Source organism: Rhinopithecus roxellana, chromosome 1 (assembly GCF_007565055.1).
Source record: "Rhinopithecus roxellana isolate Shanxi Qingling chromosome 1, ASM756505v1, whole genome shotgun sequence".
Taxonomy (NCBI): domain Eukaryota; kingdom Metazoa; phylum Chordata; class Mammalia; order Primates; family Cercopithecidae; genus Rhinopithecus; species Rhinopithecus roxellana.
Genome location: NC_044549.1, coordinates 206,132,804 through 206,254,699, shown reverse-complemented (window position 1 = coordinate 206,254,699; position 121,896 = coordinate 206,132,804). Strand labels below are relative to the sequence as shown.

Below are 121,896 nucleotides of genomic sequence, written 5' to 3'. Positions count from 1 at the left end.
TCTAATTGATTGAATTCCCTTTCCGACCTGATCCTCAGAGATTCTAAGGGACTTAGCCTAACCATGACTCTTCCTCTTGCTTCTCACCTCCCAAGATTGCCCTCAGGATGTGAAAGTGCTTTCAAACCAAGATGCCCAACAAAGAAGGCAGGCAAATGTGCAAGAGTTAGTTTGTATTAATCTATTACTGTATTTCACCTTGCACTCTCCTTCGTGCTTCGTGCTTCGTTTCCTTCGTGCTCCCTCAATATCCAACTCTTAATAAATTCATGGCTCCCGGTGAGCATTCATCACTTCCGATTCCATGCCTTTAGCCCTTCCCGTCCCCGCCCAACTCTCGCTCCCTCCCCTGGCCAAATCTCTAACTCGCAAGACCAATTCTGAATTCCAAACCGGAAGCAAGAAGGCGGGGCCACGTGAGGAGCGATGGATTGCGCCAGTCCGTTCCCGATGCACTATGCGCATGCGCTAGTCCCCCGCGGACCGTTCGTTCTGCCCTCATAGAAAGGGTGAAGGGGTTGTTTCCGTGACGGACTGACTACGGGTGCCTGTGAGGCTCTTGCGGAAGTCCATGCGCCATTGGGAGGGCCTCTGCCGCGGCTCTGTGCCCTTGCTGTTGAGGGCCTCTTCCTGGGTCATTCCTGGACCGGGAGCCGGGCTGGGGCTCACACGGGGGCTCCCGCGTGGCCGTCTCGGCGCCTGCGTGACCTCCTCGCCGGCGGGATGTGGCGACTACGTCGGGCCGCTGTGGCCTGGTAAGTACAGGCTCTAATCTGGCCCTGTTAATTCTGGGGCCTCTTCAGAGTGGGGTTGTCTTGTACTCTATCTCCAAAATGTGCAGATAACTCTCAGGCCAGGCCGAGCGCAGTCGGAGAATTCCCAGATGTTCTTAAGGACCCAGAATGACAGGAGCCCTGCCTGGGCTTACGTTCGGAGCCGGCTTCAATTCTGGCCCTTGTCTCTGGCCCTATCCAACCCGAAAATTCTGGACGCCTCTCAATCTTGGCCTGCCTCTATTGTCCTTTTGTCTCTGCCCTTTACACTCTTGTGTCCTCAGTGTTCTCTCTGTCTCTGGCTGCCTTTTTTGCCTTTTTTCTGTGCTCTCCATGCCAGGTTTGGCTCTGTCCGTGAGTCACCTCTCTCCACATTTCTCCTAACTCTCGCTGTCTTCTTTTACTTCCATTTCCACGCCATGCGTACATTGCATCTTCAGGTATCTGGGCTCTTCTGTCGGGTAAAGGGGCGTCCGTCTCTTTCCCTAGCCCGCTGATGGGAGTCAGAACTAGAGCAGTGACGCACACGGTGTCAGAGACGGTGATTCGAGATGCCCTTTCAATAGCAGCTTTTTTCAGTGTTTAGGGAGGGAGACTTGCTTTTTGATGCAAAGTGGTGAACGTGGCACCACCGTTCAATCGTTGTTGCCCTGGGCTGGTTTAATTCTAAGTAGAAAATCAGAGAAAGCTTTTCATTTCTGTGCGTTACTGTAGGCATTGTAATGAGATTAAATTGGATTTTATAGGAAATTGTATTGTAATGTCCTTAGACCTTCAAGCTTAGCTCATTGTTGAAGGCATTTGGTAGGACGTAATATGCGCCAAGCAAAATTGGAAAAACGTGGTTTTCCTGAATTCACTTCTAAACACTTGTCTTGAATTTTTTCCAGACCTTTTTAAGTGTTGTAGATAATTTATCGTGTTTATAAGGAATGGAATGCATTTGTTAGTTTGTTTTTGTTTTGTTTGTTTTGTTTTGAGCCGGAGTCTCGCTCTGTCGTCCAGGCTGGAGTGCAGTGGCGCGATCTCCGCTCACTGCAACCTCCGCCTCCCAGATTCAAGCAGTTCTCCTGTCTCCGCCTCCCGAGTAGCTGGGATTACAGGCGCCCATTACCACACTTGGCTAATTTTTGTATTTTTAGTAGAGATGGAGTTTCACCATTTTGGCCAGGCTGGTCTCGAACTCCTGACCTCATGTGATCCACCTTCCTCGGCCTCCCAAAGTGCTGGGATTACAGCCGTGAGCCACCGCGCCTGGCCCAATTTGTTTTATATACTGGAGTCCAAAATGCAAAACTAGATGAGATACAGTAGTTAACGGTGTTGGTCAATTAGAATTATTGCATAGGTATTTTTAATCTCATGGAATTTTAGTCTTTGAGTAAGTTCACAGCCCTTGGTATTAAAGTATGTTATTTACAGCCTTTGCATTTCTACTTCTCGATATTTAGCGGGGAAACATCTGATTTTCTTTAAATAAAAAGAGAAAAGACTGCAGAAGATAGCATTCTCTGTTGGAGCAATTAAGATGTATAGGAAGAACTACAAAGATGGAGTTTTAAAACAAACTGATTTGTAAGTGGTATTTATTTAATTGGATGTCATTGGGCTAAATTATTTCTAAACTTACCATGGATACCATTGAGTCATGGCTTAAAAATGTCTCCTGGTGATGGCACAGTTTAGCTACTAAAGAAGTAGAGATGTGGGAAGCCAGAAGCCCCAAACTTTGGAATTTGTCTTTTGCTATAGTTCCTTTGCATGTTGTGAAAGAATACAGTTAAATTCCTGCTCCCTAACAGATGAGAGCGTAAGCATTTTTTTTTGACATACATGTGCTCATGGACATGTGAAAAGATCAATACTAACATTTATTTGGGTGCAATAATTAATGTGTGTAAAATTATTTTTAAAAGAATTACATATCAGGGAATGATATATTGATTAAAAGTGATGGTCATTGAACAAGAGAGTAGTTGATTTCTAGGGGAAACCTATTTTGCATCATATTTGATTTTTAGTTTTGACTGAATATTGAAGTCTATATTCAAAATTCTTTTCCTTTAGAACTGTAAAGGCATTGCTACATTTTCTTCTGATGTAGTTGTTTGGTGCTGCTGAGAATTCTCATGACAGGCTGATTTTTTCATCTTCATGATTATCTTGTTTTTCCCTTCACGGAACCTCTTAGGGTCTTTATCCATTATCCTAAATTTCTCAAGGCTTGGACCCGGTGTAGGTTTGGTTTTCTTTTCTTTTGCTACTCATGTGACTTGGCTCACTCAATGGGCCTTTCCCATTATCTTTCTTCATTTCTGAGAAGTTTTTTTCTCTTTTTTTTTTTATTTTCTTCCTTTCATTTTTCCTGTTCTTTTTCTTTCTAGACATCTCTTAGGTGGATAGTGGTCCTCTTAGATTGATCTGTTATGTCTGTGATTTCCAAAATAAGATCTTTACTCATTGTCTGTTAAAAGGAAAAGTATACATATACCCTATGTATGTATGCACACTTTTTAATTTTTAAATTATGTATGTATCTGTACTAATTATTTACATTGTGAGTCTAACCCTAACATAATCTTAAAGGATAAGATACAAAACATACTGCATCTAGAAGCTTCAGTACTTTCTTCCTGAATCCCAGTAGATCCTTTTGTTCATCCCACGGGATGCCTTCCGCCCCCATCCTCCCGCTCCCTTTAGATACCACATTCCCACATCTCTGCATAATTTAACTTTCCTTTTATGTTTTTCACCTTTTTTCTTTGCTTTTTATGTCCTAGGAAATTTCCTTAATTCATTTTATGGTTTTGCTGTTGATTTTTTTTACTACTGGCCATTGCAACTTTATTTATTTATTTATTTATTTAACACAGGGTCTTGCCATCTTGTCCAGGCTGGCCCCGAACTCCTGGGCTCAGGTGATTGTCTCACCTTGGCCTCCCAAAATGCTGAGATTACAGGCATGAGCCACCACATTAGGTGGCAACTTAATTTTTTTATTTTTATTTTTGCTTTTAGAGGGCACCTAGCACTGAGCATTGCAACTTTCATTTCCATGAACTTTTAAAAACATTTATTAAACTCTTAAAGACATGTTTAATTCTGTACACTTTTTTTTTTTTTTTTTGAGACAGAGTCTCGCTCTGTCGCCCAGGCTGGAGTGCAGTGGCCGGATCTCAGCTCACTGCAAGCTCCGCCTCCTGGGTTTACGCCATTCTCCTGCCTCAGCCTCCCCAGTAGCTGGGACTACAGGCGCCACCACCTCGCCCGGCTAGTTTTTGTATTTTTTAGTAGAGACGGGGTGTCACCGTGTTCTCGAACTCCTGACCTCGTGATCCGCCCGTCTCGGCCTCCCAAAGTGCTGGGATTACAGGCTTGAGCCACCGCGCCCGGCCAAATTCTGTACACTTTCTATTGTTCTTTGATTGCTGTTTTTGAATAACAACAAGGAGTACGCCTTGGCATTTTGATATCGTCTTAATAGTCTCAATAATAGTTCCCTTGGCGCACTGTATACTCTCAAGTCTGAAATGTTTTGTATGCAGCTATACATTGACAGTTGAATGGTCTTGCTCCAACTGGATCAGCAAGAACATAAAGAATCATTTAGCTGGTACAAAGCTGCGACTTGTGAATTCCCTGTTAACACCAAAGAGACGTGTGAGACTCATAGTGAAACTAAAGATGACTTGTGAGTTCCACATTGAGACCAAATAAGTCTTTATGATGGTGACAGAGAGTGGTGTCAATGGCTAAAGTTTTGGTCAATCTCTCTAAATTGAGGGGCTGACCAAAATGGGGAACGTAACGATATTAGACATAATTTTGAGAAACATGGGTATGTAGATGGTAATGGAGGAAATGGGTGTAGTTGAGATTGCCTAGCAAGAGTGAGAAGTACGTTAGGTCTAAGCCCTGATGAGTTCCCAACGTTTCCAGGGTAGTTGAGGATACTGAAAATGAGTGGCCAGTGAGATAGAGGTAAAACTAGATACTGCCCAAGGAAGAGGAAGTTTCAACAGTGAGGAGGTGTCAACGTTGTCAGGAATTGCTGAGAGGTTAGATGAAACCAGAATTGAGCAGAATGGCCATTGGAAGCCTGTGGTGCCCTCAGTAAGAGCTGTTTCACTGAAGTGATAGAAATGGAAATCAGGCCGGGCACGGTGGCTCACTCCTGTAAATCCAGCACTTTGGGAAGCCAAGGTGGTCGGATCACTTGAGGTCAGGAGTTCGAGACCAGCCTGGCCAACGTGGTGAAACCCCGTCTCTGCTAAAAATACAAAAATTAGTCGGGTGTGGTGACGGGCGCCTGTAATCCCAGCTACTCAGGAGGCTGAGGCAGGAGAATCGCTTGAGCCCCGGAGGTGCGGGTTGCAGTGAGCAGAGATCGAGCCATTGCACTCCAGCCTGGGCGACAGAGCAATACTCTGTTTCAAAGAAGAAGAAAAAAAGAAATGGAAATCAGGATGGTTTGGCTTTTATTTTAATAAAATAGCTAGAGCAGGGAAATGGGGTATTTTTTTTCCCCCCTTTTAAGATGAGAGATAGCTGGGCGTGGTGGCTCACACCTGTAATCCCAGCACTTTGAAAGGGAGGATCACTTGAGCTCAGGAGTTTGAGACCAGCCTGGGCAACGTAGCAAGACCTTGTCTCTACTAAAATTTAAAAAACAATTAACTGGGCATGCTGGCACACACCTCTAGTCCCAGCTATGTGTGAGGCTGAGGCAGGAGGATCACACTTGAGCCCAGATAGACGGGGCTGCAGTGAGCCCTGATAATGCCATTGCACTCCAGCTTGGGCAACAGAGCAAGACTTTGTCTCATAAATAAATACGCTGTCTCACAAATAAATAATAAAGATGGGAGGAGAGATTTGACTTAAGATTCCTCAAAGGGCAGGAGGAAAGAGAATTCCAAACAGCGATTCACCTTTAATGGGAGGAAGATCACTTAATTTTATGTGAGGGAGAAGAGAATTGGTGGAGATACAGTAGGTGAACAGCTTTTATATGAGGAAGTTGAACGTGTCATTGTAATAGGTTCCATTCTCTGTGAAGTAGAGGACAAGGTCATCTACTGAGAGTTGGGGGAGACCAAGAGAGATAAGGGGAGATTAGAAGAGCTTGGAGAACAAGAAATACTCCTAGCAGACAATGGAAGAATGAATTGCTAAGAGAGATGAAGTAGGATTGTTAAGTAATTTTGAGGGCCCTGTTGAGATGTGCTTGCAGTTGGGTGTGATTTTCTCCAGTAGTGCTTTATTTCCCTGGGTACAGGCATAGAGAAAACAATAAGGCGCATGTAGGGTTTGCATTGTGTTGGACAAGTCAGACACAAAAGTCAGAGGACAAGGGAGTTTAGAATATTTGCAAAAGAGTTATTGAAATGATGAACCATATGATCTAAGGTGCATAAGTGGGTGAATAGATAAGGAGGATGTGAATCGGTAAGGAGAAGAAAGAAATATCAGATTATTGATTGTTGACAGTGACTCTCTAATACAGCTATTATGCCATCTTAACTGATTAAGAAACTAAGGCTTTAGGAAATTCATAATTTGCCCTAACTGCGCAGCTAGTAAGCAGTGAAAATGTGATTGGAACCAGAGTTCTTCTGACTCAGTAGACTAAATGGATGTAAGGATGTAGTTGAAAGAAGGGTGAGCTAAATGTGGAACCATGAGCTCTTTCTCTGGTTGATATGCCTGTCTGTAAATGATAACATGGGTCACACTGAATAAACCCTTGTGATGATTAGTGACTTTCCTTTGTCCTTCCTCCTATGCCTAGTCTGCCATTCCCATATCTGCTTTTCCCTTTCCTTTCTCATTGCTGCCACCTAACTTTAGACTCTTCCCCTTGCATCTGGGTAACTGAAATAAGATCACCTTTTTGTTCCCCTTCTGATCCACTTTGACCTAACATTATCTTTACTATTTTCTTTAAATTACTGCTTCATTAGTCTTATTCTACTCAGGAACTCTCTGTAGTTCCCCATTGCCTACAAAAAAAAGTTGAGCCTCCGCCTTGTATTCAGTGACTGTTCAATTGGATATTCAGTCCAGTTTTACTCCTCCTGTGAGCCTTCTATGCCAGTTCCTTGGGTCTTTTGCCCTTTCATTGTCTCATCTCTGTGCTCTTCTTTCTCTTTATTTTATTTTTTTACTTTTTTGGTTTTCTTTTTTGTTTCTTTTTTTTGTTTGTTTATTAAACTTCCATCACACTTCATCCTATAGAGTTTTGAACTAGAGCACAGTGCATTATCATCCTGGGGTTCTGGAGGAAGTGGCAGGGAATCTAAAATGTCACTTTCGCTTGTTATCTGGGGCCACATGTATTTCTTCATCTGCTGCTTCCCACACTCTTGCCCACAAGTGTCGCTTGTGGAAATAATTTGAGATTTACTGTCTGGCTGACCCTAGTTTCAATCTCTTTTCCACCATTTGCTAGTCATTCTACCTTACGCAAAACATAGTATTAAAAGAAAACTTCGGACAAGTTAAATTTGACGGAGTTTAATTGAGCAAAGAAAAGAAATGATTCCCAAATTGGGCAGTCTCCAGAATCACTGCAGATTCAGAGAGACTACAGGGGTGCCTCATGGTCAGAACAAATTTATAGACAGAATAGGTAAAGTGACCTACAGGAATCGAAATTGAGACATAGAAACAGTGAGATTGGTTACAGCTCAGTGTTTACCATATTTGAACACAGTTTGAACACTCAGCGGTCTATGAGTGGTTGAAGTATGGCTGCTGGGATTGGCCAACACTCAGCTGTTACTGCAGATGTATACTACTCAGTTAGGTTTTCAGTTTTGTCTTCCTATTAAGCTAGGTTGGAGTTTGTCCACAAGGATTCAAATATAAAAGTACAGAGTCCTTCTCAGGCCATGTTTAGTTCGCTTTAACAATTCCCCCCTTTTGGTCAGCCCCTCAATTTAGAGTGATTGACCAAAACTTTAGCCATTGACACCACTCTCTGTCACCATCATAAAGACTTATTTGGTCTCAGTGTGGAACTCACAAGTCATCTTTAGTTTCATTATGGAGTCTCACACGTCTTCTTTGGTGTTAATAGGGAATTCACAAATCGCAGCTTTGTACCAGCTAAATGATTCTTTATGTTCTTGCTGATCCAGTTGGAGCAAGACCATTCAACTGTCAACATATAGCTGCATACAAAACATTTAAGATTTGAGGGTATACAGTGCGCCAAGGGGACTATTGTTATGACTGTCAAGAGGATACCATCAAAATGCTAAGGTGTACTCTTTAACTTCTTAAGAAATGAACTGAACCAAATTAGCCAAGTTAAGGTTCAGATAATATAAGCAGTTCAGCAGCATTAGGGTCTAATTGGTCAGAGTCTTCATTTGGAGTATGATAGTGCTTAAGGATCATAGTTGGCTGTAAAGTAGCTTGACTTAAAGAGGTAATCGTTTTCATTGTCACACTGGTAATACAAGTCATCATAACTTGGAAACCTACTAGAAGAAATATAAAGATTAGAAACCCTTGGAAAACCCAAGTTTGCCATTCACCACTTAGGATGCCTGCAAACCAACTGTTAGTTGCTCCTATAAACATATCATGGGTTCCTTTCTCTTGAGAGATTCCTTTAATGTACTTGGTGGCAGTGTCTAAGGAAACAGCAGTATCAGTCACCTTTTTAATTAGGCTTTCTGTAGTAACAGAATCAGGGGAGAGATAAGTACAAAATTCAGTTTTGTTAAACACCATATAACGTAGGCCTCCAGCTTGAGCAGAAAGAAGATCTAAGACTGTATGCTCTAACATTAAGTGTTTCTGTTGAGTATGTATGTTGTCATGTCCCTTTCTGAGAGTAGAAACCCTGGGAGGTCTGACTGGCTACAAAATCCAAGATTTTTCCCAATACACAAATTAGCTTTGAATTCTGTACAAACGGAACTTCACTGCCACCAAGAGTGAACCCCCAGGAACCCCACTGGAATCTTTCCCCAGTAGAAACTAGCTTATCCTTGTCTATTTCGAGGCTAGTGCTAATTTCATTTTTTGATCATTTTGGCCTCCAATTATAAGAGCTATCATGAGAATTTTCAGGGGAAGCAATTGGAAAGGCAGGAGCAGGCTAGCAAGGAGGCAGAACAGAAGATGCAGATTCTCCACAGACCCAATATAGACCCTCAGGGGTTGAGGAAAAGGGGGCCACCTAGTTGTATTTGAACAGGGATCATTCAGGTTTGTTCAACCGTAAATCTGTGTAACTCCTGAATATCATCCAGTGGGAAATTTACTTTTCTGTGGCCCCTTGATAGTATGTTGTAAGGGTGTATAACCACATCTAGTAAAAAGAGACACTACTGGATTTAATCTGGTTACATTATAAAAGCAATCACTCATACTAACATAAGTAATTCCCACATCTTGAATGTGTGATGCCTGCAAGCCCAATATACATTTTGCAGACATCACTTAGATTGGTTTTTTATATTTGGTGTGATCAACTTATCAATTGAAAAAGAGTGTTATTTTTAGTGAGTGTAGGAAAGCAAGTACTAGTGATGTTTAGCGTTTCAAGAATAGCTTTCCATTCTTCCCTTGGAGTTTCAGGGTGACTCACTGGGAAACATGGAGGGGCACTGGCACCCATGGAATCGTTTCCTGATTTTTTGGAATTAGCCCACAAACGCAATAATTACGCTAGAGCGTAAGCTCGAGCTGAAGCCATCCACTGATTATGGTCCCATGGATTTTTATGTAAGGAAAAGGAAAGGATTAGGGCAAAAAATGAGGAAAACAGAAAAACACATGAGGCTTTCATGGTGGTAGAGAAGTCTTGATCCGTGATTTTGAGAAAGCTATCTGCAACTAGGATGCTGTCTGCTTCTGGGGAGAGATTTCCCTGGTCAGCTTTTCCTTAAAGTCTCCAACACATGTACAGTTCCAGGAGTCCTTTTGACCTGTGAGATGTGGACCCACGGTTCAAAGCCCTGAAGCGTCACTGCACTCTGGGTGGTGAGAAGAACTTGGTGTGGTTCCATCCAACGAGGTGCAAGAGTGGTCTTCCTCTGATGTCATTTCCAGAAGGCCCAGTCTCCAGGTTCCAGACCATGGAGTTGATTGTCCTCAGTTGGTGGATGTCAAAACGCTTCCTTTACCTGGTGGAAGTATACTTTGACATAATACATTAAAGCCTTGCAGTATTTAGTCATATCAGAGTTTAAGAGAGCAGGAGAAGCATGAGATGCTATTATTAGGGACATGGGCCTCCCAGTGACTATTTCATAAGGGGTGAATTTATGTTTTCCAACAGGAGTGAATCTGATTGCCATTAAAGACAAAAGGCAACTCAATTGATTTAGTTAACTTGGCCAGTTTCAGTTTTCAGATGCCATTTCTCTTTCAACCTTTCCAAAAGACTGAGGGTTATAAGGACAATGGTAAAGCCTCTGTGTCAGTAACACCTTATTTAACTGCTTTATAACTTACCCAGTAAAATGAGTTCCTCTATCACTGGAGATTTTTAGAGGGATCCCCCATAAAGGAAAAACATTTTCTTGATAATTTCTTAGCTGTGGTCACAGCATCAGCTTTCCTACATGGGAAGGCCTTTATCCAGCCAGAAAACATGCAAACTATTACAAGAACATACTGATACCCCTTGAGGGTGGTGACTGAATGAAGTCCATCTGTAAATGTTCAAATGGTCTGTCAGGTCGGGGAAGTATACTACCTCAAGTTTTTCCAGGATTATGAGTTTGACAAGTCAAACATTGATTATAAACCATTTTAGCAATTTTGGAACAGTCACCCCACCAGTACTTTTTCATAATTTGGATCATTTTTGTCTGTTCCATGATGAGTTGTGGAGTGCAGAGCTTTCAGTAATGGAAGATTCAGGGAGGACCAGGTGGCCGTCCGGGCCCTCTGTGAGTCTTCCCTTCATGTTAAAGTTACATCCTTTTAGATACCAATTTTGTTTTTCCAAATCAGATGCATTGGACTGTTTATTAAATAGGTCATCATAAGGAATTTGGCTTAGATTAATCTTATGGAGTTCATTCAGATTGCATATCTTGATGGTTTCAGCACTAGCTGATTTAGCATAAAAATCTGCTAAAGCATTTTCCTGATATTTGGGTTCATTTCTACAAGTATGAGCTTCAATCTTAATAACAGCAATCTGCATTCATAACGGGATAGCAGAAAGGAGCTCATCTGTTTGGAGTCCATCGTTGATGGGGATCCCACTAGAGGTGAGAAACCTTCGTAGTTTCCATATCGTGCCAAAATCACGTACTACTACAAAAGCGTATCTACATTCCATAAATATTTACTGATTTGTCCTTAGCTATATGACATGTTCAGGTAAGGGCAGAAAGCTCTACAGGTTGGGCTGAGTTGAATTAAGAGTTCCCTTCTCTATTAACTCATTTTTGATAGTAACAGCATATCCTGCCTGATTTTTTTTTTTTTCTGAGTTTTTGTCATAGGACCCATCAACAAAAAATAATAATTTCAGGATTATCCAGTGGCGTATCTTGTATATCAACATGAGGGACCACTATTTCTGACACTACACTTATACAATTGTGGTGTTCATCATCATCAGGCAGAGATAACAGAGTGTCTGGGTTAAGTAGATGACAGCCTTTTAGATGAAGATTAGAAGGAGATAGGAGAAGTAATTCGCAAGATTTTAGTCTACTTGCTGAAAAATTCTGGGTTTGATTGGAATTTAATAGACTCCACAGCATCTGGGACTTGCAAATTAAGTTCATTTCCTAAAACCAGATCTGATGAAGCTTCTGCCAGCTTAGCGGCTGTGGCTACTGCTTTTAAACAATTAGGATATGCCTTAGAGACTGGGCCTAATTGCAGGCTGTCGTATGCAGTGGTCCTATGTTTAGTACCATGTTCCTGAGTAAGGACTCCTAATGCCTGATAGTAACACTCATGAACAAACAAAGTGAAAGGTTTAGTGTAATTTGGAAGTCCTAAAGCTGGGGGACTGTTGTAAGGCCAACTTCATTTGGCTAAAAGCCTGCTCATGACGATCTTCCCAAAATAAAGGCTCTGGTACAGCATTTTTAGTGAGCTCATACAGTGGTGAAGCTATTTAGGAAAGAATTTGGAACCCAGGATCTGCAATATCCTGCAAGCCTAAGAAATGCTTTTGTCTTTTGGTTGCAGTTTGAGGAAAACTTTAAAAAGTTTTTATCCTCTCAGGTGAGAGGGAAATCCCTTCAGCAGCCAAGTCATGTCCCAAATAGTGGACTTTTTCTTTTGAAAATTGAAGTTTTGACCAGGCATGGCTCACGTCTATTATCCCAGCACTTTGGGAGGCTGAGGCAGGCGGATCACCTGAGGTCGGGAGTTCAAGGGCAGCCTGACCAACATGCAGAAACCCTGTCTCTACTAAAAATACAAAATTAGCCAGATGTGGCGGCACATGCCTGTAATCCCAGCTACTTGGTAGGTGGAGGCAGGAGAATCACTTGAACCCGGGAGGTGGAGTTTGAGGAGAGCCAAGATCACACCATTGCACTCCAGCCTGGGCAACAAGAGTGAAACTCCTCCTCAAAAAAAAAAAAGAAAGAAAGAAAGAAAAGAAAATTGAAGTTTTTCCATTGAAACCTTATGACCTTTATATCCAAGTTGCTGTAAGAGGTAAACTGAGTCAATTGCCGAGCACTCCTTAATAGGAGAGCATAACAATAAGCTATGTACATACTGAATGAGAGTAGAATTTTGAGGAAACTATAGTGTCATTAAGTCCTGATGCAGTGCCTGGGGAGAATATGAAGGGGCTTCAGTGAACCCTTGTGGTATTACACTCCAGGGGTATTGCTGATTTTTTCCAAGTAAAGGCAAACAGATATTGACTTTCTTTGTGGAATGCTCAAGAAGGCTGAGCCAAGATCTATTACTGTGGACAACCTGGAATCAGTGGGTACATTAGGTTATAAAGTATTAGGATTTGGGACTACAGAAAATCTTGGTATTACAAATTTATTAATTGCTTGTAAATCTGGAACAAATCTCCAGCTTCATCCATTTGGTTTTTTAACTGGTAGGATTGGAGTGTTACAGGGGCTGGTGCAGGGAGTTATGAGTCCTTGTTTAATTAAATCTTCTACAATTGGTGAGAGCCCTTGAATTGCTTCAGGTTTTAGTGGATATTGGGGTAATTAGGCAAAGGTTAAGAAGGATCTATTTGTACTTTTATAGGTTTTACACTTTTAATTCTTCCTATATCAGTTGGGGAAGAGGCCCACAAACATTTAGGTGTTTTCAAAAGATCAGGGATATTACAGGCTTGAGTTTCAATCATCAATTTCTGCCTGTAAACGCATAACAATTCTGGTTCAGGAGAATCAGGAAACTCTTAAGATTATTTCTCTTTCTGAGGAAAATTTTATGTGCCCTTTTAGCTTTGAAAGTAAATCTTGCCCTAACAAGTTTACTGGAGCAGTATCACATAGTAAAAAAGTGTGGTTTTCTGAAATAGGGCCCAGAGTTACTTGAATGGGTTCAGATATGGGAGCCTCTTGAACTGGGTTTGAAACCCCTACCACAGAAATGACCTTTTTGCTCGTTTGGGATTTGTTGGCTTATTAAAGTGGGATTTATGGTAGAGTAGCCCTGGTATCCATGAGGACTGTACACGACTCCCTATTTCTTTTAACCTCTGTTTCCTCATGTTCCTTTACAGGTATTACGGGGAGCAATCCACCAGAGTCCCTTGGAGCCTCCTTAAAGTTGATTATTGTCAGGAGGACTAAGGGCTCCTGGGCTCCCTCTAGTGGTAAAACAGTTTGGCCTAGAGGGAGGTTTATCGGCGGACAATCCCTTTTCCAGTGCCCCGGTTGTTTGCCATACAGGCAGACGTCTTGGGGTAAATAACTTCTTCTTCCAGGAACCTCTTGATTGTGATTTAAAATGAGAACAAGATGGTCCCTTTGGTCCCGGTCCCTGTAACTGTTCTAATTGAAGGGGCATAAGCTTGTTAGCCTTTTGAGTTTTTTCTTGCCCTAGAGTCCCCTCAAAATGTTCGGCTAGGTTGGGCACGATGTAATCGCAGCACTTTGGGAGGCCGAGGTGGGCAGATCACGAGGTCGGGAGATCAGGACCATCCTGGCTAACACGGTGAAACCTGGACTCTACTACAAATACAAAATATTAGCCGGGCGAGGTGGCGGCGCCTGTGGTCCCAGCTACTCGGGAGGCTGAGGCAGGAGAATGGCGTAAACCCGGGAGGCGGAGCTTGCAGTGAGCCGAGATCGCGCCACTGCCCTCCAGCCTGGGCCATAGAGCGAGACTCCGTCTCAAAAAAAAAAAAAAAAAAAGATTCAGCTGAGGCCACCAATTCAGTCACATCTCTAAGTTCCCATTGCAATTTATGTTTTTTAATTAAACTGCTACTGGAGTCCATTTATAAATAAAGCAGTTAATGCTGTTTCAGCCCCTTCAGGGAATACTCCTTGCTGTACTTTGAGTTCACAATGCTTCACAAACAATAAGTGAGTTCTGTAATCTGAAACTGGTTCATCCTTTTTTGTTTTGTTTTTTTGCTTACGAGATTGTATGATGGACCAATTTTTTGTGGAAAAATTTTAGGAACTGAATGAAAAGGTTTTCAGCAGTTTTTCTAGGTACTTTTTGTCCTTCTCATGAGGAGCTTTTGGAGGGGCCTCTAATATCATCCTCAGGTTTGTCCCGTTCTGCTGCTGCCATCGATTTCCGAGCTTCACTAGCCCCCAATATCATGTGAATAAATTGGTAAATTCAGGAAGTCCTGGATCATAAGCTGCTATTAGGATTCTAAATTCCTCAGTAAATTTTTGAGGCTTTTCCCTTGGACCAGGGAAGTCCTTCACAATGGGGCTAAGCTCAGTTTTAGACTATGGAGTGAAAGTAGTTACAGCAGGCGAGGCCTGACTGATCAGAAGGTCTCATTTTGTAAGGCATCTCTCTAACTTCCTTTTTTTTTTAATCATCTTCAGGGTAAAAGTGTAATTTAACAAAAAGATTAGTGGACTCAGAATATGTGGGTAGAGACGGACAAAGAGAAGGAACAATCGAGGTTAGATAGTCAGAGTACAGTCCTCTTTCTTCATCTCCTTGGTCTGTTGTTTAAGCTTTTCATTTGCTTTTTGCAAAGAATCTTTTAAGGAGGCAATTTTTGATTGCCTTAGTCTTTTAGAGGTCTTTGCATATCTATGAAAGAATACATCCCACTATATTTGTGGGGGCTTTGATCCCCCTTTTTCTGATATGCCTTGCAAACAAACAATTTTATCCAGATTAAAACTTCTCCATTGTGGCTATCTTAATTCTAAGTTTTCTTTAGTGAGGTTAACCCATTTTTTCTAAAAATGCACACATTCTGGGCCCATAATTTTTATACATAAAATTAGCTGGAGTCCCTGAAGATGGAGTCCCAGACTTCTTGGATTGAGACGATCCCATTATTAAATAAGGTACCTATCAGTGGTCTGAGGCCTCTAACTTAATCCAATCCAGTTAATTATCCAATCCAATTTGATCTTGGATCCAGTCCAGGCTAAGTATTGCTCAAGTAAAGTCGGAGAGCTCAAAACACAAGTTACTGGCGCTCGGAATCCAAGAGAAAACTCACCCATGACCTCCAGTTACAGTCAAGAGACCAGTGAGTGCAATGGGCTCAGCAGGTACCTCACCTGGTCACCTGGTGTTCCTGGGGGTTGCCAGAGTTTTTCTTCAAATCCCACTTCTGACACCAGATCTGTTAAAAGAAAACTTCAGACAAGTTAAATTTGATGGAGTTTAATTGAGCAAAGCAAAGAAACATTTTGCAAATCAGGCAGCCTCCAGAATTGAATGCCGTTTGAACACAGCAGTCTATTAGTGCTTGAAGTATGGCCACTGGGATTGACCAACACTCAGCTATTATTGCAGATGTATACTACTCAGTTAGGTTATCAGTTTTGTCTGCCTATTATGCTAGATTATGGTTCGTCCACTAGGACTCGAATATAGAAGTATGGAGTCCCTCTCAGGCCATATTTAATTTACTTTGACAATACTTAAAGAAAAAATTGTAAAATAAGAGTACTTACCTTACTGGGTGCTTCTGAGACTTAATATTTACATAGTTACACTATAGTGAAAACAGCTAGCGTAATGTCTGGTATGTATAGGAACACAAGAGATACTGCTTTCCCCATACCATTTTTCTTAACAACATTACTTCTGTTTTCCTTGATTCCTTTTTTTTTTTTTTTTTTTTTTTTGAAGATGGAGTCTCACTCTGTTGCCTAAGCTGGAGTGCAGTGGTGCGATCTCAGCTCACTGCAACCTTCACCTCCTGGATTCAAGCAATTCTCCTGCCTCAGCCTCCTGAGTAGTTGAGATTACAGGCACACGCCACCACACCCAGCTAATTTTTGTATTTTTAGTAGAGACGGAGTTTCACCATGTCCAGGTTGGTCTCAAACTCCTGACCTCAGGTGATCCGCCCGCCTCGGCCTCCCAAAGTGCTGGGATTACAGGTGTGAGCCACCATGCCCAGCTTCCTTTTTCTTGAGAAGTTTCCAGTCCCATGTATTTAAAGGAATTAATATTTTTTAACTGCTTAGAATCAAGACTGGCCCTGATTATTAGTAAGCAACTAATAGTAAGCAAACAACTATGTATGCAACTATGAGCATATGTGAAGATGTGGTTGTTGGTAACCTTTCCTTCTCTTCAGGAAGAAGAGGGTGGAGCTCTACAGTGAATGTGTACATTTAAATTCTGTTCTCTTTGGAGCTTTTTTGCTACTTTCATTTTTCTGGGGATCCAGGTGCTTGAGTTGGGATTGATTAACTTCCTTAATTTCCACCCGTGTGCTGTCAGAATCAGGAGACATAGATGAAGGTGTTCTAAAGTGCTAGAAATTTTGTTTTCGAAAGCAAAAGTTTGCATTCATTTTTTTTTTAAATTTTTTTTTTTTTTTTTTTTTTTTTTGAGACGGAGTCTTGCTCTGTCTCCCGGGCTGGAGTGCAGTGGCCGGATCTCAGCTCACTGCAAGCTCCGCCTCCCGGGTTCACGCCGTTCTCCTGCCTCAGCCTCCGGAGTAGCTGGGACTACAGGCGCCCGCCACCTCGCCCGGCTAGTTTTTTGTATTTTTAGTAGAGACAGGGTTTCACCGTGTTAGCCAAGATGGTCTCGATCTCCTGACCTTGTGATCCGCCCGTCTCGGCCTCCCAAAGTGCTGGGATTACAGGCTTGAGCCACCGCGCCCGGCCTGCATTCATTTTTTTTTCAACTTTTACTTACAGTGAATAGTAGTTAATAAAATAAGTCCCTGCCTTTTCTCTCTTCAGTTTCAATTCCTGAGACCAGGATCATAGCCCACATATTAGAGTGGAGTCCCACTGCTTTGGTTTGAATCCTGCCTTTATTTCTTATGTCAGTGTGACTCTGGGCAAGTTATTTAAGTCTTTGCACCACATTTTCCTCATAAAATGCAGATAATACTAGTACTTTCTACATAGGATTATTAGCAGGATTAAATGAGATAGCGCGTGCTGTAACCATGTCTGGCACATAGTCAATGATTAGTGAATGTGAACTATTGTGTGACATTGTGGTTAGTCACGTATGGGAGTGTGTGTGTTTCCTTTAGTATATTGCTCTTTTCATGTGGTTTCCTTTGTACTGTTACCCTATCTGATCTTTCTTCCATATTCATTTTTCTTTCAGTGAGGTCTGCCAGTCTTTAGTGAAGCACAGCTCTGGAATAAGAGGAAGTTTACCACTACAAAAACTGCATCTGGTTTCACGAAGTATTTATCATTCACATCATCCTACATTAAAGCTTCAACGACCTCAATTAAGGACATCATTTCAGCAGTTCTCTTCTCTGACAAACCTTCCTTTACGTAAACTGAAATTCTCTCCAATTAAATATGGCTACCAGCCTCGCAGGAATTTTTGGCCAGCAAGATTAGCTACGAGACTCTTAAAACTTCGCTATCTCATACTAGGATCTGCTGTTGGGGGTGGCTACACAGCCAAAAAGGTGAATTTAACATTCCTACTGGTTTTCCAATTATTATATCATGATTAAGTTTCTGTAGCATAAATCATTTTTCTTTTGTGTAGTGGAATACAGTTGGATGTTTAAACATTTATTTTGTGTCTCTACCATGGACTAGATTGTTTTAATGATGCTAATAGGAAGATGCCTTTAGAATCTTACCTATAATTATAGGAAATTAAAATGGCCTAGTGGAAGGAGCACAGGGCTGGGAGTAGGAACACCTAGGTTTGATTGTGAGCTTTGACGTTTAGTAGCACAGATGCGAAAGTCAGGTGACATTCTCGCATAAGCCCTTCTTGGCAGCTCTGGGACCAGAAGCAAGGCGTCCTGTCTCCCAGTCTGTCTTCCTTCTACCCCACAGTACTGTTTAGAGCAAAATTATGAAACCTGTTTGTAATAGAAGTATATTCTGAATTTTTACATTTTCCATATTTAACAGAGGAGTGTTTACATGTTTTATGTGCTTGTTTGCTGAGGCCACTTAAATTTGTTTCTTAAAAGTTTTGAACATAGTACATTGTTCTTAGTAGATTAATGTGTTTTAATTAAATAATTTTTCTTTATGTGTTTATTTGGCATGCAGAGCATCTGATTGACACACTTTTCTTATCTTTTAGACTTTTGATCAGTGGAAAGATATGATACCGGACCTTAGTGAATATAAATGGATTGTGCCTGACATTGTGTGGGAAATTGATGAGTATATCGATTTTGGTTTGTATCATGAACATTAAAATACTTTTTTTGGTCATCTCTTGAGGAAAAGAGAAGTAGTTGTATTGAGATAGTTTCTTAACTTATGAACCTAATATATCACAGTTTTATTTTAATGATATATATAATATCAATGAAAAAATCTGGACAAAAGAAATACCCAGTAGTCCATCACTTTACCGCAGCTGCCACTAACCATTTGGAGCATTTTCTTTATATTATACTTATTATATGTGGTTAGTATATTTTTAACTTATAGATTGATTGAGACAGGGTCTCACTCTGTCACTCAGGCTAAAGTGCGGTCTTGCATCCATAACTCACTGCAGCCCTGAACTGGGCTCAAGCCGTCCTTCCGACTCAGCCTCCCAAGTAGCTGGGACTACATGCGTGTGTCACCATGCCCAACTCATTTTTTAATTTCTTCTAGAGATGGGGTCTCGCTGTGTTGCCCAGGCTAGTCTCAAATTCCTTAGCTCAAGGCTCTCACCTAGCCTCCCAAAGCGCTGAGATTACAAGCCTGAGTCACTGTGCCTGGCTTGAATTTTTTTCTTTTAATTTTTTTCTTTTCATGAACACTACCACAGAATAAAATTTTAGTTCCCTTTTTAAAAATTATGTAATCATGGTGAATACACACTTTGGTATTTTGTCCTTTGCTACTTAACATATTTTGTCAGCATTTCCATGCTGCCAAGTAGCCTTTCTATTAATAATATCATTTTCTGCATTATGTAATGTTGCCCAGAGCATATTTATTGTGACCCACCTAACTAGCTCCTTTTGAGTGGATACCTTGGTTATCTCTACTTTGTGTAGCCGAGTTAGTTAAAAGTCTGTTAGTATCCAGAGTAATTTCTTTTCTTAGTTGGCCACTGCTATCCCTTTTTCAATAGGTAGATGAGAAAAGAGTATATTGGATAGCTACGATTGCCAGTAATTCATGGTGATCCTTAAGAGATACCTTGTCATCAATTTTTTTTTTTAATTTTGTCAGATTTCTTAGTTTAGGTGTATGTGGAGGTAGAATTAATCTTTACTTGCACTTATTCACAGAATTTATAAAGATAAAACTGTTCTATGTTGACGAATGTATTTGCAAAAAAAACACACTTTCAAATTGTTCTTCTGGTATTAATGAGGAGAGCTTTCAACTTGATGTATTTGCCAGTACCACAGCGTAGTGACTGAGAGCCTATATTCTGGAGCTAGACTGCCTGGGCTGGAACCCAGGCTCCTCTACTTTCTTGCTGTGTACCTTAGTTTCTCATCTGTAAATGGGGTTGATAATAGTAGCTGTTTTGTAGGGTTGTCATGAGGATTAAACAAGTTAATACCTTAGCCCTTTATAAGAATAGTATCTGACATATTTTCTTAGTTTCACACTCTATATGTTTTGATCTTTTCCAGAGAAAATTAGAAAAGCCCTTCCTAATTCAGAAGACCTTGTAAAGTTAGCACCAGACTTTGACAAGATTGTTGAAAGCCTCAACTTATTGAAGGACTTTTTTACCTCAGGTAAGGAAGGAGCTGTTTGATCCAATTTAAAATTTTAAGAACCATGGAGGAAAAATACATGGATTATTTGTTTATTCCCATTTTTTTTAAAACTAAAATATTTAGTACCAATGAAAAACAGGACTTTTTTAAAAAAGATAAACACAAAATTTTGTTACGCGATGGTTTTAATTTTTGTTTAGCCCAGTAAAATGGCAATTCCTAAGCACTTAAACATACTTGGCTTTTAGTGAGGGGGAAAAAGTATCACTTGTTCTTGACAAGTAGATGAGACTTCCTATGCATTTGCTTTTCATAAGTGGTTGGACCAATTTGGTGGTTTTTGAGTAAATTTAAGTATGATAGACCGTAATGAGTAGCATTTATTAAGTTTAATCCTGGCATATTTGCCCAATTATTGCCCTATTGTAATATGAAATCTGAGATCTCAGACATCTTTGTTTGCTCATTTCTGTTAAGTTTTACATTTCTATTTCCCCCTTTGCTGGTTTTTCACAGGTCACAAATTGGTTAGTGAAGTCATAGGAGCTTCTGACCTACTTCTCTTGTTAGGTGTGTAAACAGACATTTTTGCTGACCTTAACATGCCTTTTAAATGCTTCTAATAAACTAGTTGCAAATAAAATTGCAGACCAAATTTATAATACTGCTTATGCTGAATTTTAAAACCCCAGAACTATATTAGGCAAACTCTTTATCCTTTAGGTGGAAATAATAAAATAATTATTTTGTGATAAAACTAAAATTCTTAAATATGTATGTGTATGATAAGATTAAAGCTGTTAAAAGAAAATTACTAAGCAAAAATATTTTCTTGAAATAGATCTAATTGTTTTTGATAATTGAAATGAAAAGTAATTTTAGTTTGTCTCATCTGCCCTGTCATGGTTGACATTTAATTTTGTTTTCCGGCCGGGCGCGATGGCTCATGCCTGTAATCCCAGCATTTTGGGAGGCCAAGGCAGGCAGATCATGACGTCAGGAGATTGACACATCCTGGCTAACATGGTGGAACCTCGTCTCTACTAAAAATACAAAAAATTAGCCAGGCGTGGTGGCACGCACCTGTAGTCCTAGCTACTCCGGAGGCTGAGGCAGGAGAATCGCTTGAACCTGGGGGAGGTGGAGGTTGCAGTGAGCAGAGATTGCACCACTGCACTCCAGCATGGGGGACAGAGGGAGACTCTGCCTCAAAAAAAAAAAAAAAAAGAAAAGAAAAAAATTGTTTTCCTACTATACATGGTCTGTAATGCCAGTGGTATGTGGCTGAACTGTAAGTACTCTCATGTAAAATAATCCTTACCAAAGATCGTCTTATTTTTTATTGTAATTTTCAGTTAGATATTTTGAATTGTTAGGTTAAACATATGCTGTGATTGCTATAGTTAGTATTTTTTTATTTTCTGCACAGGTTGTCAGTCATGTTCCTTAAAATAAGAATAAAGGCAATTTGATTCTTTGAACCTCAGTTGCTCTAAAAATCCATTCACCTTTTCATTGACTCAATGTCGTGTGAAATTCAGCTTAGGCTGTTGACATCACTGGAGAATGTAAAGGGTTGCATATTTATCTTTAAGGTTCACCAGGAGAAACGGCGTTTAGAGCAACAGATCATGGATCTGAAGGTGACAAGCATTTTAGAAAGGTAAGTGTAAAAGAGAATTGTTCATGTAGGTAGGTTTGAAAGATTATTTTAAAGTTTTTACTTCTTTGGAAGATTTTAAAATGATAACATCTGAGGAGCAAATTCAAAAGCATCCAAGTAGAGGTATTGTTACTAATCTTAGTGCAAAGTACAAGGTATCACGTGGCAGTTCTGGAAATATACTTGAGAAGCCCATTTCTTTCACATATGTTCTGTGAAACACTAGTTTCAAGGGTTGTCCCCAAGAAAGAGTTTTGTTGTTAAGTGTGTAGGGGGAGAAAGGCTCATGTAGACAAAGCAAACAGACTTCTTTTCTTTCCCTAGGACTTCTCAGACTGTAATACACTCGTGCACATTGTGAATTTCCAAGGAGTCAAAGCGTACAGTGTTTTCCCGAATTATTTACCAACAGAACCCTTTTGCTCATGGAACATCTTATAGGGACTAGATTTCACTTTGGGGAAACTATAAAGGGAATAGGAAGTGGGTTATTAGGAAATAAATCAATTCCCTGATATTGATAGTTAACAAAGTTATGTATGGGGTTATTTACGGTGTGTTATTTTCAATACATATTCATTAACAAAATCCATATGAAAGTTATAGGAGAATTGCTGAGGCAGAATAACATACTTTGCTCTGTATTTATAATGCTCATGTATTTACCTGATGTTTTCTGAGTCTTCACTTTTTTCATTCTTTTGAAATTGGTAAAATAACTGATTCCTTGAAAGTTTTTTTCTACATAATACCTAGATAAATAGATTTATAGAAAAAATATTGTATGAATGTTTTAACATTAAATATGGAATGTGTAATTTTTATATTGGAGGTTATTATAGTTTTAATACATCGAGGAAATAATTTTATGTTTATTTTGGAAGCAGGAAGAAGAAATAATTTCTATAAATAGGTTTTCATCTCTTTCCTTGTTCTTCAACTTTGAACTTTTTACATTATATTCCAAATTTTAATTATATTTCAAAAGATGTTTTTCTTTTGCCTTTTAATTTTATCTTTTGGAGAAAAATGTCTGTCAAAATGTATGTGCGTGTATTTGTCTTTTGATTTGATCTTTTTTGACACTCTTTTGCATTGACATTATTTTAACCAAAGGACACTCTTGATTGTTCTTGCTACTGGGGTAAAAAAAAAATAAGTAGAAATTAGCTTAATATTTGTGGCTTATTTTGAGTGAAGGCCTTAGCCCTTAAGGCAGTTAAATTTAATGTGGAGAGAAGATCTAATCTAATGGGGAGAAGGAGCCTTTGTTACAGGTATGGTAGTGTGGTTCTTTGAGTGACTACAAATTGGTGATGGCGAGGTCTGTATGTCAGTTTTCTCTCTGATATGGCCTAGGATCACTTTGGTGAATGAAAAACCTGTTTAAGGGCCTGACTCAGATAATTCTCTTAAAACCCTGCTAAGGTCATAAATGAATAATCAGTAATTGAACAGAAGCTCTGCAATAGAAAAGCCAGATAATTATTTTCGGAAATTTAATTATATTTACAGATTTTGTTTTATACAATAGATATGGAATTAAATTTATTACATTATGTTCTAATTTACTCTTTGCTTGTTTTAATTTGCTTATTTGACAATAAATGTCCTTGTAAACTATTTCCTTTTGACTTTTTCTCAATTTGTGGTGCTTAGTTTGCCCATTAAAGACTTATCAATTATTTTTTTTTCAACTATTTGTTATACTACTGAATCTAGAGTTGTAATTAAGCTACTTTCATTACTGGTTAAGTCAAATTATAGAAAATGCTACTATAAAAATTTACTATCCAAAAATGTATCTCAAGCCCCAACTGATGGTTTCAAATTCTGTTGTTAATAATATGCAGCTTTGTGTTCACAAAGTTTGGCTGTTACTTGTGATGCTTGAGAATGATGAGTCACTCAGCTAAGATGCAGATAAACTAACTGATTTTGAGACTTGTGTGCAAATTAATGGTTGAATGGAAGCATGCAAAGAGAGACTTTAGCTTAGCAGTACCCTTTTTGAAGTCACTCTGACATCAAGTTTGAAAATGTGGGCAATCATAAAAAAGGATGAGTTTGCGTCCTTTGTAGGGACATGGATGCAGCTGGAAACCATCATTCTTAGCAAACTATCACAAGAAGAGAAAACCAAACACCGCATGTTCTCACTCATAGGTGGGAACTGAACAATGAGATCACTTGGACGCGGGAAGGGGAACATCACACACTGGGGCCTATCATGGGGAGGGGGGAGGAGGAAGGGATTGCATTGGGGAGTTATACATGATATAAATGATGAATTGATGGGTGCTGACGAGTTGATGGGTGCAGCACACCAACATGGCATAAGTTTACATATGTAACAAACCTGCACGTTATGCACATGTACCCTAGAACTTAAAGTATAATAAAAAAATAAAAATAAAAATAAAAAAGAAAAGAAAAGAAAATGTGGGCAATAATCAGAGGTGGTAGGGTGGCCAAGCTTTAGCTGAATACTTTTTTAACTGGTTCAGTCTGAGGTCTGAAAGCCCCAGATTTAAAATACTATTTAGAGTTTGAAGCAGTCAAGTATTAGTTTAATGGTTGTCAGGTTTGTAATAAAGTTTCTGGCTAGACTTCTACTAGAAATGTAAAAGTATATGTGAATCAGCTTTTTAAAAAAGTAATAATAATTGAAAAACATTTCTACAACTAGAACTAAAGAAAAGAGTTGTCCTTTCCAGTAGGAAAACACATCTGGAGAAGTGCTGGCAAAGAGCAGAACAGTTAGGACCATTCAAAGTCAACTGAAGTGAAAGTGACGGGGAGCTGAGGGGAGCACAGGTAGTTTGACTTTACTTGTTTACAGACCAAGTCAACAACATGATGGACCGATAACCTGTGATTCCCAGCCTGGGGTTACTACTGGAATTTCAGGTGTCCTGGAAAGTTATAATACTGGTCTTCAAAAAGTCTACAGAAAGCATAGATTTCCACATATGCTGCTGCACAGGCTAACGAATTATCAAGTTTCTTTGGATTGGCCTGGATTTATATCCATTCAGTTTGTGGACACTAATGAATTATTTATGTCATGTTAATCAGAAGTTCTGATTGTGATTTGATTAATGAAACATTTAAACAAATAGTAAAACCAACCATTTTTAACGTCACCCTACTATCTTGAGGTATGATTGACATACATTAAAACCACCTCTTAGTAAATGCTTCTTGTTAATCAAAAATTTGAAAACGTATGTCCGCTGGAGGAAAAGAGACGTAGCCCTTGATGTGAACTGAATATTATTGAGACTTGGAGACCTTCAGAACTACCTGAAGACACATTGAAGTGTTGCCTACTTTAGAGAATTGGTGGACTAATTTAATTTGGGAGTCAGCAGATTTCTGTATATCAGTCATCATATATACAGGTGACAAGACCACTTAGTTCATTCCCGTTTTTAGATTCTGTAAGATTATTGTGTTCCAGTGAAATTGATTTGCAAATTGTGACATTTTATTTTCTGTGCTTTTGTTCTATGTTTCTGATTGGTTATAAGCATCTCACAGAAGTAAGGAATACAGCCATTCTGAAGGCAACAAGCACATTTAAAATATTTGAAGGACTTTTTCATGGCCCAAATCATGAAAAGTAGTAGTATCGTTTTAAGTATAATTATTAAATGATAATACATTAACGTTCTTGCTTGCAACATATTACTCTTCTTTTTTTTTTTTTTTTTTTTTTTTGAGACAGAGTCTCGCTCTGTCGCCCAGGTTGGAATACAGTGGTGCGATCTTGGCTCACTGCAACCTCCGCCTCCCAGGTTCAAGCGATTCTCCTGCCTCAGCCTATCGAGTAGCTGGGACTACAGGCTCCCGCCACCACGCCTGGCTAATTTTTATATTTTTAGTAGAAACAGGGTTTCACCAGGTTGGCCAGGATGGTCTTGATCTCTTGACCTCATGATCCGCCCACCTCGGCCTCCCAAAGTTTTGGGATTACAGCGTGAGCCACCCAGCCCTCCGATTCTTAATTTTATGGTTTATGTTGTACCTCCCCAGATGAAGTGTCTCTTTTCTTTTTTCCTGCATGTTTAGTTTTCACTTATCCTTGTAGCACAGCTCAATTGTCACTTCATGAAGCCTTCCATAACCTTCGTAGCTCCATTAATTATACTCTTCTCAGTGTTTAAAACACTTGCCATATGAAACACTATTTACTTTTGCTTACATTCTTACCATTTAGTCGGCCATTTCTGTTACTAAATCTTTTTCTCAGAGCACCTGGGATAGTGTTGCGTCTTAGTAAAAGAGGCTGATAAAAGTAAATAAATCTGGCTGATGCCGACAAAATTTTGGTCCCCTCAATTTTTTGCTCTGATTACCTGCAGATTCTCCCTGGCCTTCATGTTTGGCAACCATTGAGGAGAGCAAGGCTGTAAAAGTAGTTCATGTACTTGATATTCTGAATTGTAATTAAGCAGTGTGGCTTAAATAGGATTTGCTTTTCTGGGATTTCTTATGCAACAAATAATGTAGTAACTGGAAATCCAAGTTCAAGGCACTGGCAGATTTGATGTCTTCTGACGACCCTCGGCTTCATAGATGATGCCTTCTCCCTCTATCCTCACATAGCAAAAGGGGCTAGGCAGCTCTGGCCTTTTTTTGTAAGGCCAGTAACTCCAGAAACCTCATGACCTCATCACCTCCCAAATGCCCCACCTCTCAATACTATCACATTTGTGAGGTTAAGTTTCAACATATGAAATTGTGGGGGACAAAAATTCAGACTATAGTATAGTATTTCAAGATTACTTAAAATCTTCTCTACCAAACTCATTAACTTTTAGGTTAGCACAGTATTTTCATTTGATATTTTGGTTTCTAGTGTTATTACTAATTTTCTTGATCTGATGTTATAACTAAAAAAAAAAACCAGAACATTGTACGTGAAATGAGACTGAGATAAGGAAGCTGACTCAGAGATGGAGATTAAAAAAAGAGAGATGAGAGATTGAGATCTGCAGTGTCAAACTGACAACAGCCGGGAGTCAGGAGACATTAAGAGACTACATCATCTTTGATTGTTAATGATTATTTATTGTTATTGATAAATACTACTGTATTTTATATATTATATATATTATTTTAAAAAATATTTTTGTGCCATTTCTTGAAAGAAAAATTGCTAAGCTTGGGAAAACATTTATTGAAAAATGTGGTTTCTACATCTGAGGAGTGTATCTTGCACAGTAGGTGCATAGATTTCTTCCTCTTCCTGTTCCACGTGGCCTTAGCTTAAAGGCTGTGTGGCCATCACTTGGTATTTAGGGTAAGACTTGTGCACAAAATCAAAGACGGGTAACCTTGGTATAATTGTAGTATCATGTAAATAGCTTTTCTATGTCTAATTCTTGCTTTCTTCCTACTTTTTCAGAAGGTCAATTTCAGTTAATTTCAAGTGTCTTTACATAATAGTGCTTTCAGTAACAGGCGTGGAAGGAAAGTGACATGTCCCTAGAGCATTTTCTTGAAATCTAATAGATGATTGGAGTATTTACCATGCAGTTGTATATATACATAAGCAGTGAATTCGAGAGGAATTTTTAAGCTATAAATAAAAAAGCACTGTGTGCCTCATAGACGTGAGTAGGCATGTGGCTGATCCAAAGGGAATGCGTTATCTCAATTGATTAATCACAGTCAGTTACAGATTGAACTCTTTGTTCTACTCTTTGCCCCCTTCTCACTATTGCACTTGACTAGTGTTTAAAAAGAAAGAAATGTGGAATATTTTCTCACTGCTTTGGGATTTTATAAATGAAAATACTAGTGGTATGTAAGTACAGCAGGTACACTACTATATAAACCAACATAAAGGGAATTGTTTGAGAAATTTGAACACTTGGATGATTTGAATAAAGGATTATGATAAATGACCAAATGAATGAAAATAAATCAGGTTACTCTTCTTTCTGCTTGATAAAGCAATTTTTTTTAAGGTAAAAATTATGAGAATGATGAGGGTGGTAGTTAGCATTGTCTTTCTTTGATAGATTTGTTAATGATCATAAAACTGATTTATTTAAAGACATGTCTTTGTATAACTATATTTTATACTTTTGTATCTGGAAACAGATACTGAATTTCAATTGTCATGTGGAAGAAATCAACTAGTTTTATCCTTTGATTTATAGTAAATCAACCAGTTTCATTTATTGTCTGATATTGGCAATGATCACAGCCTAATGTATCAAAACTAACAAACAGAATAAAAATTCTCCAAATTATATCCAGATTTTAAGACACTTTCTAATTATATAAAACTAAATATTTTGGGCAGTCATTTTTTTTTTTAACTCTGAAACTAGAAGTCCTACTTTAGAATATCTTAATAAATACCCATTTTCCTCTTTTTATTTTTGTAACTTGGGTAAAAATTGAGTCGACTAGTTTTCCCAGAACGCTGTTCTTAAACAAATGGTTACCTCATTCATTAGAACTTTACTTTTTTTAGGATTTCTAATTAAGAAAACATTAGGCTTGTAACATTGTCAAATCTTGGTTGTCTTTCCTCCACATTTTTTGAGGTCAATAATCTAATAGACCAACAATTAAGCTATGCAAGAAATGACGTGTATTTTAGTATGCCACATGGGAATATGCTGTATTAAAAATTGTGTCAATATACTATTTTATAATTATGAAATGGAATGAATTTTAGAAATAGAAAAGGTGATTTTTTGTGCTTAGGTCCAAACTGTGTTTTGTTTTCATTTCAAATTTTCATAATAACTATATTGTCTCCATATCTTAATTGTGTTCTTTTATAGCACTTTTGTTTAGTAATTTGTATATGCTTGGCTGTATTCTCAGAGGCTGTTTCTATTTAATGTCATCAGAACAGCTCATAAAAAAGTGAAAATTCGGTCAAACTAGTTATTTGATATTATATATGAAATCAAAACAGAACCTGAAACATTATCTTTTAATTTAAATAAAGAACCCTAAATTTTAATCAAAGGTATGCAGAGGCACATGGAATATATGACTGAATGGAAAACCTCGATTAACTTCATGCTGGAAACCTGTTTCTAGGAACCTTTACTTGAATCAGTGAAATATCAAGAAAAAATATTTACAGAAGAATAATAATTTAATCATTAAGTAAGCTAGTATGATCTTCAATCAATCCTGAGAGAATCATGGTTGAGAATTAGAAAATTTTGACCAGTAAGATCAACACTGTTAAAAAAAAAAAAAAAAAATCTGTATTTTTGTCCATATTTGGTGTATATCGGGCTCGTTTCATTTAGCACTTAGTATTGCACTTTCCTTTTCACTTTTTAAACTGGGCTGTTTTATTTTTCTGAGACATCTGATTTACTGAGGAGGAAAATGGAAATGCACTACAGAGCCCAAGGGTATGACAGCTCTAAATGAGTTTCCATTTCTGTTTTAAGTTAACCATCCCTCCCTTTCTTACATCTGTTCCTTTGTTGCGCCCTTTGGTTTAACATTGTTCTCCTCCCCGATTTCCTCTTCTCCTCATTGTGAACTCATGGCAGGGTCTGCTTGGTGAGCTCATTCTCTTACAACAACAAATTCAAGAGCATGAAGAGGAAGCGCGCAGAGCCGCTGGCCAATATAGCACGAGCTATGCCCAACAGAAGCGCAAGGTGATGGATGGTTTAAGGGGGCTACCAATACATTCACACTAATCAGCCATTTCTGCCAAGATCATGTCGCCTTAATCCATTCATGGACTCCAAATACAAGAAATTAATTTGACAAAGTAAAAATACAAAAGATATATCATATAAATATGGAACTTCTCTCGAGTGGGTAGTATAGGAAAAGCCAAAAGTAACAAATTCAAGCAGAGGAGTTTTGGTTTCTGAAAATTAGGTTATCTGTAGGGTTCCTGTATTTATATTTAGAACAAAATTAGGAATTGCTGTTTATGTGGTCCAGTTATTGAGTCACCCTAAGTTTGTAGGCATCTTACCTACCTACTTGCTCCCCAAGTTTTTATTTCTGAAGTGCAAAGGATTGCTGTAGATGACCAATTTACACTAAAGAATAACATTTATTTATTTGTTTTAGCTAAAGTGTATGGATAGGGAACATTCATGTTCTTGTAGAAGAAAGTTATTTTGACTTAACTTTTAGGCAAAAGCACGTAGTTCTTATACAGTTTGACAAACTCATTGCGTACATTTTTCACGTTAATCAAAGTCAGCACAAATAAATTTTCACCTTGGACCACTGAAGGTTTGAACACTGGAAATTTGATATCATCCTGGTTGCTAAAGAACAAGTTCTAATAAAAGCGTAAGTCTATACCAGTATGTGGCTTTTGGTGCAATCAGCAGGTCCATAAAAACATGATTTTGATGGTTAGGTAATCCCACCATGTAGATCCCAAAGTTCATGTTTGGAAGAGACTTTTAGGTCAAAGTGAAATAAGTGTAATGAGTTTAAAATTATACTCTGAGATCTTGAAATCAGCTAATTATGTTACATCTTATTAGATCAGAAAAGTTTTGAAGTTATATACAAACCCTAGTCAGGAACAAAGATTCAGTCATATAATTCTTGTACATTCTACTATTTATATCAACCAATATTATAGATAATGATTTAGTGCAGTAATTTTGCTGGCTAACCTTATCTCATTTGGTGGTGGTTAATACTTCAGAGTACTCACCATAGTTTCATTTATTTTGTCAGCATCACTTTCTGGCTTTTCTCAGTTCCATGGCTGTGGAATCAATTCCTATGTATATTTAGCTTTGGTGAGCAAAAACATAGGTAGAAAAAGAAAAGAAGTGGGTTTCCTACCTGGTTAAATTAAAGTAGCTGTGTTAAGCCAAGGAGGACTTATTTTGAACGGTACTTTACCAATCCCTGTTCTATATACTGTGAATATATTATTGATTGATTGATTGATTGATTGATTGATTGATTTTGAGACGGAGTCTCGCTCTGTCGCCCAGGCTGGAGTGCAGTGGCCGGATCTCAGCTCACTGCAAGCTCCGCCTCCCAGGTTCACGCCATTCTCCTGCCTCAGCCTCCCGAGTAGCTGGGACTACAGGCGCCCGCCAACTCACCCGGCTAGTTTTTTGTATTTTTTTAGTAGAGACGGGGTTTCACCATGTTAGCCAGGATGGTCTCGATCTCCTAACCTCGTGATCCGCCCGTCTTGGCCTCCCAAAGTGCTGGGATTACCGGCTTGAGCCACCGCGCCCGGCCAAATATATTATTTAAATAGCCTGACAAATTGGATGCTTAGGCTGAGCCAAATAGCCTGACAAATTGGATGCTTAGGCTGAGCCACCTGTACTTTAGTTTCGTTACAGAAAGAAGGGAGAGGAGCAAGTATGTTCTTATATGTTACTTAGAAATAAGAATGTAGCTGTTGTTACATGTTGTTCTTAAGTTTTTTTCGTAAGACAACTTGAAATGTGTCCCATAGGCCTGCTATTTAACATTCTAAGATATGACTTAAGATTAATGATGAGCTTTTGAATCTGACAAATCAAGAGATACCCATAATGAATACTGATTCATTTTCTACATTGCTGAAAGCTAATGTTCATTTTAAGCCTCCTTTACTAGCCTTTATTTGGGCTGAGAGATGTTATTCCTCGTTCTGATATTTATTGGGTTATCTGTTTAACCCTTTTATACCTCCCTTTCCCCATTTGTAAATTAGAGACTGGCAAGATGTTTTACCCTGAGTAGAGCAGCACACAGGGTTTGTTCCTGCCCACATTGTAGTTACCTTGAGGGGAAGAAAATGGGACTTTAAAAACAATTGATGCTCTTTTATAGTGAAATTATCCCTCTTACTCTCCCGAAAGACTGTTACCTTACAGTGTCCTCCACTCCTTTCCCCCTGTGGTTATTACAGAGATGACTTTTCAGTTCTTCACTGCCATCATGATCAAAATCCTGATTCACGAGATTTTTATCATTCCAGGCATGTGAGGTTTACTTGATGCACAAAATCACAGTACTTTTTGTTGTTTTTTAGTTGTTTTTTCTCCCTTATCTTCTTGAAAGTCTAAGTAGATCATCATTTTGGGTATCTTATTAGTAGCAACTAAGAAATTTTCCCTGTATCTTCTGAGCAAAAGAACTCGAGCAGAGACAGAAGATTAAAGCCGCCTTTGGTAGTTCTGCCTCCCATGGATATGTTCACACACATGGAAACTTTTACAATGACCTTTTTATGTACGTGTTTCAGAATTTCAGAGTGGCCTCAATGGCTTCATAGAGGAAATACTTGACATTTTTGAATTAGGCTTGGTTTTGTGAGGAGCTAGTAAAGGTTTTTCTCTTTCAGCTTTAGCTTGTTTCTGCGGAGGATTCCGCTCTTTCTCCATCAGTTTCATAGCCCTGGAATTGTAGAAAAGCTCTGGTTTCAAGACCATTGATACCCATTTCTGTCAGGGTGAGTTTTAAATTTATTTCATGATGCAAACAATATATTAAGCAACAGGGCATGAACTTGCTCTTGTTGTAAGTCGATGAATTTTATCAGTAAATCACATCAAAATAAAATATACCCCATTTGCTAGTTAAGACCTAGAGTGACAGATTGAAAATAGCTTGTGTTATTCTCTTAAGAAAATATATAAAAATTATCATCTCATCAATCTTAAATGTTTTATAAATCTAAACGTTTTTCTCTTGTTTCCTAGGAAATATTAGGTCTGATTTTTTACTTTACCACCAGTTGTCTTTTATTTTACTTTATTTTTTTGAGACGGAGTTTTGCTCTTGTTGCTCAGGCTGGAGTGCAGTGGCACAATCTCAGCTCACTCTGACCTCTGCCTCCCGGGTTCAAGCGATTCTCCTGCCTCAGCCTCCCAAGTAGCTGGGATTATAGGCATGTGCCACCACATTGGGCTAATTTTGTATTTTTAGTAGAGACGGGGGTTTCTTCATGTTGGTCAGACTGGTCTCGAACTCCCGACCTCAGGTGATCGGCCTGCCTCGGCCTCCCAAAGTACTGGGATTACAGGTGTGAGCCACCGTGCCCGGCCAGCTGTCTTTTAATATAACATTGTGATTAACTGTAATGTTCTATGAAACTAAGCGGAGAGGAAACATGCTGGTAAACCATGTGTGAGTTATTCATTGTACCAGAAAGGCAAATGATACATTTAAATACTCCTAAAATTTAAATTTATAAACATCTTAACAGTTGTGATCATTAAATACTACTAATCTAGCATAGAAATTATATTTTTAATATTCTACTAACCTTATGTCATTTTAATTTTTTATATAACCTTTTTATTTTACCAAATTAAATTAACCTTTTATAGCCCTTGGCTTATACTAAACATCCTAACTTTTTTGTTTAATTGTATTAGTTTTTAAGTTATTGCCCCAGATATCAAGTAATGTTGGATTTTCTATAATAATTTAGGATATATTGCCTGAAGTCAGTATTTACATTTAAAGCTAAAACAATTTATACTAATACAGTTTATACATTTCATACTAATTTAGCTACAGTTGGATAAATATTTAATGGAACAGAGTAAATCAAAGTACCTTTTAAAATGAATTGGAAATTAGGCCGGGCGCGGTGGCTCAAGCCTGTAATCCCAGCACTTTGGGAGGCAGAGGCGGGTGGATCACAAGGTCAGGAGGTCGAGACCATCCTGGCTAACACAGTGAAACCCCGTCTCCACTTAAAAAATACAAAAAACTAGCCGGGCGAGATGGCGGCGCCTGTAGTCCCAGCTACTCGGGAGGCTGAGGCAGGAGAATGGCGTGGACCCGGGAGGCGGAGCTTGCAGTGAGCTGAGATCCGGCCACTGCACTCCAGGCCGGGCGACAGAGCGAGACTCCGTCTCAAATAAATAAATAAATAAATAAATAAATAAATAAATAAAATGAATTGGAAATTAAATCCACATAACAATTTTTTATGACCACGCTATTACGGTGTGATGGCATGCCAAATGATCATAATGTGGAATTATTTATTTCTTCATTGGCTGTCAAGATTCCGTTCTTTAGTTTGTGGGCTCCTCTCCAGCTTGCTTGTCTCCTCACAGTTTAGGAGACTGTTAATAATTCTTGTCCATCCTACGTAAACACACACAGTCAAAATGAAAAAAAGCTTCTATCAGCAGATCTGTGCTTGCCGTACAGGAATGGGAAAGCAATTGAAGTTTGCATTATCTTTTTTCTAATTACCAAATCATTTTTCGAACTATTTAGGCATAGACTTTTAAGGAAAAAAAAAAAAATGTGCCTTTTGTTTCTAGCAAGGTTGTCATCTATATTGTTGAAATAAAAAATTGAGGAAAATTATGAGAAAGTGTTTAGAAATAGAAATTAAAATCTTAACTTTTCATATTGTGGACAAGACTTATTAATGTCTACCTGAATTAGCAAATCATTTAAAACTTTTTCGTGTATATTTGCTGCCATGTTGTGTTGTGATTGCTTAAATAACCAATGAATGAAGATCAACAAGGATTTAAATGAAGAAGAATATGAATTTAACTATTTTCTCCTGTGAAATAAGTTCATATTTACAAGTTTTGATTTTCAGAAGTTAGACAATTATTTTTAAAGGCTGGGGATGACAACTTCTGCCTCTTACCAAGAAGTCAAAGCACAGTTATGTGAATTCGTCATAAATTACATCTTTTTATTCTATTTGATTATTATATTTTGTATGTATAATTGTATTGTGACTACTTTAAAACCTGTTATATAATAAAATTGTTTGTTTTTTAATATTTTATTTTAGAATTATTAGCATTAATAACAATTTGAAGTAGTTTACACAATACCTGTGGGTTTTATTTTTGTTTTATATTCAAATTAATTTTAGTTGCTTTACTTGGCTTCATTGCTATGGATGCATTCTCTGTATTATGAGTTAGCAGAGCTTTCCTTGGAACTGAATTTAAAAGCAAGCATTTGGGTCCACTTAAATCTCTGAAAATACGCAACTTGTTCTTTGCATTTATTATATAATTTGCTACTTATGATACAGAAGTGGATACAATACAAAAATATTTCCTTATAAGATACCCTGTGACCAATGAACTTTTTAAATAGCTGTCAACAGTGACATGTATTTGACTTTTCAAAACACATTTCTGGAGGGATATCAGTGCTTTATTTCCCCAAATATCTGATTCCCTATGCTTTAGTACAAAACAGCTTCTGAAGAATTTAGTAACCATATGTGTTGATCTCTTGTTTTTCTAACTAGTCTTTCATAAGAAATGACTAGAATAGCAACAGGAAAATGATTGCCTTTTAAGGTTTTTGTTTCTCAATATAAAATTTTGGTGAACTATTTTTATTGATAAATACAGATATTTTTACTTTCTTAAATCACTTGATTTAAAATTACTTTGATTAAATATGCATATGAAGTCAGTTGTTTTTAACTCTCAATATGTATCAAAAAAATTTAACTTGTTGTACATTCTGTATAAACCTAATTCTATTCAACTAAAATTATTTTAAACATTTAGGTGTCAGACAAAGAGAAAATTGACCAACTTCAAGAAGAACTTCTGCACACTCAGGTAATCGTGATGACCAAGAAAATCTAGGGACTTTTAAAAATTATATTTGAATATAACTTTGGTGATTGGACATTTATTTTTTTAACAGAGCAAAATTTGGAATGTTAATGATAGAACCTTATTATCAATAGATGCAAAAGCTAATTGAGAAATAAGGAATAAAGACAGAACTAGATAAGTATGGAGTTAACTCATTTATATGTAAAAACCTATTTTGAGTGAATCTTATGCCCAAAAGGAAGAAAGTGGCTTGTCCTTACATAAACCGTGCTTGCATTTTTACATTGATAAGCTAATACAGTTAAAGAAATTTGAGTTGAATCTACCTCATCGTTCTAATGGGCTCTCAGGAAGCTTTTACTTCGCTTCACAAGTCTGAAACCAGTCAGACAATGCTTATCTAAAGTTCTTTCTGGCACTACTTAGAAAAGCTGTTTTCTTATAGTTGGTGATAAAATTATTATTTTAAGGACCTATTTTGTGCAGTGTAATGAGTGGGTAGCATTCTAGTACAAAATTACCCTATCACAGCCTGGCGCAGTGGCTCACGCCTATAATCCCAGCACTTTGGGAGGCCGAGGCAGGTGGATCACGAGGTCAGGAGATTGAGACCATCCTGGCTAACATGGTAAAATGCCATCTCTACTAAAAATACAAAAAATTAGCCAGGCATGGTGGTGGGCACCTGTAGTCCCAGCCACTCGGGAGGCTAAGACAGGAGAATGGTGTGAACCCAGAAGGCGGAGCTTGCAGTGAGCCCAGATGGCACCACTGCATTCCAGCCTGGGCGACAGAGCGAGACTCCATCTTAAAAAAAAAAAAAAAAAAAAAATTTGCCCTATCACTCAATCATCAGTTTTTCTATGTAAGTAACACTGACATGCATTAATTAACTTATTTTTTAAAGTTCAAAGAGTTACTGTCAGCTGGGCATGGTGGCTCATGCCTGTAATCCCAGCACTTTGGGAGACTGAGGCAGGAGGATTGCTTGAGCCCAGGAGTTTGAGACCAGCTTGGGCAACCCAGAGAAACCCCGTATCTACAAAAAATTTTTTAAAAATTAGCCAGGTGTGTGGTTTGTGCCTGTAGTCCTAGCAACTGGGAGGCTAAGGCGGGAGGATCGCTTGAGCCCCAGGAGGTCAAGGCTACTGTGAGCCATGATTGCTCCCTGGCCAACAGAGCAAGACCCTGTCTGGAAGAAAAAGAAAAAAAAGAAAAAGAGTTAATCTTGGATCTCTTTTTTGTGAAAAAGTGGAACAACTACAAGTTGAGTATCTCTTATCTGAAATGCCTGGGGCCAGCCGATTTTGGATTTCAGATTTTTGAATTAGGGATAATCAATCTGTAGTATATTTTGAGTCACAGGTTTCTTTGGTATCTATTTATTGAGTCTCAAACCTCACTATACACTAGACTCAACTGTGCTCTGAGTGGCACTATATCTATGTTTTTAAGGCTTCCTAGCCAGGCGATCCCAGTCTGCAACCAGGGGTAAGAATCACTGGTCACAAAGCACAGCCTCTGGAGCACATTAGACATGCACATTCTTGACCCCGTCCTATACCTACTGAAGAATCAGAAACTCTGGGAGTGAAACCCAGCAATCCGTTTTTAAAAGCCCTCAAGGTAATTCTGATGCATTCTAAAGTTTGAGAATTATTGTTCTAGAGCTTTGAGAGACAGCCAAATAGCACATCTCTTCAGGATGGCTACAGATTGGCTTCTGTACCAAAGAATGTTTCCATCCCCAGAAAATGTAGACCCCAAAATTGATTTTGTGTTTACAAAGAAATGAGTCAGTGGAAATTCTACCCTCTTATATATCCCTTGATATAAACCCTTCAATTTGTGCAGCTGTAATTGTCAGCCACTAGGCACTGATAGACTGTATTATGGAGAATTCACTGGGTTTTCTGTATCAATGATATCCAATAGAAATAGGCAAGCCACCTGTGTAATTTTTAATTTTTACATTAAAAAATGGTAAAAAAGAAACGTGGAATTAGTTTTAATAATATATTTAGCCTAGTCTATCCGAGATAGTATCATTTCAACATGTGATCAGTATAAAAAATATTAATGAGGTGTTTTACACTTACAGCACAATCTCACTCCAGACCAGCCACATTTCAGGTGCTTGATAACTACATGTGGCTAGTAGTTGCCATATTAAACAACACAGATCTAATCCTTAGGTACTACCACAATTTTGTTATATATACTATTACTAAATATAAATGAATAAGTTTATGTAAAAATATGTTTATAGTGGAGTCTAGCCAGTAGTTCTGTCTCATACTATGTATGTGTTCAATTATGTATGCGTTCTTTTAATTTGGCTTGAGTTGGACTTTCTGTAAGGATAGAACCATGATTTCCTGTTACTTACTTTGTTCTTGAAAGATTCCAATAAACTAAAAAAAGTGTAAGGAATATTTTCTATTATAAAAGGTATGATATTATATGTTGGACATAAACATTCTGCTGTTTGTAGGAAGGGGTTATTTTTAATAGCTTTCTCTGTATTGTTAATGTTTTGAGAAGAAATAAAACCTGGGAAGACAAATTAGAAAGGATCAAATTTATTTGAGAAGGAAAATGTGTAGCCAAGCAACTACTTGACCAAAAAAAAAACCTGTTTAGACATATTAGTCTTCTTTAAAATTCTGTTTTTATATCATTATTTTTTGTGTGTGTGTCAAATAGTTGCTTGACTACACATTTTCCTTCTCAAGTAAATTTGATCCTTTCTAATTTGTCTTCCCAGCTTTTTTTGTCTTTGCCAGGCTGGAATGCAGTGGTGCAATCTTGACTCACTGCAACCTCTGCCTCCCGGGTTAGCAATTCTCCTGCCTTAGCTTCCTGAGTAGCTGGGACTACAGGCGCCCGCCACAACGCCCAGCTAATTTTTGTGTTTTTAGTAGAGACAGGGTTTCACCATGTTGTCCAGGATGGTCTCGATCTCTTGGCCTTGTTATCTGCCCACCTTGGCCTCCCAAAGTGCTGGGATTACAGGCGTGACCCTCTGCGCTCAGCCTATATCATTCTTTTAAATATTAATATATTATCTCTGGACACGGAAACACAACAAAACAAAGAAGAGTTTGAGCCTCTGACAGACCTCTATTCACAACCCTGCTTCTCTACTAGGTGACCTTGGGCAGGCTGTCAGATATTCCTTGCTCTTTATGCCTAGTCTGTGTAATTCCTGCTTTATGGGGTTTTTGTGAAGGCTAAGGGAGTTAATGCGTTTGCAACACTTACTAAGGAGTCTGTCACATAATGCATGCTTGGGTACTGCTAGCTATTATTATTTTATAGCATCTTAGTTAAAACATAAAATAATGCGAAGAAAGGGAAGAATTTGAATTTTTGTCAAATAGCCCTGTAATGTGAAGACTTAAAATTTTGGTATCATAGGAAATATTCCCTTCTAGAATGTACTTAAGAACTGCTTGTTTAAATTCTTACATTTTTAGTATTTCAAAATAATTTCTTCATTGTGAGTAGCAAGGAATTTTCCAAATGAAATTCTTAATTATGATAGAAAATTACTATTATTTCTACTTTTTGTAAGAGATAATAATCATTGTTTATTTTCTTCCCAATGTTTTCATAGATGCTTTTAAAATGTAATACATTTTAAATAGGAGATATGACTTCCATATTTTGGAAGATTTTAATTTAGACTTCATACTATTTGATAACCCATCTTTTTCTTATATAGTTACACTTACTATTTTGTTGCAGTTAAAGTATCAGAGAATCTTGGAACGATTAGAAAAGGAGAACAAAGAATTGAGAAAATTAGTATTGCAGAAAGATGACAAAGGCATTCATCATAGAAAGCTTAAGGTATTCTAAGTTTATCTTGTTTATTCTCAAAACTTTACTGCTTAGCATTGTGTGTTCATCAGTACCAGGTTTTAAGGAGCTGTAAAGTATGCTGTCATCTTTTTCTTTCTAACCTAATGTCCTTGGAGGATGGAAGATCTCTTCCTATATTAACACATTTTAAAAGTTGTAGTCTCCAAATGCTTGTTTTATACTATGCCCATAAAATCTTTACACTTTTAAGAGTTATTTCATGTGAATTGGTTTATTTTTCTGAAATATCTAGTTTATCTCTAGGTTTAACTTTTACATAAAATTTTATATAAAATCAGAATTGTTAATTGATGGACATGTAATTGATGGACATGTAATTGATGGACATGTAAGTGACTTATTGCTTTACTTGTATGCCAGTGAATGATTAGACCACTTTCTTCAGTTTTTAAAAAATTAACACTTTTCTTCTGAGGAGAGCTTTCTTAGGCATTTTAAAGAATTTTTGAAAAAGTATGTGCTGGTATTGTTACCGTCAGCACATTGGTGAACTTACTTATCAATAAATTGAGTCTTACTGTTCCCCACCAAACTAAGCCATATGTGCTAAATTGAATTGAAACAATTATTTAACTTAAATCTCATATAAGTAAGCAGGGTTTCTATGTAGCAAAACTGCAGTAAATCATGGCATATACATTCTGTAGTCATGGTACAAAGATAATATTATAGTTCTAGCTTAACAAACATGCATTAGCAGCTTTGACTCTAAATCATGACTGCACAAAACAGATCAATAACATGACTGTTTACAAGTGGCACTTAGAACTGAGAAAAGTCATTTCCAAATGCTAACATATGTGGAGTTTACCTCAAAAACAGTATTTTCTCTCAAAATGCAGTGGCAATGAACATTTTTTGTTTATTTTTGGGTGGGTGGGTTGGCAATTGCTTGCCATTTAATTTTTTTAGGGATTAAGAAGTGAAAGGAGCCTTAAGCCGTCATTTTGCTCCTGCCTTAGCATTGAAACTTACCCATAATGCTTCAATGCTTGATGGCCCCATTTTTTAGGCCTGTTTTTTTGTTGTTGTTCATTCATTCATCAAATAATTACGTGAAGCTTGATACATGCAGTACAAGTCACCACAGTCTATTCTGCTTCTACAGCAAGAAACGATACAGGATATCTGCCCTTGCTACACTCGCACTTCAGCCTGCCCAGTTGTCAGTGCATACTTAACCACTCTTACCGGTTTAACAGTCTTCCTGGTTTATCCTTTATTCAGATGTTTGCTTGCACGTGCTCTCTATCCTCTCCCCTCTTTCTGTCTCACGCATGCCTCAAACGTAGCAAAGAATAATGTCATTGTCAGTTGGTTACCTGACCACCTTATTTTGCTTTTTGGTGCCAATGGTCTTTCCTTGCATTCAGTATTAGCTCATCAGTATTAAGTAATAATTTCCATCTTATTTAATGAGAATGTTAGGAAATCCTGAATTAATTAACTTTATTAAATCATTGTATCTAAATAAAATAAACTGAATGATAAATGGACTTTTAATCTGTACTATTTTAGTTTTTACTATGAAGATGTATTTATGTAATTTGAGAAATCAATACAATGATTATGGAAATTTCTATTTGAATTTATCATTTTTTTCTCTTGACACATCTGTTGTGTTTTTTCTGTACTTTCACTGTTTTATATTATAATTTTTTAAAATTTTTACAGAAATCTTTGATTGACATGTATTCTGAAGTTCTTGATGTTCTCTCTGATTATGATGCCAGTTATAATACACAAGATCATCTACCACGGGTATGTGAAAAATTGATAGTGAACTTGCCAATTAAGCAAAAAAAGAAGCAGCTTAGCTTCTTAAAAATTATGTGTATATATGTACACATACACATATATACATACTAGGTGTAGGCATTTATATTTTTGATATAATCTTACATGTTCCAAGTAATGTTTTAAGCAATATTATTTGACTATTTTAGTTCATTATAAATATTAATAAATAGAAGTACTTTATGAGTTATTATATGTGTTATGAAGGAAGATATTTGTGTTATATAGTCATAATATTTGTAATAAATACTGAACAGTGGATTAAATTAGCCATATGCGTGAAATTTAACCTTATAGGATTGAAAATGTGTTTGTAAAGAGTAAACTAGCTATGGAAAAGACTTATGGAAAGTTAACAACCTGGGTTTAGAAACAGTGGTTTAAATTAGCACAAGTTTTTAAAATAAAAATTAGGCTGTAAATAGTGGATCCAATTACTGTTTTGCTGTTCCTATTTTCCATGTGCATACATGTATCAATCTTTTTTTTTACGGATTTTAAAACATGTTTTTCACCTGTACAAATTTTAAAAGACTAAAAAAACCTCAGAGCAGCATTACAAATAGGTTTAAATTTTAATTTGGTATCAGAAAAATATGAGTAAGTGTTCTTTGTTTTGTGGGAAGGTTGTTGTGGTTGGAGATCAGAGTGCTGGAAAGACTAGTGTGTTGGAAATGATTGCCCAAGCTCGAATATTCCCGAGAGGATCTGGGGAGATGATGACACGTTCTCCAGTTAAGGTAAGAAAATAGGCCGTCTCTCAGTGAGGTTCCTTAGGAGAGTAGCCGCTTCAATGAGATCTGTTCATTGTGTTGAAATGAAGACTTTTAACCAAAGAAAGAATTGATACATAGCATTTGGAATGATCCCTAGTGTGGAAATCAGTAGGAGGCACAGCCAGAAGGCCAGTGTGGCAGGAGCTGAGTGAGGGGAGAGTGGTAGGAGAGGATGTCAGAGACCCAGTTGGTAGGCCTTTGGATTTTATTCTGAATAAGATAAGAGAGAAGTTAAGAAAATGAGAATATTGGAAGTGGAGTCAATGAATATAGATAATTTTCTAGTTTTATTGTGACAAAAGAGCAGAGAAATGAGGCAGTAGCAATTGAATATTGTTGGATTAAGGGAAAGTTTTTAACCTTTTTCCTGTTTAGAAAAAAAAGTGCAGCTCACTACCAGTGCTTATTTAATTTTACATAAACACGCTCTTTGAAGCTGAAGCAAATCTGACTAATTTTCAGTGTGAAAATAAAATATAAAAACTGTTCTTAGAGTTATTTCTAAACAGTACTAACATCAGAATCATCTCAATCATCAGAATGTCTGTTTTTTAAAAGTCAGATTTATCAGATGAATCTTTGGCCAACAACTTTTTGAGAATGATGTAAACATCACATATAGGAATTCTACGTTTTCTAGGATTTGACATTTTCAGCTATTGAAAATTACTATATTTTGTAAATGGAAATACTCCTACTAAAAACAGAATGCTTTCAATAGAGTGATGTCTGTTGTTTCCAAAGTCAGTATACTAGAGCTATGCAAAAATCATAATAAAAGGGAGAAGATATTTTACGGCAGAGTTGTCTTGGGGCAAACGATGCAGCTGCAAGTGCTACTGGCAAGTATTGTCGGAGCAAATGGGAAAAGGATTAAAGATTTTTATATGCTGATTATAATGATTTAATAAAGGGCGGAAATGATGCAGGAAAAAGGGAAAATTGCGAGAGCAAAGTGACTGAGGTGAAGGAGATTGCAGCTTGGTGTACTAGTCCATATCTGGGCGCACTGACAGTTTTCCATGGTCATAGGAAGAAGGCATGGGGCTGCAGAGTCTTTCATTGAACAGGTATTTACGGAGTGCTTAATGTGTACCAGCAGCGTTCTAGGCAATATGTTCGTAAACAGCAACAACAAAGAAGATCCTTACTATAATGGAGGGTATGTTCTAGCAGAGGGAGACAGACAATAGATAATGAATATAATACATGACTGTATAGTATGTTAGAAGACAATAGTGTTGTACAAAAAGAAAAAGTAGAACCAGGCAAGGAGAATGGGCGTGCCAGGGTATTCATAGATTGCATTGATAAGGTGGCGTTTGAACCAAGATTTGCAGAAAGTGAGGGAGTAGTCATTTAGATATCCTGTGTTCAGCAAGGAGAATAGCTGATGCAAAGCCTCTGAGGTGGTTGTGTGGCTGTCATGTTCAAGGAATAACACAGAGGCCTGTGTGGCCAGGTCGGAGTGAAGAGCTAGCCATGGTCGGGGTGAATGATGACATTAGAGGAATAATGGAGAGCAGGGAGGAGCAGATCAATAAGGCCTTATAGGCCATTGTACAGGCTTCCGTTTTATTTTAAGTAAAATGAGGAGCCAGTGCAGGATTTCGAGCAAAGTAACAACAGTGCCTTTTAAAAGGCTGCTCTTTTGAAAATAGTTACAGGCAAGATGTAGAACCAGGGAGTTCAGGCTACTGGAGTATCCAGGTGATACTTGAGCTAGGGAAGTAGCAGTGAAAGTGATAAGAAATGGATAGATTATAAATGTATTTTGAAAGTAGAATTAACAGGATTTCTTGACAGGTTTGATATGGAGAAGGGAGAGAGGAAAAGCGATGGGGAGAGAGAGAGAATGTGTCAGTCATCAGTGATGGCTCCAGGGTTTGTAGCCTGAATAGATTTAAAGGATGTAGTTTGCATGGAAGTCTGTCAGTGGATCAAGTTTGGGGGAAGAAGATCAGGGGTTCAGTTTTGGACTTGCTGAGTGGTGATAACAAGCAGTTGGGTATAACAGTTTAGACAGAGGTCTGGGCCAGAGACATACATTTAGGAGTCATGAGCAACTATCTAAAAGTAGTATTTAAAGTCATGATCTTACTGGAGTGAGTAGTGATAGATCAAGGGAGTGAGTAGAGATAGAGAAGACACAGAAGCAAGCAGTGTATTCTGGGCACTCTGAACATTAAGATGTTGAGGGAAGAGAACATAACAAAGGAATGTATGAAAGCACAACCGGTGTAATAAGAGGGAAAGCAGAGCAGTGCATTGCACGCAAAGTGGGGTAAAGAAATATGGAGGAGGAGGGAGTGATAAGTGAGGTCACATGCTGCTGATCCATCAAGGAAGGTGAAGATAGAAACCAGTCATTGAGTTCACCAGTGGAGGCAAGAAAGGGAACGTGTGGAAGTTTCCTTCTGATTTCTTCTGCTTACTCAGTGAACTACTAAGCCGAATGATCAGCTCTTAATTAGAAAGGAGAAGAGATTGACGACTGAGGCAGGAAGAAAAAGTGAAGTCTTTTAAGAGATTCTGGTGACTCTAGGAGTGAATCAGTGGAGGAAGTCAAGTTATTTAGGATTGCTGAGTTGACTGAAGTCCCTTTAAGTTCTGTGGACATACATTTTAAATGAATCTGTATGATTGTGTTTTTTTTTTTTTCATGTTCAGCTGGTGGAGGTAGGTGTAGAGTAATTGGAAAATTGAAATTACCAAGAATTATGGCAAGAATAGTGGGAGAAAGACAGTGAGGTTGATGCTGAAATCTTCAAGAAATGAAATCTGTTTACAAGTGCAACAGGACATGGGCAGCCTAGTGTGATTCATCCAAATTGCACTTTTGTGGATCTAGCTATGAATTGAACTGTGTTATATGTTACTAGTAGTTCTGTGTGTGGTACTGCGTGAACGTACCAGACTTTACATACCCATTTTACTATCGATGGGAATTTAGGGTACATCTAACCTAGAGAAAAAAACAAAATGGACCTTAGACTACATCTCATATCATGTTCAATAATCAGTTGTAAAAACATGGGAAAGAAACCCACCTTTGGCTGGGCACGGTGGCTCAAGCCTGTAATCCCAGCACTTTGGGAGGCCGAGACGGGTGGATCACGAGGTCAGGAGATCGAGACCATCCTGGCTAACATGGTGAAACCCCATCTCTACTAAAAAATACAAAAAACCAGCCGGGCGAGGTGGCGGGCGCCTGTGGTCCCAGCTACTCAGAGGCTGAGGCAGGAGAATGGCGGGAACCCGGGAGGCGGAGCTTGCAGTGAGCTGAGATCCGGCCACTGCGCTCCAGCCTGGGCGACACAGCGAGACTCCGTCTCAAAAAAAAAAAAAAGAAAAAAAAAAGAAACCCACCTTTTACATTGTTACTAGCACCCTAATTATAGAGGCTGTGAATGATATTTCAAGAAGGAATTAATTTTGTTTTGGCAGGCAGAGTGTGAACAGGTTTCCTTGAAACAGATGAGGCTGGTCTCTTTCCGGTTTGTCATTGGTCCCTTAGTGGTTACTAGAGCTCCTCCTTGACCAACCCTGAATTCCAGTTTTTTGCTTCCCCAGAGCAGTGAAAGTGCCAGAATCCCAACTTAGCATTTTAACCTCCTTAGCAGCTTCTTTCTGCTTGGTTTCTTAATATGTGAATGCCTGGAAAGGAAATTGTGCACAGGATGTAGGGTTTCATTGTGGAGGTTTATTTCTGCAGGCCGTTTTTCTTTGGGATTGTGATACCTTAAGACTTGACTGCTTGATAACTCTGAACTCCAGTCTTGTCTACTCAACCCAGTGACACTGCTACACATTTTAAGTTTTTCTCTTGGGTCTTTGCCCTGTGCTACAAATCAGCAAATCCTCTGATGGAAAATAGCTACAGGAAAAGCCTTCCAAAATCCTTTGGGATTCTGGACGCTTAGGCTGGCCACTATGGTTGCTTTCAAACAGCTGTTTATTGTTTTTTAATCTAGCCTGTTTAGCTAATCTCAGTAGAAGGAGTTGTATAGAAAAGTGGCAATTAGACGTTTAGAAGTTCTTGTGAAACCACTGACTGTTAATATACATTGCTATAACATTTCTTGGCCAGGCGCGTTGGCTCATGCCTGTAATCCCAGCACTTTAGGAGGCCGAGGAGGGCGGATCACCTGAGGTCAGGAGTTCAAGACCAGCCTGGCCAACGTGACGAAACCCTGTCTCTACTAAAAGTACAAAAATTAGCCAGGCATGGTGGTGGGCGTCTGTAATCCCAGCTACTTGGGAGGCTGAGAGAGGAGAATCACTTGAAACCAGGAGGCTGAGATTGCAGTGAGCCAAGATCACGTGACTATACCCCAGCTTGGGTGACAGAATGAAACTCCGTCTCAAAACAAACAAAAACAAAACAAACAAAATTTCTTTCCCAAATATCACTCCTTGAGTGAAGCCTGTCATAGCTCCCTTATAGTCAGTTCCATTCTCTTCTGTGGCACTCTAGGTTTTGCCACTGTCTTCTGTTATGTCTGTGTATATTTCTCCCAGCGTGTAGTGAGGTCTAAAACCAGGACAGTCAGCTCTGTGTTACCCCACCTACAACACCTGACACATAGTTCGGTCTCTATAGGTGTTGAATGGATGAGTTGTCCTTTACCTAAATTCATCTTTGAAGTTAAATGCAAGGTTTCCTTTTAGTGTTTTAGAGAGATGATTTTGGGCTTAGTGCTGTGTATAACCTTGACTGGGGAAAGAAAGAGGCAGCAGCGTTTTAGGTCATAAGAGATAAAAGGAACCAGCATTCTTGTTGGGAAATCGCAACATGTGTGACATATGTACAAACAGTACAAATACAAAATTATTGTCTTCTCAGAACTACCATGTTGACAACTTCAGGGGGTGCGCCGGCAGTAGTGTCAAGAGACTCTTGGATTTGTGCAATGCGGTAGCTTTGTCTAGACCACGTAAGGGCTGTGGGAATTAATAGTAATTGTAAGTGCATCGTTACATCTTAGTTTTCTGTTACTATCAGGTGACTCTGAGTGAAGGTCCTCACCATGTGGCCTTATTTAAAGACAGTTCTCGGGAGTTTGATCTTACCAAAGAAGAAGATGTAAGTAAAATTCATCTAAGGTTGGTATGTGTAATTTTATAACCTGGATGAGCTTATAAAAGACAATTACAGAATATTTGTGAATTAAGATTTTCTTAGAATTTTGTGTTTTCCATTAGCTTGCAGCATTAAGACATGAAATAGAACTTCGAATGAGAAAAAATGTGAAAGAAGGCTATACCGTTAGCCCTGAGGTAAGGGTTGCAATTCATTTCAGTGACATTTTATGGAAATTAAATGTTTATGATTTCAGATAAATCATAACTTGGTATCGATGTTTAGATTGCTGCTGTTTTAAAAAAAACAGCATATGTAGAGCTTTTTAAAAAAAAATCCAAATAATATATCATTTTGTGGGTAATTTTCCAGAATAATTACTTTTAGGATCAGAGAAAGAATACCATTTTTGTGAACATCTTATCTGAATAGATGAGATACAGAATTTTCAGAATATATTTCACCAAAAAAATTCTTAACAAATTCCCCCCAAAATTTAGCAGTATTTTATTTTTATTTTTCCTGAATAGACCATATCCTTAAATGTAAAAGGCCCTGGACTACAGAGGATGGTGCTTGTTGACTTACCAGGTGTGATTAATGTAAGTATATACAAAACATGTATTTTATTTTATTCCTGTTGTGTGAAGCATTTATAATGACATTTAAAACCTTTTTCTTTAAGACTGTGACATCAGGCATGGCTCCTGACACAAAGGAAACTATTTTCAGTATCAGCAAAGCTTACATGCAGAATCCTAATGCCATCATACTATGTATTCAAGGTAAATCACATCAAAAGATTTTAATGTACTGATATATTTTCTTCTTTAGCAATCCAAGCTTTGCATTAAATAGTTTGCATTATGTAAACATACAAGATAAATGCATTTTTTGCCTTCTCTTCATATCCATCTTATTAGCAAATAAAATCAAAGTTGAAATTATTTTGATAAGTTTTACATAAGCATCATTGAAATTTTTATTGGCTAGGATTTCTTTTTAGTAAATAACGTAAATATATTAAAATCTTTCTTGCTATAATGTAGGCACAGGGGTATCATTTGTGCCAAGTTTTAAAAATCTACTTTACATCTTAAAATTCCACAGTGTCATTTTTTAATTTTTTTCAGACGGATCTGTGGATGCTGAGCGCAGTATTGTTACAGACTTGGTCAGTCAAATGGACCCTCATGGAAGGAGAACCATATTTGTTTTGACCAAAGTAGACCTGGCAGAGAAAAATGTAGCCAGTCCAAGCAGGGTGAGATCAAATTCTTTGTTACGAGCATAGATTCTTTGTAAAAGCTCCAGCTGTGATAGGGATTGGTTATTTAAAAAAAAACAAAAAAACAAAAAAACAACAACAACAAAACACCTTACAACTAAGATTTATTACAATGAAAGGATAAAGCAAAGTCACGAAAGGAAATGGTGCATGGTATGACGTCTGAAGGAAGCCAGGCTCACATTCCCACTAGTTCACTCCAGTAGACTCACATAGGGCACATTGAATTCCTCCAACAATAAGCTGCTTCTTAGAGACTCAGCTCCTAAGGTTTTCATTGGAGGTTAGTCATTTCGGCACCCTCATGTACCAAAATTATTTCATGCTCCCAAAAGGAAAGTATGTTATAATTAAACCACATTACTTGAGTAGTGAGCCACTGTTATATAGGGAAAGGTTTATATCAGTGTAGGGAACTGTTTGCCATTTAAGTTTTCAGATACCAGCCAAAGGCAGGCAGGCAGGCCTTTTTAAGGATAGTAGTCTCAGGTCTGCTATGTTAAGCCTTTTCAAGGTAGCCCCCATAACCTCTGCTCTGCCTTATTTTTAAGGGTAAGGCCTGCCATGGCATTAATGGTTCTGATATGGAGAAAGGGAGAAGTGAGGTAGAAACAAATTTCTGTGGCCTCCTCCCCATCTTTCTTCATTCCTTTCATTTCTTTCAACTGTGGGATAGTGAGTTTGTATTTCTTCTGAGATGCAACTGAAGCTTATTTCAGTCCTTTTTGTATAAAAGATTCAGCATTAGCTTAGGTGTAACTGATTCTCATCCCATTATTAATCTGAATGGGCTTCAGGGAGTAGAAACTCCAACATATGTGAAAGATCTCTGTGCAAATATGCATTTTTCTGGGTACATAGTCTATGTTTTTTTGTTTGTTTGTTTGTTTAAACCACATTTAGAAATGGATTTTTGATCCTAAAAAGAGTTGAGAGCCAGTAGATCCAAATATTAAAGAAGAAGGTGGGAGGGGAGGAAGGAATAAAAGAAGACAATCCAGCTTGGTCAGAATTTAGATATTTGAAGAAAGTATGGAAAAATAATAATAGCTACCATTTATTGAGTGCTTCCTGCCTGGCACTGTGCTAAGTATCATATTGTCCCATAATCTCACCAACCTTTTGGAAAAAATGAAGTTGTTTACCTAAGGTCGCGTAACTACTAGGCAGAAGAGCAGAAATTCAAACTAAGGTCTGTCTGACTTTAAAGAACTACACATCATTATGTGTGTTTTGATAATACATTTTCAATATAGTAAAATTAAATGTAGTTTATTCAAATAGCAATGGAAAAACATTTTAAATGCTTTTGTGCAGATTTATCTATTTAACTATATACATGTATAGCATTATTTTGCTTTCTAAATTGTATATTATGCTTTTAAAACTTATGCAAATTATATCTCACATTAATTTTTCCCACTTTTAAAAATAGATTCAGCAGATAATTGAAGGAAAGCTCTTCCCAATGAAAGCTTTAGGTTATTTTGCTGTTGTAACAGGAAAAGGTATGCAAAGATGGGTTATAATAACTTATTTTTAGTTTCTGTCATTTTCAAATAATATAGAGTAATTTTCTTGGTGAAAATTTGACCATCATTCTTCCCCAGGGAACAGCTCTGAAAGCATTGAAGCTATAAGAGAATATGAAGAAGAGTTTTTTCAGAATTCAAAGCTCCTAAAGTAGGTATCTTGTTAAAACATTTAAACATTTTACAGTAAGAGAGTAGCTTAAATTAAACTGTTTTCACTTAAAAGATCAGGTTTTATAACTATTAGTTTTACATTGGATTTCTAGAATTTTTCCCAAATAGTGAACTGTATCTAATAAGTCCTTAGCTACTTTTTGACAGAATTGAGAGCAGTTTATCACATGGTACAATACATAGTGGCATGCTTCCTTGGATGTGGACACCGAAAGACAACAAAGATCTCTGCCTCTTACTTTATTTTACTTATAAAGTGGTTTTAGAAAATCAATGCTTTCACTTTTAAATATGTGTAGTACATATTTCTCTTACAATATTAGGAAGGGTTGGAGTGGGGTTGTCAAAGAAGTATCCCTAGATAGATATTGACAGGAGATAAGATAAGCAAAAAGAGCTAAAGACCAGTTGTATTACTGTATACTAAGACTTTAAATGTTGAGTTTCTGGAAATAGAAAAGTATGTTTGTTCCTAGGTTAGTATGGTAAGTCAAGATAGTTCTTGCAAACCATAATCTTACGTGCTTTGGGGAGTACACTGACAACATATAGAACTGTGCTGTCTAATATGGTATCACTAGTTTTGTGTAGTTACTAAAATTTAAATTAGTTGGAATTAATTTCTGGAAGATGGCTTTCTTCATGTTCTTTTTAAAGGCATGGTGGCTCATGCCTGTAATCCCAGTACTTTGGGAGGCGAAGGGAGGCGGATCACTTGAAGTCAGGAGTTTGAGACCAGCCTGTCCAACATGGTGAAACCCCATCTCTACTAAAAATACAAAAAAAATTAGCTGGGGGTGGTGGTGCGCACCTGTAACCCCAGCTACTCAGGAGGCTGAGGCGGGAGAATCTCTTGAACCCCGAGGGGGTGGGGGGTGGAGGTTTTAGTGACCCAGGATCACGCCACTGCACTCCAGCCTGGGTGACAGTGCGAGACTCCAGCTCAAAAACATAATAATAATAAAAGATAACATTAAATTTAAATTAGTAAAAATTCAATAAAATTAAAAATGCAGTTCCTCAGTTACACTAGCCACACATTTCAAGGGCACAATAACCCAGTGTGTCAGTAGCCACCATATTGGAACGTTTCCCTCATCACATAAATTTTCATTGAGCAGCACTGGTATAAAAGGTAAGGGCGGCTGTTAGCAAGCACATTCGCAGACTTGGTGGTAATGTTGCTGTCCTTTTTGTCATTGTAATATACTTTAGCTCTGATTTTTTTTAATAGGACAAGCATGCTAAAGGCACACCAAGTGACTACAAGAAATTTAAGCCTTGCAGTATCAGACTGCTTTTGGAAAATGGTACGAGAGTCCGTTGAACAACAGGCAGATAGTTTCAAAGGTAAGTTGGATTTTTTAAAGAAGCAAACAGCTTAAAACATTTTATTAGCTGGCAATCTTTGGCATCCATACCATTCTGTACTTCTTTCCTTTAACAGCTGCTTGGTAGTTCATTTACAATTAGACAATATCTGGAAAATAGAAGAATACAAACCTTCACTTGTTATACAAGAACAAAATTTTTCCTTTCAGAGGAAACATCTCTAGGAACACATCTGCAGAGTTCAAACAGATGAGAACATTTGCTAGTGCTTGGAAGTACACAATAAATTAGAGAGAATTCGGATTCACCCTGTTGAGGGCAAAGAGAGCAGATGTGTTGGGAAGCAGAGCGCTCTGGACTTCATTTACATGGTACCGTTTCCTGAATCAGTGTCATGGTACCATTTCCTGAATCACTTTCCTGCTCAATGTCTTTTATCTGAAGGGAATATATTTGCTTTCCCTTTTCCCATATGTAAATCCTACTTGATCCTACCTATTTATCCCAGTTGTCCCTCTGCAACCTTGTATTACTTTTATTTCCATTTTACAGAAGAGAAAACAGAAGACAGAGTAACTTACCCAAATAACTTACCCAGTGTCACACAGCATAGGTAGAAGACCCGGGATTTGCCTGTTGGTGGAACAACTACTGCAAAGTCCATTCTCTCAGCAGCTCTATGGTACTAAGCTACTTCAGCTGTGTGCTAACGGATTTAACATGGAGAAACTAGAATCAGGGAGAACAGCTTTGAAAGCTGTTGCAAAAATGAAATTCTGAGACGTTGAGATCCCAGAGTACTAAGGGGTGATAGGCGCACTCTCAGAAATTCACTTAATACAGAGGACATGTATTTTAACCGCTTTAACAACTGCATCTGGAAAGAAGGCGAATCATCAAACTTGAACTTTTCCTTCTTCCTCAGCAACACGTTTTAACCTTGAAACTGAGTGGAAGAATAACTATCCTCGCCTGCGGGAACTTGACCGGGTAATGTTTGGATACTCATGTATTTTGTATATATCTTAATTTAATGTTGTGTGCTGACTAAATTTATGTTGAGAGAAAAATCTGATAAGCTAAATTACTTTGGTTTTGACTATAACTACTAATTTGTAAGAATAATCTCTAGGAGCAGTTCTCTCTTACAATAATTTATTTATTATGTAATATTAAAAACAGGGATTATAAGATGTCAAAACAAGTGTTGAAAATGTTTTCTGAGAAGGTAATGAATATGCTTTAAAGGTTTTGTAGAATTCGTGTATTCATGTAATTTAGTGGGAATTAAACATTGTTTTTCCTTGATTTTAAAATGCCCATTAGTTAATAAAACACAGCATTAATGTATAGTTACTGATGTACTAAATTAATATGTATTGATGCTTTCATATAACGTGAACAAAGTTATGTGAGAAACTGCATTCAACATTGAAAAGGTAGATATTTATGTCAGTTTCTTTGTCCTTATCTGGATAATGGCATTCCTAAAAAAAAGACACTAGAAATGCATTTTTGCTAGTCATGTGTATTTAAACCCAAATTCAGCCTTGTAGCCTGTCAAAAACCTCCTTTTGGTTATCTCTGAAAATCATGACAGGGTAAATTTACTGTCTTATGGAAATCTTACTTACTTGTATTTATATTGCCTAGAATGAACTATTTGAAAAAGCTAAAAATGAAATCCTTGATGAAGTTATCAGTCTGAGCCAGGTTACACCAAAACATTGGTAAGTATTTGATATTAATCTCTTTTCTGAAAAACTTTGCTATATGGGTTATAATGAAATACTAAAACTTAGATTGATAAAGCAGTGATTTATTGTTGCCTTGGCTCATAGGCAAAAACATAATAGTATTTTTTTTGGCAATATCTAACTACTATTGTAGTCTAACCAGTTGAATTTCTGAAAGATGGTTTTCTTCATGTTCTTTTTAAATCTTGATTCTCTTTGCCTTTTCTTTATCTTATACTTAATAAATACATAATCGTAATTTCTGTAAAATCATTTAGGCAAAAGTTTCGTCAAATTGTACTTCAGGTAAATATCAACCTGTCAAAATTGGTTTATAAAGGGAGATCAGTATATATTTTCAGCTTCTCCATTCTGAATAAGAACAGTTAGTGCTTTCTGTACCATGTGGTTAATATGTTATATACAAATCACATTTTGAACTTAATGCTATTAATACTTGAAATTTTTAAAAATAGCAAGTAAATGCACCCTTTCGAAAAATTTTTTATGTTAATCTTTTCTAAGACAAACTGTTACCTTCAGTTTATGTTTTATGTAAGTTTGGCTATTCCTAAATTCAGTGGAATGAGACATAGTAAAACAAGGTATGTATAAATAGCCTTGACATTTTTGTAGTCACATGTTAATTAACAAATTCCTCAGGCAGAAATTATCATTCTGATGAAGACTGGTATTTTAAAGAATTTACTCTTGAAGCACAACTATCCTCACTGCCATTCATTATAAATACTTTCTGTACCTAGTCTATTCACTCAGTTAAAGGTTATCAAAAGTGAACCTTGATAGTGGTATCTAGTCTGTACATTTGAATTCAGCATCACTAGTTTCCTCATCTCAGTGCCCTTTCTTCCTCAGTGGTGAAACCTCTTCTGTCTTCAAGTAGTCCACATTTGCTGGTTTTTAATCTCCATTCCTTATCCAAAAAAAGAGATCTGATTTTATATGTTCTTGTTGATTAATCAAATATTATGACACAACTTACGTTTATTTGTATCTTAGCCCAGTTCCATGGCTTTGTGTCAGTCAGCTTTGAAGTTACAAAGAGATACATAGGTTTACAGATTGAATATAATACTAGTTGCCTTGCTAGATTGTATGAGGGTGTTTAATGTATATAAAAGTGATAGGTAAACTGTAACAACTAATAATGCTGTTTATGGGGAGAAAATGTGGTCCTTCTATAAATTAATTTTTGGTATCATCAAATGGAAAGGTAGTTTTGTTTGGACAGAGCAACCCTGAACTCAAAGTATTTCTTCACTAAAATGAGCCTTGAAAATAAAGGTAATTTATTTAATACAAAGATAACTGAAGAGAATTGCCAAGGGACAATGAACGCATACCACCAGATTGCCCATTGAAAAGGCAAGGGTCAGAACTAGGACATCTGGCTGCTAGAGATTTATTTTCGTAAGCTGATGAATCATATATGATTCTCTGTTTTTTCAGCCTGTAGAGGCTGAAAAAATGTTATGCTAACACAAATATAAATCAGAATAGCAGGTCCGAGCCTTAGCTGTTCATACCACATTGAATTCAAGTGCATTACACCCCAAATATTTTCCAAATATTTTATTACTGTGACATAGTTGATGTTGTCTTGAAGTTTCTGTTGGTATGTTTTTGCTGAATAATGCGTATGTGATATTTTAGGACAATGCCTAAAATGCCTACAATTATTTAAGTCATAAGACTGATCTATATTTGGTTATCTGGAAACAGTGTTAAAAGCATCTTATGTCCTACATGACAGTTTGTTATTTATTTGTAGACATTCCACTGTCCTTTGGTTAAGTTTTAGGAAGGTTATTAGGGGTATAGATTTGACATATAATACGTTGTAGTTGGAAATAGGCCTCTCAGCATTTTTACGCTGTGCCTGGTTTTCAAGAATGAATCACTGACATTCAGCAGGAGATACTGATACAGTCATTAACATCATGTGACCATCAATGTAGCTATATCTTTTCTAGAAGGATAGCTGGCTAGCTTCACAGAAATACATTTTTTCAAAAAATGCTAGTATGGTACCTTTTTAGAAATTCTCGGACTTCAGAAATCAAAGATTTGCAATAACATCATAATTTGAGATTTAAAACATGAATAAGTGTTAAGGCACAGGCAGGAATATGGTAAGGGCCAGGAGATGAGAACAAGAAAGGTGACACAAGTAGCTGTGTACTGTGGCTTTAACATAAATGGGGGTAAGAGGCAGGAGATAAAACAGTTGATGTAAGCAAAATATTAAGTTTATTAGCCATATTCAGAAGCTTAGTATGTATTCCGTAAGCAGTTGGGGAAGGGTGGTCACTGAAGAGGATTAGGTCAGGTTTGCATTTTAGAAAGGTCTTTGTAGTAGGCAAAATGGAATACGGGTGGAGAAGACTACAAGCAAGGAGGCAGTTGGCTGTTGCAATAATTTAGCAAGAGGTGATCGTGGCTTAAACTTGGATAGTGAGTGGTAATACAGGTAGAGAAGAGACACTGTGAGATACTTGAGAGGTTACGTAAAAGACAGAATTTACAGAATTTAGTGATTGTGTAGATAATGAAGAGTCTATTAAATAAAGAGCATGTTTATGTTCAGTAATTACATTGCTGGAAATATATGCAAATAATGATATATTTGACAAAGATGAACACATAAAACCTTTCACCTTGGTTTCTTTAATAAATGTGAAGAAATGGAAAACAATTTATGTTTCCCATTTGGAATTATATAGTATTTGGTTTATATAGAGCAGATTGCTGCTCTATGGATAGAAGTGGCCTTTGAAAAGTATAGGATGTTGACATGGAAAACTAAATACAATATACTTTTATATTTAAAAAAAGGATTTATAGAACACTGTGTATAATTACGAACCATTTGTGTGAATACACCCACACAAACAGTTACATAGACATAATTTTTTAAATAATAAAGCCATAAATAGTGGTGATCTTCTAAAGAGGAACTATGGGATGCTTCTTACATTTTCTGTTTTGGTTGAAGTTATTATATGGAATATAATAGTCCTCTACTTTAAAATAAAAAAAAATCCATTTAATAAAGTATTTCTTTAATTAAAGTGGAATGTAGGTAAAGTTTCTGTAGATAAAGAAGGCAATAAAACTCTTACCTTTTTTGTTAAATATGTTATTATATTATATTATTATAATATTATGTATCATATTTTGTTAATTATATTTTGTATATTAGTAGAAGTTATCCCTGGTTGATGGCAAAACCTGGAATACAGAAGTCACCTATAATAACACATAATATAGTCCAGGCATGGTGGCTCATGCCTGTAGTCCCAGCACTTTGGGAGGCCCCCACGGGCAGATCACTTGAGCTCAGGAGTTCAAGACCAACCTGCACAACATGGTGAAAACCCTGTCTCTAATAAAAATACAAAAATTAGATGGGTGGTGCACGCTTGTAATCCCATCTACTTGGGTGGCTGAAACAGGAGAATCGCTTGAACCCAGGAAGTGGAAGTTGCAGTGAGCCGAGATTCGCCACTGCACTGCAGCCTGGATGACAGAGTGAGACCCTGTCTGAAAACAAAACAAAACAAAAAACATAGAATATAGGCTGGGAAAATTGTTAGATGATAGCAGCAAGCAATAAGGTAGCAGATGACATAACTAGTTGGAGTAGCTTCACAGTATAAGGGTTTTTATATGAACATTGAGAACTGATGGTTCAGAAGAGAAACTGGGGTGAGAGGACTTAGCTTCTACTTTCTAACTCTGAAAGCCATTCAACTACTGAATAGCTTCCTCTCAGCAGAATTTGAGGACAGAGGACAGTCACTTTCCTTAAGGAAAAGTTTGGAGGTAAAAAGAATAGGAAAAGAGAATGAGAGTGTAAAATGGTTTGTCATGGAACCGGGTATTGGGAGCACAACAGAAATTGTTGTGATGGAGGGGAGCAGTGGGAGTCTGGGACAGAGGAAAGCCGCTTGGCGATGAAAGGCAGGAGAGGCTGGGCAAGGAGAATTGATAACAGCTGCCTCTGTGGATGTCAAAGCAGCGACCTCCCTTGAGAAAGTTGCCTTTAGCTTCTTGGGATTTGGTAGTCAGGATTTTAAAAAGGGTGTCAGGGATATGGATTCCTGGCCCAGAGACTCCAGGGAAAAATAACAGACTGTGTCTCTTCTGAAGCAGGATGAGACAAAAGCCCTGGAGGTCAGAGGCTAGATCCTGGTCTTCAGTTCAACTTTCAGTTATCTTCTTGAGATTGTGTTTAAAGTGGTATCTGAAGGGGAGGCCCTGAGAGGCTGCTTTTCTTCGTCTTGCTCCTTACACTCTCCCACTCTCTGTCATTCATTCAGTGACTAAATTGTCTTTGTTCTTTTGGGCCCCAGTTGTATATCCTCCTCAGACTCTGTTTTCTTTACTGGTTGTAACTGAAAAGTGACCTGAAAGTTAGCAATAGGAAACCAGGATCTGCATTCATTGATTCAGTAGACTTAATTTTACACAAAATGTTTAGTAAATAGTCTTGGAGGGTAGAAGATGTTGACTCGCCTCTCAGCTGGGCTTTTGGACAGCAGGATATTTCTGCTACCCTGAGATTTGTGTCTATATCCTAAAGGGTTGAGGTTACTCTTAAGAAGGATCCTCTGATAAGTAGAGTTTTGTTGGTTTTTTTTGTATATATTGTAGTATTCTATTATGGTATAAGTTTATTACCCAAATAAATATTTTCTTGAGAGTTCAAATTAAAATAGTTGTCTTTTTTTATTAGTCACCCGTGTTCTTTTAAGATGTCTTTCATGGCAGCATTTTCAACATGATTATGCATCTTTTACATTGTTACCTTAATCATGAATTACTGAAAGATTTTGTCTAACAGCATTCTATAACATCTCTCTGCTGTGATCTGATAAGTTGTCATATTTATACCAAGAAGTTTTCAGTCTCGGACTCTCCCATAAACACATGAAGTATGTGTTAATACTAGGCAGGTAAGTGTGCATGAAAAGATGCTCAAAATTATTAGTCATTAGAGAAATACAACGTAAAACCACAAGGACCACTATAAACTTACGAAAATAGCTAAAATTGTAAATGACAGACTATACCAAGTGATGGCAAGGGTGGAGAGGACCTAGAACTCTCATTCTCTGCTAATGGAAATGTAAAATGTGGCAAACATTTTGGAAAAAAACATTAAACATGTAATTACCATATGATCCAAACATTCCACTCTTAGGTATTGACCTAAGAGGAATGAAAGCATGTGTGCGTAAGAAGGACTTGTACTAGAATTCTCCTAGCAGCTTTGTTTGTAGTAGCCAAAAGCTGGAAACAGCCTAAGTGTCTATCTGCACAAGAATGGATAAACACATTCATGCAACATAATACTACCCAGAAATAAAAAGAAGTGAAATTTGCTAGATGCAGTGACTCATACTTATAATCTCAACACTTTGGGAGGCCAAGGCAAGAGGATTGCTTGAGCCCAGGAGTTCAAGACCAGCATCAGCAACATAGTGAGACCCCCATCTCTACAAAATTTTTAAAAATTAGCCTGGCATAATGGCGTCCTCCTGTAGTACCAGCTACTTGGGAGGATAAGGTGGGAGGATGGCTTGAGCCCAGAAGGTTGAGGCTGCAGTGAGCCCTGATTGTGCCACTGCACTCTAGCCTGGGCAACTAAGCAAGACCCTGTCTCAAAAAAAAAATGTGAAATATTAATACATACAACAGCATGATGAACCTCAAAATAATTATGCTGAGTGGAAGAAGAAAGGCAAAAAAAGAGTATATGCCACATGATTGCATTTATATAAATTTCTGGAAAATACAAACTAATCACAGTGACAGAAAGCAGTTACAGTGGTTACAGCTTTTGAGGATGGTGGATGCATTCATTATCTTGACTGCTGCGATTTACACATGTGAAAACTTCTCAAAACTTTAAATATGTACAGTTTATTGTAAGTTAATGGTACTTCAGTCAAGCTGTTTTTAAAAACAATATTATGTTTAGATTTGGTGTTTTTGATACTTTTTTATTTCAGGGAGGAAATCCTTCAGCAGTCTTTGTGGGAAAGAGTATCAACTCATGTGATTGAAAACATCTACCTTCCAGCTGCACAGACCATGAATTCAGGAACTTTTAATACCACAGTGGATATCAAGCTTAAACAGTGGACTGATAAGCAACTTCCTAATAAAGCAGTAGAGGTTAGGATATAATTTAATTAAATGGGTAAGAAGCATTATCTGAAGGGAGTAGGAGCTGTGAATTTTAGACTTTATTCCCATCACAGCCTCTTTCTTTCGTTTGGGTCCTTATATCTCATTTATTCTTTACTCCTCATCTCTGTGTTGGGACTAACCTTGATGTTGCTACCAGTTACTACAGTTATAAAAATTTACTTATTGTTATGGTGTTGGCCTGAGGGTATTGGTACTTCTTCCAAAGACTGTATTTAACAAGCAAATTTTGCTTGAGTGTGAAATATTTGCTTGAATATTTGCTTGAATGTGAAATATTTTGAACATTTCATCTGAGCTCAGTTCTACTTAAATTATCATTTTCTTAGTTAGGATCCTGACGGAAGATTAAACTAGGAATTATTTAAAAAAAAAAAAAAAAGAAAAACCTACCTTAAAGAATCTGTTTCTGCTACCATGTCTCTTGGCTTTGTCACTTAATAGCTGTATGGTCCTTTGCCTAGTTGCTTAACTTTCCTATGTGTTTTTTCATCAATAAAATGGTGACAGTAATATTGCCTACCTCACAGGGTTGTTATAAGGATTAAATAAGTAATTGTATGTAAAATACTTAGACAATGCCCAACCCATGATAACTGCTCAGGAAATGGACCTGCTGTTGTTATGATCATCATCATCTGAATTGATCCGTCATGTACATCACCGCGTACACAGTGATTGTTGAAGCTAAGAGTCTGTGTCCTGTGCTTCTGTGTGAGGTTGCTCACAAAATTGAAGTCAATGTTAAAAGTAATTTTGTTTTTCATACCTGTCTTAAAGGCAGTGTCAGTTTCTCATTATTCAGATGTGATTTCACCCCTTTCCTATCTTGCTCCAGTCTTGACTCCCTTACCTCTGTTCTCAATTTCTTCAAGCCCGTTTCTAAGAACTCTAGCAGCCTCCCTGCCTAAGTTGCACATTGCTGAGCCCTGGCAGTTCTTGACACATTTACCCCTGAAGAAATTAGAGAGTGGCTGCTCCCCCTTCACTAGTTCTCATTACTGGCACTAACATTTTTTCTGGGCCATGTCCTGTGATAGGATATTTTCCCATCCTAAGGTTCAAGCAGTGGAAGTGGTTATAAAAGCATCAATTTTTCTTTCCACTGCTGCTTTCTGTCCCTCAGCATTAGGTGTCATGGAAAGAATGTAGATCTGGTGAGAAGGTCAGGAAACATGGATCTTAATACTCGCCCCACCACTCACTCCGTATTTTGGACTTTTCTTTATGTTTAAAATGAGAGAGGGCTAAAAGTCAGCATTAAAAAGCCCACTTAGTTGTAAGTAGATTTTGTTCTTCATTGATTTTGTTCTTCATTATTTTTGACACTGTGCTCTTCCTTCACTTTTCAGATCATTAGGAGTTAGCTATAATACAAAGCTGAATACTCTTCAGCTGTGTTTGAAAGTGTTGGCGCATTGCTTCATATCTTTGCTTAAAGACAAAGATATGAAGATGACTGAATCATTAAGACATTTTAAACTTTTTGCAATGTGAAAGAAGCAGGCAAACTCATGTCTTAGAGGTTGAAATAAATAAGTGAACTAACTTAGGTGGCAGGCTTAGAATACATACCTTATCTTGAAGAGACAGCCCTGTTCAGCTACAGCAGGTGGTGTCATGTAGGAATATGGGTATACCCTTCTCAGTCAGTTCAAGAGAAGCTGTCAGCGCAGACTTTTAAATGAAATCTCTCAATTTTTAAATATTGGCAAGCAATTTTAAAAATGTGAACCACTGTGCATGTCTAGCAAAGCATATCAGGAAGCCGTATCTGTCGCCAGCAACCCGTGTGAGACCCTCTACATCACTGGCCTTTTAATGTAGTTTCACATATATTTTCTGAGAAGCTGATTTATTTATCACATCTGGCTTGAGCTCATGTGTAATTTTTCATGTTAAACATTAAAGTATGTAGTAATAATACACCTTTTTTCTTTCAAATAATTCTAGGTTGCTTGGGAGACCCTACAAGAAGAATTTTCCCGCTTCATGACAGAACCCAAAGGGAAAGAGCATGATGACATATTTGATAAACTTAAAGAGGCCGTTAAGGAAGAAAGTATTAAACGACACAAGTGGAATGACTTTGCGGAGGACAGCTTGGTATGTTGTTTGTTTACTGGGGTATCAGCCTCATACTTTTATATAACTTCTCAAATTGGTTCTTTTTCATAGGAGACTTTTTATATGACTAAATTACATTCTGAATGAAAAATAATGAAGTAAAGAAACAGATTTATGATCTGTAGTCTGCCCTTTAATATTTCCCTGCCCTTCTAAAATCACCTGTTGCTATTTCTTTCTTGGCTATCATTTCAGAAAAAAGTAAAACTTTGCAGTAAACGACTCTGATAAACTTCTACAAATGTCATCTATTCGCCATTTTATGGGCCTGTCTGTAGATAACTGATTCTAATTTTACCCTCTGTGGTAATGAAAGGAACTAAATGCATTGGTTTTCAGTGAACTTATAAAATGTTAGACTTATAAAATGTTAGACGCCTAAAATCATACCACCAGCTACCATGTATTAAAGCTCATTATGTGCCAGGAGCTCTGTAAGCATTATTTGATTTAATTCTTAACTAGTCCTATTATTGTCATTGACAGAGCTGGGATTCAAGCCCCTCTCTAATGGCAAAGCCTGGTTCCTGACACCACATGATAAATCTTTTGTTATGTGGAATGCTCTCACTACCAAAATCAAATCTGTTAAGTGCCTGCACTGCTCAGAGAGTTACTAGAGGTGTTGTTGAATTACAGGATTGAGCGATTTTCTGGGAAAATGCAGAGCTGGTTGTGATTAGCTGGTTGTAATTATAATTTTGTTTTAAAGAAATGTTTGTCTTTATGGCTGGGCGTGGTGGGTCACGCCTGTAATCCCAGCACTTTGGGAGGCCGAGGCGGGTGGATCACCTGAGGTGGGGAGTTCAAGACCAGCCTGACCGACATGGTGAAACCCTGTCTCTACTAAAAATATAAAATTAGCCGGGCATAGTGGTACATGCCTGTAGTCCCAGCTACTTGGGAGGCTGAGGTAGGAGAATTGCTTGAACCCTGGAAGGGGAGGTTGCAGTGAGCCAAGATCATGCCATTGCACTCCAACCTGGGCAACAAGAGTGAAACTCGCATCTCAAAAAAACAAAGAAAACCATATTTATTCTTGTTAAATGCCTTATTAAGACTGGCTTACTGAGAAAACAGTTTCATTTTTATTCATCCAAAAGTTATAAAATTTGGAAGCCAATTTTCAACTGTAATAAATAACTTTTATGGTTTTATAGACCTTTTAAGTATCTACCTTATTACTTTTTTCATTGCTGTTAACACTGGGAATAATGGTTATTAATTTTTTTCTCCTCATTTTTGAAAAGGCTAACATATAGGTCATATGGCAAAAAGGAGAGTTGAACATGATCTGAATTATTAAGCCCTGAATTTTAGGTTTCTAGATGTTGCATTTCATGTAGTTACATTTGTAATATTTTGTACAATGTAAATGTGTAATATTACCCGTGCACCTCATATGGTTAGCTTATTTAATTTGGGCCAGGAGAGAATCTCCAGTCTATATTTTTTAGGTAGCAAGCTAACAAATAAGCAGGCAAGTAAAAGGAGTTTATGCATTTTTGTGGGAAGGATATATTCTTATGCTGGTTTAATATACATGGTTATTTTTCCATATTTACTAAGCTGTCAATTTGAATAAAACTACTAAAGTGATGAGATGTAAAAGAAGTTAGCATTTTCTTTTCTTGTTATTTTCAGAGGGTTATTCAACACAATGCTTTGGAAGACCGATCCATATCTGATAAACAGCAGTGGGATGCAGCTATTTATTTTATGGAAGAGGCTCTGCAGGCTCGTCTCAAGGATAGTAAGTAGAGGCGCAGCTTATTGAGTTCTGAGTTCACAGTGGTGAAGGAGTTATCCAACTTTAGTGAACATTTGTAAAAATATATTTAACATTTAAAAGTCTTTGTCGTTAGTACTATAGTTGAATATTATTTGTGGAAATTTTTTTAGTCAAGTGCTTTGTAGCTACTAAAACAAATGGACACATGATGCTTAGATGTACTTATATTCTATAAAGCTATAATGCAGAATATTTTAGTGTGTTTGCTATTGTACTTATAGGAATTTTATAAGCAATTATACTTTTATGTATCATAAACTCATGTATAATTAAACTCTTACACATGTGCCATATCAGTCATGTGGGCTTTTTCCTTTATTTCAACTGCCTTCATATTGATATAGCACTTTGAAATAGTTAAGAAAGCAAGACTATTATTAGTTATAATTTGTGTACAGGTAAGTGATAAAATTGTTGATAAGTTAATTTTTTTTTTTTTCTAGCTGAAAATGCAATTGAAAACATGGTGGGTCCAGACTGGAAAAAGAGGTGGTTATACTGGAAAAATCGGACCCAAGAACAGGTGAAATAAGCGCATCTCTAGTCTTATGATGATATAATTGTGTTCATTTTCATTCAGGCATTAAAATATAACCTTTGTGTGGCTCTAGACCAGTCTCAGGAATTTTAAATGTTTTATATCATCCTTTCTAAAATATAATGAATCTTTAGAATAAAGAATAAACTACATAAGAAAGTTTTTTTTAAGTGAAGTAGCCGTGTTGTTAAAAGACAAGAGATGAAACATGCCCCTTTTGTGGTTGATTACTTTGTTCATTTCAATTCCCTGTTTGAGGTAAAAAGGAAGATCAAAGTTATGAACAGGCCAGGCACAGTGGCTCATTCCTGTAATCACAACCCTTTGGGAGGCCAAGTTAGAGGAATCGCTTGAGTTCAGGAGTTCGAGACCAGCCTGGGCAACATAGCAAGACCTCTTCTTTATTAAAAGTCAAAAAAAATTAGCCAGATGTGATGACACATAACTGTTATCCCAGCTACTAGTGAGGCTGAGGTGGGAAGGATTGCTTAAGCCTGGGAGGTCGAAGCTGCAGGGAAAAAAACTTGTGAATAGAAAAAAATGATAAGGTTTTCAGAGGACGTACAGTGAATATGCTTGGGGGGGGGAAGATACAATTTTTCTTGCCTTATTTTATTATCTTATCTATATCTATCATTAAAGTCCCTACCTCTCACCTCCACCCCTTTTCATTCCTTTCTGATTCTTATAGCTTCCTTTCCTATCTGGTATTCAGTCTTATATCACTGTCTCATTCCTTGTTCATTCCTTAAATGAAAGAATCTAAATAGAACATAGAATCTAACTACATAAATTAATGAAATAATGAAGATGAAAAAGATTTAGCATCCAATCCATTTTCTTTTCTTGTTTACTTTGTTCCTTGAATTCATTTAGAGAAAGGAGATCAAGGAATGGAAAAATAGAGGAGAAAGAGAGAATAAAAATTGACCAAATGAGGTGTCCCTATTTCTTTATTTTATATTTTCATTTTCATTTTAAACACAGTTAATTGTATAATCTATATCCTATTTTTTCCTAGTTTCCCACATTTCTTGTTTCATAAGTTCTGTATCAGACGTGAGTCTCAACTTCCTCAAAATAATGAAGAGACAGTCTTCTTTTTCTTTGTGTTTTATTATTATTATTTTGGTAATGACTTTTGTGAAAAATGAGCCATTAAGAAACTGAAGTGAAGCTGAAGAAGTGGACAGTTAGTGATTGGGTCATGCATGTGTTCAGGGTGCATTGGTTATCTCTGCTCTACAGATGGGCTGAGAGAAGGAGATCTGTCAGAAAAGAATTTCTAGGGATCCATCCAAGGTTTCTGACTTTGATAGAGGAAGATGCATTGATTAGAAAGAGCTGCTGTAAGGGAGATAAACTGCAAAAGAAAAATGGTGTCTGGCCTTCAAGACTTAGTGATATTAGGCCTAAAGTCTCTAGAATAATTGATGGCACTCCTCAGCAACTGACTGGTGGTTAATGTGCTTTGGCCAGACACTCTCTGAAAGAAATGATTCCTGCTAGTAAGTTATTTTTTGTCAGGAACTTAAACCCACAGGGGAATCCCTTCAAGAGAAACAAAGGAATTCACTTTAAAGTCAGTGCAAAGGGACTGTAAACCTAGAAGAGGAATCTGGAAAGAAACCCTTTAGAGAAGAGCCTTCTCCCCCACAGGATTTCAGGGCAGCATGTGTGAGACCCAGGCTGACTGTAGAACAGAGGCCATAATTTGGAATATAGAAGGGAGGGGCATCTCAATCACCTAGGGAGGTTGTTTATATATATTATTTTGTTTTCTCCTTCAAAAGCTAGCCTCATGTCAGACTCACTGAGTCCAGCTCTCCTTCTCTGTCCTTTCTCCCTCCCACTCCCAGTTGAAAACAAGTGTTTTCAGCCTCACACCTGGAGGTCACAGGGAGAGACAGAGATTCTAGAAGAGGTTGAGAATATCCCTAGGTCTCACACTGTGAGTTTACGTAGCTGAATGACAGGATTTGGCAGGAAAAGAAACTTAAAGATGAGAAATCCATTCTCTGAAAAGTGTTTTGTGTTTTTGTGTTTCTTTTTTGTTCGTTTTCTAGGAAAATTCATCCCTTTGAAACATTCTCACCTTGTTTGAGCCAAACTAATGGACATTTTGGTCAGGATAGATCCAAGAGTAGTTCTCTCTTCTGAGGGCCAAGTGTAGTGACAGTCAAGTGGTGATGGATGGAAAGGAGGAAGTAAAACACGAGGCAGGATGAGCTTGAGAACACCATTACCAGCGATTTCCTTTCCATCTCAGACTGAATAGTACATGTTTAAGCAAACAGTGAACTTTCTCTTTATCAAATGCTCTTTTTTCTAACGTGTTAGTTTTCAGAGCGTATTAGTAGTTCCGTTTACAAGCTAATTGTTTGCATGTATATGTTAATCTTGTCTAACTACTCAGATTTCATAGCTGTGATAGAGTTTGGGGCAAAAATAAAACCACTCGGTTTCATAGCTGTGGTAGATTTTCTATTCTAGTAATTTATTTAGGGTAATGATTGAATTTAAAGCTAGTTTCTTCTATCATACAATTTTGAGTGGAGGTTTGAAAAATGACAAGATTAATTTAACACAGCATAAGAATCTTGTTATCAAACATAACTAGTGTATGTACGTTTTCCTCCTTTGGTAAAGAGATTATGAAATTAACAGAAAAGAGACTGGAAGTGAATTTAAGAAGGATAGATACCTCACAGAAGCAGTCTGAAGTACCATTTTTTATGAAAAGGCTTTTTAAAAATCAAACTATGCATTTTATATTTATTGGAAAAGAGACATGTCAACAGGTTAAATCCTTACAGTGATCTCGTTCTTAAGTGTAGTTCTTAGATATGAGGCATTTTAGAACATCAACTCTTCCCATGCATTCAGGGTGCTTTTTCCTAGATTCAAATTATACCCTACGGTCAAGAAAGAAAGAAAATACATAGTAAGATTCCTGGTGCTATAACTTCCACAGCAAAAACATTTCAGCAAAAGTAAACACATAACAAGTATGGCTAATCCCTGGGTTTTTTCGCCCGCTCATAAGGCAAATTGTTCTGCATTCATAGGCCATTTACCATATTCATAAGCCAGGGTGCTGTGTTCTTTCTTGTGTTTCTTTCTTGTTTGTTGTGATTAAGCTTGTGATATCTTTTATGCAATAGTAATACATTTATTAAAATTGAGACTGTTTTTCAAGTGCCAAATTATGAACCATCTAAACACAGTCCTTTTTTAAACATTTTAAAGTGTGTTCACAATGAAACCAAGAATGAATTGGAGAAGATGTTGAAATGTAATGAGGAGCACCCAGCTTATCTTGCAAGTGATGAAATAACCACAGTCCGGAAGAACCTTGAATCCCGAGGAGTAGAAGTAGATCCAAGCTTGGTAATAAATACTGCTGAAAAGCAGGAATCTGCTTCCTTAATATTTGTTTCTTGCAGTAAATGTTACTATAAGTGTTAGATATTTAAGTGCTTAATTTGACTTTTGTCATGTGTACATTCGCTGACAATAAAAGCTTAGTCATTTTGTTTGCGTGAAGAGAAGGAATTTTGTTCTCAGTATTGCTTTTTTAAGGGTAATGCTTTAATTTGTAAATGGGGAAATTTACTTTGGCAAGTTCAGTGGTCAACAGTCAGTTCTTGCAGAATGGGATGAAGCCGACCCAGACCTTTGCCCCACATCACATTGTTTCAGATTGCAAAATAGAATTTCTGTTTAAAAATGGCATATGTTTAAAAATATATATGTGTTTTTGTGTGTGGTTTACAGTCAAATGTAACTCAATTAGATGTGAGTGGATTCAGAAAAAATAAAAATGTTGTTTTTTTTAAAATTAGATATGACCATTGAGTTCTAGCTCCATTTTCCTCTTTTGTTAGTGTGAGAATAAAAATACACTTTAGGCTACTTTTTGCTTACCTTCATGATACTTTTTGAAGACGAATTTTAAAAAATACTTTTGGGCCTACATTTTTTAAAACTACATTCTGTACTGCTTAGAGAATTAAGCAGTCTACTGTTAATTACATCTACTGTAATGTATTAATGTAATTAATTACATCTACTGTTAAGATGTAAGGAATTCAAAAGCTCATTATTATATTAGCTTAAGTGAACACAATTAGAAAAATAAGTCTAGTAGGGAAATCAATCATTAACAAATTGCAAAGCCACACAAACTCTTTTAAAGATTATATGCTATTTGTGTTTCTGTACTTGAGGGATGAGTATACTTACTTTAAATTCCATTGGAGGTCAGAACAAGTAAAAAAACTAAAAATAAAATTGGTAAAACTCAAAGCAGTTATACATCTAGCATTATTTATAAATTGAAAATGAGATTGAAACTGATTATTACATGAGATATTTTTGTTGAATATAGATTTAATTTTTATTCTTGTTGGTCCCAGTTCTCGTTAACAATAAGTTTTATTCAGTTTGACACTTTTAAACGTTATGTGGCACGTTGGTGAATACAGTAAGAGGGATTTTCTCTTCAGAGTGATATAGAAGAGATGTTACGTGATTTTTTTTTTTTAAGTTTTTGCTCATGTCTTAGGCATGAATTGATTGTATGTCTTAATTAGTTTCTAAGACCAAGAAAACCTCAGGTTTTTTAAGTGACAGTTTGTTCAGTGCACTTTGCAAAGCTATAAAATAAGTAGCAAAGTACCACAAGAAGAATACTGCATGGACTAGATGTCAGGACATGTGAATGCTAGTGTATTTCCATTATATTAGCTAATAATATGTCCTTTAATAATTGATACCACTTTTCTGACCTCACTTTTCTTATCTGTCTAATGCAGTTGATGTTTGTTCTTGTTAACATTATTGCTGTTTTGCTCAAAGAAGAACAGAAGGTATTAAAGAATATTGAACACTCGGATTATCTAGCAGTAAAGTGGTAGGGATCATATTGGTATGGTAGCAGTGAAATTTGATAAACAGAAAGGAAATGTTGAGTTGATAGACATGATCTGAGACCGTGTTCTTAGTCCTAACTCTTCTTAGATAAGGCTTTCAACCTCTTTTTGCATTGGTTTCCTCACCTTTAACTAGGGGAAGATAATACCTACCCTATCTGCTCCACAAGATGATTATTTGATTATGATAATAGCATTTGTTTAAATCGTTGCTAATTTTTAAGTGCATAAACTGGTAATGGGTCAGAGTAGTGGTAGATCTAATCTTTGTCTTAAAAAAAGTAAGTGAATAAAAAAATTTGAATAACTATGTAAAGAATAACCTTGCTTTTACTTTTAATTAACTTTTTTGGTAAATAAATTTTTTGTACAGCTTCTCAGAGTGTGATTGATCAACATGAATAGTATACAGTAACTCTTCGTTTTCTTTTCTCGTTTTAGATTAAGGATACTTGGCATCAAGTTTATAGAAGACATTTTTTAAAAACAGCTCTAAACCATTGTAACCTTTGTCGAAGAGGTTTTTATTACTACCAGAGGCATTTTGTAGATTCTGAGGTAGGGTTTCCAAAAGCAAAGAGAAATATTTTTAAGCAATAGTTGTTAAAGTATGCTTAAAAGTAAACTTTAGCTTAAGCATTAATTTTATATCCTTTGATCATCTGGGGAAAAAAAGTATGTATAATTTATAAAGAATAATCTAACTCTTATCTTTTCAAAGATACTTGCCACTTCGTTAGTAACTACATCTTACGTGCGTATTATCCCCAATGCTTATAAGAATGTGTGAATGTAAATAGTAAAAAAAAGTGTGAATATAAATAGTAAAAAAATAAGAAATAGTCTCTTATAATTCCCTGACCTATAAGGATTTGAGTTAACATTTTTATGTATTTCTTTTCAACTTTTTCTGTACACAGGGAGAGAGAGAGAGAAAGAGAGGGAAAGAGAAAGTGTGTGTGTATCTGTGTGTGTGTAACATAACCACCCATTTGCATAATGGAAATCATACTGCAAAACAATTTTTATCATGCTTTTTTCAGGTGTCATAATTTTTTCTCCATATCACTAAATCTTGTTTAATCATGAAGTTCTTGTATTAGAATGATTCATAATATAAAGTAACCCCTAGGTGGCAGCAGGCTGATATATTTTGAGCATTTTCTTACAAGCAAAAATGCTTTCAAATATCCTTTTGAAAAAGCTCAGTTCATCAACAATCTTATTTAATTGAGACCTCTGAGATGCTGTTCTTTTCGTTTCCAGTAGATGAAAATAAATTCGTATTTAAATGCACCTAATTAAAAGTGGCAAGTTTTTTTGCATAATTTTAATTGTGGAGGAAACTGCTTTCTATAGAAACTTCTGTAGAAAGAAGAAACTTCTATAGAAACTGCCTTCTATAGAAAAAGCTTCTTTTTAAATACATCAGTCTATTTTCATACACAGCTGAATTTTAAAATGGCTTGAGTGCAGACTCAAAGAGGAGGGGTTAACCTAAGGACATATTTAAGATAAATATGGTTAACTGAAACGAAATATAAATGGAGGGTATATGCTATGAATTTCAACTTACATACAATGTAATGGAATTGTCTACTACTCAAGCTTATTTGCTTTGTCATTAGAATTAAAACAAAGCTATCTAGGTGTCAGACATATAGAAGCCAAATTATGTAAAATTTCATGGCTTTGTACAGAAAGGATTCTGTAGCTTAGATCTACAGTATATGCATTAGGTAAATCTGGGTACTTTTTAAGCTTAGGACATATGTACTGGTTCTAGTAGTTGTATGTGTTTGCGATTATAGTTTTCATTTTAACTTTGCATCTGGTAATCTTAGTTACTTAATATTTCAGTTGGAATGCAATGATGTGGTCTTGTTTTGGCGTATACAGCGCATGCTTGCTATCACCGCAAATACTTTAAGGCAACAACTTACAAACACTGAAGGTAAGCCACATAGGGTCTACAGTCTTATTTTGACATTAAAAAAATAATAGTGATGATAGCCATATATAATACAAGGATGCCAAAATACTTCCCTAAAATAGTTTTATTAGAAAAACTGGCCAGGTGTGGTAGCTCTACATTGAGAGGCCGAGGTAGGAGAACCGCTTGAGGCCTGGAGTTTAGGACCAGCCTGGGCAGCATTGCAAGACTCTGTTGCTACCAAACAATAAAATAAATTAGCCAGGCATGGTGGCACACATCTGTAGTCCTAGCTATTTGGGAGGATCACTTGAGCCCTAGGATTTTGAGGCTCCAGTGAGCTATGATCATGCCACTGCACTGTAGCCTAGGTGACAGAGTAAGACCTTGTCTCTTTAAAAAAAAAAAAAACAAAAAGAAATTATTATTTGCTTTTAAAATAAATCATAATTGGAAAAGATGAGCTATAAAACATACCAGGAGCTTATTTTCATTGCATGAAACTCTTTTGGGAATTGACTCCTAGGTATCACTTAGTTTTTTGGGAAATCTGTGCTTCCATTAGAGTATATAGCTTGAGAATATGACATTCTCTGAGACTCTATGACTGTGAAAAGTATTAACTTAGCAATAGTTCTGACATGATAAAAATTTACTCTCCATATATAGGTTAATTTTATCATCTTTATTCATTTATAAAAACGATGCTCCTCAGGTTTTTTAACTTTCTTTAAACAGTTAGGCGATTAGAGAAAAATGTTAAAGAGGTATTGGAAGATTTTGCTGAAGACAGTGAGAAGAAGATTAAATTGCTTACTGGTAAACGTGTTCAACTGGCGGAAGACCTCAGTAAGTAGTTCTTCCTGCCCTCTACCTTACTACCTTTCCACCTTTCCCATTTCCATTTGTTTGTTGATCCATTTAATCTCAAGCTTACAGAAAAGGTACAAAGAATTGGGCTGGGCGCGGTGGCTCACGCCTGTAATCCCAGCACTTTGGGAGGCCGAGACGGGCGGAAAACAAGGTCAGGAGATCGAGATCATCCTGGCTAACACGGTGAAACCCCATCTCTACTAAAAATACAAAAAAATTAGCCAGGTGTGGTGGTGGATGCCTGTAGTCCCAGCTACTCAGGAGGCTGAGGCAGGAGAATGGCATCAACCTGGGAGGCGGAGCTTGCAGTGAGTGGAGATCCTGCCTGGAAGTGCACTCCAGCCTGGAAGAAAGGGTGAGACTCTGTCTCAAAAAAAAAAAAAAAGTTTGTTACAATGAATTTTTTTCTTCTCCAAACTATTTGAGAGTAAGTTGCTGACCTTAAGTCCTATCACTTCCAAGTAGGTTCGTGTATAGCTCTTAGAAACCGATTTTCTCACAGCAACCAAACACTGATAAATTACAATATCTAATTCTCAGACCCCTTTCAAGTTTCACCCATTCTCCAGTATTATCCTTCCATATAACAAGATGTCCCAGGCTCAATACTGACCCAGCTTCCTTTTTATGAAGAACTGTGTTTAGAAATGGAGACCTAGACATTATATATGCTCACTGTTATTAGAATATCACTGTTCCCTGGTTTCTCAGTGGAAAGAGCTAGGAAATAAGTGTTGTGTATGTTTGTGTGTGTGCAGGTGAATATACACACACTGACATCTGTACTCCTAAATCATGTGTATATTTATATATTAAAACCTGAGTTGATACTGATGCTTCCCATTTTAACCCAGCTTACAGGATTTGTTCTAGTGTTCTCCCTTTCCTGATGGAAAATGGGCTTCTAGTATCCTTAATATATTTTCACATTTTGGTCCAGTCCTCCTATACATAACCAAACTTGAATGAAGATATGTCCTTTTCGATTGCAGAAATGTTCTTTTTCCCCAGCTTGGACTCTTAACACTACACACCAGGCCACTACATGGTCCACACCCAGCATTGACACTTCTTTTACCTTGTCTGGGCTCTGACATCTGTGCCAGGTTACTTTTCTTCATGGAGTCCTTTTTACTGAGCTCTGCTCTGACGCTTCGTGCCGGGTGCCTCCCCGTCTCATCCTTCCCACCTGCTAGCCCCTACCCGACCCCACAGATTCCCTCCTCACCTGAAGCCAGACCATGCCTTTGTGGAGATACCCTCTTTACCCTGCCTGTGCTTTGCCAGCCTGCACCAGGCCACCCTCCTGCACAGATACTCTCCTCATTACTGGACCAGGCTACCAACAGCCCTGTATGAATCCATCGTAACCCAGGTCAGGCATTAACACCTACAGTAGGCTACCGCGGCTTCCCCTTCCCACCCTCCTAGCTTGTCCCTACTAATAATCACTTTGTCACTGTTCAGGGGGATATTTGGTTCTTTCTTGTAGGTTCCTAGCTTTAAGATAGGATTGCCGCCGGGCACGGCGGCTCACGCCTGTAATCCCAGCACTTTGGGAGGCCGAGGCGGGCAGATCACGAGGTCAGGAGATTGAGACCATCCTGGCTAACACGGTGAAACCCCACCTCTACTAAAAATAAAAAAATTAGCCTGGCATGATGGCAGGCGCCTGTAGTCCCAGCTACTCGGGAGGCTGAGGCAGGAGAATGGCGCGAACCTGGGAAGCGGAGCGTGCAGTGAGCCGAAATTCCGCCACTGCGCTCCAGCCCGGGCTATGAAGGAGACTGTCTCAAACAAAAAAAAAGATAGGATTGCCTACTAAAATTTACTTAGATCTTTGAGAACTCAAGGGAATCAGTGAAACATTATTGTTATTAAATAAAAATAAAATACCTGTAGTTGGTTCCTCTGTTTGAGCCTGTCTTATTACAAGTTTCCCTTATTTCAGCTTCGTGTAACCAAGTATTTTTTTCTTTCAATTTTTTTCTTTCAATTTGCTGTCTTACTAGTTTTCTGATATCTAAAAGGAAAAAAAAGTAGATACTATTAAGAAATTAGAAGTTCTGCAAATTTAAAAGCAGTTTCTGCACTGAACTGTAGGATTACAATACAATCAATAGGAATATCCTGAAGAAACCAGGCCAGGGCTCTTCTGTTTTATACCCTGTGCCTGCGCAGTGTGCTCTCCCCTTGTCATCAGCCCTTGTGGCCTCATTCTCTCCCTCTAGTAATAATCTAAGGTCTGCAGTGCTTTCTCCTTTCCTTTTCTTTCTTCCTTTAAATATTCTTCTTTTGAAACATTTTAACTTTTATTTTCATTTTCTGTCACTTTTGGTTTTTTTCATGCCACCTTGGCAGTATAGTTAAGTTTGTGCTAACGTAGAAGATTAGTGCTCAAATCTGAATTGCCATTTACTGCTAGCTGTGTCATTCTCGGCAGGGAATCTCCCAGAGCTTTAGCTTCTTTATTTGTAAAATGACTTATAGTGGTTATTTCTCAGGATTGTTAGAATTACTTCAGCAAACATTTGCAAGTCCCTGGTTCATAATTGCATGCTAAATTAGCATTGTTACAGGAAGAGGTATGTCATTGTCACAGTGTATACAAATATATTTCTTATATGTCCCTCATGATATAATTATCAAGACAGTGAAACAATTCAATGAATTTTACCAGCGTAACACATTTTTAAGTGATTGAAAAATCGTAAGCATCTTTTCTTATGTTGTTAATAGAGGCTTTGCAACACCGTCACTCTCCGCTCCCAATTTGATTATTTAAAAAAAGTGGATTACTAACTCAGATAGGTACACGGTCAAGCCAAGTTTTATGTTCTACTGGTGGTTCTCCTGAGAAAGCAGTTATATAACTCCCTTGGAATGGTTTACTACTTTTGTACATATAAAATTGTGATGGTGTTAATGTACCAAATAATGTCCTTGGAAGCAAGAGTTTTGCCAGTGACTCAGCTCCATCAGTCACCCTCAAGGAGATGAGCCATGACTTTGTCCATTAGTTGGAAAAGAGTCTGCACAGTGCCTTTTCCTTATTGTTTATCTTTGGTCTGACACTTGGGAATATGGTTATGGATACTTCAGCCAGCCAGAAAGCTTTCAAAATTTAAGTTATTAACGTATTATAAGGATCAAAATTTCTAGTATAACCTGTTCAATTAAAACATAGTATGTTGATTAATTGGATTTGGAGAAAGGGAGGCAATCAAGTTTTTATTACAGTTTCAACGTGTTGAAAAATATTGTATAGATTGTTGAAATGTTGATGCATTCATATTTTTTTTGCCAGTTTTAAGCTGGTACGATTTTAAATCGTTTTCTCACTTTGGAGACTCACTGACCGCCCTTTTTTTATTTTTTATTTTTTTGAGATGGAGTGTCGCTGTGTCCCCCAGGCTAGAGTGCAGTGGCACAATCTCGGCTCACTGCAAGCTCTGCCTCCCGGGTTCAGGCCATTCTCCTGCCGTAGCCTCCCGAATAGCTGGGACTACAGGCGCCCGCCACCACGCCCAGCTAATTTTTTGTGTGTTTTAAGTAGAGACAGGGTTTCACCATGTTAGCCAGGATGGTCTCAATCTCCTGACCTTGTGATCTGCCTGCCTCGGCATCCCAAAGTTCTGGGATTACAGGCATGAGCCATTGTACCCGCCCCTGACTGCCCTTTAAGATGAGTACATAAGTAGGAGTAATACATTTGTCTTTCACATCCTGAAGGAGATATACTATGTTCACTATTGAAATGAAACCATAAAGCTAGAGTTAGGAAGACTGAAGAAATGAAAAAGGAGCTCACATGATTTTTGTCTCAGGAGAGGCTCTTCTAGGAAGGAGGCTCTTCGAGGATTCTTTGGAGATACGGTGGATTCCGTAGCTGGAACAGGGAAAGGACAAGATGAGCCTGTGGGTGTAGAAAGGAAGGGAGTGCTTGAAGGATGATGAGGCGATGTCAGCAGGTCACAGAAACCCTCTGAAGCAGGCTCCAGTTGGCCAGGCCGGGGATAGTTTGGGCCCCAAAATAATGACAGTAACAAATTTTAACTCACTGAATGAAATAGGAATCCATACATTAGTAATTATGTAAATAAGGGAATAAAACCAGTGATGCAAAAAGGGATGTATATGTCATCGCACAAAATACGTTCACAGAACATATGTACTAATTAAAAGAGGGAAAAGAGTGACTTTACAGTGGAGAGGCCTGGCAATCATCACTTGAAGCAAGTGGTCAGAGTTAATACTATCAGTAATGGTCAAATCAAAACCATACGCCATCCTCTAAAATGCAAGGAGACTCCTGCAGTACTTCTAGTATATTCTTACCAAAGATGTAGAACTTAAATTTGGTCATAGCAATACATGAGACAAACCGAAGTTAAAGCACAGTCTGCAAAATAACTGGCCTGCAGTCTTCAAATGCATAAAGATCATGAAAGACAAGGAAAGAGTGAAGAACTGCTCGAGTTGGAAGAGACTTAAAACTAAATGCAATGTGTGATCCTAGATTGGATCTTTTTGCTCTAAGGACGTTAATGGGCCAGTTAGTAAATTTGAAGGGGATCTGAGGGTTCCATTGTAGTAATATATCAGTGTTAATTTTTAAATTTTGATTGTTAAGTTGGGATTATTTAGGAAAATACCCTTATTCATAGCGAATACACAGTAGAATATTTGGGGATGATAACACATGATTACAACAAATGTTTCAGGAAAAATGTGTTCTTTGTAGTGGTCTTGCAACTTTTCTGTAAGTCTGAGATTGTTTTCGCATAAAAGGTTAAAGATTTAATTTTGTTTCTTTAACTGATAATGGATTAGGGTCATGTGAAAGTACTTTAGAGAAAACAAGACTTTGGAAAACATCATCTGTGAAGACGTTGAAAGACTGAGTTACCTCATGGATAGTTTAATAGGATATGCAGCTGATTTTTCCACCTTAATTTCTTGTTTGCCGTATCTACCCATACTTATAATTGTCTGGTCTTAAAATATGCCCATTAGGACTTTCATGAAATTCTTTTGATTTTTGTAGAAAGTTCAGTTTCAGAGGATTTTTTAAATAGATATTTAAGTTTGGTGTCAACTTAGATAAAATCTATTTGGATTCCCAGTATAAATTTTAGTAATGTGTCTATGTTCTATGTTTATTGAAATACACTACAACTTTAGAATACTTTCTTTAGAGACATGAAGATTGGTATGTTATGGCTCAATTCAAAGTTGTTCTTTCTATTATGATCTATTTTATGATTCATAAAATCTATCTTATGTTTGTCATAAGTGGAATTTGTTTTCTGCCCCATTCTACCTCAGAAACTAAGTATCTGGGCACCCGTAACAATTGGTAGTAGTGTTTGCTTTGCTACTAAGCCAAGTTTCACTAGTCCATTTTATTGTTCTATGAACATTGTATCCGCTGTTTACTAGGTTATTGTGAGGTTTTGGACCTTCATAGAAATTGCTTGGAACTGTTGTTCACTAAAGCCTGTTATACTTTTTATTCTCTGTGGATATAATCAGAGACTCATTGATATTGACACATTCAAGGGGCATTACTGATAGTTTAGATTGCTCTAAGACCTAAGGGGTCTTGGCCGGGCATGGTGGTACATGCCTGTAATCCCAGCACTGTGAGAGGCTGAGGCGAGTGGATCACCTGAGGTCAGGAGTTTGAAACCAGCCTGGCCAATATGGAGAAACCCCGTCTCTACTAAAAATACAAAAATTAGCTGGGCGTGGTGGCGGACGCCTGTAATTCCAGCTACTCTGAGGCTGAGACAGGGGAATCGCCTGAACCCGGGAGACGGAGGTTGCAATGAGCCGAGATCACACCATTGCACTCCAGCCTGGGTAACAGAGACTCCATCTCAAAAAAAAAAAAAAAAATCTAAAGAGTCTTTTGTCCTTATTTTACAATAAATTCCTTTTGATTTTGTATAAAAACTTGAAACTGTTTCTGAATGTAAAGTAACATTTGAATACTTTTCTTGTGCCAGATATTAGGTTAAATGCTTTATGTGAATTTTCATTTGATTCTCACAGCTTTTGAGTTAGGTAGTTATTTTTCTCATTTTACAGATGAAATGGAGGGTTAGAAACCCATAGGTAGTAGATGCTAAAGCTGAGATTTGGACTTGGGTCTTTTAACTTTTAACTACTGGGTCTATTAAAATAATTTGGGAGGGAGGAAAAAACTCAGGCCTTTGGAAAATATGATTACATAAAATTGTCCTTTATATTGAGAAGCTTCCATAGTTACCAGTGTCCTTCACAGGGTTGATCAGAAAGACGTACTTATTAGTGCTGATGATAATGGTGAATATAATCATTATTACCACAGGTACTTCTTATAATGTAAGCATCTTTGGCTTTTAAACTTTCAAATTGTATGAAAACTTTAATAGAACATCTGAGTAAATGAACAGTACAGTGTGCATGAAACCACTAAGCAAACTAAGGGAAGTTAATTTTCTTTATATGATTTGTTAACATATCTCTAGATATACTTTATCAGATTCCACCATGGGTAAGTAGTGCCTAAGTTGCCCCATATTTAGAGTTTTTCAATGAGGTTGTGTTCCTATGTAGAATCCTAAAGTTCAGCTATAATAGATATATTCATAAAGTCTATAGAATCTTTAATTGAGCATAATGGTGGCTGTTATTTTAAGTTGAGGCTTTTTGTTGAGCTGGATTGAAAGTGCAACTTATTAGAAGTTACAGTGTATTTCTTCCTGTTTCTTGTTCTTTCTGTGAGCAGAAGATGTACTTTAGTAGACCGAACACTTCAGAGCTGTATCTCATTTACCAATAAAATGTGGAAACAGTGGTAAATTCCTTCACTTGGGCTACCATTGTACAGGCCTATTTTAATGGTATAGTTTGCTATCCTTTATGTTAAAAGCAGTATAGCTTAAAGAGGCTGGTAAATTGGAATTTTCCAATATCCTCAGCTTTTTTTCCTCCTGCAGTTAATTTGCTCTGCCGACTCCCTACGCGAGGTGGCAACAGCTGGCCCTTTGACTGGAGCTTGGGGGGATTAGAGAGTAGGGATCGCAGCAGCGTGCTCGGCCTCTTGCCTCTGTTGACTGTTCTTTATTGTGTGATGCCTGAGCATCTCCCAGACAGCAAGCAATTGTTTCTCGAAACTTAAAGTTTGTTTCTCTTGGGAGTAGACAGTGCTGTTGGGGCTTATCTTTGTGTTTCTTCACTTTCCCAGTCTCCTCTTATCCTCCATCCTATGCTTCCTCTTGATAATTAGAGAGGAGCAAAGATACCACCTTTTTATTTAGGTCTGCATGAGATTCTAAAACTTGAAATATAGGCTATAGATGGAAGTTTCTTTTTTCAGTAAACCACCTCGGTAACAAATCATGTTTTAAATGAAAACTTTGTTCTTCATAATATCATTTAGTGAGAGAAAACAAATGCATTAGTGCATTTTTGAAATTATGGTACTAAAAGGGAGCAGCAGCAAGGTGACCTGATACTGCCATTTTAAAAGCTAAGATTAGAAATGTATCATAACTGCTTAAACCTAAAAAGGTCCTTTCACTGACTCCAAAATATAATTCTAATTTATAGGATAGTTATAAGAAATATCTATGCCATGTGGAAACTTGAATAAAAAGTAGTCAGAACATAGCTAAATAGAACCCTGAGGTAGGCAGAATGATTTTATTCTTCACATTTAGAAAAGAAAACGTCAGTTAACCCTGGAACTTAATTTCTACTAGTGATTTCACATTCCGACACTTCTCCCATACCTGCCGTACCCTTGAGTGTTGTTACGGATGAGAATATTGTCTGTGAAGTAGTATGAGATGGAAATTTTCCTAGGAAGATTATTGTACTCGGAATTTGGAACTGAAAATTGTAGAAAGGGGAAGTGATGTGTTTAAAACTGTTTGCGGAGGTGGGGCTCTGCCATGTGTATGTTGACAAAGCTGCACAGGTGATTCTTGCCATCTCCCATTACTGTCTACCCACCTGCCCCTGAGCTGGCACTCCAGAGAGTTCTTTCAGTGCATAGCAAGATAATTTCTCATGCTATTAATTGGGATAAAATTGACAATATATTTATTTGTAGAGTCTGAGAGACAATGTCACTTTGGAAATTTGGTGAGCAATTTGAACTGCATCTGCACTAGTGTGTTCTTTTTGTTTCTGTAGACTTAAAACCAAAGAAAGTAAACTTTAAAGGGACTTTAAAGGCATCTGCACTAGTGTGTTCTTTTTGTTTCTGTAGACTTAACCAAAGAAAATGAATTTTAAAGGAAGAGAGGGTGATACCAAGTTGTAGAATTCTAGATACATAGGTTCAGAGGAGATTTTCTTTTTTTTTAAGGAAAAAAAAAAAAAAAAAAACACCCAATCAAAAAGAATAGAGCAGGGTATCCCGGAGAGAACACATGAACTAATCATCCCGGCAGTATCGTTCATATCTCAGTACTGTTGCTCTGTTTCCTTGGCTCACAATACCATTTCATTTCTCCTGGCTTTTAACACATCTCGAGGCAACCTTTTCCCTTTCTTTTTATGCACTTCTCTCACTATGCCTCTTCTATGTCATCATCACTTCAATGTAACCCAGTATTTTTCTCCTACCTACTTATTTACCTTCCTTCAGTGACTAAAAACCTTGCTCAGATACTGCCAGTGTTGTTTAATTGAGCAGAATAGAGACTTCTCACTATAGGCAACTGTAAATCAATGAAAATAACCATTTAAAGAAGAAAAACATTTTCATGTCTATCATGGTTGATCCCTTCTGCCAAAGTGATTTGGTTCATTCATAAATTCCCCATACCTTATGTGTTGCATATTGTACTGTACATGTTTACTGAATGTTCGATTGTGATCTTATAATACAGACTGTTCATTAGCCCCCTTCTCTTGACTTAAAAAGTTGGGGAGAGCTAACTCTTTTCATCCTAAGGAAACTTTCTTCTACTCTGTCTTGCCAGGAAGTTACTGCTCTTTTCTCTTATAGAGCAGCTTGCATCTGTGACATTCACTCCTGTTGCTCCCACTCCTTCCATCTTGCAGTCTGACTTTCATCTATATCAAAACCACTTATTGATGGACCACCAATGATTTCCTAAAGCCAGTCTACCCAGTTCACCAGGAAACTTCAATAACTCTTTATGTTTATTAGGAATTTTTAAGTTTATTGGAATACATTCAAGTACTTTTTGGAATGATTATATGATATAGAAATGTGTATGTTTGAAAGACAGAAACATTGATTGTTTTTTTTTCCTCTTCACTACAGAATAAACAACATACTTGTTTTATGGTAGCAATACTTGAATTCTTTAAGGCATCTTTTCATAAATGTGGCAATTTTAAAAATCTGGCCTTCGTAAAATCATTTTTTTATAGTAAGACGATTAACACATTAAAGCAACCAGGGAAGATAGTGAAGAATTATTTTTACCTTGAGTCTGTATAAATGAAGTAGGCTCTGCTTTGTGTTGGAACAGAACAAACAAACAAACCTGAGTTGATACAAAGATAAAGTAATCCTCAGGGAAAGTCCTCTGTGTTCAGGAAGTAGTTATTTACACACGAAATTCCCCGTGACAACGCCTGAGTAGTGTGATTTCCAGGTTATTGATGAGAAAATCGAGACTCAAAATGGGTCTTTTAGAATGGAGTACATTTTTCATGGCCTAAGTCTGTCTTAAAGAGTCACCATTGAAGAATACTGATAAATTAGTACGAGAGTAAAAGAACATTTTCTTTTCTATAATATTGTACATGTTGCTGGTAATCAACATTTTACTAGCAAGTATGTTCTTTTGCCTTAAACTCAGGTTTTAACTGATTAAGAATAAAGACAAGAATGTTCTCTACAATAATGTATGGATTGAATTTGCCATTTATCATTTTAAAGTAGGTTTCATTTATATACTATTGTGAAAATACTCTTATGTATCCAAAAGGCCAATGCACAGATTTTTTTTCTTTTTCTTCTTTCTTGAGAAAGAGTGTCACTCGCTGCCCAGGCTAGAGTGCAGTGGTGTGATCATGGCTCACTGCAGCCTTGAACTCCTGGGCTCGAGTGATCTAATACCTTTAAAGTTGGGAATACACTTTATCTTAAGCGTTTTTATTTTAAAATTGTTATGTTTTTGCATATTCAATAGAAAAAGTAGAATGTAGTAATTGAAAACCTAATCACAAAACAATTCATTGGACTATGCAACATTATATAAAAAATAAAATTAAACAAGATATGAAATCTTAAGAGATTGGTGGATCGATGCATATGAAACTAGTAACCTCTGTCAAGCACAGTTCTCCAGGTAGTTGGAGAAATTAGTTAAATGTGAAGAGAATTTTAATTTTTCACTATTTTGTACATTTCTAAACTGTGTCTCCCACAGCCCTTCTCCCCCGGAGAGCACGATTCAGAATTACCTTTGAAATGTTGTAGTCTTAATTATCCTGTTCATGGAATGACGAAGCTATTACATGATGTGCTCTATCTTAAAAGTAACAGATATTTTCCCAAGTAACCTAGTGCTGGTGGTGATGCCAAGAGACATTTCATGGGACCACATGGTCGTTGCTTATCATGATACCATCCGCAGTGGTTGGGGGATTCACAGTGAATTCTCGTATCCTATAACTATGCATCATGGATCTGTCATCTGAAAATAAATCAAAATCTTTATTAAACTCAGTTTTCACACTTGTACCACCCATTTAAGATTCTTTCATTGTTACCTCCTGTGTACAGAATGTTTCATTTTAATTTCTCTTAGAACAGCTCACTCATCTATTCTCTAGTTTCAATATTCTGAGCAGTGGAAGTTTGCTGTTTTTTGGTAACTTCAGTTAGATCTCTTTTCTGGGCCAAGAATTAAAGCCTTTTTATCTTCAGTCTCTCCTTTTGTTGGCACTGCTTCATCGTCTGTGTCATATGTACAGATCTGTCTTTAGACTGGTCTTTACCAAAGTACACTACTGGAATTTGAGGTTTTTTTTTTTTTTTTTTAACATCCTTTTTATTATGACAGAGCTAGTGTTTATGCATTGTGGGAAATTAGAAACTATAAATGGCAAAATTTTAAAAAATAATTGCCACCACCCAGAGTTTAGCACTGTAGTTTAAGACAATTTTGAATGTGGTCCTAGGGACATAATTTCTGGACACATTTTTCATGAAGAGGTCTCAGGTTGGCTTCTTACACCCACACATCTTCAGCTCATTGTCATTGCCCCTATTTTTAATTTCTCATCGCTCAGTGGGCTAAATTTTTCTTCACTGTCTTCATATAAACTTATTTCAGAAATATTCATTAAGAGGAATGAGCAGCATTAGTAAAAATGAAACCTATGGTACTGGTTACTTTTATAGTTCAAGTATTCGGGAAGCCATATTGTAGCATAGCATGTACTGAAAATCACTGTCCTTTGAACAGTAATCCCATACGTGTATTTAGTACCTGGCCTTCCCGTATGTGCTTGTGTATTCATTATATCTCCTTTCTTTCTTCAAAGATGCTCAAGTCATTCTCATCTTAAAACTAGTGGGTTAAACCTTCCATGCACTCTAGTAGCTACTGTGAGCTCTAATCTCTGTTACAAAAGTTAGCTCTTTGAGTCTCACTTCTACTGAAACTGTTTTTTCCCAAGATTACTGAAAATTTAAGAGAAAATAATGACCCAGGCATGCATTCAGGACTAGAAAATACTTCCATGTACAGAAAACCAAACACCACATGTTCTCACTCATACGTGGGAATTGAACATTGAGAACACATGGACACAGAGAGGGGCACAACATACACCAGGGTGTGTTGGGGCGTGGGGGGTGAGGGGAGGGAACTTAGAGGACTTAGGTGCAGCAAACCATCATGGCACATGTATGCCTGTGTAACAAACCTGCACATTCTGCACATAGATCCTGCTTTTGTTTTGTTTTTGTTTTTTAAGAAGAAATAAAGGGAAAAAAAAAATTTCAAAACTTAAGAAAAAAAAAAAGAAAGAAAGAAAATACTTCCTTGTAACTGCATCAGTTTGGTACTTTGGAGTCCATATCCTACTTGAAACTCTAGGATCTGGCCCTCACGTTTATATAGTGCTTTACAGTTTACAAAACTTCTGCTTGTCCATGTGTGTCTTGTAAAGTCTTATGAGGCTTGTAAGGCATTATATGCCCATTGTTCAGATAGAGAAATTAACATTCATTGATGTAAATGGTTAAGCCAATTACATAAATATTTATGGCAAAACTGGGGCTAATCATATGTGTTACAGATAGGACTTTTAGAATTGTTTAGGTATTCTGTTCATCATTAGTCTTTGGGTTTGTGTTTGTGGTAACCATAGACAACCAAGTTCATATAATTTGGCTTCTTTTTTTATGTGATTTTTAATATGTGTTAAGGATCTATAACAATGAATTTGCCTCCTAAAGAGGTACATAATGTTTTCATTCCTCAAAAAAGATAATTCTAAGTTTATAAATCTATGTATACTCAGTGCCAGTTGAATTTTGTGATTGTTCTTTTCAATAGAAAAGAAATTGTGACTTAAAGGTGATTTTCTAATTTAATTTAATATGTGAAATTAGTTTAGAAGTTGTTTTTATTTTTCTGAGCCTGATTCTCACTCAGTTGTGATAAACAGCACCTCTGTAAAATAAACTCAGTGATAAACCAAGAACTTCGGAAATCAGCCTAACATGAATACCTGTTCTTCTTGTGCTAAGTTTCATAATACTTTATCCTAATACACCATTTTTTTAAGAGGTGGAACTTGTATTTTATTTTTGCTTTCACCTCACCTAATTCATAATTTTATTAAAACCTACAATTTTTAATTTCATTTTTTAATAAATTTTTAGTTTGGTTTGTAAATCAATTACATTCTCTGATCTTATACTTTTTTTTACTTTTAAAATTACAGTGATGAACTGACTGTTTAAGAATCATTCTCATGATTCATTCGTCTGTTTTGCCTCCTTTTTAAAGCTTCAGCACTGAAGGTCTTTTGACAAACCAATATTTATAACAGTTTGACAGCAGGATGAGGAACAGCGTTTGTCTTTGTAACAGCTTGAAGAAAGACCCTTTCCAGGACCCAGTCATGCAGTTACAATCTTGACCTCTTTCTTATGCTGGGAACATGCATACAGCAGCACCTCCCATGTGTTTTCTTGTCCCATTGACTGTCCATTCACTTCCCATCTGTTTTGCAGTCTTAAAGGAACAGAAGGGGCCCTCTTATAAATCTGTCTTTGCAGGTGATAAATGATGTCTATCTCTTTAAGGGCTGCCTGGGTGGTTTTCCTTTTCTGAGAACATTTCTGCTTTCCTCCTAAGTAAATTTAGGGAAAAATGTAATTTTAGAAATAAGAGAAAAAGAAAAACAAGATGAATTTTTTAAAGCATTTTTAATTGACTAAGAATATTTTACTGATCTTTTTTAGTCTTCCCAATTAATAATGCCTAAATCATATTTTTTTAAATGTATTATCAACATTTAAATTTTTATCAGGGAGCAAAATGAATGTATTCATTTTGAAATAATGGAACTTTTTTTGAGAGAAGAATAATGTAATAATGAGTTAACATATGAAATAACTTTTTAAGTTTTTTGTCATAATTTATGTGGAGCATCTTATGTATTGGATACAAAAATAAAATATTTCAGAGTAAATCATTGTAATCTTATGGTAAAATCTATTCATTTTTTACATTTAAAAAGATAATCATAAATCCCATAAACATTTATGCTTTTACTTCTGTTGCTGAAAATAAGTATTATAGGAATAGATATTGATATCATTGGGTTTGCTAAGAATTCAGCAGAAATAAAAATAATTTACTTTTTCTCCCATGCAGAAATTATTTATGCAAGGTTTTATGTAACAGATATTGTCCCTCCATGGCCCTGCAGAATGTTCTTAAATTACTGATTTAAAAACTATTACCAGTATAAAATGACCACTTTTAGAATATTGTGTTGTATTATTTGAATCAGCTGGCTAATAATATATCTTCTACAGACTAGCTTGTTCATTTATTAATTATCCAAAAGGAAGTTGAGGCAACTTACATATATCCTATGCAAAAGATAAAACTACTTAAGTGAAAACTTTGAGTTGAAGAAAAGGAAAATCCAGGCAAGTGAAATAAAGTAAAATATAAGATAGAATTGGTGCCCCCTCAAAATGCATGCTCAAGGCTTCTGCATACAGGCAGACCTCATTTTGTTGCATGTCACTTTATTGCACTTCACAGTTACTGCATTTTTAACAATAGAAGTTTTGTGGCAACCCTGTATTGAACCAGCCTGTTGGCACTATTTTCCCAACAGCATGTGCTTACCTCATGTCGCTATCACATTTTGATAATTCTTGCAATATTTCGAGTTTTTCATTATTATTCTGTCTGTCATGGTGATCTATCATCAGTGATCTTTGATGTTTGTATTGTAGCTGTTTTGGGTACCACTAACTAACTGTGCCCATATTAGTCAGTGAACTTAATCAGTACATACGTGTATTCTTGCTGTTCCACCAACTAGACATTCCCTGTCTCTCTCCTCCTCTTCAGGGCCTCCCTATTCCCTAGGACACAACAATGTTGAAATTTGGCCGGCTAATAACCCTGCAATGGCCTCTACATGTTCAACTGAAAGAAAGAGTGCCATATCTCACTTTAAATCAAAAGCTAGAAATGATTAAGCTTAGTAAAGGAGGCTTGTTGAAAGCCAAAATGGGCCATTAGCCAAACTGTGAATGCAAAAGAAAAGTTATTGAGGGAAATTAAAAGTGTTATTCCAGTGAACACACAAATGATAAAGCAGAACAGCCTTTTTGCAGAAAGTTTTACTGGTCTGGATAGAAGATCAAACCAGCCATAACATTCCCTTAAGCTAAAACCTAATCCAGAACAAGTCTCTAACTCTATTCAATTCTCTGAAAGCTGAGAGAGGTGGGAAGCTGCAGAATAAAATTTGAAGCTAGCAAAGGTTGATTCGTAAGGTTTAAGAGGAAAAAAGCCATTTCTGCAACATAAAAGTACAAGGTGCTGATGCAGCAGCTGCAGCAACTTATCAAGAAGATCTAACTAAAATAATTGATGAAAGTGGTTATGCTAAACAACAGATTCTTGATGCAGATGAAATAGCCATCTATTGGAAGAAGATGCCATCTAGTAGTTTAATAGCTAGAGAGAAGTCAAAGCCAGGCTTCAAGGCTTCAAAGGAGAGACTGTGCCTCCTATTGGGTGATAATGCAACAGGTGACTTTAAGTTGAAGCCAACCCAAAGAATTTACCATTCTGAAAATCCTAGGGCCCTTAAGAATTATGCTAAGTCTACCCTGCTTGTTCTCTAAAGGTGGAACAAAAAGCCTGGATGACAGCACATCTGTTTACAGCATGGTTTACTGAATATTGTAACTCTTGAGACCTGCTCAGAAAAGTTTTCTTTCAAAATATTACTGCTCATTGACAATGCATCTGGTCAAGAAAGGGTTCTGAGGGAGATGTACAAGGAGATTAATGTTGTTTTTGTGCCTGCTAGCACAACATCCATTCTGCAGCCCATGGATCAAGGAACACTTTCAACCTTGAAGTCTTATTATTTTAAAAATACATTTCTTAAGGCCCTAGCTGCCATAGATAGTGATACCTCTGATGGATTTAGGAAAAAAAAATAGGAAAAGCTTCTGGAAAGGACTCACTATTTTAGATGCTGTTAAGACCATTCAGGATTCATGGGTGGAGGTCAAAATGTCACCATTAACAGTTTGGAAGAAGTTGATTCCAACCCTCGTGGATGACTTTGAAGAGTTTGAGACTTAAGAGGAGGAAGTAACTGCAGATATGGTAGAGACAGCAATAGAACTAGAATTAGTTCTCTTGTAATATGATAAAACTTGAACAGATGAAAAGTTGCTTTTTATGGACAAGCAAAGAAAGTGTTTTCTTCTTCCTTTTTTTTTTTTTTTTTTTTTTGGCAGTCTCAGTTTGAAGAAAGTGTTTTTTGAGATGGAATCTGTTCCTGGTGAAGATGCTGTGAACATTGTTGAAATGGCAGTAAAGAATTTAGAATATTACATAAACTTACTAGATAAAGCAGCTGCAGGGTTTGAGAAGATTGTCTCCCAATTTTTAAAGAAGAAAAATTTGGGTAAAATTTACCCAAAATGACCTATTGTGGGTAAAATGCTATCAGACAGCATCACATGCTACTGTGAAATCTTTCATGAAAGGAAGAATCAATCAGTGCAGCAAGCTACAATTGTTATCTAAGAAATTGGCATAGCCAACCTAACCTGCAACAACCACCACCCTGATCAGTCATCAGGGCCAGACCCTCCACCAGCAAAAAGATTATGACTCACTGAAGGCTCAGATGATCCTTAGCATTTGTTAGCGATAAAGTTTTTTTTGTTTTTTTTTTTGTTTGTTTGTTTTTGAGGCAGAGTCTCACTCTGTCGCCGGGGCTGGAGTGCAGTGGCCGGATCTCAGCTCACTGCAAGGTCCGCCTCCCGGGTTTACGCCATTCTTCTGCCTCAGCCTCCCGAGTAGCTGGGACTACAGGCGCCCGCCACTTCGCCCGGCTAGTTTTTTTGTATTTTTAGTAGAGACGGGGTTTCACCGTGTTAGCCAGGATGGTCTCGATCTCCTGATCTCGTGATCCGCCCGTCTCGGCCTCCCAAAGTGCTGGGATTACAGGCTTGAGCCACCGCGCCCGGCCACGATAAAGTATTTTTAAATAAGGTACGTACATTGTCTTTTTAGACATAATGCTATTACACACTTAATATATTACAGTATGCTGTAAACGTAACTTAAATGCACTGGAAAACCAAAACACCTTATGCGACTCCCTTTATTGTGATACACGCTTTATTGTGGTAGTCTGGAACCAAACTTGCGTATCTCCGAAGTATGCCGGTACTCTGCTAGAGGGAAGATGCAAATGTAGCCCTCAGTTTCCTGGTGGCTGGCAGATACAAAATGGAAAGCAAAGGTCATTAACATCATTCATGGTGGCCATCAGACAGCAACACAGCAGTTGCTTAGGAGAAGCATAGGGCTTCTTGGTACACACAACTGAGAGAAATTTCCCTTAAAGTGGACCCTGAGTTGGATGATATAATGAATCTAATGGCTACGCATAATCAGCAATATCCTGGGGCCCTTTATTGTAATGTTTCTCACGCAGGCTAACATACGCAGTTCTAGGGAAAAAATGATGCTGTCCAAACATACAGCTATTTGGTTTGGCTTATCTAAGGATAAAATACCTAGTATCCAGAGAAGTAGATGAACTTACATCCTCCATACGGTCTCCCATAAATATTATTTGTTTTTGCAGCTGATCCTTTAATAAGTATCAGGTAGCCAGAAGTTCAAGATTTTACACTCATTGACATTGACAGGCACTTGGAATGGTACTACTTTTTTTGGGGGGGGGGACATCTCACTCTGTCACCCAGGCTGGAGTGCAGTGGTGTGATCTTGGCTCACTGTAACCTCCACCTCCTGGATTCAGGTGATTTTCCTGCCTCAGCCTCCCAAGTAGCTGGGATTACAGGCGCCCACCACCACACCCGGCTAATTTTTGTATTTTTAGTAGAGATGGGGTTTCGCCATGTTGGCCAGGCTGCTCTCGAACTCCTGAGCTCATGTGATCTGCCTGCCTCGGCCTTCCAAAGTGCTGGGATTACAGGCGTGAGCCACTGTGCCCAGCCAAGTACTACTTTTTTTATTAGTTAAGTTGGAGCCATAATCATTATAACTGAGCTGAAATTAGGATTGCCATCCACTTAAGAAAATTGAGTGGTCTAACAAGGATAAAAGCCTAAGTATAAGGCTAATTCATGTTCATACTGAAACCTTTTGGGGAATAGGCCTAAAATACATAGAAAGTATTTGAAGAGGTTTTAATTGTACTAGCCAAAGGGAACCTGGTAGAAATGCTTGTGTTATAAGAGTTTATTTTTTAAAAAGCTGAATTTATGTGACCAGGCACGGTGGCTCACGCCTGTAATCCCAGCACTTTGGGAGACCGAGGCGGGTGGATCACGAGGTCAAGAGTTCAAGACCAGCGTGGCCAATATGGTGAAACCCCATCACTACTAAAAATACAAAAAAATTAGCCAGGTGTGGTGACACATGCTTGTGGTCCCAGCTACTCGGGAGGCTGAGGCAAAAGAATTGTTTGTACCCGGGAGGCAGAGGTTGCAGTGAGCCGAGATCATGCCACTGCACTCCAGCCTGGGCAACAGAGCGAGACTCCATCCCAAAAAAAAAAGAGCTGAATTTATCAACAAATTGCTATGGAGGTTTTTATATATTCAGCATGCTGTAATTTACCTCACAGACTTTCTTAAGGCTACTTTCTTTCTAAATTATACTATATGGGGGTCACAAAATAGCAAATCTTTAATAATCACCTTTAACGATTTAAGTATTGTTTAAGTCAGACCACTCAACTATGAATGCATAAATATTCATGGACATCTATTACATAGCAAGCAGTGCTGTGCTGGGCCGAGTGATTTTAAATAACAGACTTTTTGGTAAGTAGAGAATTTGTACAAGCAGTCCTTGCTGTTTTCCACATTAATGCTTAGAAAAAATACGTTATAAAAATGATCTTTTCAAAATGAATTATGAAGCCCCGTGAGAATGATATGGCAATTTGTGGTTACATATTTTACTAGAGGGTTAATATCAAATAAATAAAAAAATACTAAGGAATAAACAAAAAAATTTTTAAGATGCAGTTATATAATGAATTAGAACAATATATTTTAATCATAAGTTTTAAATTAGTGTGGACTTTGACTTCTCCTGGACAAATTCCTTCATTTTATAGATAAAGCTGGGACTGTGGCTTACCCAGTTATAAAGTTAATGGCAAATACCACATTGTCATATATTTTAAATGATACACATTACATGTTCTCTGCTTTATAAAAATCATAGAAAATAACTGCCTCATAGATTATTAAAAGTGTTAGACTAAGGATTCTTAAAAATTTTTTCCGTCGAATGTTTCTTCCATTATTAATTCCATGAAGTCCATGTTACAGAAGATTTTGTCTACAACAGTGCAGTTACATTCTTCGCATTAGAAATACAACCACCAGCTAGAGTTCCTAATCAGTATAAGGAAGTAGTTGTTAGGAGAGGGGATGTGCTTCTAGTCCAAATGAAGATTTCCATTTTGAGTTTTTGAAGTAATGGAACTAACCCAGCCTTTACAGGCCCCAGGAATCTGGGAACCTCAGCTTTCAAAGTACTGTACCAGTCCTTAACAGTTTTCCTGGACATGTGATTGGATGCCTCCTTCTGTAACATGCAGGAGTATTCTGTTTGTCTTCATTGAGTGTTTAAAAATAATCATGCCTATTTTAAGGAAAAAATCTACAGAACTAAGATTCAGAAGATAAGTGGTAGATTTAGTCATATACCTTTGTCTATCTGTTTGGTTCAACCTTTCATCAACTGTAAAAGACGCACATTTTTTCTTGTGCTAAATCTAAGAATTTAACTGTAGTTTTGAGAATCTTGAGTGTAGTCTCTTGTTCACCTTTTTTTCCTTTTCTTATTTCCCCCACACCCTAGATTCACTTAAATACTGAACTTCTAAAGGGCAAGTTAATAGTGTAGTTGTTTAATAAAAAGCAAACCTTTTCATGAACAATATATATTACATAATAAAAGGTGTTCCTTTACTTTTCAGTACTATAGTGAATAGCTTTTTACAGTAGAATCTCACTTAGAGGGTGTCTTAAAGCTTAACACAAAGTGCTTATGCAGCATGTTATAAAACAGTTCTATTAAGGTACATTTGGATCTTTGGGTGTGTGGTTTGCTTAAAGTACACTGCATTAGTAAGTTGGCAGCTTGCTTTCTTTAAAAACATCAAAAGTTTTAAAAGGTTTATTTCAGGGCATGTGTTAGTGTTTTGTGTGTGGTTCTTTGTTCCTGTTCTAAACTGTTATTAACCACTGAAGTGAACCTTTTCCCGGGTTTGGCCTTTTGGTATTCACAGTGTATTCAAAACCTAATTACAGATTAGTCTATATTTGAGACTTTAGAGCAAGTATCAGAAGACCCAAAAAGAAAATGAGAGTAGCAGTATCATTTCATGTTGAGATAAAGAGACCCAAAACATGAATGGGCGTCAAGTCATCTGAAGAGAAGAAAAAAGAGAAGGAACTTCATTCACTGAGACGGTTTATGAGTTGGGGATTATGGGAATATTCATGACTCAATCAAGAAGCACAGTGAATTGATGTTTGAAATAGCTCATCTTTTAAGTAAACATTGGATAAATGCAAAGTAGACTCAGTATTCACTACACGTAGAAATAGCTATTTCGGTATAACAGAAATAGCAGTTTGTTAATCCCTTCCTGAGTTGGTTTAATTTACCAAGTAAATCACAAATTTTATTCTTTATTTGTGAATATTTAATTCAAATATTTAATGGAAATATGAGTTTGCTTTATAATTACTCATGCTGATCCATACACATATTTCTGAGAGAAAGCAATTTCTAATGGTGAAATAGTTACAATAATATTTTTGAAATTTGAACGCACTGTGATATTGAAGCATTAATTTGAAGGATCGGAAAGTAGGAAGTTTTTGTTGCCAATATTCAACTTCATTGTTTATGGATAACTTGGCTTTCTGTGCAGTCAGATGGCACAGTTAGTATACAGACATTCTTGGAAACTTGTATCAAAATTTAAAATGAATGAATTTATGAGAAATAATTCTGCTTATTATTTGTAATATAGCTTTCTTGAAAAGCGAGAAATCAGAATGTAGTTTCTAAAGCTTCAAGTGAGTATGTATACATAGTCAGCATCTTTCAGCCTTGATAATAAGATGCAACCATTCAGGTGAAGGGATTTTTTTTCCCACTTGTGTTGTTGGACCTGGGTATCCTGTTCTATGTTGCTTGTCTGGTTCAGGTGGAAGCCACCAGCTTTCCTTGACCTTCATTATCCGTGTGTGTCTTGCCTCCCATTCCCAGGCTTGCTGTAGCTCTTCTGATCCTGTCTTCCTCCCGCTCAATCACTAGTGTAGTATTCATGAAGCCAACTAAGTTCGTTTTTCCCTTTGGAAACCACAGCTCTTATTTTCTGTGACATATTTTGGGCAACTTCATTTATCATTGATTGAGCATATACAGTGATAGGGCCTTGTTCTGGACACGGAAGGCGCTGAGCAGTTGTGGTCCCATCTTGTATTGTTCTCCAAGGGCTTCTCCAAATGTGTGTAGATTTAGTCTCCTCAGGAGGGCACAAATTTCATCAGAATATGATAGCATATTGTGTACTGTTTGGTCATCCTTAGGCATAGACTACTTAGGAGGTGTCAGTAACTATTTTGTTCCCTGATTTTTACTGAAATGCGTCCTTTTTTTTTTTTTTTTGAGACGGAGTCTCGCCATGTCACCAGGCTGGAGTGCAGTGGTGTGATCTCGGCTCATTGCAACCTCCGCCTCCAGGGTTCAAGTGATTCTCCCTGAAATGTATCTTATTTTAAGTCAAAGGTAATACTTAAAACAAGACCAAATAGACTTAAAATAACAGCATTTGCTTTGTCACTATGAGCTTTCCTTTGTTATTATGAGTTAACATATGGTAGCAGACTGGGTGTAGTAGCTCACGCCCTGTAATTCCAGCAGTTTGTGAAGCCAAGTGGGGAGGATTGCTTGAGGCCCAGACTTCGAGACCAGCCTGGGCAACATAGTGAGACCCCCATCTTGACAAAAAAAAAATTAACAAATTAGCCAGGTGTGGTGCTGCATGCCTGTGGTCCCACCTACTTGGGAGACTGAGACGGGAGAATCACTTGAGCCTAGGAGGTCAAGGCTGTAGTGAGCTGTGTTTGCATCACTCCTGGGTGACAGTGCAAGACTCTGTGTCAAACAAACATGGTAGCAGATATAGTGTGTGTTTCTTAATCAGAGAAGTGTAGACAAGGCTAACTCTCCAGGCTTTAATGTCCTCATATTTAGTAATGATACCTGCAAGGTTGTATGAGAACCAAATGAAATGCCAAATTTGGAAATACATAGTAGATACATCATAGCCTTAGAGTGAGAGAGTAAGCTGGGGATGCTTCTCAAAGGCAGGATATCACGTGTGTCCTCATATCCAAGTGCATTGTGAAAGTGAAAGAACAAAGAAAAAAATGTTTTCCAGTTAATGTTTAAAGGATACATTGATCATAATTGCGCTTTAACACTCACCTCCGGTCTCCCCCCACCCCATTCGCACCTCCTGCCCCCGTTACTGCCTGGTAACTTAGGTAAGTGTCCTTTGTCATTCCTGAGGTTTCAAGGCATGGTAGTACTGTGTCCTGATATTCTAATTGTAAATATTTAAGGGAAATTTGGCATTTTTTCATTTTGTGGTTTTCATATTAAAGTACATTAAATAGTCTTTGTGCTTTCATTTAGGAAAAAAAACTGCTTACCTGTTAATTTTAGAAAAATCTGATTTTCATTTAGACCTTACAGAGTGAGACACCCGCATCAGAGTGGCTCTTGGTGTCTTTCAATCCAATTGGATCTTGCTCAGAATAGTCTCTTGTAGGGAGTAAGGCTGCTGTACCGCCTCCCTGCAGTAGTCCATCCCGCTTAGGATGGGGTCACCAGTGGGGCAAAAGGATGGGTAGACCTGGCCATGCACTGCCCTGTTGTTCTCAAATCATGTATCAAAAGGAGTTGGACTTCTTCTCTTCATACAGTATAGCATTCCCAAGTAGAAATATTTCTCAGTGAAATGTGGAGAGAAGCACCTGTTTGAGATTCCCATGTTGTGTTGTGTAAGTTAGATGATTTTCTTTTTTTAAAGACCACATTCATTTCCAGAATTCTAGGTAACAATTTAGAAAATGTCTTTCTCCTAACCCCCCCAGTTTTTAAAAATCCTTCAACTGATGAACTGATGTGAAACTTTCTTACATTCACTGAAAAAAACAAAAATAGGTTAAGCTGTTTCTAAGCAACTAAATGAATTAATTTTAAAACTAAGAATGTGGCCTTATTTTGGGAAAGCAAGAAAGTTTACTGGTTTGTCTGCTGTTTAACAAATGGAAGTGAGCCCACCAGAAAATTGAGACTCAACTTTTAAGAGATGGGTTAGGATTTTTTTTTTAAGTTTTTCTAGTTTAATTTTATATACAAGGAGTTAATGCTGCCTTCATAATAACTATTATCCTATTTTCTCAATAAATAGTTTCAGTAAAACAATTGGACTTTCCCTTCCCCTCCCCCCACAGATTTCGTATCAGTCTGAATCTAATACCTCGAATGAGAAGTGCTTCACCAAGCATCGTGGCACTCACCTGTAGTCTCAGCTACTCAGGAGGCTGAGGCAGCAGGATCCATTGAGCTCAGGAGTCTGAGTCTAGCCTGGGCAACATAGCAAGACCTACAAGTTTTAAATTACTGGAAAAATAATATGGAAAGAATAAATTACTGATAAAAGAATATGAAAATGTTATGTTCTTTATATCCAACCATGGTAGGCTTTTTTGAGTTCCTGCAATGCTAATAAGAATTCATAAAAAGGACAATTCTTCATTTTCTTGGGTACTCATCACTAATGCTGCCTTGCTGGTAAAAAGGAATACTTACATCTTCAATTGCAGATTGTTTACTTTTAAATATAAAAGATATAAATGTCAAATATTAAATGTATTTTATATGGTTTTCCTACATAAAGTAGAATGCTTGCCAGTTTTGCCTCTAGGTCACTCACTTTGATCCAGCCAACCCACCTTAATTGATAATTTCCACTAATATGTTAAATTACATTAAAAGGACAAAAATATTTATCATGCTTACTATAACCTATGTTTTAAAATAGAAATCAGGCACAGTGGCTCACACCTGTAATCCCAGGACTTTGGGAGGCCGAGGCAGGAGGATCACTTGAGCCCAGTTCAGGACCAGCCTGAGCAACAAAGTGAGACCCTGTCTGTACAAAAAAATTAAAAATAAAAACCTAGCCAGGCGTGGTGGCACCTGCCTGTGGTCTTAGCTACAGGCGAGGCCAAGGCAGGAGAATCACTTGAGCCCAGGAGGTTGAGGCTGCAGTAAGCCCTGTTAGTGCCACTGCACTCCAACCTGGGCGACAGAGTAGGACCCCCGTCTCAAAATACAAAATAAAATAGGAGGTGCATGACTAAGTTAGCAATGAAGTAGTATAGATGATGACTTTTCCACTTTTAATAGGGGATTGGCATGTACTGTGGACAGTTGACATTTGTGGAGGAAATCTACATTTCAGAGAGAGATAAACTTTTCTTATTTATAGCTGGCAAAGTACTTTTTCGTGTGTGTTTTTACAGAATCATTGCACTTCTCATATTTGTTGCAAGCATCTCCCACAGCTTCCCTTGTCTTTTAATTTAGGACATATAAATAAAAGTATACATTTCAATATGGCCATATTGATGGATCTTTTCCTTTATAACTCTTATTACTTAAGAAGTCATTTCCCAGTCTAAGGCCACCTCTGCTTTCTTTTAGTTTTTTAAAATGGTGTCGTTGTATATTTTCTTGTGACCCAGACATTTCTAACTGTGGGTTCTTGATTGGGCTTCAGAGAATCTGAGAATTCCTTAAAATTCTCTACATAATTGTACATGTACTTAATACATGCTGTTTTCCATGTTAAGAGTTCACAGTTTTTATTAGATCCTCAAAGGGATCAGTCTCTCCTCCCATTTCCAAAATATGTCTGAGACCTACTGCTCTAATCCATCTGGACTTGATTTGGATAAAAGGTGGTATGGTGAGACTCATTTTTTCTTTTTTCCCCAAATAGTTAAGTATACCAACCATTTAGTAAATAACTACCTCCTGATTCGTGATACCTTTGAAAAATCAATGTTTTTCTTTATTTTTATCCCCACAGAGAAAGTTAGAGAAATTCAAGAAAAACTTGATGCTTTCATTGAAGCTCTTCATCAGGAGAAATAAATTATATTAAGTGAGTAAAAATTCTATAACTGTATTGGTGCTGACTAAATACAAAATTATACTTTTCTTAATAGTTTATCATTCTGCTTCACTTACATCCTGGTTGTTACTTATGCTGTAATTTCAGTGGCATCAATCTCGGAAACTAGCTTCCGAAATTCATTTGTGTAATGTTCCTTTGAATAACTTGATTGCCTTCTGGCTGAACTAAAAATATCCTCTAGAACTCATTTTGAATAGAACAAAGGTGAACAGAGAGCTAAGATATTGTATAATATGCAGGTGACTCATTTTCTAGGTGTAAAGAATTGCGCTGTAGTTGACATTACTTTATTCCTCATTGCTTGTAGTCTGTCAATAATCATGTGTATGTTAAATATTTAACTTACAAAGTTTTCTGTTTGACTTAATTAAAATTTTAATAATTGTTCTTACTCTTTATCTCTTTTGTTTAAAAACATTTAGATAAGTGTTTTTCCTACTTAATTTAGATAGCCTTAGAATTTAGTACTCCTCTCAGTGAATTTACTTTCTTGTCTGATTCTGTTTTCTGGCGTTAGAGGCATGTTCCTAATAAAATACATATTTAAGAACTTTTCCTTAGTAGCATAATCCATTAATTGTTGCTGAAAAATTGTAAACAGTGTAAGTCACTTGCGTGAGATGAGCCCTCACTCTGCCACCCAGGCTGGAGTACAGTGGTGCAATCGCAGTTCACTACAGCCTCAACCTCCTGGGCTCAAGCAATCCTCCCACATCAGCCTCTCAAGAAACTGGAGCCACAGGCTCATGCCACCATGCCCAGCTAATTTCTGTAATTTTTTGTAGAGATGGGGTTTCACCCTGCTGTCCAGGCTGGCATTTGCTTTTATAAAAGGAGTTGAAAAAAGAAAAATACTATAGTTAAGTCATTATCACTTCATATATTTTGTCACTTTTGTCTGTGAGCCTTACCCTGTAGACAGCATGCAGCAGGCTCAGAACTGAAAGGAGTAGTTCAGGTCAGGTCAGAAAAGGCTTTTAAACCAAATAACCTACTTTACTGTCAGGAAAATGTATTTGAGAAAGCAGAGTGGAAAGGGAAGCGCAACTCATATGGTACATCATTGGGAACAGTAGGCCAGCAATGAAGGAGAGAAACAAGGCTTAGAAAACTTGAAAATAAAGCTTTGTTACATTATTTCATTTGTTTCTTTAGTAAGTTAAGACAGGCCAGTGCGGTGGCTCACTCCTGTAATCCCAGCACTTAGGGAGACCAAGGTGGGTGGATCACTTGAGGTCAGGAGTTGGAGACCAGCCTGACCAACATGGTGAAACCCCGTCTCTACTAAAAATACAAAAATTGCCCAGGCGTGCTGGCACATGCCTGTAATTCCAGTTACTCGGGAGCCTGAGCTAGGAGAACCACTTGAACCTGAAAGCAGTGGTTGCAGTAAGCAGAAATCGTGCCACTGCACTCCAGCCTGGGCGACAGAGTGAGACTGTCTCAAAAAAAAAGTTAAGACAGATATGTGGAAATATACAGAAATACATAATCATCTTTAACACAAGGTAAACATAATTTTTGTGTTTTATAAGTGTCCATGTTCATAAATCCTTTCTACATCTTCTGTGTATGAATATTTTATTTTAAAACCGTTAAGTGTTACAGTATCACCCTAGTCATGATAGTTACCATGAATACTTACTATTAGAAGTAAACATCTTTAGTACCTTGATCTCTAGCACCAGAGCTTACATGATAGTTTTGTTTACCGATCTGTACGTGCTTTGCAGGGAAAAATTGATGAAAGCCCCGGAAGCCCCATTAAAAATATAAGCTGTATTTCTGTTTTTTTAACAAAATGAGGAAGCTGAAAGCCAGCCAGTGTTTTACATAATGGTGTCTCTCCCCTCAGCTGATCAGTGTGACATCCAGAATTGCTGTTGCTGCTACCTGTCTAGTCTCTAAGACCCTTTTCAACCCTTGTGACTTAAGACTCTGAACTTTGTTACAAAGTATCTTGTGAACTGGACAGATGATCTGTTTTGTACCCTGCAGATGCATTTAAAAGAGTAAATCTGGGCCGGGCGTGGTGGCTCAAGCCTGTAATCCCAGCACTTTGGGAGGCCGAGACGGGTGGATCACGAGGTCAGGAGATCGAGACCATCCTGGCTAACGCGGTGAAACCCCGTCTCTACTAAAAAAATACAAAAAACTAGCTGGGCGGGATGGCGGGCGCCTGTAGTCCCAGCTACTCGGGAGGCTGAGGCAGGAGAATGGCGTGAACCCGGGAGGCGGAGCTTGCAGTGAGCTGAGATCCGGCCACTGCACTCCAGCCTGGGCAACAGAGCGAGACTCTGTCTCAAAAAAAGAAAAAAAGTAAATCTGGCAGAATGGTAACCTTGCTTCATTCTGACCATTTTATAAAAGTTACCAAGGACCCTAAGGAATACTTTCTCAAGTGTAATTTTGACACATAGGATTCCTAGTTAATTGTTACTCTAATATTTGCTGAAGATGTTTATATGCTATACAGCCTTACACAGATTCTTCTCCAATCAATTTTAGTATATGCTTTTAACTTTTTCTACAAGAAATGAATTCCAGTATATTTTTATTTATGTTTGATAAAAAAATTATGCCAATACTGTTATGGTAGGTGATAGACTATATAACTTTAGAAAAACTAGCAAACATAAGCAGGTAGGCTTCAACGTTGTTATGATCATGCAGTAATAAACTTTGTTTAGAAATTTTGCATTTGTCTCCCCTGACCTCAGTTTGTTAAATGGGTTTATTTTTACAGATTCATACTTATAATCAGCTCTGCATATATCTGAAGAACAAAAACATCAACGTCTTTTGTCCAGCCTCCTTTTCTTCTACTGTTCCACCTTTCTAAACATACAATAAAGTCATGGGATAAAAATAATTGATGTGTGTTACGGGCGCTTTAACCATCAGCTGCCTTTCGAATGGAAGAACAGTGGTAATGGATTAACATCCTACTTTGCTGTACTAAAGTGACAAATGGGAATAATAGAATTGATACGGCCATTAGGTTCAGTCCTTGAAGATAAGAAACTTGCTCTCTGTTGGTTGTCTTATTTGTGGTGGTGGCACTAGTTTACCGCGTTCACTGAGGGTACTCAGTGTCAATTTCTTCTTCAGAAATACAATGCTAGGTGTTTTGAAATAAGACTTATATAGCACTTTTTTTAAAGTTATCAATTGTATATAAAATCACAATAGCGTGCTAAATCATTGTGTGTGTCTGTAGTATTCTATTCCCAGAAACTATTTGACCATGATAATTCAGTTTATATTCACCACATGAAAGAAAAGTGGGTAACAGAAGAACCCCTATAACAGGTTAATTTGGATTGTAACAATTCAGTGTACATTCAGTGAAAGAAGTTTCAACCCTTCATAGCCAGCGAAGAAATTTGCCTTGGAAGCTAAGTCAGTACCAGCTTTTACCTATTTGATTCAGTTGCTGTTTTCTCACTCTATATCCATTTGAAATTGATTTATTTTAGATGTTGTATACTTATGTTAGGCTTTCTGTTAATAGTGGGTTTTTTCCTGTTGACAGAGCCACTGGATTATGACACAGGATGAGGAATATTAAAGATAATCAATTGACTAATTTCATTTAGAATATTATCAAACATTTCAACTAGACATCAGAAAAAGGCTTTCTTTGATAAGACTATTTTAAATAGAAATTATTTCAATAATTAAAGTAATGTTGACCATCCCCCTCTTAGCTGAATAAAGAAAAATTTAGTTTAATTTATTGCAATTTAATTACAGTACTACCTTTATAACATTTTCATGTGTTTTAAATAAATATTTTTTAATTGGCTACAGGACATTCAAGCAAAGAAATGCTTTTTTTACTTAAAATGTCTATCTCATTTGCTGCCTTTTCACTAAGGCTTTACTTTGTTAATAAAAATGTCCATTGTGTGATGTTTTTTATTTTACAGTTCACTAAATCTTATTTTCTTGGAATTGCTTTTTGGTAACAGCTCCATTGCTACTCCCCATTTTATTGTTTTCCATCATGCATGCTTCGTTGTGATCCCTCAAGATGTAACACTTGGTACACACGGTTGAGGATATGGAAAAACACTTCCGAAAGCGGGAATTCAGTGTATGTTTGTTTTATACTGTTTGATAAGGAAAGTAGGTCCAGTTTTAAGCAGCACAGATGTGCTGGTAGATGCATAGTCAGGAACTTTTTTTCTTTCTTTTAGGTCTAGGGACAGGAGTGAATAGAAGGGAGGAGAACTCTATTATGTTGAATACACAGATTAGGAGATCACCTTACTGGGTACACCCCTCTAACCAGTGCTTACAGGTTAATTCATGTTAATGAATATTTTTGCAGTTGTAAAGCATAACAATTACAACTACAGATCTATTTCTAAAGAATAAAACAGGACCATATTTATTTACTTCTGTCAACTATAGAGAGAAAGAAATACCCTCAGCTGTATTTCCACAGATTTCTCCCAAGGAAAAAGCTAATATTAGTCACTACTGTTATCACATCCCTTTGTGTAAGTTTTAAAAAGAGGTGGAGGGAGAGCTTCGTTTCTTTGAGGAGATAAGTATTGTAACGTATGTGAATAGATGGTAACAATATTACTGAAAGTCCCACATGAGAGTCCTGACGTCCTCTCCATGCCGCACAGTAATTTGGCTGCTTTTATGGGTTTTTTTCTTCTTTTTAGCTGATCTCATCCTAAGTATGCTTTATTTTTCCTTGAAAGCTAGGTATTTATCAAGTGTAGATGGTACTGAAAGAAAGTAAAATTCAGTCTCCAGAGTAAACCTTGTGTCCAGAGTAAAGTCTTGTGTCGGTAGTTCGAAAGTTAGAAATGATTCAAATTTCAGCAAAAAGATATTAAATAGACAGAAGGTAAATTCGAACTAGCCACAGAATCATTTGTTTTTATGTCAGAATTTGCAAAGAGTGGAGTGGACAAAGCTCTCTATGGAAGATTGAACAACTGTAAATAGATGATATCCAAAATTAATTCGGCTAGGACTTCAGTTTTAAAAATCAGTGTACCTAGGCAGTGCACAGTAGGAAATAAGTGGCCCTTGCAGCTTCCCCGTTTAACCCACTGTGCTGTAGTTGCATGTGGAACAATCAGCCTTTCTAGTAGTTTATTATATTGCCCTCTCATTGTATTCCCATTTTCCACAGTTTTTTTTCCAGCAGACTTCTTTCTGCAAATTATTCGGCCTCCAAATGCAAATGAATGGTATAAAAATAAGTAGGGAACATGGCAGAGAGTGGTGCTTCCCAGCCTCACAATGTTGGAATTTGACATAGGATAAGAGAGTGTAGATTTAAAAGATAAAATCTTTAGTTAATAATTTTGTGTTTATTTATTCTAGATGTATGTATCTGAGGAAAGAAATATGGTATTTTTGCTTTCCAATAAAGGGGATCAAAGTAATGGTTTTTACCTCAGTTCTCTAAGCTGGTATATGTTGTAGCTCTAGCAGTGTGGAAATGTGCTTTAAAATATGCTTACCTTTTGAATGATCATGGCTATATGTTGTTTAAATACTTAAAACTTACCTTGTTTTCACTTGTGCACTGTGAATGAACTTTGTATTATTTTTTTAAAACCTTCACATTACATGTAGATATTATTGCAACTTATATTTTGCCTGTGCTTGATCAAAGGTCATTTGTGTAGATGAGTAATTAAAAAATATTTAAATCACATTATAATTCTATTATTGGAGAGCATCTTTTAAATTTTTTTCTGTTTTAATGAGGGAAAGGGAAACCTGTGTACCTAGGGTCATTATTTGACCCCACAGTATAACCAGATTCATGGTCTAACAAGCTCTTATTGTGGCTTTTCTCTGAATGCTTGAATTTCACATGCCTTGCGTTTCACAATTGTACTCCATGGTCAACCGGTGCTTTTTTCACATCGTGGTACTTGTCAAAACATTTTGTTATTTTCCTTGGTAAGATATATAAAAAAGGTTTTATAATTTCACTTTGCTGCCAAGGCTGTCATTTTCAGTAATGCTGCTAACATGTTCATATGAGGCTTACTAAAAAGTTATAACTAAGCCTTAGAACTGGAAGAGACTTTAATTTCATCTACCATCTTATTATAAACTCCTGTTACTCACTTTGTTATTCCTCCAGAACTTTGCTCATAAATGATACCTACTGACTGTTTGTTGATCATTGGATATGTCAAGTTAGGCAGAGTATAGGTGTGCCGCTTTAATTCCTTCAGAAGATGCATAGGCAAGAACATTTTCAATCATATCAGCATTGGTTTTCTGTATCAGTGCTAACAGACTCGTCCTAGAGGGAGGCCCCATACTTTTATTTTAAACTAAGTTTTCACCCTTTATGTAATTCAAGTTCAGAATCTTCATGTATCAAAAAGTTTGAAGAATTCAGTTACTAAAGATTTAATAGAGCAATGTATGTTTCTTTAGCATGTCTGATTGAAGAATTAATATATTTATCAAATTGAGATGGCTACCATGTGCCTATAGATAACACAGATGTATTTAATTACAAAGGACGTCTTAAAATAACCACATCCCCGATTTGTGATAACTAAAACAATCATATCCTGCACATATTGGACCCAGTTAATAAGTGTAGAAAACTTAAGGGTTCAAACAAGTACTACAAAAATTGTTGAAGGTTCAAAACCAGGGGACAGTATCAGGAAGGCTTAAATGTGGGTGATCTGTAGCTGGAAGAAGACAACTTCTAAAACTAAGGGTAGGAAAAACCTGTATCATAAGGCATTCGTTTAAATTTATATCCTAAAATGACAGAATTTGGCTTGAAAATTGAGAGTATGTATATGATTCCTCTCCAAGATTTCTCGTGAGTTACATACACATTCTATAGAAGCAGTATTAAGGTGTGTTTGTGGTCAAGTCACTGACAAAGAGGTAAATACTACTTTAAAATGCTTTTAAATGAAAATCGTTGTTTTGGTTTGTTTGTTTGAGACAGAGTCTCGCTCTGTCGCCCAGGCTGGAGGGCAGTGGTGTGATCTCGGCTCACTGCAAGCTCTGCCTCCTGGGTTCAGGCCATTCTCCTGCCTCAGCCTTGCGAGTAACTGGGACTACAGGCACCCGCCACCATGCCTAGCTAATTTTTTGTATTTTTAGTAGAGGCAGCGTTTCCCCGTGTTAGCCAGGGTGGTCTCGATCTCCTGACCTCGTGATCCACCCGCCTCGGCCTCCCAAAGTGCTGGGATTACAGGTGTGATTGTTACTCTGTGATAACAAATTCTTGTTCCTGCTGTTAGTACTTTTAATTCATTAACCCAGGTGTAAACTGTTCCTATCCAAATATTTGGGAAAGCGAAGATCTGTTTTTGAAAAAACTAGGCCAGAGGCACTCCTGAAGATCTAGTCACAGTGCAGTGATACTGCCAGCAGCCGCCCACAGAGATATGTCTTATGGCTGTATTAAGAATATAAGCTACACTCTTTAATGTTCAGAACAGAATATTCATTCTGCTGCTTACTCTTGTAGTTACTAAATCACAGAGCAACAATATGGAAATTAGAATTTTATCCAGTTGTCAGAAAATATGCTCATGGTTTATGTGACCTAATACTTTCCAAAAGCTCTTGAGACCTCTCATATTTGTAAGAGAATATGTAGGGAATAGGTTAACCCCATTTTTTTGCTTTGGTAAACTTCAGCTGAGATTAGGCCAAATCACCTGAAAGCAATACTGCCTGGGCTGCTACTTGCCTTCCTCTTTGATACTACGTCCTTGGCTTTCACAGGCTTTAAAACCGTATGACACGTCTGTTTGAAGAAAATACACAGCCTCTTTTGCAGAAGTCTCACCTAATTACATGTCTTGATTATCACTGAAATTCATTAAGGATTACTAGATAGTACCAGCGGTTTCCCCGCCAGACGCATGGAGGTACTGCTGTCCTTGTGGCAGTGAGAACTCAAGACCTTAACATTTTCTTTGCTTCAACTGCCAGGAAATGCTGAAATTAATTTCCCTCTCAACTGGAGGAATGAACCTCACCATTTTTCTGCTCCCTTAGTTTGTGTTCCATTTTTGTTACTAATCTCTCTTTCCATACATCTTAACAGAGAAACAGCCCTGCATCACTAACAAAATACAATGCTTATTTATTTCTCCTTTAAGAAATATATTTGTCTAGAGGGTTTAAGTCAAGAATTCCCACATTTGCCATAATGCTCCAGGTGGTACACAGCCACTCCCCTTGCATGCCTAATGTATGTAATCTTTTTCTACAATCAATTAATGTATATATAGTAAAAAAAATCAGAAATCACCTCAAGGACATAGTACACACCCAGTGACAATAACGTGCCTGCCTCGCCGCCGTGAGCAACACTTCACGGTAGCAGGAGGTGCCTGATGTGTGTTGAGAGGAAGGATGCAGAGAGATGCGTAAGTTTGTAGCCATTCCAGAAATGTTAACACATCCTAACTAAGGGCCTATTATAAAGGTCTGAGCAGGACTCAGAACATTACAAAGTAGACTAAAACTGGCCAGCAGCATTTTGGGATCCATGAAGAAACTCCACTGAATTCTTTTTGAATGGTCAGTATCCTATCTTGCCAAGGATTGGTCCCATGAAACATTTTTGGTTTTCCTTTAAAATTTTGTAACTCAGAAGAGAACTTGAATCCAGAGCAGAGAAACCAGTATACCTTGTGTTTTGCACCCATTATCCCAGACAGTATTATTTCCATTTTATAGGTGAGAAAGTCAGCTCAGGTTTTGCACATGGTTATTCTAGCTGAAATTTGAAAACGAGTATGATTACAAGCCTATGCACTTTCCAAAATATGCTCCCTTTCAGAAATACTTTTAGGAAAGTAAACATTAATGATACTAGGAGCACTAGTAGGGCACATGATATACCTAGAAAGTGCAAAATGACCTAACTCATAACAAAAATCGCCTACGATAGTCTTTTCCAATTACATGAGGCTATTGTTGCATTGCAACAATGGAACCATCTATCAGCAGAGATACGTGGCTGCCTATGAGACCTCAATGGACAAGAAGAGAATGAGATTCAGTAGGTTCTAATTTCATGTTAACTCCAGGCCTTAAGTTTTAGGTGTAAAAAACAAGTGCTTTGCAATTGTCAACATGTTAATAATGTTAATTTTCTCATTTTAGCCTGTGCAGATTCAATCTTTTTTGGCTAGTCCAGGTATTAAAATATGGAATTACTCTTTCCTCAGTTTTTAAAAACTTGATTGAATATTTTATTTTTCCAAATTACTCTTTTTTTTTTTTTTTTTTTTTTGAGACAGGGTTTCCCACTCTGTCCTCCATGCTGGAGTACAGCGACACAATCACAGCTCACTGCAACCTCCACCTCCTGGGCTCAAGAGATCCTCCCACCTCAACCCCTCGAGTAGGTAGGACTACAGGCACACACCACCATACCTAGCGAATCTTTTTTTTAATTTTTAGTAGAGATGAGATCTTAATATGTTGCCAAACTGATCTCGAAATTCTGAACTCAGGCAATCCTTCTACCTCGGCCTTCCAGAGTGCTGGGATTACAAGCGTGAGCCACCCCGCCTGGCCCAAATTACTACTTTTGACTGTTTTTTTTCCTCCCCCCAATAAAATTATTTTGAAAGAAAAGCTATTAACAGAAGCCTTGAAAATTTCTGCTAAATTTATATTTCAGGAATCTCGTGTACATTATTTAATTTTCTTGCATTGAGATATGTCTGGTTTCCCAAGACTGTTAGGACCGAAAGATATTTTCATGCCAAAATCTGTATGAGTTATCTTTACACATATCAGGACATCTCTAATACGAATGCTTAATTGAACATGCCTGCCATTTGCTGCCTCTGCCATTTCATAGGCTCTTGGTACCATCGTAAAGCCACTCCCACTTTCATACATTCAGATTTCTCTAAACATCTGAGACATTCACGTTCTTACTAATTGTACTCATTGCTCTGGTCATAGCTGAATCAAGATTCTGAGAATGTAATTTTGTTCATGTCAAAAGCATTGTTTTCTTATCCTGTTGGTGGAGTGAAGCATTTGGACCTGGATGCTGTCCCCATTGGACGCCCCCCGTTGGTACGTTTCGCCAGCTGTGTACTCTATGATTGGCTGGCCTTTTGATGTGCAGATACTACAAGTTGGTCACAAACTTGTGTACAATGGGCCTGTTCTGGTTCATGTGAAAATCAACATCCTTTTTTGTGTTACCGGGTGACAGGATGCTACAATACTATTAGCATTTGCAAAGAGTGTGCTCTGTCCAAGGGTGTAACCACAGATCGTGTGCTGCTCAGTTTGTGTTTCTCTATTATGTGAGAGACACAAAGAAGCTGAAGGCTGGCAAAGGCCTGTCAAATCTTGTAATGTAGCGCTCGACCCCCAAACTCCACTTGGCCTCCAAGCATCTCTTGTTCCCTGTCCCACCCCTTTCTCTGAATGGGCTCTGAGGTAGGTAAATGAATTCAGGGGCCTGGTAGGCGGGGGATTCCTTTCTGACCTCATTCCTGTACCATTTGTTTGCAGGCTTGTAGGGGGAGAGGAGGACATTTTGGAATCCTTTGTGTCAAATCATTTTCTTGCAGGTTGGGGAGTTAATGGTAACTTTGTCTGAAGCCAGCCGAGCAGAAAGCCTCCACAGATGAGGCGTGCTGTGCTCAACCTCCTCAAAACCACAAGATGAGAATGTGGAAATGGAGAACTTTCTAGAGCAGATGAGTATGTGGTAGGGCTGTGTGTTTAGGCACACAGTAGTTCATTTTAAGAGTGTTTTCCTCTTTCTGAATCATCATGGCGTTTTTATTGATGCCTGTAGTTTGGATAATCTTTTGTGCAGCCAATATTAATATATTCTGCACCGTTTTGAAAGCCTTCTACTACCTGACTACCTGTATATATTGTGTGATTTCAAGAAGTTTTATGTTTTTATCCTCAGATTTACTTTGTTTACCTAAAAAATGAACTATTGTTTTAGAATAGTAATAACTCTTTGAAAAAAAAAAAAGACCCAGAGAGAAGCAGTTTGCTCAGTTAATGTTAGAGCTAGAAACTATTTCCTGATTTCTAGGCAAGTACTAGGTGTTTCGTGAAGATTTAGATCCAGGGCCACAGGTTCAGTACTTCCAAAGCCAGGCATTTTGTGAAAGAAGTTGGGGATCTAAATGTTTATGTGAAACCTCCCTATTTTTAAACGTTAGCAGCTGATTTTGAAAATCTTAAATACTTGTGTGAGTCCAAGAGAAACATCTGCAAATAGCACTCTGCCCACCCATGAGTCACTATTTGAAACCTCTGATTTCAACTGTAGCTTTCTGCTAATTTCTGGCCTCGGTGCATTTGGGTGATAATAGTACCTTCTGAAAATAACATGATTTCTGGTCATTTTTAGAGATGCAGAGTTTTTTGTTGTTTCAGCTTTATTATGAGGCTGGACTGAAGGGAAATTCTCATTTATTAAATGCCTGCTGTATCCCAGGTATTTTAAACACATTATCGTGCTTATTCTTACAACTTCCTAAGGTAGACATTCTCGTTTACCAGCAGGCTAACTCTGGCCCAGAGAGGTTGCCTGAAGGTCCCCCGCCGGTTAGTTGACAAAGTCTTTATGGGATCCCATGTAGGTTTGACTGCAGAGCTTAGAAAAAGAGCAGGCACAGAATGGGCTGGAAGAGTACTAACAGCTTTCTTCCCTTACCTGTTCAGCCGTCCTAAGGAGGCAGTTCCTTTTTACGTCATGACCTGGTTGGCAAAAAAGCGTTACTGCACTCTGGGTACTCTGGATGTAGTTACCTAGAAATAAGGCAAGTGAAGGTTTAAAATGTCCAGGAACCCCAGCATCTAGGAATAAGTTGGCCTCTTCTGTGAACCCTGTACAGATGCTCCTTGACTTAGGATGGAGTTACATCCCAATAAAGTCGTCATAAGTTGAAAATACTGTAAGTCTACAATGCATTTTAATACACCTCACCTACTGAACATCACACCTTAGCCTAGCCTACTGTAAACATGCTCAGAACACGTACATTAGCCTGCATTTGGGCAAAGTCATCTAACACAGGGCCTATTTTATAATAAAGTGTTGAATGTCTTGTAACGTGCTGAATACTGGACTGAAAGTGGAAAACAGCAGTTTTCTGGGTGCTTGAAGTACAGTTTCTCCCGAATGCATATGGCTTTTGTGCCGTCATAAAGTTGAAAAGTTATCAGTCAAACCATTGTCAGTCGGGGACTGTCTTTCTGTGCAGACTGCCCTATCTTTCATTCGCAGCCATCTGCCTTGAAAGAGAAGTCCTCCCCATTCCTTCTTCAGCCCCCTCAAAGCCAGTGTGTTCTTTTACCATCTAGATCCTTGCACCATGTCCTCACCACAGCCACTGCCACTTTGCCATCTGCCCCTCACCTAGGCCACCAGTGATCTCCATTTGGCCAGTTGCCCTCAATACGTATATTATTTGGCCTGGCCCCTTAAGGTTGTTTAATACTCTGTGATACCCTTTCATTCTCTCTCTCTCTCTCTCTCTCTCTCTCTCTCTCTCTCTCTCTCTCCTCTTATTTCTTTGGCTTCTGTGCCATTACTTTCTCCTGGTTTTCCCTTCTAATGACAAAATGCCTGTTGGTTTTCAGTGCTGCTCACAGGCCTGCCTGAGTGTTGTCGTTCCCTGGGCACTTTGCGTTTCTCGACCCTAATTCTCCCTGACTGATCAGCTCTCCCTGCTGTATCTGCTCCTGGCTCCCAACTCGAGCTCCATTCTGCTCCTCTCTGTATGCTTCACAAACCCATATCTCCAACTATACCTGCATGTCCCACAGACACTTCACACTTACCCTATCCAAAATGCAACCAATTCTTTCTCCAGTAAACCTGTCTCTTCTCCAGATTCCACTATTTCTGTGACAGGCACTGTGATATACCTAGCTGCACAAGACACAAACCTGGGACGCTCTCCCCAATGCAACCAACAAATCCAATCACCACTTTCTCTTTTTTTTTTTTTTTTTTTTTGAGACAGAGTCCCACTCGGTTGCCCAGGCTGGAGTGCAGTGGCACGATCTTAGCTCACTGCAGCCTCCGCCTCCCAGGTTCAAGTGATTCTCCTGCCTTAGTCTCCAGAGTAACTGAGACTACAGGTGTGCACCACTATGCCCAGCTAATTTATTTATTTATTTATTTATTTATTTATTTATTTATTTATTGTACTTTTAGTAGAGACGGGGTTTCACCATGTTGTCCAGGCTGGTCTCGAACTCCTGATCTCAGGCGATCCGCCCGCCTCGGCCTCCCAAAGCGCTGGGATTACAAGCATAAGCCACTGCGCCCAGCCCACCAGTTTAATATATTTGTACCCCTCCACTCTTTCCCATCCTGTCTGCACAGATCAAGTGGCTCCCATGTCTCACCTTCGTTGTTGCCATGGGCCTTCATTTTCATCTCCTGTTCATCCCCCACACTCCTGCCAGAATGAAATATCTAAAATAGAAACATGATCATTTGATTAAAATCTGTCTCCAGGTAGCTTTATTTCTCCATTGATAAAATAAGACGGTTTGGTTGGATGTTCATTCAAAATTCTTCTAATGCTGACATTTGTGAAAGCTTTAATTCTGTTTTATATAAAACTGCCTTATGTAAATAAAACTGCCCTTACTTGGCATAGAGCTTTATTGTCTCATTTAATCTTTCAAGTATGTCCACAAGGTAAATAAGATATTCATTGTGATGGAATAAATCGAATTGGTTATCATATTATTTTAAACATTTAATTAAATAGTTTGGTTCTGGCACTAAACTTTGAAGTACTTATTACAGAGCTTTACTGAAGATATGAAACACTTTCGGGAAAGTCTTTGCCTTTTTTGGCATCTGGAGAGTTTCTCCATGAGCAGATTGCCTTCTTAAATGCCAGTGCTTACTGTGTACCAGCAGTTGGTAGAGGGTGGTCTTTGGGTCCCTGGGGGTCCTCAGGATCATTTCCGTGGTCCACAAGGTCACCATGATTTTGATAATAATACTAGTATTTGCCCTTTTCACTGTGTTGACATTCACTGGTTGTAGAAAAGCCACAGCACACCGCACTGGAGCCTTGGTGTGAATCAAAGCAGTGGCACCACCGGTCCTAACAGGCACTATGGCGTCTTCACTGCCATGCACTCTCCTTTTTCCAAAAGAAACACAAAAGTCTGGTACACAGAAAACATGTGCATATAATGGATAATGGTGATCTTGAGAAAAAGTACTTGTATAATTGTTGAATGTGTGACATAAATTACCACTTTTTTTTCAAGGAACACCATTTTGCTTAAAAGAATGCCTGACAAACTACGTGAGTCAGACTTGGTCATCCAGCAGCCATTTTCTCAAACCAAGCAGGGTGAGCCAGCCACTTTGAGGAAAACCACTTTTGTGTATTTATTGCCAAAGGTACAAATTACACATTTAAGCAAGAATGAACATTTTGAAAAACTTGTATCTGTCATTGAGCTTGACAGCTTTTCATTATAAGTATTTCTCATGAGATAATGATATTAATGGATGTGATTTTGGGGTATTGTAAAGTGCAAAGTGTCAGCAGTTGGAGGAGTTGCATAACCATGGGAACTAGTATTTCTCGAACGGTTAATGCGTTGTGCTAACAAATCAGACTTGGGTGAAGATGCCTACAAAATGGGAGCTGGGCCAAAGGAGTTTAGCTCACAGAATATGAGAAGTTCATTGATGTGGTTTCAGATGCCACATTACAACTAACCTTTGTTAAGTGTTGGTGCAGTATCAAAGAAGACTCACAAGAACCTGAAATGGCTCTTACATTCTTCCCTTTTTCAATTCCATAACTGTGTGAGGCCAGGTTTTCCACATCCACGTCAACCAAAACAGCGTATCACAATAGATTGAATGCAGAAGCAGGTAAGATAATCCAGTTATCTGCTATCAAGCCAGACATTAAAAAGAATTGCAAAAATGAAAGATGGTACTACTCTTGTTGCTATATTTGTTTTTCATCAGAAATGCTATTTATGTTAACATGTAATTGTTTTGTTTTTAGAATAAATTGAGTAGTATTTCTCAGTTTTAATTTCTTTTTCTTTCTCTTTTTTTTTTTTTTTTCTTTTAATTGAGACACAGTTTCACTCTTGTCACCAAGGCTGGAGTGCAGTGGTGCAATCTTGGCTCACTGCAATCTCCACCTCCCAGGTTCAAGTGATTCTCCTGCCTCAGCCTCCCCAGTAGCTGGAACTACAGGTGTGCACCACCACACTGAGCTAATTTTTGTATTTTTAGTAGAGATGGGCATTCACCATGTTGGCCAGGCTGTTCCTGAACTCCTGATCTCAAGTGATCCACCCACCTCGGCCTCCCAAAGTGCTGGGGTTACAGGCATGAGCCACTGTACCCAGCCAGTTCTAATTTCTAGTATAATAAATATCAACAGACATAACCTACACAAACAAAAACTCTTGGGGTTTTCAATAATTCTCAAGAAATTAAACATTTGACAATCACTGCTTTGTACTACGAGGCTTAGCTATAGGATCAGACCCTTGATTAAAATATCTGAAGCTCTGCACTGTCCATGAAAATTACCTGTTGACTTCTTTACCTGAAATTGGGATACATTTTATATCAATGGCAAGTGCCAGAAGCGAGGCCAGCAAATGGCAGTGATCCCTGGTGTATTGGTTGCATGTTCAAATCAGCTGTACCACTGCACCAGACCTGTTATCCCTAAGGACATGGTGGTGTCCACATCATTACATTCATCGGCTAGTTTTCAGGCCGAATCTCACTTCGCCCATTACTGTATTCTGTAACGTTGACCACTTCATCTTTGAAATACTTGCTTCTCTTGGCTTCCATTACAGCACACACTTCTGATTTTTCTCCTACCTTCCTGGCTGTTCTTCCTCCTCAGGGCTCTGTTCTGGCCCTCTCCCAACCTATATTCTCTTCCTAGATTTTATCCACTCCCATAGCCTCAACTCTCATTTAATTGCCAGTGCTTCCTGATGCCTATTCAACATTATCACTTGCACTTTTCAAAGATACCTCATAGCTAAACTCATGGTAATTCTTGCCCACCTGCACTCACTTCACTCTGCTCTGTTTCACTAAATGGGAATATCATTTACATCATTTACCTTTTTGCTCAAGTCAAAAACTAGGGGTCATCCTTGACTCTTCCCCCAACCCCATGTCCACATCAAATCTCCACCATGGCCTATTAACTAGACATGCAAGCATCTCAAATCCATCCATGCCTTTCCATCTGCACTGTCAGCATCTTGGCCCCAGTCATGATCTGCAGGGCCTCCGAACTCATTTGCTCTCTTGCTTCCCTCTGGCCTAGCCTCTGTACTATAGCCAGATCCTAGATGACTGTTATTCTTCTGCTTAAAGCCATAGTATGGATTGGCACTGTCCTGGTAATGTTCAGAGTCATCAAGGCTTTTGAGGGCCCAGTGAGATCTGCCCCTGCCTTCTCCAGCCTCCTTTTTACCTGTGCTTCAGGCACTTCAGCTTTCGGGTCTATAAATACACTTTATGCTACCTTGGGCTTTTGTGCCTCCTCTTCTCAACCCCGAACTCCCATTTGCCTGGCCTACTGCTACTTATCCTTAGGGCTCTGCTTAAATATCACCTCTGGGGGCCCTTCCCTGACCTAGCTCCCAACGCAGACTAATTTACGTTTTTTATATTCTCCTGTGGCACCCTAAACTTGGCCCTCTTCGTGCATGTGACATTCCCAGTTACTTGCACAGTGTCCGTCTTCCCATTTAGATTGTAGATTCTAAGAAATCAGAGACCGACTGCACCTGATTTCCCATAACACAGTGCCTGGCACAATACGTTGTGATCTAATGAATAAATAAGCTTATTTGAATGTTGGGGCTATACAGGATTTTGAAGACCCAATCCCTGTTCAAAAACATGGCAAAAATGAATCCCTGAAGAAGAACATAGCAAAGCTAGTGTGTTAACAGTTTACAAAGCTAGTTTGTTTGGATCTCTGAACCAAAGACTTCCAGGCCTCCTGATTTCTAGTACGATTTTCTTCTCAGGATGGTGTGCTCATGAAGACCCTGGGCCCTGCAGGTCTCAGTACTGGGTTAAAATCCTGGCTCTGCTGTTTTAAGCTGTGTGGTATCAAATTCTTTAAGCCGTCATTTCCTCATTTCACACAATGTGTGTGTGTGTGTGTGTGTGTGTGTTCTATCTCAGGGGCTTTGAGGTTAAAATTAGATAATATATTTAAAGCACTTTCAAACCGTGTAGCACATGGTGAGTGTCCAAAACTATTAGCTATTATTATGACACGATGTTGGTTTACATTCAGATCCATCAATAATTGTTTCCAAACCAAAAACAAGAATGGCATCAGAAATATTGATGTAATTGGCCGGACACAGTGGCTTATGCCTGTAATCCCAGCACTTTGGGAAGCCAAGGTCCAACATGGTGAAACCCCATTTCTACTAAAAATACAAAAATTAGCCAGGCGTGGTGGCAGGCGCCTGTAATTCCAGCTACTCAGGAGGCTGAGGTAGGATAATCGCTTGAACCAGGGAGATGGAGGTTGCAGTGAGCTGAGATTGTACCACTGCACTCCAGCCTGGGCAACAAAGAAGTGTCACCTATGCTGACACAAGTACAATTTATTCTCCAGAGGTTTTTCCTCCACTCTTTCTGCTAAGCAAAGGGTTAGCAGACATTTCAGTGCCCTGCTTCCAGTCAGGGCCCAGCTCTGCTCTGTGGAGCCACTGCAGCTCCAACTGCTTTGCTGGTGCTGGTGCTGTGGGCTTGGGCCTGGAAGAGTGAAACAGTCCAGTTCACAGCCCAAGCCCTGTGCATTCATGTCTGTTCAGGAGAGGCCCCTAAGGGTGTTACCTGTGTGGCACCAACTCAATAAGCTGCACTTACGGATTCTGAAGAAAACGTGGGCTATCATACAGGTCGGTATTTTTCTTAAGAAGATACAGAGAATCCAGTTTCAACCCATTTTAGCAATGCTTAATGAAACTCTGACCTTTAGCGCAGGGATATTAATGATGACATTTTTAATGCGGCACACCAGTGTGTTTGTTTGAGGACCCACAGTTGACAGAGATAGAGAACCCAGCATCAGGGAGAACTGCGCTACCCCTGAGCAAATGCTTTGTTCTTACCTTCTATTGGCCATTTTCCTCCCTTTCTTTTGACCGCTAGGAAACCCAAAACTAAATGATCAGGCTATCGTTGCTGTCACATGGAGCCTTCCATTGTATGTCTTATAACCCCCTAGAAAGATGAACTCTGTCATTAGAAAAGCAGATTCAGTCCTTCATTTCATGGTATTAAATTTTTCCTTGACTTGATTTCATTTTGCTCCCTTTTTTTCCCTCACGTAACTTTGATTTCTTCATCTGCATTATTGTGGGGATTTCCAAGAGTGACCTCAGATCCTTTTGTCTGGTGAGGTACAGTGTGAACTTAAACACTCAACTACCAGTGAGTTGGTAAGCGTGTTGCCTCACGTTTACCGAAGCCAACTCCTTTCTAAGCGGCAGGTTGCATGTCTGTAGCTTTTTTCTTGTTATGTCTTCTAACTCTTCTACAACCTAGGGACACGGGTTAGTGAGGGAAAGCAGCGTAGCAGTGCCTTACGAAAATCCGGTTCTTCTTCCAGTCTATGCCAGTAGCCGAAAAGTCAGCAGGGACCCAGAGGCTGCGGAGCCGGACCGCGGAGCAGAGGCCAGGCCGGTGGGCAGGAGGAGGTGGGAACACCGAAGGACTGAATCCGTTCCTCTAATGAAAGGGCCCTTCTTTCCAGGGGATTATAAGAATATTCATGACCCTTGAGATCAGCAGGTGAGGCTCAGCCCTCCCTACTCATCCTTTGGGCAAATAGTTCAGAAAGCCAAGGTTGCCAGGATGAGAAAGAAACAGTGGGAGTTGGGAGCTTTTCCCGCTTCCCTTGGCCCCCAACCCCCTTTCATTTTCAGAGGAGGGCAGGGGGGGGGCACTTGTCCTGAGGTGAATAAGGACTGTGTCTTTCACTTCCAAAGAGCGGGGAGCGAGGCTGAGGCAGAAGTCCCGTGACATGACTTGAGACACAAAATGGTATCTTAGCATCGAAGACTCCCTTTGACAAGAAGAAGAAAAGCCCTTTTCTTCCCAGCCCGGATTAGGCGAGGAAGGAATTCTCCGGAACATGTGTGCATTGTTTCGTGGAGGGCAGCCAGGCTGGCCTGGGGCTTGCCTCCCAAAGTCAGCCCAAGGAAGCTTGTCCCCATGTAATTAAAAGGGAAGGGAAACAGCAGGGAGTCTTGTTCCTCTGCTGCCCACCAAAGTGGGGTCCCCAGGGGATGGTGTGGCCCAGGAAATTGGCTAAATTAATGGTTATGGGAGGCCTCCCTGAATGTGTGAGCCCTGGAGGCAGAGAGAGGGCAGGGCAGGGAGTCTCATCAGAGCCCTTCTGAGAAAATGGGAGAAACACTCTCTGAGCAGGGGTGTCTAAGCTCTTGCCCCCCTGACTGGGCACTCAGGCTGCCCTAGGGACACAGCACCTGCAGTGAGGGGTCAGCCCCTCACGGAAAGCGGAGCCTCTGGGCAGTGTGTCCAGGCCCTCCCTGTCCAGCTGACACAGGCTGGCCCCTCGCATTCTCCAGCTGACAGCGAGGCCGAGAGCAAGGAGGTCACAGGTCATGGCCGGGCACTGGGGCCCTGGAGCTCACAAAGCGGGAGCCGCTTCCCTGGGCAACGTGAGTTTCTGGAAAGCAGTCTCTTGTGTTTGTCCATGGTACAGTGTCTCACTCAGAAGGTACTGGGAGAAGTGAAACCCTGAGCTGGAAGCCAACGTCGTAGGCATTTATAGGGTTTCACCCATTGACGAAGAAGAAATTTCCCTTCCTTATGAAAAAGAAAGCTTTTCTTCGTGAAGAAACGCTTTGTAATCGCCATTTCCTGAAAACTTCCATTCAGAAAGATAAACTCCATGCTTCATTTTTGCCAACTCCCTTCTTTCCAAATCTTGTAGATTGGATTACAGAGGACATCGGGCAATCCTAATCAGCAGTCTGGAGATTCGTGACCCCTCTCCACAGCCTGACTCCAGGGTACACGGGTAAGATAATAGTGACAACAGCCATGAAATGAAGGAGGCTGGTTTTCCATGACCCCACACATTCTGCCTAAGGCCACACACCTCCCAAAGGCCACAGTGAATGAGCAGGCGGGCCTGGGCACTCAGGTTTTTCTGGTAAGTGATAAATCTAAGTCAATATTGCAAAGTAGACGTGGCTCCTCTGGCTCTGCAAATATTGGACCAAAGACTTGAGTGCAGCGATGCTATTGACGATTACGAGATGGTAGCATTGTTGTCTTTGTTACCATGAAGTGCAGCTCGGTGGAGCCTGGCCTAACACCCTGTGTACACAGCGGGGACAGTGTGTTCGGAGGCCCGTGTGTTTGCTCTGCCAATATGCGCCAGTGGCCAGCCCTCAAACACTCCCCACTCCCATGGTTACAGCTGGGAGTGTTTGAAACATACCGCCCTCCCCTGTACGCCCCAGGGGGCTGCCGAACAGTGTCGAAGCCACTGTGCTTCTCTCCTTATTTTAGTTCTTTTTAAAAAATATTTTTATTGAGGTACAGTGTACACATATCATCCACATAGCTTGATGAATTTTCACAAACTGCCACAGCCTTGTATTGAGCACCCAGGACAAGAAATTGAATATTTCCAACATCCTCCAAGCTCACCTGTGCTCCCTCCCAGGAATCACTCCAGCAAAGTGCCCATGATCCAGACTTCTAATACAGATTAGGCTTGCTTGCTTTTCCTTCCTTCCTTCCTTCCTTTCTTTCTTCCTTTCTTCTTTCTTTCTTTCCTTCCTTCTTCTTTTTCTTCTTTCTTTCTTCTTCTTCTTCTTTTCTTTTTTTTAAGAGACAGAGTCTCACTCTGTCACCCAGACTGGAGCACAGTGGCATGATCACGGCTCACTATAAACTTGAACTCTGAGACCCAAGCTATCCTCCAGCCTCAGCCTCCCAAGCAGCTGGGAGTACAGGTGCATACCACCACAGCTGGCCAATTTGTAACTTTTTTTTCCTGTAGAGATGAGGGTCTCACTGTGTTGCCCAGGCTGTCTCAAACTCCTGGGCTCGAGGGATCTTCTTGCCCCAGCCTCCCAAAGTGCTGCGAATACTGACATGAGACCCTATGCCTGGCCTGTCTTGCCTGTTTAAGCCCCAGAATTTTGAAACTTTACCTTGGCATTTGAAGCCAATTGTAACCTGTTTGTCCAGCAGACCATGATTATGAACCCACCAGGCACAGCCTTTTGGCTCTGCCTCTAACTTGATCAGTTCTCTTCCAAGCTCTGGCATCGAAGGCTGACTCTGTGAAAGGATGGAGTTGGTCCTTATGTCTCTTGGGGTCCTTCCAGGGCCAGCATATGGTCCCTGGCTCCATTATCCAGTCCTGAGCGTGGGAGGGGTGATGGGTCTGACCACGGAGGATGGTGTCTATTGGCCTACCTCAATCCACTGGCTCAGGCCAGTTCTCAGAAGGTGACTACTGCCCTGCCACTAGGCCTCCCCTCCTTCCTCCCTCCATGCCACCATCCAGAAATATTCCAAGACAGGTGATATAGTTTGGTTATTTGTCCCCACCCAAGTCTCATGTTGAGTTATTGTAAAACTCAGTGCTGGAGGTGGGGCCCAATAGGAGGTGTTTTTGTCATGGGGGAAGATCCCTCACGGTTTGATGCTGTCTTTGAGATAGTGAGTGAGTTCTTGCAAGATCTGACCATTTAAAAGTATGTGGCACCTCTTCCCAACATTCTCTCTCTCTTGATCCTGTTCTGACCATGTGATGTGCCCGCTCCCAGTTCATTTCCACCGTAAGTAAAAGCTCCATGAGGCCTCCCCAGAAGCTAAACAGATGCTGGTGTCATGCTTGTACAGCCAGCGGAACCCTAAGCCAATTAAACCATTTTTCTTTATAAAACTATCCAGACTCAGGTACTTCTTCACAGCAATGAAAGAATGGCCTAACATAGAAAACTGGTACTGAGAGTAGGGCATTGCTACAAGATACCTGAAACTGTGGAAGCAACTTTGGGACTTGGTAACAGGTAGAGGCTGGAAGAGTTTGGAGGGCTCAGAAAATGACAGGAAGATGGAAAGTTTGGAACTTTTTAGAGACTGGTTAAATGGTTGTGACCAAGATGTTGATGGTGACATGGACAGTGAAGGCCAGGCTGAAGAGGTCTCAGGTGGAAATGAGGAACTTACTGAGAACTGGAGCTAGGGTCATCCTTGTTATGCATTGACAAAGATCTTGGCTGCCGCATGTTCATGCCCTAGGGATCTATGGATGTTTGAATGAACTTCACAGTGATGATTTAGAGTGTTTGGCAGAAGAAATTTCTAAGCAGCAAAGTGTTTCAGAAGTGACATGGCTGCTTCTAACAACCTAACTCACGTGGGAGCAAATAAATGGCTTAAAGTTTGAACTTATGTTTAAATAGAAAGCAGAGTGTAAAGTGGAAAATGTGTAGCCTGGCTATGTGACAAAGAAAGAAAAAGCTTTGTTAGGAGAGGAATCCAAGCAGGCTGTGGAACAACGACTTGCTAAAGATATTTGCATAACTAAAAGGAAGCCAAGTACTGATATCCAAGACAATGAGGAAAAGGCCTTGAAAACATTTCAGGAACCTTTGTGGCAGCCCCTCCCATCACAGGCCTAGAGGCTTAGGAGGAAAGAATGGTTTCCTGGGCCAGGCAGAGGAACCTGCTGCCCTGTACAGCCTTGGGACACTACTCCCACATCCTGGCCACTCCAGCTTCAGCTGTGGCTCAGACACGCCCAAGTACAGCTCAGTCTGCCTCTTTGGAGAATGTAAGCCTTAAACCTTGGTGGCTTCCATGTGGTGTTAAGCCTGCAGGTGCACAGAATGCAAGACTGGTGGATTCTGGGCAGCCTCCGCCTAGTTTCAGGGGATGTATGAAAAAGCCTAGGGATCCAGGTAGACAGCTGCTGCAGGGGCAGAGCCCTCACAGAGAACCTCTACTAAGGCAGTGCAGAGGGGAAATGTGGGGTTGGAGGCCCTACACAGAGTTGCCACTGGAGCACTGCCTAGTAGAGCAGAGGGAAGAGGGACATTGTCCTTCAGATCTGAGAATGATGGATCCACCAGCAGCTTGCATCTTGTGCCTGGGAAAGCTTCAGAAACTCAACTCCGGCCTCTGAGAGCAACTTCAGGGGCTGTACCCTGTGAAGCTACAGGGGCAGAGCTGCCCAAGGCCTTGGGAGCCCATCCTTTGCACCAGTGTGCCCTGAATGTGGGACATAGAGTCAAAGGAGATTATTTTGAAGCTTTAAGATTTAATTATTCCCCTGCTGGGTTTTAAGCTTATGTGGGACCTGCAGTTCCTTTTTTTTTTTTTTTGGGTCAATTGTTTCCTTTTGGAATAGGAATGTTTACCCAATGCCTATACCCTCATTGCATCTTGGAAGTAAATAACTTGTTTTTTTTATTTTACAGGCCCATAGGTGGAAGTGACTTGCCTTATCTTAGATGAGACTTTGGACTTTGAACTTTTGAGTTAATGCTGGAATGAGTTAAGACTCTGGGCAACTATTGGGAAGGCATAATTGTATTTTGTAATGTGAGAAGAACATGATATTTGGGAGAGGCCAGAGTGGAATGTTAGAGTTTGAATATTTGTCCCCACCCAAATCTCATATTGAATTGCAATCCCAGTGCTGAAGGTGGGGCCTGGTGGGAGATAGTTGGGTCACGGAGGCAGATCCCTCATGGCTTGGTGTTGTCTTTAAGACAATGAGTGAGTTCTCGTGAGGTCTGTTCATCTAAAAGTGTGTGGCACCTCCCTTCCCACTCCCACTCTCTCTCTTTTGCTCCTGCTTTTGCCATGTGATGCTCCTGCTCCCGCTTTGATTTGTACCATGAGTAAAAACTCCCTGAGGCCTCCCCAGAAGCTAAGCAGATGCTGGCTCCATGCTTGTACAGCCTACAGAACCATGAGCCAATTAAACCTCTCTTCTTAATAAATTACCCAGTTTCAGGTATTTCTTTATAGCAGTGAAAGAATGGCCTAAGGTAACAGGTCAGTTCGGGATTCCCTCCACACCACTGGAAGGCATCTGGCCCGTTCTGGTCCTGAATCTAGCCTGTTTTATCTTAAAACCGTATCAGGCAGATTTAAATACACTCTGCTGCATGATATTCCATGTCTTTCAGCATTCCCAGAGCCACTCTGTCTATATGTGTGGCATAGAGGGGAGGAAGGTTAAACAGCTGGCAGAGAGCAGGCCAGAGCAGGAGGTTCAACTTCCTTACTCATAGGTGGGGAAACTGAATCCTCAAAAAGGGAAGGGAGTTTCTTGAAGCTGTGTTTAAAGTGTCTGGGGCCCGGCTCCCTCCAGTTCACCAAACTCAGCTCTATGAGGCTTTTTAAGGACTTTATGGCTCATGCCAAGGGACAAAAAAAGAAGAAAAAAATCACCACTGCCACTTCCTACCAAGGAAACACACGCACATACATAAACAGCAAAAACAATTGCTTCCATCCGTAGAATTTTCATTTTATTGACTTCTCTCCTGCATTCACATCACCCCCTGTAACACCCCAGGAGGCTGCTGCTTCCTGAATCCACCTGGCTCCACAGTCGAGGCAACCCCACGCTCTATGAGCATGATCTCCATTTTACAAATGAGTACCTGAGGTTTGCACGTGGAAGTGTGTTGCCCAGTACTGTGTCCCCGGCCAGGGAGCTGGCTTGGTGATGCCAAGGTTCTGGGGAGGCTCCATCTACTGCTTGCTGCCCAGTCCCACCAGGGGCAGCACCTCTGGAATTCCTGCCCACAAGACCCAGGGTGTGGGTTCTGGCAAGCCCCACCCCGTAACCTGAGCACGCAGGCTGGCTCGTAAATGTCAGAATGCAAAGAGACTCCAGCGACTAGAGGAAGAAAGGCTTGGCAGGGACTCCCAGCTTGCCCCCAGCCTGGGGGCCTCTGCAATAGGACCCAGATGCCCTATAGCCCAACACTCTTGGGAACATTATAATTCCCCTTGTCCCAATGCTTTTGCTTCACTTCCTTCCAAGACACAGTGCCAGCAACACCCCAGGCACTAGACGCCCTGAAGGCTAGCAGCAGAGGGCTGAGGCAGGCTGGGTGTCTGCACACGCTTGATTGAATCCTGCAAGATGCTGCTGGGATGCACAGGGCTGGCAAGATCTGGCTGTGGGAGCATAAGGTTCCGTTGCATTCAGTCTGGCTTCTGGTCTCACCCTAGGCTGGGCCCTGTTAGAATGTTGTCCTCAGTTCAAGAGGCCCACGCAGATTGGTAGGAATTGTACCTAACAAAGACAGTAATCCAGGATCATAGGCAAGAATTAACTCTGGAGAACTAGTGCTCTGAAAAGGCATAGAGTGTCATGGGAAGACAGAAAGAGCAGATCCAAGTGGAGGAGGAGGAGGCGCTTGAACTGAGTGGAAGAACAGGCAAAAGTGAACTGTCATCTGTGGCATAATAAGCTCTTTCT

General features: G+C 38.4%; 1 protein-coding gene and 1 long non-coding RNA gene across 5 annotated transcripts; one reads left to right on the top strand and one right to left on the bottom strand.

Annotated features, from left to right (window-relative positions):
• The first annotated feature begins 489 nt into the window (after positions 1-489).
• On the top strand, positions 490-102,327 carry OPA1 (OPA1 mitochondrial dynamin like GTPase). 4 transcript variants are annotated; one of them, XM_010373001.2, is made up of 31 exons: positions 490-755; positions 17,490-17,808; positions 18,447-18,543; positions 19,954-20,061; positions 20,560-20,613; positions 21,639-21,706; positions 29,251-29,361; positions 35,206-35,259; positions 39,010-39,114; positions 40,822-40,908; positions 41,571-41,684; positions 46,726-46,806; positions 46,926-47,000; positions 47,334-47,405; positions 47,489-47,588; positions 47,937-48,067; positions 49,527-49,599; positions 49,702-49,774; positions 51,032-51,147; positions 52,055-52,119; positions 52,783-52,859; positions 58,904-59,069; positions 61,056-61,208; positions 62,874-62,982; positions 63,465-63,544; positions 66,809-66,949; positions 68,935-69,051; positions 70,354-70,447; positions 71,165-71,275; positions 96,245-96,319; positions 99,099-102,327. In XM_010373001.2, exons 1-30 carry the CDS (start codon positions 724-726, stop codon positions 96,307-96,309), a joined length of 3,048 nt encoding a protein of 1,015 aa, XP_010371303.2. In that variant the 5' UTR covers positions 490-723; the 3' UTR covers positions 96,310-96,319; positions 99,099-102,327. The 4 variants fall into 4 exon arrangements, with proteins under 4 accessions (XP_010371303.2, XP_010371306.2, XP_010371304.2 ...); XM_010373002.2 differs by lacking the exon at positions 20,560-20,613 and having other exon boundaries at positions 560-755; positions 99,099-102,044; XM_010373003.2 differs by lacking the exon at positions 29,251-29,361 and having other exon boundaries at positions 560-755; positions 99,099-102,044.
• On the bottom strand, positions 21,373-30,496 carry LOC104669886. Its single transcript, XR_749055.2, has 3 exons — positions 30,393-30,496; positions 22,373-22,458; positions 21,373-21,680 (listed from the first exon to the last, which is right to left on the bottom strand). It is a non-coding gene; the product is annotated as an uncharacterized LOC104669886 (long non-coding RNA).
• Positions 102,328-121,896: the final 19,569 nt, after the last annotated feature.

Bases quoted from the DNA above. Each gene is read 5' to 3' on its own strand.
- OPA1 (XM_010373001.2), top strand. From the start codon at position 724: ATGTGGCGACTACGTCGGGCCGCTGTGGCCTG. The intron at 48,068-49,526 runs GTGAGATCAAAT...TTTTAAAAATAG, and splicing joins ATGTAGCCAGTCCAAGCAGG to ATTCAGCAGATAATTGAAGG. The intron at 52,120-52,782 runs GTAATGTTTGGA...TATATTGCCTAG, and splicing joins GCCTGCGGGAACTTGACCGG to AATGAACTATTTGAAAAAGC.